At 44.7% G+C, this 121,857-nt stretch overlaps 3 protein-coding genes and 1 pseudogene across 13 annotated transcripts; 3 read left to right on the top strand and 1 right to left on the bottom strand.

Annotated features, from left to right (window-relative positions):
• Positions 1-5,236, bottom strand: part of LOC136548651 (metal transporter Nramp1-like) — a 5,680-nt pseudogene extending 444 nt beyond the window's left edge.
• Positions 5,237-7,085: 1,849 nt separating this feature from the next.
• LOC136549813 (uncharacterized) lies at positions 7,086-11,227 on the top strand. Of its 2 annotated transcripts, none has more exons than XM_066541227.1 (12): positions 7,086-7,784; positions 7,899-8,043; positions 8,135-8,225; positions 8,755-8,813; positions 8,893-8,970; positions 9,078-9,161; positions 9,445-9,620; positions 9,929-10,051; positions 10,148-10,220; positions 10,498-10,583; positions 10,665-10,749; positions 10,858-11,227. In XM_066541227.1, the coding sequence occupies exons 1-12, from the start codon at positions 7,270-7,272 to the stop codon at positions 10,873-10,875; spliced, it is 1,533 nt and encodes a 510-aa protein (XP_066397324.1). In that variant the 5' UTR covers positions 7,086-7,269; the 3' UTR covers positions 10,876-11,227. The 2 variants fall into 2 exon arrangements, with proteins under 2 accessions (XP_066397324.1, XP_066397326.1); XM_066541229.1 differs by having other exon boundaries at positions 7,087-7,784; positions 10,861-11,227.
• A 450-nt stretch (positions 11,228-11,677) lies between these two features.
• LOC136549812 (protein EDS1L-like) lies at positions 11,678-15,567 on the top strand. Its single transcript, XM_066541226.1, is given in 4 exon segments — positions 11,678-12,363; positions 13,659-14,136; positions 14,139-14,422; positions 14,725-15,567. Coding segments are annotated over 4 exon segments (1,881 nt in total). The 5' UTR covers positions 11,678-11,973; the 3' UTR covers positions 15,454-15,567.
• A 14,859-nt stretch (positions 15,568-30,426) lies between these two features.
• LOC136549811 (lysine-specific demethylase JMJ26-like) lies at positions 30,427-69,970 on the top strand. Of its 10 annotated transcripts, none has more exons than XR_010782047.1 (12): positions 30,427-31,255; positions 31,344-31,449; positions 31,729-32,044; positions 32,132-32,195; positions 32,300-33,044; positions 33,213-33,542; positions 33,856-34,152; positions 34,234-34,306; positions 34,395-34,480; positions 34,597-34,716; positions 43,767-43,868; positions 54,215-54,358. XR_010782047.1 is itself a non-coding variant. In XM_066541220.1 (12 exons), exons 1-12 carry the CDS (start codon positions 30,729-30,731, stop codon positions 69,466-69,468), a joined length of 2,712 nt encoding a protein of 903 aa, XP_066397317.1. In that variant the 5' UTR covers positions 30,427-30,728; the 3' UTR covers positions 69,469-69,547. The 10 variants fall into 10 exon arrangements, 9 of the variants coding, with proteins under 9 accessions (XP_066397317.1, XP_066397314.1, XP_066397315.1 ...); XM_066541220.1 differs by lacking the exons at positions 43,767-43,868; positions 54,215-54,358 and adding exons at positions 35,845-35,888; positions 69,465-69,547; XM_066541217.1 differs by lacking the exons at positions 43,767-43,868; positions 54,215-54,358 and adding exons at positions 59,252-59,431; positions 59,505-59,617.
• The last annotated feature ends 51,887 nt before the right edge of the window (positions 69,971-121,857 follow it).

The raw sequence follows: 121,857 nt of genomic DNA, 5'->3' as shown, positions 1-121,857 counted from the left end.
AAAGCCATCATTCAATTAATAAGTCAATTTAGATTTTCCTATTCTAGATTCCCACAATGTGTGAACTAGTTTGATAGATCAGATAGCATCACACCAGTTTTGGTAGTACAATTCAGTTCATGTGATGAGTGGCTAAAACGAGCACTTTGGTTAACAAGTAAATAGCATTGATGCCTAGATAGCACTATCAGAACCAATGACATTCTTCTTGCCAAGGCAAAAAAGAATTTAACTGCATGGAACTCAACACAAATAAACCAAGATGCAACCAGATTACCAGAACATGCATGTCAAAGTCAGAGCTCCCCCTGAACTGCAAGTCTGCAACCTGCCCAGTTCAGAGTTCAACCCTGGATGTACAAAATGCCATCAGTCCAGCTCCAGCATTATGGGGCTGTTTGGATGCCGCCCTCGCCTAGACGTGCCTGCTAGGCAACTGATCTCAGCCCCAGGCGATCAAAATCGGACGCCTGGGAACGTTGCCTGGTGCCGGAGCTGCCTGGCAGGCAGCATCCAAACAGCCCGTATCTGCATAGGATCGTTTCCTTCTCTGACTCCACTAGTCCAAGCTAGTGAGCTAATGCCACTGCATGGAAGAGTGTGCAGCCGGCAGCCCCTGCAGGATCAGATTCCATATAAGACTAAGAATGAACTAGCATCATGCTAATGTGGGATGGTACATGATAGGACTCCTAAATTTCTTGTTTGGTCTGAGGAATTAGATGTGTTGATCCATCACTACTTCTTCCTCATAAGCACTTATAGTATAAACGTGAAGGACCGAGTCATCCCACAGAAATTCTCATGATGGATCATTTCATCTAGGCCAACTCCTCAAACCAAACACAACTTTAGAGAATACAGAGTACACAAGAGTTTGTGAGAATGTCAGTAAAATTTTTTTTGATATGAATAGTCTAGCAATAAAATGATTACCCCATATTTTTGCATTCCAAGGAGGAGAAGTGTGCTTGAGCCAGTGATGTGAACCCCCACCCACAAAGGTATGTGGAACAAGAGGTTGAAAGCAAAAGCTGTTCCAATAACTGAAAAATGGTAACATTTGTAAGAAGCAAACGGTCAAATGAATGTGAAAACCAATTGAGTTCTATATATTGGCAAAAACAATTGTTGATTAATTTTCATTCCTTAGTTTTACAGGAATAAACAGTGGACCAAATGAATTGGAAATTAGCAAGAAGAACAAATCAGTCAATTTAGCTTTGGCATTAAGAATTAGTCTACAACAACACTGAATCCTCTTTTATTGTATCCATATATGTTCATTAATATAATACACGATCAGCCGAAAATCAAACATAGCAGTTTAACAATATTTTTTATGCAAGATTATCAAGAAATGATCTTAACCTTCTGGGATATCTGCAGCAATCACAGCTAACTCTGCTAGCAGCCATAGGCAGATTCTCACCCATGCTGGATATTCCGTCTTGCATAGCTCGGCAAGATGCCGCCCTGAGTCAGTGAACAGCCATCAATTCCAATTGACGTGAGAGAGTGTACTCCTAAGCATAATATATACTAGTTTTCTATAAAATACCTGTCACTACTCCAAGATTAGCAGATAGTGACTGAATAATTAACGCGAAGATGAGGCCAATCAAGGTCACCCAGAGGAGCTATAAATGAGCAAATTAAAAAAATGACAAAAAAGAGCAAAGTAGTTAGTTTTGGTTTGCATTATGCAAGAAATGTTGCTTGCAAGGGTGAATATGGCGTGATTTAACAAAGATCTGAAAGTGTACCTCATATCTGTGATCTGCACCAGCTTACAAATCTGTTCCCACTGTTCAAATTTAACAAGCATCATTACTGTGCGATATAGAGAACAGAGATAGAGGAAGAAATGGTGCACAGCGTACAGTTTCCGGGATCAAGGTAGGCCAAACAGACCATAAATCCTAGGCCAACGTGGTACAAGAACCTTTTCCATGATGTGCCCTGTGTTACACAGCACCATGGAATTAGCAAGTATATTTATCCCCCAGTAAACAAAAGCATGAGGCACACAAAAGGACAAAGGGTAGTACATTTTTTATCTAACCTATAGGAGAGCTATGTATCATTTCACTAGAAGAACAAAAGAAGAATAGAACACACACACAAAAATGAAATGTTTAAGATTATCAACGCCTCTATTGTCATACAAAGATCATGTAACCAGTGCAAAAAGAATACAAATTGAGATTTTGTTCTTTTTAGTTTTGCAACACAAGGAAGTCGAGTCGAGTCACACCAAAGAGGCAAGAACTTTGACTGAAACAGGAACAGTGAAACAGGAACAGATATTTGTATAACAAACATGATAAAAAAACATTATGTGGTACTATTCTCTCTCCTTGAAATGCAAGTTACTATACCTAATTAAATTTAGTGAGTTGATCCACAGCGTCATTACCAACCAATGCTTCTCCAACAAATAAAACCAGGTCCGGGCTATCGAGATTGATTAGCTTGGAGAGCACTCTCATGAGTGGCTCATTGTACTGACAGATTCAATTAGACAGAGACTTCACGTAAACTTCAAAATATAAAGATTGTATCCTCCTGTATAGAGACAAAAAAAAGTTACCCTCTAGTACAGAGACCAAATCCCAGCATGATGAATAAGAATCCTGAAAGGAAAGCAACACTTCCAAGTTGATCCTGCAGAGAAAGGAATATGGTCTTAAAAAATTACAAAACACAAATATGAAAATTGCAATGTTCGATACTTGCAATTTACATTATTGGTGACTGCAATTTCACAAGCCAAACTGTCAGATAACAAATACAGAGGACTAGCTCTACTGAGGTAATAACATTCAAATATCGTAGCCGCTTAAATGAGTTACTAAAACTGTGCAAGCTGATTCATCGTAATAATGAAATGTCTTGAAAGCTCAATGCAAGGACAAGTTATGGATGAACTTATATTTGTGATGGGAGGAAATATTAAAATCCACCACAATAGCAAAGCCAGCTTCAATAAACAAGTGTATTCAGGTTTTCATTCTTACTACAAAGATAATCAACACACTGAAATGCCAGAACGCTGACCCAGAGCTCACTTAGCCAGCTTGGTGGCACATAAATCAGATCCAAATTTTGACAAATCACATAATTTCAACGGATACAGGGATGATAGCTTTTGGCAATAATAAAATCACATAATAAAGACACAATTTTTATTCTACGCAAGCACAAGCACAAATACAACATTACAAGAGATAAATTTTTTTCTATGGAAGGACAATTTACAAAAAAAAATCCCATAACCAAGACAAATCACAGATTACAAGATAAAAGAATTTTCTATGGACGGACAATTTACAAAATCTTTTCTCAATACTAGCACAATCACATATTACAAAAGACAATTATTTTCTATAGAAGGATAATTTACAAAAGTTTTTCCCAAAACCAGCACAATCACAGATTACAAGAGATAGGAGGCCGGAGAAGCGGGCAGGTTGAAGGATCAGTTGAGAGAATAATTAGACGCTAAGAACAAGAACTGGAAGTAAACATGGTGCGACACTATAAGCCAGAGAAGCGGCTGGAAGGAATGACAAGGTCGAAACAACAACGAAATAATGTAGCAGATTACAAAAATTAACATAATTGTTAACAGGACCATAGGAAGAGATAATTAACAGTCAATGTGACTCAAAATGGCCAAAACAATATTACCTAAAGCCACTGGAATTTGGATACATAACTAGACAGAAAAAATTCAAATCCACTCAAGATCAGCAAAAGATTAAAAAAAAGCTCCTCAAGAGGAGAGCCTCTAATAATCCGGATAAGACACATGACTAAAAAGCCATAAATAGGTGCTTTTTTTTCTAATGCAGCACAAGTAAGTGTAGTTGTCGATCTAGCAATGCTCAGGACTATAAGAAACCATATTGTCACATGCCATCTAGCGATGCTCGAAAAAGAAAGTATATAATACTACGACTACAAAATACTGATACATGTTTAGAAAAGAACAAGTGAAGCTCTGCATTCATTCAGTTTAAAAAAGAACAGAGAGCCGGTCGGGTCTACGACAAATGGATGCAAACGGTCACAGCATCTAACCCAACTGCCATTCTTGTACGTATTCATTTTGGAGCAAAGATGATGAGTGAGTGCTTTGCAGTTTTGCATTGGAAACAAATTCAGAATGTACAGAGTACATTTAAAGACGAAGGTTTATTAATTTGCTGAATTTGGGTTGAGCTGTACAATGTAGGATAGTGTGTTTCAGAAAGAATGCATACATAGGTTACAGAACCGGATAGAAGTTCAGTATGATAGTGCAAACAAAGAACATCGGGTACTTAGGTTCTTATTGACGCTAAACTGTCCTTATGAGGTCCATCTCGTGTTTCTTGTGAAATTCTATGTTCTATTACAAAGTGGGTGCATGCTATTTTTCAAAAATTTTCTAATCAAAATATCCAGCACAAAATAATGATTATGGGATATTCAGTTTAGTGTCCATGAATTTTGACATGACTAGAAAAAATTGAAAACTCTAGCAGGCATGTAGATCTAATATATAACCCTGTCCTTAAAACCGACAGATAAGTGAAGGTTCCAAAAATACCCAAAATGCATAAATTAAGAACTTATTAATGATAGCCACAAGCAACGTTTGTTAGAAAATAGCACAACTAGCTCAACCCAACTGAAATGCATAGAAACACATGCAAACTGACAAGGACAGGGAAATTCTAATTGAAGCTTCCAAGGCCATGACATGAAAGCCATATCTTGAATTCTCACAGGAAATAGTAATTTTAAGAATCTCAAACATATGATTTCCTTAGAACGGTGGAGGATCACAAATCCATGACAATTCACCCATGAGAACCATATCCACAATCACATTGTGTTAAAAAAGCAGATTAACACCACGAAGTGCCAACTTCCCATAAAACTAATTATAGGCATATTCCTATTTATAGGAAAAACTGCACATGCTGGAGCAGCATGTGAACAACCATTCAGCTGCATTAGGTAATTCAAACCAAATGGAAAAGAGAGAAACGAACTACAAGATCCATCCCTCCATCCTCCCTACCTGTCTGCTTGCTTTGCTTCCCCTAGGCTGCAAAATCCCCAAGCATCTCAGCATCCCCATATCAGCGGCAGCAGACTCGTCAACACTACCCAAACACAGCCCACCAGGCTGAACAGAAGCACATCGGCAGTTCGTATAATTCTCCACTCACCATTTCGCCATTCCGACGAATCCCCCGCCACAAAAGGCAAATCCCCCATGCAACCTAGAGAGACAACACCGGATCTACTAAACTAAGCCATGCAATCCCAGATACCACGGCCCCAAAGTTTCACTGAGCTAAGCCAACTCCATCCTCCATGGAATCGAACCACAGATACATCCGGTCATCCAGACACCATGAAATCCAATCGACCAACTATAGAACCAGATCCAGTAGAAACACCTGAGATAAATCCAAAACAAGACAGGGATTCGCGAGTCAGGGTACCTGACGACCTCTACCAATGGCGGCCACGACTGAGCCTCCAAAATCGGCGAGGAGAGGCTCCGGTGCGCCTAAACGGAGAGGAGCACGGAGATGGACAGAGGAATCGCCCCCTCCGCCGCGAAGAGCTCCACCAAAAACACCGAGTCCCTTCCTGTCTGTGTACGGTGTCCTGTGACTCTTGTCTGGGCGGTGGGCGATAGCGGGTGTGTTCTCCAATCCTGAACCCGATAATGAGGACGGACCCGACAAGGCAAAAACAGCCACAGTTGGACCCGATACGAAGGACCGCACGTCGACTGAAGGATGAGCCTGATTTCAGTCGACAGATGGATAGGAAAAGTGTATAAATAAAAGATAGGATTCCAAGGTTACGGGCACATTTGGTTGCTGGCCGCACCGCGCCATGCTCAAAGTGTGGCGGCCACACATCTGTGGCGGTAGAAACCAGCGCCACAACTGCAGCGGAATCTGCTCAGTGAAAAAGCTATGGCTGCCAGAAAGTGAAGTACAGACCAAACAGCAGTGGTAAAAAGTTGTGGCAGCCAAGGGTGAGGCTGTGGCACGCTATGGCCATGAACCAAACACGCCCTACATACAAAAGTTACCATAATAAGGTGTCTATAAACTAATGTGAAAATATTGAAAAGATTATAATTAAATTATGATAAATACCCACGAAACATTATGCACAAAATATTGAAAAAACATCATTTGTTCGCCAACCTTTCGTTGACAAAAGGACATCACTAAAAATATATATATTTGAGCCTCTATATAAGTCTCTACTTAATCATCCTTTACTACAAAGTCCGTCCTTCAATCTAACAAAGCTCTCAAAGAGCAAACAGAGTAATAAGAAAAAAAAAACATTCACGCACCAAACTAACTGCTAAGTCTATTAAAATTGTCGATCGGGTAGATGGATCTCTCAGAGGAACTCCAAGAGACTTTATATCGTTCCTAATTGCTTCTCTCTATTTGATTATCTAAATATAGACATCTTCGATATAGAATAGCAAAAAAAAAAAACAAGAATGACTCTTCAGAGTGCAAATAAGATATAGAAACTGTTGGAGAATAAAAAGACATAGAAAGTAATTTTTATACGAATGACTCTTCAATGATGATCTAGAGAGTGGGTTTTAAAAAGAATTTTAAAGATGCACTCAATCATCCATGATCCGCTCGAATAAATAGAGAGAGGGTCCCAATAAAATATTTATTCTACATGCAAGAAAATATACAAATCGAGGCTCTGACCACCGAAACAGGTCTGGGCCGGTTTACACAACCCCGAGCGTGGACTCAGCCAAAACCGTCCTAGGCAGACCATGCACAAGCACAACTTATGCCTAAACCGGTCTAGACCGGTTTCTCAATACTGTCAGGGCCGGATTTTATAGAGTTTACCAAAATTTTGTCTATTTAAATGCAATTCGATTTGAATTTAATTCTTTTTTGTTTGATGTTTTTTTTCCAGTCCAACTCACCTTATCATTTTTCTGAGTGTCAACAAGTCCTTCGAAAGTAATCAAACTGGCCGCCGTCCTTGCTTCGAAAGCAATCAAAGTATATCAAACAGGCCAGTCGTTCGTGAGTCCCGAGCAGGAGCAGTGACACCTTACCGGTCACCTCCGGCCGAACCCAACCGCAAAAGTTGGCACCGCGGCACCGCCCGCGAGAACGCAACCGCCGGCGCCGCGACCCTCCCTGCCTCCGGCCTTCGGCCGCCCTCGCCAGCGACGACCACGGACGGCCGCGTCACATGACAAGACACAACATATCGAAGTCGCTCGCCGTCCTCCTCCGCGCCCGCATGCAGCCCAACCCCATCTCCTCCCCGCCGCCGCCGCCGCCCACGGACCCCGACCCCGCCGCCCCGCCCGTGGCTCTCGTCCGCCACTGGCTCCACGCGTCTGCCTCCGCCGCCTCCCCGCCCCCCGCGGCGCTCGACAGCTTCTCCGATGGGTACCGCTCCCTCGACCTCGTCGGGCGCCGTGAGGTCCTCCGTTCCCTTGCCATCGACTACGACGTGCCCCGCGCGCGTGTCCGGGACCTCATGAGACAGTACATGAGCGTCGCCTCCGCCGAGCCGTCAGGAGGGGATGACGTGGAGGCGGAGGGGAAGGAGGGCGCCGCGTCGGCTCTGTACCGGATGGAGCGTGGGCTTCGGGACGCACTCCGGCCCCGGTACGCCGGGTTCCTCGAGGCCATGAACGCGCAGCCAGGCGGGCTCAAGCTCCTCGCCGTGCTCCGCGCCGATCTCCTCGCCTTGCTGGGGTGAGATTGATTGCAATTAACACTACCATTGCCGTACTTTGTTATTTTCATAACGAGAAACTTGGGGATTGCCTGGGAGATGGGACCCTAGCTGATCCCAATTTTACAATGCAGGGAGGAGAACGCTCCAGCTCTGCGGGCTCTGGACTCGTACTTGAAGGAGAAGCTGGTGACTTGGCTTAGTCCTGCAGCACTGACGCTCCACCAGATTACCTGGGATGATCCTGCGTCCTTGCTAGAGAAGATTGTGGCATATGAAGTTTGTGGCCGGCTCCCTGATCATTTGGTTTGGTGCAGCATGAATTGATACTGCGGTGTTTCCACTGATGGTTTTGACTTCAATTATTTAGGCCGTGCATCCAATCAGGAATCTGATAGACTTGAAGAGAAGATTGGGCATTGGCCGCCGATGCTTTGGGTACTTCCATCCAGCAATACCAGGTAGGATTGAGGTCCCATTTGGCACGGCTGGAAACATCTCCGGCTCTTTGATACTTTACATGGAGGAGCCGGAAGCCGGTGAAGCCAAAAATAGTGGCTTCACCGTCTACTAGTTCATTTAAAGAATAGAAAAATAAATGTTTGTTTGCTAGTTGTGGCTTTCTGCAATTCTAGAGTATTGCTGCCTACTGTTACTAGTCATGCTACAAACGAATCTGCAAATTTGCCTAACCTGATGCAGATATCTATACAAACGAATCTAGTTTTCTAAGTAACTCTGCAAATTTGCCTAACCTGATGCAGATATCTAGTTTTATAGGCTCACCTTATCCTAACATGTATCAATTGTCCCATCATCTAAAAAATGTATTAATAATTTTCCATTAGGACGAAATTAGTGTATGACTGCATGTTTGCATCTATACAGTTAGTGGTTAGGATATTGAGTGCAGCAATCGGCTGTTTGCGATATTAGTTTTCCTGCAGTTGACTTTCTCTCAATGCTCTCACTATCTTTTTTTAACATTAGGGGAGCCCCTGATTTTCATTGAAGTTGCTTTACTCAAAGATATGGCCGCATCTATACAGGTTATTTAAAGTTTGTCATATCGATTAAATGGGTATCCTATTCCTCCGCTGCACCTTATGCTCTTCCTTTATCATGTAGGAGGTCTTGTGGGATGAGCCCCCGACTCCTGAATCTGAAGCCAGCCGTGCACTATTTTACTCAATATCGTCAACCCAGGTAATCAAAGTTGCTAAACATAATTCACAAATATAGTTCTATTATTATAGGCACTAGCTTGACCAACAAACTGGTGCCTCGAACTAATCATCTATTAATGTTGTCAGCCTGGTTTATCAGGTATTAATCTAGGGAAGTTTCTTCTCAAGCGTGTGATTGACATGTTGAGAAGAGATATGCCATCAGTACAGGTACCACTTATAATATCCAATATTAATCATCACTGTTAAACATACGCCATTTTTATTTTTATTTTGTTCTAAACCACTGGAATCAATAGCCTTGTGCTTCTGAGTGTCAATTAATTGTTTTGCTTAAAAGCGTAATACTTACTGGTTCCCTCAAAATTAGTTAAGGCATTGATAGTAACATTACAAAATAATTTATCAGGCTCACAAAGCTCATGTTAAGACATTGGCTGTGTTTCTTAATACCTTAAATGTCATATACTTCTTTTTTTGGTATTTCATGCAGATTTTTGCAACACTTAGCCCAATCCCTGGTTTCATGCAATGGCTTCTTGCTAAGCTGGCCTCCCAAATAAAATTATCAGAGGCAGAGTCACAGGAGGGGAATTCACTAGGAGCTTGTTCTACTTTCAAAGAAACCATACTTCTTCCTGAAGAAGAGAGAATGATTCATGATGCCATGTATGTTCATTCTGAGACAATGTCTGAAATTGAGCTTCATCTGTAGCCAGGACTATTCTTGTCTTATACTTCTACTGTTCTAAGTTCCTTTCCCTTCTGGAAGTTCGTAGTACCTAGTAACTCCACATATTTCCATTTTCTGGGAATTCGGATGTTCTAAACTTTAGAAACATGCATCTGTTCTGCAATTTATCAACTCCTGTTTATGTTTGTTGTGAATATATTTCTATTCAACAAAGCAAGAGGGCAAAAACTTTAAAAAGTTTACTATTGATCTTTGATCAGCTGTGTTGTTACTGTTGCTGCAGCGAACAAGCTGATGGAAAGCAAGGGATTGAACTATTGCAAGATATACTGAAATCAAGACAGTGGGTAAAATCTGACAAATTATCTGCTGCATTAAAACTGCCTCTTATGCGTTTATGTGCAAGGTATGCAAAAACATTATTTCCACCGTATGTGCGCATTAGAAAACGCGAGTTAGTTGCAATCTTTGATAGTTTTGTGCTAATGCCTATTATGTCTAGGTATCTTGCCAGAGAGAAGAAGCGAGGAAAAGCTCTAGATGCTGTAGCAAATTTTCACTTGCAAAATGGAGCAGTAAGCTACTATCACAAATTCAGTTTGGAATGGTGCTGCTGAGGAACAGATGTGATTTTTCCATGTTCAGAAAACAAAATTTATGTTTGGTTAACCTATACCCGATTTTTTTTAATAACTTTGTAAAACGATGTTGGAGTGCCTTCTTTACCATGTAACCGTTATATGCTATTTTTTATGCGTAAACTCTGGGTCTAATCAAATCAGATAATAACTACTGGAAGGAGTAGCTATTTGGAACAATTGCTTCACATAACAGCACTTGCTATTTTGGTAGATGATTGAGAGAATAAACTGGATGGCCGACCAATCAGAGAAGGGCATTCAGCAAAGTGGAGGTATCATGGTCAATTATCTTTACAGGTATTGCTTCTATTGATGTACTAGTGATCTGAATACCTTTGGATGGGTTTCATGGGCAGTATGTTGTAACTATGATAACAGGTTTGAGAACATAGAAGAGTATGCACTATCATATTCAAGTTCAGGGCTCATCCATTCTTCACCTAACCTGTCTGAGTATTTTGAGGTTAGTAATATTGGCTTGTGCTTTACACCGATATGTTTTGACTGAACTGCCCCATTTGTTACTGCTATTTTTGTCATCCCGCTTTGTATCTCATTGAGAATTCTGTAGCAGCTGAAGGATTTATGAGACAAAACATTTTTGGAACGGACTTTGCTTCCTGAGGTGTTTTATCTGTCATTGGATACTCTGAACCAAGATGATTTACATTGATAGGATATTGCAACTCTTCCCCTGTTCATCGTGAACATGAGGGTTCGTAAAATAATACTGCAAAAGTAGGTCTTATAGCTTCTGGAATATGTTTCTGAGTTGGTCCTCGTGTAATTTGTAAAAGGGTGACAAATTGAGGGCTCTAACTCGGTCTTTATGATTTCTTTTTTCCTCCGGAACATGTAGCAGAAAAATACTGCAGACTTATTTGGATGCACTTGTGTTTCACACCAATATGTGCGTTGGACTGGATTGGGATGGAAATTAACCTCAATACGTGTGGATTATGATAGATTTGACTCTATTCAAATTCAAACAAAGCCTGCACTGTCCAGTATATTATAAGAGCTGTACTGTACATGTTTGAGATTTTTTGGAATCGCGTGAAGTTGTGGTTAATGAAATCCAAACGCAAATGCGAGTGCTTGTGGAGGTGTGGAAGTCCGTCCCCCTTCGCCTGTACTACTGCGGTACAGCCACAGTTGACGTCATGGCTGCACGGCTCAAAACATTGCGTACGTCTGCACAAGGGACTTGGAGCAACGCGCGCTCCAAAGATGAATGAAATCACGAACCCACGAGATCTGTCACGTTTAGGGTAAGAATAATTTTGACACCGCGAGCTTCAGTATGCAGTGCAGCCTGTATATGAAACTGCGACAATCGACACCACAAGCATAGTAGCTTTGGTACGCATCTCTCTTATTTTCCTTTTTTTTCTTGTCATTTTTTTTTCAGAAAAAAGAGCGTCCAGCTATTGGCCGTGGGCCCCGTGGCTATTGTCGTACCATCAGCCGCACCAGCCGCCCGCGCCGCCGCGCGGCACGACTTCACGAGCCGAAAGCCTCCTCCAGCGCAGTCGTCGTTCCTCGCCGCGGCTACTAGTCAACCCAGCGACCGCAGCGCACAGTCAGCCTGTCCCTCCAAACACCTCCATTCCTCCAATTTCCAAGCGCTCCACTCCTGAGTCCTGGGCTCCTCCCGGTCCGGCGGTCCGGCCCAACCCCCCTCCCGATGCCGACGGACTCCGCGCCGCCGAGCGCATCAGCGTCGCTGTCCGAAGACGACCGCCTGCTCGTTGCCCACTGCGCCGCGCTCTCCTTCCCCTCCAGCTCCCCCACCGCCACAGCCACCGCTGCCGCCGCCGCCTCTCCCTCCGCCTCCTTCCAGGTGCACCATGCGTCCCACCCTTACCCCTGCGCCGCCTTCGCCTTCCCACCCTCCTGGTCCGCCGCCGACTGGATGGGAGGCAACGGCGGCCGCCCGCCGTTCGGGGACGCCGAGGTGGACCCGGCCCTGTTCCCGTCACTCCGCGCTGTCGGGAGCGGCATCCCCGCGCGGACCAACGCCGCCTTCCTCGGGGCCTTCCGCCAGCTAATCGACGGATCGACGCTCCAGTCCGAGGTAGCTTGATAAACCCTCTTTGATTTTTTGTGACCAGATATTGTTGCTGCTAAAGGAAATGATATTACTTGTAGTACAAATTATATTGCGACTAAGAGCTGGATATGAGATTATATTGGTAGTTTTGAAACTTGTTTCCTTCCAAAATACTTATGACGTATACATGGGTTAAAGTTTTAAGCTCGAGGTGTGTTAAGTCGTATTTTAGAATGAGAAAGTCATACTTGTCTGCTGTATATTGAAATACTCCCTCGATCTGGTATTGTAAGGCATGTTTTAAAATGAGAAAGTCATCAAAAAGTGGATTTTGACCATTGATCCCTCAGTGACCATATTGTCAATTGCTACAAAATCAACATGTCTTAAAGGTATTTTGAATATTAATCCGCTGACACAATTTTCGTACATGCGACATGGATGTAGTTTAACTAATTGTCTGTTCATGTATGTATTGGCTGATATTGAGCTAGTCAGCAGTATGAGATCGGAGATACAGTTATACTTGTGTGTTTTCTTTGCTCTAGTGGATGCCACCAAGAGCATCTTTTCTGGATGGTCTTTGACATGATGTTTCTTTGGCAAAATTTTGATTTACCTATTTTTGTTAGAGAAAAGGAAGCAGAACATTTTCGCTCACACTACATAACCCAGATCTCTTGTCAGGGGCAGGATAGCAGGAACCATAAATAAAGTCACACAGTTGCAAATAAAGCAGCCAGTCTGATTGAAACATAGCTATATAATTACATCTCATAAAAGGGTGGCGCAGCAGGTTTGCATCTAGGCTTAGACTACAAAACAGCCGTGTAGGTAGACTAACATAAATATTTTAGCAAATATTCAATTTATCTGTGCTTTCTGTTATTTTGTTTCACTTGAGCTTATAAAACACAGAAGGGGAGGTGATGAGATTCCAGGAATTAGTAAAACTCAGACAGGTAAGTTCCATAGCATATTCGTAGCATTGCCACTTCGATGCTTCAGCTCCAACCATCCAGGTGCTTAGTGTTATCATGTGCTGTTTTCATGATCAACAATATTGCATTATTTCACACACACAAAAAAAAAAGGGGGAAAAGTCACGATTTCTGTTCCTTGCTTTCTTATGGGTGATCAGCATAGGCCTTTCATGGTCTTGGTTGCACAGGGTACTATTTCTATATGATGATGTATAGAATATCGATGTTTTAAATTGAAAATGATAGTCTTGAAATGATAAATTAGATTTGGATTTTGGATTCACTATGCTTTCACCGAAGGGAACATAAAGTAAAACTATTTCCCCGCAAATACAGGTATCAAGAGCTGTGGCGGAGGAGAAACGCCTAGTATTCACAGGCCATTCATCAGGAGGTTCAATAGCGACCCTTGCTGCTATATGGTTTCTTGAGAAGTGCACCAGACGAGGAAGTGTTAATCAAGTGCACCCATTTTGTGTGACCTTTGGAGCTCCTCTTGTTGGAGACAATATCTTCAACCATGCTGTTAAAAGAGAGGGCTGGTCACAGTGTATTTTGCATTTCCTTCTTCCACTGGACATTGTCCCACGCATACCACTGACTCCGCTTGTTTCCTTTGGAGAAGAAATTCAAGCTGTTCTGGATTGGTTATCTCCTCAGACGCCAAACAACTCCCCTGCTGGGAGGTCTCTTGTCATACCTGGATATTATGAAACTTTATTGAGAAGCACACTATCTATTGCCAGCTATGAAGCCTGTTCTTTCATGGGATGTACCAGCTCCATCCTGGGGACATTGACTTCCTTCATTGACCTCTCCCTTACAGACCCTGTGGGACTTATCATTTCTTGACAAGCAGTGAGCAATTGATTGTTCTCACAAATTCAGATGCTGTACTGCAGTTGTTATTTTACTGCCTTCAGTTGGATCCCCAACAACAACTGCTTGATGCTGCTGCTAGAAGCTTAGGTGCTCACTGGCAGTATGAACCAATTAAAGAGTGCATGCAGGATATAATCTGTGTGGATTACCTGGGAACAATCTCATCAACTGTTCCTGGTAGGCAGACAGACAGAGTGGCCATTGGAAGCATTGAATTGGTAAGCAACTAGCCCCCCCGTCCTCCTTTATGTGCCATGTACATATGTTCATTATAAGTAGTTTGCATTTCCTTCACGATAGTGATCATGTGCTCGTCACCGTGAAGTCACTCTTCATAGTTGCAAATCACTAAAGTTGTCATTGACCATCTGCTGTACTTCAGTCTAACACGAGCATTTTCTATCCTATCTTAGATTGTAATTGACTATGAACTTTATTTTCATATTTGTCGTGTTCAAAGCATTTTCTAACCAACATGCATTCTTCTAATGTAGAAAAGAAAACTTCTTTTTTATCACAGAGCAGGGAAGCTATACTGCACCTTTCTGCAGCTGCGCAATGGGAGAAGCAAAGACAGAGAAACCAAACAAAAATAGATGAAAGTTGCCAAAAGATTCAGGAAGCCCTCGGGTCCCTAAACGAGTACAAAAGATCAAGGGAACTCCGTGGTGTAAGCTGCTACGATTCCTTCAAGCTCCAACGTGAGGTGCATGACTTCGATGCAAACGTGCGGAGGCTGGTGCTAGCTGGCCTCTGGGACGAGATAGTGGAGATGTTGCGGAGGCGTGAACTGCCGGACGGCTTCGAGGCTCGTGAGGAGTGGGTGAGCCTGGGGACCTTGTTCCGTCGCCTGGTCGAGCCGCTGGACATCGCCAACTATTACCGGCACTCCAAGAATGAGGACACCGGCTCCTACCTCTCCAAGGGGCGGCCGAGGCGGTACAAGTACACGCAGAAGTGGCACGAGCAGCTGCAGCGCGCTCCCGTTGGGTCCAGCCTCGAGTCCTGCTTCTGGGCGGTGGTCGAGGAGCTCCAGGCCGAGATGGCCGACGGCAGGGCTTTCGAGGACCTGAGAGACCGGGTGGTCAAACTTGAGAACGATGCACATGGCTGGTATAACTCTGGAAATTTGGGCAAGGACGTGTTTCTGGGGAGCTCGTCTTTCGTGGCGTGGTGGAGGACGCTCCCGGAGCAGCATAGGTCGGCGTCGAGCATTGCGAAACTTGTATCTCTAACGGATTTTGGCTGAGGAACTAGCGGTTCCAGATCTTCTAGGAACAGAAGCAAGTGTAGTACAGTATATTGTATGGCTGATGAGCTCTTTGTAAATTCGCTGCTCTATATGTACTTCCCACAATGAAGATGGATTCAGGGTTCAGACGCCACCACGGAAAAAAAACGATGAAGACCGGTCGTCTAGGAGAGAAACAAAAAAAAAACTACTCCGCCGAGGAGAGAAACAATGAAGACCGGTCGTCTAGGCGGAGTTTTTTTTTTTTTTTTTTACAACAGCAACATTTAATATATAACATTTAAGGCACAGTATAACAGCGTAGGAAAAGAATTCCAGTTTACAGAGCACGGTCAAATGAAAGCGACGGCTGATCTTCTTCTGAAGATACAGGAGATGTTTCCGTCGGGGTGCAGGGCGCACGAAGAGTCCTGGTTCTCCGATAACACAGCCGGCGCTTCTCTTACTGTCATCGGACTGTGTCTTCGAGGATAAATAATCTTGAGCCGTAGATAAGATAGAAGCTTCACTGGACTTAAGAAAATAGATTCACAGCCATCGATGCCAAATCTGAGGACCAGCAACAACTCATTTTAGCGGTCAGCCTGAACTCCGAAGGCTGCTATGCCGCTTCCATATCTGCAGATGAACGGAACAGCAGAATGACGAAGAACGAAGATTTGCTCTGCATGTGCGACACGCCGGGCATCCTCAAAAAATACTTCATGGGAGGCACGTGTCCAGACCAGCGTCTGGATGGATTGGGCACCAAGACCGCCTGCATACCTTCCAGCTTGCCTCAGTGGGACCCGCAGCACAGGAGCCAGGCTCCACAGCGCGCCAGCGGGCCCCCACCGACTACCGCTCTAGAAGGCCGCTCGCGCATGAACCTCCCTCCAATACTTGCCGGCGGCGACAGCACCAGCTGGGTTCACTGATCCGAAGATCAGGCGACCAGATCCGTAGGCCGATTGACTGGATCCGTGCCCCTGGCGACTGGATCTGGGTAACCCACTCCGGACGGCACGACGGCCAGCGTAGGAAGCGGCGGTCCATCGCTGGTCGCCGGTGTGGAAGTGGTGGCCCACGAATAGCTCCGTTTGGACGAGCAGCAACGCCCACTCGGGCGGGGCGCCGACGCCAAGCTCGTCGATGTCGGTGAAGCCTTGAACTCCCCATCGCCGCGCCTCGCGTCTGCGCCACGCCTGGCACCGGCACAGGGACACAGCAGTCGAGCTCGGGTCCGACGAAGGCGACAGGACCGCCGCTTCCACGCGCAGTGGGTCGAGGATGCCGGTGTCGTTGACGCTGTTGGTAACCATGCTTCCCCCTTGGCTCGATTTGGAGGAGAGCAGCACCATGCAGCCCATACAACCATGGAGCATGGGAGGAAGAAGCACGGGAGAAGGAAAGGGCTTTATTGAAGGACTCGCCGCGTCGATTTGGAGGAACCTCCCGTCAGCCACCATGACCACGGCAGGTTCGCCCACCTCCAAGAAGACAACAGTGAGGAGGACTAGAGCCCTCGAAACGTCCATCCAGGCACTTAATCCACTAGGTAACTCTACAGGGAGGGTGGGAGGGAGAAGGCAGGGGAGGGGGGTCCGGCCCACCTACCCTCGTCGCCCGGCGAACACGCCAGGAGGAAGGGCAGGGGGGCGGCGGCGGGGACGCTCACTTGGAGGCTCTCAGCAGAAGGCTGCTCTCTCCTGCCTTCACCGTTCAGCTCTTAACGAGTACTCCCTCCGTCCTAAATGTCTCGTTTTCGCTTTCAAAAAATAATTTTGACTAAATATATATTAAAAATTATTAATATTTATAATATATAATTAGTATTATTGAATAGATATTTAAATCTAGTTTTTTAATAAATTTATTAACAGATAAAAATGTTACACGTACTTTTATAAATCTAGTTAAAGTTATCGACGTGTCGCGGCGACCAGGCAATGAGCGAGTAGAACCAAGTTGCCGTCCGTATTCACGCTCACACCGATTGCTAACAATGAAGACTGTTTGCTGTCCGTCCAGGAGGAGACTCGTCACGCGCGCGGCACGAGGAGAACCAAGTTCACGTGAAAAGTTTAAAAAAAAAAAGTTCACGTGAAATCAAATTTGGGGAAGATTTGCTGCGTGCACACGTAAAGGCTACCAGGAGATCTATACTTTCAGTTTATTGCTGGTGGTACACAATTGTGTATCAAGCTGCAGGTTTCAGCTAGGGTTGTACCTAGATTTCTGCAGAGTATTAGTATTTTTCTAGTTATTACTGTTATTTTCTTCACCATATCAATTAAGCCTGATCTTCCATCCTTGGATCATGATACAAGGTTCGCACTATAGCAAATCAAGATGAGAGATATTTTTACACAAGCTGAAGTGGATGAAGCTCTTGATAAATTTGGTAGCAAAGATTCAAACTTCTGGGCCGATGATGAGAAGCAAAAAGATCGTAAGGCCTTGACTCAAATTCAACTTCATCTATCAAATTTTTTTTTGCAAGATTGTTTGTAGGAGAAAACTACAGCTTCACTATGGCTCAAGTTAGAGTCGATTTGCATTGCATGTCTAAAGATTTGACAAGCCAAATGCATATGCAGATGAAGTTATATACGCACAAGTTGCAAGAGAGTAGTTATGTGCTTAACCATCTTTCGGTCTTCGAGGAGATCGTTTTAGATCTACAGGCTATGGAGGTAGATTATGATGATGAAGATTTGGGTCTCATTCTTTTGTGCTCTTTGCCTAGTTCTTTTGCAACTTCAGAGATACATTTTTATACAGTCATGATGAAAGTGCAATCAGACCTTAAATGTGGGTTTTGGTGATAATGACAACGCAATTAGAGAACTAATGAGATTTATCGAGATGACAAGCAGGGAACTTATATTCGAGGATGCTACACGGAACGGAGGAGTCCCCAATTACAAATGTAGATGACTTCAAACTCAAGGGAGGTTTAAATTCTTTTATATATTAAATTTGAGTATAGAAAAAGTCGTACTATAAAGGGAGGCACAATGCTTAAGCTAATATGTGCTACCAAGTGCTCAAACAACCACAAGCATCCTTAGATTCACAGCCAAGGCAGTCTACACTTCACTATTACCCTTGCTGTCTTGCATGGTATGGCACTGCCGCACTTGAAGAGAGGCTCGCCCGGCCCCTCGATCGTGGGCTCCGTCTCGCCCGACCCTTTGGTCGCGGGCTCCGGATCGTCTGGCCCTTTGGTCACGGGATCGGTCTCGCCCGACCCCAAGGTCGCGGGCTCCATCTCACCCGACCCTTTGGTCGCATCCTCATCTCGCCCGACCTCTTGGGTGCAGTGTCCATTGAGGGCTGGGGGAATATATACTTTTCCCTTTCCTTCTCAACGGTTATCTGCGATTTTAGTGACCGTTGGGGGTCGGGGGTATATATACCTTTCTCCTTCTTTCCCAACGGTAATGAACCAACTCTCTTCTTCCTCACTTTAGCATGCCCAAAACAGAGTAGAAGCTCTCTCTCTCTCTCACTCCATTGTTGACATCAAGCCCTCAAGCAAATCCATTGATTTTTCCCATCAATCCTTGAGAAAAAAGGGTCTCAAACTCGATTAGAGAGCAGCTCCATTGATTCCCAAACTTTAAAGAGCACTTGTTTATATTTTGGCTAGTGGTTGTGTTTGTTACTCTTGGAGCTTGGCTCCTAGTCGGCTAAAGCGTCGCCTATGGAGCTTGCCAACTTATGTGGTAGCCCCGGGAGGTTAGTAACCATCTTTTGAAGCTAGTAAACTCACCTCTCATCTCAAGAGTTAAGTCTCTTGACTTGAGAACAAGGAAGGGCTGGAAAGCATTAAGCCTTAGTGGCTAACCTCAACAACGTGGAGGTAGGCAAGCCTTGGTGGCGAGCCGAACCACGAGATAAATCATTGTGTCACTTGTGCTTGATTTACATTACTTGCATGACATATTATTGATTGAGGTGATTTTTAGAGTTTGAGGCTAATCTACTTGTGTGTGGTGTTCCCACTACTTTTAGTTGTCGATCTATGATCTACTACCTTGCAGGAAGCTAAGAAATATATCCGATCTAAATTTCGTTGGGAAGATTTTGAACTATGAACTAATCTCTTCTACAAGTGTGGCAGTGCCGCGCTCACAGAGCGGTAGTGCCATGGGTGAATTTGACTTCGGTTTGAGTTGAATTTTTATAGGCCTATTCACCCCCCTAGGCATACCAAAGATCCTACAAGTGGTATTGGAGCGAGTTACCTCATGTGCGCTTCACCGCGTGAGGTATGGAGCCCAGGGGAGGATCCGGTGTTGTGAAGCCCATCAACGTCAATCTAGAGAACATTGGGCTGCATGGCACCGACAACAGTGAGCTTAGCGCCTCTACAGCAAGCAACTCCACGCTTCCGTAGCTAGAGGTAACCGATGGCAAAAAAGCTCAAAATGAAGAAGAAAGAAGAAGAAGAAAGGCAGCTAGAAAAAAATAAAAGAGAAGCAAGAGAGAAGAAGGAGGCAGCAGCCGTTAGAAGAGAAGAAAGCAAGAAAAGAAGAAAGAAAACTTAAGAGAGAAGCTAGAAGAAAAAGAAGAGAAGCAAGAAAGAAGAAGGAACAAGAAGCAAAAGCCTCCAATTCATCTTCAAGTGAGCTATCTAGCAGCTCCGAAGATGGTGATGATGATGAGTCCTACCAAGTGCATAGCAAGAAGGACAAAAAAGGAAAGGGTAAGAAGAATGACGATAACAAATATGTCGCCGTATCCTTTAACTATTCTTCTATGTCTATGACTAACCATGATCACAAGTCTTTCATCAATATGCTGAAAGGTCCTAATATGGCTAGAGGGGGGGTGAATAGCCTATTTAAAAATCTACAAATCAACTAGAGCAATTTGATTAGTATGACAAATAGCGAAATGCAAATTTGCTCTAGCTCTACAAGGGTTGCAAGCCACCTATCCAACAATTCTAGTTGCAATGATTCCTAGGCACACAACTTGTAAAGTTACTACTCACTAAGAGCTCTCAATCTTGCTACTCTAAAGAGCTCCACTAGATGAACTTAAAATAACAAAGCAAGCTCTTAATTCTAATTACACTAAAGAGCTTGCCACAACTAGTTTGCAAGAATATAAATGAGTGAGTAGGGTGATTATACCACCGTGTAGAGGAGTGAATCAATCACAAGATGAATACTAAATCAATCACCAGGAGAATACCAAAAGGCAAGAGACAACTAATTTTTCTCCCGAGGTTCACGTGCTTACCGGCACGCTAGTCCCCGTTGTGTCGACCAACACTTGGTGGTTCGACGGCTAAGAGATGTTGCACGAACCTCGTCCACATAATTGGACACCGCAAGAACCTACCTATAAGTGAGGTAACTCAATGACACGAGCAATTTACTAGAGTTACCTTTCGGCACTCCACCAGGAACGGTACAACTCCCCTCACAATCACCAGAGACAGCCACGAACAATCACCAACTCATGCCGATCCTCCATCGCTACACCAAGCTATCTAGGTGGTGGCAACCACCAAGAGTAACAAATGAAATCCACAGCGCAACACGAATACCAAGTGCCTCTAGATGCAATCACTCAAGTAATGCACTTGGATTCTCTCCTAATCTCACAAAGATGATGGATCAATGATGGAGATGAGTGGGAGGGCTTTGGCTAAGCTCACAAGGTTGCTATGTCAATGCAAGTGTCCAAGAGAGTGAGCTTGAGCTGGCCATAGGGCTTAAATAGAAGCCCCCACGAAATAGAGCCATTGGGCTCCTCACTGCACTGAACACGGGCCGACCGGATGCTCTGGTCATATTGACCGGACGCTAGACCTCAGCGTCCGATCGTGCGATGTGCGCCACATGTCATCGGCTTCAAACGTCGATCGCCCGATTACAACAGTCAATTGATGACCGGACGCATTAGTTAGAAAGTGACCGGATGCTAGACCTCAGCGTCCGGTCATTTCCAGTAAGGATCCAAACGCAAATTTTCACGACCAGACGCGTCCGATCATGCCTGATCGGACTTACCCAGCGTCTAGTCACTCAATGTCTCCACTATGCACCATACGTCAGTGTATGTTAGCATTGACTGGATGCACCCTGCCAGCGTCCGGTCACTCTTTGCGTCAGCATCTGGTCACAAGACCGAGACGCGTGCTCAATGCTGCTACTGACCGGACTCTAAACCCAGCGTCCAGTCACTACACCACCAGCGTCCGGTCACTCTGCGAACCCCTATCTTTTCTATCTAGGGCGCCGGTGAGGTTTCTAACCCTTACTCAAATGTGCCAACCACTAAGTATATCACCTTGTGTACGTGTGTTAGCATATTTTCACAAAGCATTTTCAAGGGTGTTATCACTCCACTAGATCCTAAATGCATATGCAATGAGTTAGAGCATCTAGTGGCACTTTGATAACCGCATTTTAATACGAGTTTCACCCCTCTTAATAGTATAGCTATCTAACCTAAATGTGATCACACTCGCTAAGTGTCTTGATCACCGAAACAAAATGACTCCTATTTATACCTTTGCCTTGAGCCTTTTGTTTTTCTCTTTCTTCTTTTCCAAGTTCAAGCATTTGATCATCACCATGCTATCATCATCATCATGATCTTCACCATTGCTTCATCACTTGAAGTAGTGCTACCTATCTTATAATCACTTTGATAAACTAGGTTAGCACTTAGGGTTTTATCAATTAACCAAAACCAAACTAGAGCTTTCATATGCCCACGGGCAAGTTACCTCATTTTGATAGGACTAACTTTGCCAAGTGAAAGCACTTGATGAGAGCCTATCTTATAGGTCTTCATCCTGACATTTGGGAGGTTATTTATAATGGATTTAAGCCACCGGTTGATCCCAAAAATCCAACCATGGAAGAAATGATAATCATCCACCTCAATGGTGCTACTTAGTGCCTTGGATGGTGATGAGTACAATAAAGTGATTAGTGTGGATGTTGCCAAGTAAATTTGAGATACTTTGCACCTTGCACATGAAGGTGTTGAGAAAGTGAGAAAAGCAAGAATTGATTTATTGATGTCCAAGCTCAACCGATTTGTTATCTTAGATGGAGAAGGACCACAAGAGATGTTTGATAGGTTGATGACCATGGTGGGCAAGATTAGAGGCTATGGTTGTGATAAGCTAGATGATCACAAAGTGGTCAAGATTATGTTGGAAGCTTATTCACCAAGAAATGAGACCATAGTAACTCTAATTAGAGACAAGAAGAAATTTGAGTACTTCACACCAAATGATGTACTTGGGAGGATCTTAACTTTTGACATGCAAAGAGAAGAAGCAAATGAGAAGAAGCTTGGAGAATTGCAAGCAAAGCTAGAAGGCATCAAGATCAACAAGGATGTAGCTCTCAAGGCCAACAAATCAAGTACGCAAGGCTCTACAAGCAAGTCCAAGACCAACAAGCAAGCTTCAATTAGCAAGCCCAAAGCAGTCAAGCAAGTTCAAGAAATAGTAGAGACCACCTCATCCTCTAGTGAGAGTGAACATGATGATGAATAATATGAGAAAGTGGATGATGTTGCTCTCTTTATGAGGAGGTTTCACAAAGGGTTAAAGAAGCAAGGGTATAAGGTAGTAAAGAGAAAGTTTCTAAACAAGAAGAAGAGGACATGCTACAATTGTGGAAGCACTGATCATTTTATTGCCAAGTGCCTACATGAGATCAAAGAGAACAAGTATAAGAAAGAGAAGAAGGAGGACAAGGCCAGCCGGAGAAAGAGTAAGAAAAACATGGGAGAAGCTCACATTGGGCATGAATGGGATTCATCTATTGAAAGTTCAAGTGAAGAAGATGAGAAAGTTGCAACCATTGCTATCCATGAGCCATCTTCTTCACTAACATGTCCGATGATGACTACTACTCCCCTCATATTTGTCTTATGGCAAAGGGTGAGAAGGTAAAATCTAAATCCAAGGCCAAAGCTCCTCCACCTCCACCTCCTAGTGATATCTCTAGTAGTGATATTAGTGATAGCTCTAGTGATGATGAATCTAGTGATGAAGAAATTGATAAACTAACTAAGAACTTAGATGGAAAGACCAAACTATTCATCACTAAAGTAATGTAGGACTTAGAGAGTGTCCAAGCTGAGCTAGAATCTAGAGAGGAAACTCTTATCTAATAAGAGGATCTCTACATTGCTAGCAAGGAAGCTTCTGCATTAGAGAGAAGTGAGGTGGAATCCTTGCGCAAGGCCTTGCCCAAAGAACAAGGGGACCATGCTATCACAAAGAAAGAAAATATTGCTCTCAAGAAAAAGTATTATGACTTAGATGAAAAGTACAAAGAACTTGAGCTGCAATATAACATTCTTTGGGATAGCAACTTACATCCCTCTAAGGCAAAGGATGCCTCTACTACCTTCACAAGTCAAGGTTGTGGAAAATGTTATAATATTGATTTAAATGCTTATTCCACTAATCTTGTAAACATGGAGGCAATGAGAAAAGAAATTGCTAGAGTCAATGAGATCATTGGCAATGGCTGCTTGAGTGGTAAGGCTCAAGTAATTGACAAGAAGGCAAATGATTCAAAAGTGCCTAAATTCAAGCAAGGGAGACACCTCTCAATCAAGCATGGACTTGGGCACACTGCAGGAGCCAAGACAAATGGAAGAAAGATCATAAATGGCTATGAGTGTGTCAGGTTTGAGAGGAAGGAAAGAGTTGGTATAGATCAACCTACACAGACAGCGGTAGTGCCACAATGAAGGCCGACTGTGCCGCTCCCTGTAAAAATGAGAAGGCTACCAATTCTGCTCCTAATCAAGCTCAGCCCAAGGAGAAGGTGTCCTAGTAGAAACAGGTTTAGCATAAGCCAAAGGAATCAGTGTGGGGCACTATGAACAAGTATGGCTACCAACCAAAGTTTCAACCACCTCGATAAAGCTTGACTTCGTGTTTTGTTTTAAGGAACAACAGTAGTGGAAAAGTGGTTGCCAAATATGTTGGAAAGGAAGCCAACACATATATGAATACTTCTATTTAGGTTCCTAAATTTCTTGTAACTAACATGCAAGGCCCCAAGTCAAATTGGGGACCTAAATCAAGCAACTAAATCTATTTTGTAGGCATACTCCTTCGGTGGGTCAAGTTGGGTGCTTGATAGTGGATGTACAAATCATATGACCGAAGAAAGGAGTATGTTCTCATCATATACCCCAAAGATGGACACAAATGAAAATATTCTCTTTGGAGACAACTCTAAGGAGGATGTGATTGGTCTTGGTAAAGTTGCTATAACCCTTGAGCATTCAATTACAAATATTTTACATGTTGATTCGTTAGGTTACAATTTGTTGTCTGTCTCTCAATTATGCGAGATGAGCTTCAATTGTCTCTTTATGGATAAGGGTGTGGAAGTCTTTAGAAGGGATGATTCCTCTATTGTCTTTACGAGTCATTTAAAGAACAAGCTTTACCTAATTGATTTCAACAAAAGTAAGGCCAATCTTGAGACTTGTTTAGTGGCAAAATCTAGCATGGGGTGGCTTTGGCATCGTCGACTAGCTCATGTTGGGATGAGGAACTTGGCCAAACTTTAAAAGGACGAACATATCCTTAGGCTAACAAATGTTCACTTTGAGAAAGATAGGATATGTAGCGCTTGTCAAGCCGGAAAGCAAGTTGGCGTACCTCACCCACCAAAGAGCATCATGACCACGACGCAACCATTGGAGCTCATACACATGGATCTCTTTGGACTGGTCACCTACCTAAGTATCAAGGGTAACAAATATGGTCTCGTTATTGTTGATGATTATTCTTGTTTCACTTGGGTATTTTTCTTGTTTGATAAGTGCCAAGTTAGAGACAAAGTGAAGACTTTTGTTAGAAGAGCTCAAAAAGAGTTCGGTCTCCCCATCAAGAAAATGAGAAGCAACAATGGGACCGAATTCAAGAATACCTAAGTTGAGGAGTTTCTTAATGAAGAAGGCATCAAGCATGAGTTCTCAACTCCATACACCCCTCAACAAAATGATGTAGTAGAGAGAAAGAATCATACACTAATTGATATGGCAAGGACAATGCTAGATGAGTACAAGACACTGGACCTCTTTTGGTGTGAAGCCATCAACACCGCTTGCCATGCCATCAACCGCCTCTACCTACATAAGAAGTTGAAGAAAACTTCATATGAGATTCTAACCGGTAACAAACCAAAGGTGTCCTACTTTAGAGTGTTTGGGTGCAAGTATTTCATACTTAATAAGAAACCCAAAACCTCTAAGTTTATACCTAAAGTTAATGAAGGTTTTCTTCTTGGTTATGGATCAAATGAGCATGCCTATCGTGTTTTTAACAAAACCTCCGGAAGAGTTGAAATAGCAGTAGACGTGACATTTGATGAATCTAATGGCTCTCAAGTGGAGCAAGTTGATTCAAGTGTTGTAGGAAAGGAGGATCTATCATGTGAAGCAATCAAGCAATTGGCTATCGGTGATATAAGACCACAAGAAGACAAAGTCACTGAGGTGGAGATTCCTCAAGTTGCTGCTGCACCAATTTTCGCTGACGTACCTGATGCTGAGGGGGAGCCGACCCATGCTGCAAATCAGTAGAGAGGCAGTGCCATAGATAAGAGCGGCAGTGCCATACTCCCTCTAACAGCAGCAGCAAGTCCAACTCTGATTCAAGGACAGAACCTACAACCCATATTCGAGCAAGAAGATAATGAAGATCTAGAAGATGGACAAGAGGCCATTGATCATCCAAGGCTAAGGCAAACAATACAACAGGATCATCCCGTTGACAACATCCTTGGGAGTCTTCGAAAGAGGGTAACAACTCATTCACATTTAATAAACTTTTGCCAATATTACTCGTTTGTTTCCTCTTTGGAACCTCTTAAGGTTGAGCAAGCACTTGGTGATCTAGATTGGGTGATGGCCATGCAAGATGAGCTCAACAATTTTGAAAGAAATCAAGTGTGGACCTTGGTGGATAGACCCAACACCAATATCATTGGCACCAAGTGGGTCTTCCGCAACAAGCAAGATAAGAATGGCGTGGTGACAAGAAACAAGGCAAGATTGGTTGCTCAAGGTTTCACTCAAGTAGAGGGCTTAGACTTTGAGAAAACATATACACCGGTGGTAAGACTTGAAGCAATCTGAATGCTTCTAGCCTATGCCGCTCATCATAATTTCAAGCTATATCAAATGGATGTAAAGAGTGCATTTCTCAACAGGCCCATTCAAGAACTTGTCTATATTGAGCAACCACCGAGGTTTGAAGATCCCAAGTTCCCCATCCACGTCTACAAACTCCAAAAGGCGTTCTATGGGCTTAAGCAAGCACCAAGAGCATGGTATAAATGCATTAAGGAATTCTTGCTTAAACAAGGCTTTGAAATAGGCAAAGCTGACCCTACCCTTTTCACTCACAAAGTTGGTAAAGATATATTTATGTGCCAAATATATATCGATGACATAATATTTGGTAGTACTAATTATACTTTTTGTGAGGAATTTGGTAGGATCATGACAAAGAGATTTGAGATGTCCATGATAGACGAGTTGAAGTTCTTCCTCGGATTTCAAATCAAGCAAGTGAAGGATGGAACTTTTATTAGTCAAACGAAGTACACCCATGATATGCTCAAGAAGTTTGACATGGTGAATGCCAAGCCTATCAAAACTTCCATGCCAACCAATGGACATCTTGATCTCAACATTGAAGGGAAAGCCGTGGATATCAAGGTATATCGTTCCATGATCGGCTCTTTACTTTATTTGTAGGCATCTAGGCCCGATATTATACTTAGTGTGTGCAAGTGTGCTAGATTTTAAGCTAACCCGGAAGAGTATCACTTGGTGGTCCTTAAGAGAATCTTGAGATATTTAGTACATACTCCTAACCTTGGTTTGTGGTATCCTAAGGGCTCTAAGTTTGATCTACTTGGGTATTCGGATTCCGATTACGCCGGTTGCAAAGTAGATCAAAAAAGCACTTTGGGGACATATCAATTCCTTGGATAATCCCTAGTGTCTTGAAGTTCTAAAAAGCAAAATTATGTAGCCCTTTCCACTGCCGAGGCTGAGTACGTTGTGGCCGGTGCATGTTGTGCCCAACTACTTTGGATGAGGCAAACTCTTTGTGATTTCGGATGTCTTTTTACCAAAATCCCTTTATTATGTGACAATAAGAGTGCCATTAAGCTTGCAAACAATCCCGTAAGCCACTCTAGAACCAAGTACATAGACATCCATCATCATTTCTTGAGAGAACAAAACCAAAGGAGATATCAAAATTCATCATGTGAGCACTGAAATACAACTAGCCGATATCTTCATAAAGCCCCTCGATGAGTCAAGATTTTGTGCTTTGCATAGTGAGCTAAATATACTTGATTCTTGTAATGTGGTTTGAATTTTAACATGCCTCTGTTTGATAAACTAGTATCTAGGCAAAAGAGTTGAAAATTTTCATATTGTGCTTAAAAATAATCTCTAAAAGGCAACTTATGTATCATGATCATGGTCTGCATTGATTATTTGTTTCTGGTCATGGTATATAGGTAATATGTGTCCATATCTTATACAGAGAAAGTCATATAGATTATAACTAACTCCCAGTATTTTGGGGAGTGCGACAGTGCCGTGCCTGCCATGCGGTAGTGTTGCACTTTGAATCTCAATTGGGATTTGGTCCAAATGGTTTTACTGATGGGCCCATTTATTCCTCTTATCCTCAGGTCCGCAGTAACTCCTTTCCCTCTATCTCTTACCCTCGACGCCGATGCCCATGCCTCTCTCTCTCCTCTCGCACCCGCGTCGTCACTGTCGCTTGGCCGCGGCAGCTGCCAGCCCTCTCTCAACATCGCTGATGGCTGCTACTGCCCCTGGTCAGAGCAGTTTCTTCCATTTCCTCTCTCATCCTCATTTGAGAAGATGGAGCACGGAGATAATGACCGAAGGGGGAAAAGAAAGATGAATGAGCAAAGAGACAAGGATCCACCTCGCCATGGTCGAGGGAGGTCAATAGCAGCAGGCAGTAGTGCAGCACCAAGGGGACTTGGTGACAAGGAAGGCGCAAGCAATACATTGAAAATGAGGAGAGGCTAGAGATGACAGGTCGTACCACTGATGCCATTTCTAACACTCCACATCATCTCTCTGGTTTTGATGGCAGATACATGAGAGATTTTGAGGGTGAGATCATCATGAGACCTTCAAATGACTCCCGCTAGCATGCAGTTGTCAAGTATTCCAAGAGTTGGAAGCTGGTGGAAGAGGCAAGGAGGATCAATCCCTATGCAGTGCGCAAGGATTTGGGCATTTATTACAGATTCTGGAATGAGTTTTATTTCAACTTTTATGCCACTGCCATTCTTGCATCCAAGAAAATCAAGATCATCAAGATGCAGTACATTGATTGGGATGAGATGCAGGAGAAGAAGGAGCCTGAGTTTGACAAGGTAATCAAGATTTGTGACAGGTTCTCGCTTTCAGACATCATGGGTTTCCAGTATAACTGGAATGAGGAGGTCCTTGCACAGTTTCATGCCACATACTTCTATGACCCGACCTCTGATGAGATTCATTGGATGACTGATGGTTGGCATTACCGAGTCGATTTTGTCACTTTCAGCCGGATTCTTGGCTTTGGGGAGGAGCATAAAGGTTACACTTACATTCATGATGAGCCTCGAGCTAAGATCCGTGACATCAGTTACATGTGGAGAGATAAAAGGATTGCAGATGGCAAGATGAGTGGTCTACACAACTTCTATTACATCCTCAACAACCTTATCAGGAACACCATCAACCCAAAGGATGGAGCAGCCTCATATATTAATGGCTATGTGAGAAATGTGTTGGCTAGATTTGCTCCAGGTAGGGACAGGTTCAATGTCCCTAGATTCATGTGGACTGAGTTGAGATTTGCAGTGGAGGATGGGAGGAGGGATCTGCCCTATGCCCCTTACCTCATGTTCATGATTGAGAGGGTCACTGGATTTTATTTTCCGAAGGATGGAATGCACACCGTCTACAAAATTGAGAAGACCCAGCTAGTTGTAGCTACTCAAGGAGCGGGGAGCTCTCATGCTCATGTAGATATCCATGAGTCTTCCCACTTTAGGTCTCGCAAAGGAGGAAAGATGAAGAAGTTTGGCAAGTGGTTGAAGGGCGCCTCACCGTTGGAGCCGCTGCTCCTATTCGAGAGCCCGGCCGCTCGCGCTCGTGAGCCCGACTCCTGCCATGGCCGCGCGGGAGCTCCGGCCAGGCCTCTCCCTGACGTTGACAGCCATGGTCCACGACCACTCGTGCCTCGCCACCGCTCTCGCTTGCGAGCCCGGCCTCCCACAGTGACACCATGACCGACCACGTGTAAGGCGCTCTAGCCCTCACACCGCGCCGGGGGGAAGAAAGGAACGATGAAGATGACGGGTAGGACCCACATGTCAGTCACATGGAGATTCATAAAGGTAGAGGGGTATTTCGAGCAACACGAGAATATAGTTGACAACATGTGGGCTAAAAGGTCTCGAAAAGTGTATAAAGTGGTATATTTTATACAATGAAAGAATTATAATGGTATTATTCTGAATAAGTAAATTGTAGTGACGTATCTAAAAAAAAATTATATAGATACTGAAAAAAAAAACATTTTGCAACCTGCTCACAAGTCACGAGGTTCGATTAAGGCCACGCGTACCCCTAATGGTGTGCGATGCTCTTGGATGACACTCGGGCGGTCGGGCCCGCTGGACCGTCGCAGTTACTCCGCCCACCCGTTGGCGCGTAGCCGCGCAGGCCCTGCCGCCCTGGAAAGGGACACGGATCACACACGGGGAGAGATCAGAGGCTCTTCCCTGCCGGCTGCCGCAGTCCGCAGACCGCAGCTGCCACCATCCAGCAGACCAACCAAGCCACTACTCGTACCTACCAAGAATAGTAAAGACTAGAGAGTCGAGACCACGTCAGGTTCGCCCGCAGGGTTTTGGGCCCGTGGGTTTCCCGGTCTCGCTCGCCCCCGCCTGCGCGCGCTCGCTCCACGTGCTTCCCAACGCCCCTGGCGCGGCGCGCAGCCCAACGCCAACGCCAACGCCAACGCCAACGCCGACGACGATTTTGCACCTAAATAATGACCCCAAAATCCATCCAAATCCCAATCCACCTGAGCTCAATGGGACCCAACACAACCGATTCCGCCGATCCGCGTAGACTTTGCGCCTGATCTGATATAGATTCTCAAATCTCACGTCGTCGGCCAATCTGCCGCGCCGCGTTCCTGCCACCGTGTCCCGGCCATGACGGCGGTGGAGCTCAGGATCGGGCCGCTGGACTGGGCGATGGATGAGGAGGTGGAGGACGAGAGCCCGGGGGTGGGAGATGAGGATGGCACGGACGAGGACTGGGTTCTCGATATGGAGAGGAAGGGAAGGAGAAAGCGGAATAGGTCCTCGCCTCGGAGACGCCCGAGACCCAAGCGGCGGCGCTCCGCTCCGGCGGTGGCGCCCGAGCCGGCGTCGCCCGGGAAGTCACCGTGGGAGCCATGCCCGGGGACAGCCGAGCCTTCGCCAGAAGAGGGCTTCAATGCTGCTGCGACGGCGGCGGCGGCGGAGGGAGTCAAGGAGGAGGAAGACGAGGAAGACGGGTTGAGGAAGGAGGAAGGGGAGAACGTGGCTCCGAGCACCAGTGGCAGAGGCGGCGGAGGGAGGAAGCCTAGGAGGTCGTGCCACCAGTGCAAGACGGTCAGGAGTCCGGAGGAGACGATGATGATCAGGTGCCAGCGCTGTGTCAAGACGATCTACTGCGTCCGCTGCGTCACGAACAGGTAATGCGGACCCCTTCGATGCCACAACCGCGCACTGTTCTGTTCTTTCTAGGAAGAAAACGTCAGGAAACTTTTTGTGATTGTGCAGGTACACGATGATGTCAGTGGACGATGTTAGGGAGCAGTGCCCCTTCTGCCGTGGACTCTGCACCTGTACCCCATGCCTTAACAAGGATAAGCAGCTTGGACTCGAGGTGACCGCCTTCTGAGTTCACCACTCTAGTACATAAATAAATACATCTGCAGCTCAGCATGACTTGAAGCAATTGTGTTTCTGAATTTCCTGTGGTTTCGTGTTTAGAGAGCATTGTTCTTCGTTCCATTCTGTTAGATTGTCGTAATGAACTCTGTCACAGGTTTAGGATTTTTTTTTTTTTTTTTTTTTTTTTTTACCAGACGTGGCCTCTTATCATATAAGCTGAAAGTATATCATCGTTGGCTGAGTTCTGAGAATGTTTTTTTCCCCCTTGTAGAGCTTGAGGAAATGCAATAGCAATGTATCATCTAAAAGGGAAAAGAGGCCCACTTCTGCAGGTGTGAAATCACCCCAGGCTCGCAGTGCAGCACCGTGTACTGAAGCAACTGGACTCTCCTTTGTGACGACAAATGGGATGAATAATGTGTCTGCCATGTTGGCTGAGGTGGATACATCAGATGTGAGGGCTGAGGAGGTTGATCCTGAAACAAAACGCAAATATGCCAGCTACCTGTTGCACTACCTGTTGCCATGTTTAACACAACTCAACAAGGACCAGATGGATGAAAGAGAAGCAGAAGCCAAAATTCAAGGTAAAACGGATCCTTATTAAATAACTTACCAGTTATTTGTGGCTTTGAACTGTTTTTTAATATTATCTCCTTCTTTTCTCCAAACAGGATTGCAATTGTCGGAATTGATTGTTGAGAAAGCTGTCTCCTGGAATGATGAGAGGGTGTTCTGGTACTGGACGCTTTCAGTTATTATGAATAATGTTATATGTTTCTTGCTTATAGTTTTTGGTATCGTAAGTCTTTAAACTGTCATCTCCTTTCCATGTGAACCAGTAACAATTGCAGAACGTCAATATTTGATCTACATAGAAGCTGCTCAAGCTGCCCGTACGAGTTATGCATCACTTGTTGTAAGGAGCTCCGTGGAAATTGTCTTAAGATCAATTGTCAGGAGGGACTGATACCTAAGGATAAAAGTAGAGGAGTTGACTATATGCATGGTGGTGATTGTAAGCCACCTAATAATTCAGAAAATGACAGAGAAACAGGTTTGTCTAGTTACCAATCTAAGTCTATCAAGTGGGAAGCTGATCCTGGGGGGACCATTCGTTGCCCTCCATCTGAACTTGGTGGGTGTGGTAACCATGTCCTTGAGTTGAAACAAATTTTTGAAACAGATAGGTTAAGTAAGCTCGAAATGGAGGCATTGCGACTGAGGAACCAGATAGAACCTTCTGATATTATCAGTATAGATATATGTGAATGCTCATGTTCAACTAATCATGCAAGTTCAAGGAAAGCTGCCACCAGAGAGAACTCCACAGATAACTACATATACTGTCCAATATCAGATGATGGTAAGCCAGATGGTCTCAAGCACTTCCAAAAGCACTGGGTGAAAGGAGAGCCTGTAATAGTGCAAGGGGTGCACAATAAAATGAAAGATTTTTGCGTTCAAAAAAATAAAATGTCTGAATTGAGCTGGGAGCCTGAAAAAATGTGGGCTGAAGTACATGGTGCCAATTCTAGTTCTCAGATGAAAACTGTGAAAACCATCGACTGTATGTCTTGCTGTGAGGTTAGTAAAATACATGCCTATGACCATAAAACTATGTTATACTTCTATGCAGTTTGATTCTTTATATGGATGCTGAATTAGTGGACTGATAGACTCTGACCAGTGCGGTCTTTTATTTTCAGTGTAAAATGATTAAGTTAGAAATCTTATATCTGTTTATATATGCAGGTTGAGATATGCGCTGAGGACTTTTTCAATGGGTATTATCATGGTCGGATGTATCTTAATGGTTGGCCTGAAATGCTTAAATTGAAGGATTGGCCTACTTCAGACCATTTTGAAAATATTTTGCCTTCCCACGGAACGACATACATCAATTCTTTGCCTTTTCAACCTTACACAAATTTGAAATCTGGTTTGCTAAATGTCTCTGCATTGCTTCCTGGTGACATCTTAAAGCTTGACATGGGCCCAAAATCATTTATAGCTTATGGCTATGCACAGGAACTCATTAGAGGAGATTCTGTTACAAAGCTTCATTGTGATTTGTCTGATGCGGTAAGTAAATAGCTGAGAACAACTTACGCACCTAGTGGACATAATTATATTATACTGAACTGTGTCCATGAAGTCCTTGATTTTTTTCTTTGTTCAGAAAAAAAATCTTTCCAATTGTACCTTTTTCCTGGTGACTTACATCAGAGAATTCTATGGATCCAACAGTAACCCTAATAGAGACTATCTCACCTGTTACCATTGGTTGATGATACAAGAGAACTTCAGCATACTCTTATGCTATCCATAGAGAATGCATAGCATCTTGTTGTGCTCTTCTTTTCTTTAACTCTAATATAATTTTGGCCATCGTTAGGTTAATGTTTTGATGCATATTGCCGAAGTTGAGCCTTCTGAAGAACAAAAAAAGGGGATAAGAAATTTGAAAATAAGGCATGCAGAACAGGATAAAAAGAAATGTTTGGGGAATTCATCAATAGATGGAAATGAAACAAGCATGGAGCATGCTCATATATCATCAGTTTCCTGCGAGGATGATGAAGCAGGTGCACTATGGGATATTTTCAGGCGGGAGGATGTTGGAAAGCTGAAAGAGTACCTCATAAAACATTCCAAAGAATTTCGCCATATGTACTGTTGTCCAGTTGAAAAGGTTAATCTTAATCTTATCTATGAATGAGCTTGGTAAAAACCATAGACGTTTATATCTTTGTGACACTTGTTTTTAATGCAGATATTTAACCCTGTACATGAGGAAAAATTCTATCTGACCAACAAACACAAGAGGGAGCTCAAGAAGGAGTATGGTGAGTTGGCCCATCTATTCGTGTTCATAAATCCTTTGGTGTGAGTAGTTGAGTGTTCTGTACTCAAAATTTTGATGTGCTGTTGTAGGAATCGAGCCATGGACCTTTGTGCAAAGACTTGGAGATGCAGTTTTTATACCTGCTGGGTGTCCTCATCAAGTACGGAATCTAAAGGTAAGCTTGCCAATGCACTCTTACGTATCCCAAGTTTCAAATGCAGCAGATAGATGAGGGCTAGGAGAATTCTACTTAATTTTGACATGTTCTGGCTGAATGTGTAATGAATGCAGTCTTGCACCAAGATTGCTCTGGATTTTGTATCACCAGAGAACATTCAGCAGTGTCTCAGCTTAACCGAGGATTTCCGAATACTTCCAGTGGGCCACAGGGCAAAAGAAGATAAACTAGAGGTACGAACTTTTAATGCACATCCATCTTGAACTTATCCTTTTATTAGCTCGTTAGTATCAGCGACAGACCATCATAGGACACACACAGAGATAAGCTCACATGGTCGATCACCATTGCTTCAGCATTTCAGTGCCATTTATAATCTAAGAAAACGTAAGGACCCAAATACATCACAGCATAGCATGCATGCCATGCATTTAATAAATAACACAAATGCATCGTTTTTGTGGATTGCAAAACAACATACAGTTTGCATAGAAGTTTAGTGTTTGAGCCCAAATAGGAGTGTGTCTGTCCAGTAACCATAGGCCTGCGGACACCCAACAAGCTTTGCCTCTGCCAGAAATTTATTTTTTCTTTGAGGGCACCATGTAAATTAGTTCAAAATATGTTGCTACGAGCTTCAGTAGTGATGCCACACCCTTGAGCTTCCATGGATTCATTTTCCCTCTCATGTGGTCATAGATGTGATGTCTACTCGGTGAGTAGGCACCACGACCGTGCGATGCTGTTTGTAATGGTGAAGATTCAAATCTACTTTGGTGGCAGCGGTCCATGAGAATGTCAAGATGGCATTGAGGATGCCCTATGGCTATGTCACGACCGTTGCTGGCAATGAGATCAAATTGTGGACGTGAGTAAAACTAGAGGAAAAAGAGAGGGATCTCGATACGAGGAGTGTTGGCCCCTTGCTCGATTACTTGTTTCTAAATATCTTCCAATAATGCAGATTTAAAAACTTTTTGATTAAAAATATCAGAATAGGCACTGAAAAACCTTTTCTCACGTCTACAAGGACTAAAACCACTTCGATTCCATGAAGTTTTTTGTCAGAAAAAATGAACCACTTCCATATCACTGTTTCTTGGGCGATGGTGCCAATTCAGCTACCACATGTCAAGCACTACCCTTTTTCCTCTTTTCATCAAAGGCTACCAGGTTCGCATGGTCACATTTTATCTCCTGGCCAGCACATGCTTCATAAAATACAAGGACGAAATTATCCGTACTGTGTTGGTTAAGATATTTGTGGGGAGAAGTGAGCTGCCAGACTCAGCAGAGCGCAACATCAATGCCAAAACCAGCACCAACTTCTTTCAGTAACTTATTGAACCCATGATTTGCAGCAACCATACCAACCTCCGGATATTGTGATGAATCACCGACATGAGTAAGCACCTTATCATCACCTAGCCGAACAATTAGCTTGTTCTTCTCATCATCCAGATATGCTTTACCAAAGGCTTATTACTGCATAAACTGTCATATGTCAGAATTGGAGGTGTCAGTTCCTCATTGTAGAATAACACCGCACACCCTAATCAGGGGGGGGGTGGCCTTCATTATATAGCCTAATAGGCTAGGGTTACAATGTACACATGCCAATGGGCCATACGCCCAATATGGGCTGTTATAATTACATTCTAACACCCTCCCTCAGTCTAAGCGGGAGTGTCACGAACACAAAGACTGGACCTAAAGTCAGTGAACAACTGTACAGGTAACCCTTTGGTCATAATGTCCGCGAACTGATGAGATGATGGAACATGGAGCACCCGAACCTGTCCCAAAGCAACATTCTCACGGACGAAGTGAATATCTATCTCAATATGCTTCGTGCGATGATGATGAACTGGATTGGCGGTCATGTAGACAGCACTAACATTGTCGCAGTAGACGATCGTCGCCGAAGAGATGGGTGCGTGGAGCTCCTGAAGTAACTGACGAAGCCAACAAGTCTCAGCCACAGCGTGTGCAACAGCACGATACTCAGCCTCCGCACTCGAACGAGAGACCGTAGTCTGTCGTTTAGAGGACCAAGAGACTAAATTGTCGCCGAGGAAGACACAGTACCCTGAAGTGGAGCGCCGAGAGTCGGGACAGCCAGCCCAATCAGCATCAGAGTAGGCAGTCAAGCTTGTGATGCTGCCTGTGCCGATGTGAAGCCCGGTGGACAGGGCGCCTTTGACATACCGCGGGACACACTTGAGCATCGCAAGATGAGGCTCTCGCGGGTCGTGCATGAAGAGGCAAACCTGCTGAACTGCATAGGCAAGGTCCGGACGAGTCAGCGTGAGGTACTGTAGAGCACCGGCGAGGCTGCGGTACTGAGTGACATCCGCCACCGGAGCGCCGTCCATAGCTGAGAGCTTGGCCTGAGTGTCAACAGGAGTCGCCGTAGAGTGACACTCAGCCATGCTGGCGCGCTGGAGCAGGTCCACAGCGTACTGGCGCTGAGACAGGAAGAGGCCATCAGCAGAACGCGTGACAGAGATCCCGAGGAAGTGATGAAGATCCCCGAGATCTGTCATGGCGAACTCGGAGTGAAGAAGCTCGGTGAGGCGTCGAAGAAGTGAGGTCGATGAGGCTGTCAGGACGATGTCGTCGACGTAAAGTAGCAAGTAGGCGATGTCAGATCCCACTGTGTAAACAAAGAGGGACGTATCGAAGGCCGAAGCTGTGAAGCCGGACCGCCGGATGAAACCGGAGAACCGCTGGTGCCACGCCCTGGGCGCCTGCTTGAGTCCGTACAAGGACTTTTGCAGGAGGCAAACATGGTCGGGAGCTGCTGGGTCGACGAAGCCGGGCGGCTGCTGACAGTAGACCGTCTCGTTCAAATGGCCGTGGAGGAAGGCGTTCTTCACGTCCAGCTGATGGATCGGCCAGGAACGAGAGGCGGCAATGCTGAGGACGACCCGGATGGTGGCCGGTTTGACAACCGGACTGAACGTCTCGTCGTAGTCAATGCTGTACTGCTGCGAGAACCCACGAACGACCCATCTGGCTTTATGACGAGTCAGAGAGCCATCAGCATGATACTTGTGCTTGAAGACCCACTTGCCGGTGATGACGTTGGCTCGAGGCGGTCGAGGAACGAGACGCCAGGTGCCATTGTCCATGAGCGCCTTGTATTCTTCAGCCATCGCCGCACGCCAATTCGCATCGGCGAGCGCGGCGCGAGAGTTGCCTAGCAACGGAGAAGCCAGACTGGAGGCCGCTGCGGTGAAGCCGTACCGCTGCATGGGCGGCGGCAGGGAACCCGTCTGGGAACGAGTCGCCCGTGTAGGAGGCTCCTGCGGTGCTGGAGCCTGGGGCAGCACTGCCTGCTGCAGTGTGGCCGAAGGTGCCGCCGGCGGCGGAGGCTGTGGAGCCGGCAGCGGAGCTAAACGACGACTGTAGTGGATGCCGAACCGCTGCCGGGCAGGGGCAGGGGCGACAACACCTGCTGGCGGAGGAGGTGCTAGAGCCGCAGCCTGTCGAGGAGCCGAGGGCAGCCGGTGAGCAGCGCCATGCCACAGGATGGCAGGGTCGAGTCCGACAGGATCGCCGGCATCTCCAGCGTCGTCTGAGCCAGACGAGGCAGGTGCCACTGAGGTCCGCGAGTGCCGAACGTCTGAGGTAGACGGGGCAGGCGCGGGAAGTAAGTCCTGTAACAAAAAATCAAGAGAATCCGGTCGAGGCTTGGAGGCCGCAAACGGAAAGTGAGTCTCATCAAAAACGACGTGTCGCGAGATGATGATCTTGCGAGTGGAGAGGTCAAGACACCGGTAACCCTTCTGTGATGGAGGGTAACCGAGGAAGACACATGCTGTGGAGCGAGGAGACAATTTGTGGCGAGTCGTGGCACTAAGGTTGGGGTAGCATAGGCAGCCAAAAACCCTGAGGATGGAGTAGTCTGGCATCTTGTGGTGGAGGAGATGATATGGTATACCGTTATTTTTGGACGAGGATGGCCGCCGGTTCGTGAGGAACACAGCGGTGGAGAGAGCTTCGATCCAATAGGATGGAGGCATGGCGGCATGAATCAGAAGCGTGCGAACACCATTGTTCAGAGTCCGGAGCATGTGCTCAGCCTTGCCATTCGGAGCGGATGTGTAGGGGCACGAGGTGCGAAGGAGAATGCCGCGGCCAGCCAAGAAGGTGGCGGTGGCATTGTTGAGGAACTCGGTGCCATTATCTGCCTGAAAACAGCGGACAACAAAACTGAACTGTGTGTGAGCGTAAGCAACAAATTGAACAATGTGTTCATGAACTTCAGATTTATGACGAAGAGGGAACACCCAGCAATAATGTGTATAAGCATCAACTAACACAAGAAAAAATTTATAACCAGAAATACTCGCAACTGGAGAGGTCCAAACATCACAATGAACAAGTTCAAAAGGTGCTGATGTACTAGAGACCGAACTAGCAAAAGGCAGCCTAGCATGTTTACCGAGCTGGCAAGCATGACAAATGCGGCGAGCTGCTTTATTACACTGGATAGCTGATAGCTTATTTAGAGTAGCGACGACAGCAGGGGCAGGATGACCAAGGCGGGAGTGCCACAGCTCCGGGAAGACGACAGCGACGTGACAGCGAGGTGGCATGCGATGTGGAATGGTGTAGAGGTCCCCATGGCTATTGCACCGAAGGAGGACTGTCTTGGTCTTGAGATCCTTAACAGAAAAACCAGAGGCGTCAAACTCAATTGAACAATTATTGTCGCGAGTAAGCTGTCGAACAGATAACAGGTTACGGGTGAGTTGCGGAGCGACAAGAACATTATCAAGATGAAAGGAACGATCAGCTATTTGTAAGGAAGATGTGCCACGACTAAAGACAGGAATAGATTGCCCGTTACCAACCGTAATGGAGGACGGTAGTGACGGGAGACGGGAAAGAAGTATACCGTCGTTGGAGGACATGTGGGATGTCGCTCCGCTGTCCATGACCCAGGGGGAAGACCCCTGAACCGCCATTTGATTGAGGGCGGCAATCAGGCTGGTCGCGTCCCAGGAGCCGTACCCGTACCCTGGCGACGCGGTGGAGTACTGGGCCGGCGCGAAGGCAGTGTGCGCCTGCGGAGGGGGCGGTGGCGGTGGAGGAGGCGCGGATGGCGCGCCCCACTGCTGCTGCTGAGGAGGCCACTGCTGGACGGCCCAAGGGTTATAGCAGACCCAAGGACCGGCCGGCTGAGGAGCCTGACGTCCGCCTGGAGCGCCCTGGTGGGCGCCATGCTGCTGGTTGCGCCCGCCGCCTCCGTTGTTGCCGTTGCCGCCACGCCCTCCTTTGCCCTTGCCCCCCTTTCCCTTGCCACCACCCCCACGGTTGGATGGCGCGGGAGTGGGCCGGCAGGATGGCGAAGTGCAAGAGGAGGTGGAGGAGGCGACGAGTGCTGATGCCGAAGCCTCCTTGCCCTCGGAGCCGAGGCGAAGCTCCTTGACACGGAGCATGTTGGTGGCAGCCTTGAAGTCCGGGAGCGGCGACGTGTTGGCGATGATGTCGGCGGTGGTGGCGAAGCGAGGATTGATGCCGCGCAGGAGGTTGAGCACAAGCTGCGCGGGAGAGATGGTGTGACCAACCTCCCGCAGGGCGTCAATAGTATGCTTCATCTGCTGGGCGTAGGCATCGACCGAGAGATCACCCTGTAGCATGCTGTGGAACTCCTGCCCGAGGACGACAGCGCGAGGCTCCTTGTTCGCCTGGAACAGGGCCTCGATGGAGGTGTACAGGGCACGCGCGTCTTGATCAGGCTCCATGGCGAGGTCGAGGACGGTGTCGTCGCAGGAGCCGTACATCCAGCCACGGATGCAAGCGTCGGGCTAAGACCACGTGGGGTCAGCCGGGCGCGCAGCCTCCGTGCCATCGATGTGGCCGAGCAGCCCGTACTTGGCGCAGAGGGCGGTGAAGAACGCCTTCCACTTGGAGTAATTGGGGCGCTCGAGGCTGAGGGCGATCGGGACGTGCTGCTTGACGTTGACGGCGGCATAGGCGGCGTAGAAGGCAGGGGCGATGCCGTCCCCCATGGCGCTGGAGGTTCCGGAGCCGAGAACACCGGAGGTAGCAGAGGAAGTTGTCGAGGACGTCATGACAAAGTCGACGCGCGCGGCCTGTTCGCTAGAAGCAGGGGCGCGGGTGGGCAGCGGCCTGTGCGGCGCGACTCGCGTCGGGCGGCAGAGGCGGCGGCCTGCAGGTGCGTCGCGCGGCTGAAGACAGCAGCGAGCGGCGCGGCCTGAGCGACGCGATGAATCGCGCGCGGAGGCGGCAGCGGCTGGAGCGGGCTAGCTCGGCAGCGGCTGGAGGGGCGCGCGGGGCAGAGGCGGCGGCAGCCCTGTGGTGTGGTGGCGCGTGCCCTCGAGGAAGGGCACACGGGCAGCGGAAAAGGAAAGGAGAAAGCCCGGGATCAGGCCCCCAGAACTCGTGATACCATGTAGAATAACACCGCACACCCTAATCGGGGGGGGGGGGGGGGTGGCCTTCATTATATAGCCTAATAGGCTAGGGTTACAATGTACACAGGCCAATGGGTCATACGCCCAATATGGGCTGTTATAATTACATTCTAACACTCATGCACACCAAAATTTGTTGGCATCACATCCACTGGATCCATGCAAAGGACCAAGATAAAGGGAGTATCTCTATCAATAATGATATGATCTTCCATGGCTGCCTTGGTCTTCTGTTTGCTGTTTTGATCTACCAAATACTCTCCAAATTGAGTGACTTGTTGCAGATAACCACCATGCAAATCAAAGCAGTGCAATGACTCCTCGTCCCACACAACCTCTACATGAAATATTTCATCAAATAACTTGATGGCATCACACTAGGACAGCACCGATGCCTTGAAATCGACTAGCTTGTGCTGTATATGTTCAAGCATTTGGTCTGCAACATCCATGCCGCTCCTGCAATAACTGAAAACTACCAATAACAGCGAGCCATGTCATCTTCAATAAGCTTCACCCATCAAATTTTTCTTCTCATTCTCTATAATCCTTTGCGCCTATGGCTTGCTGCTGTAGTAAACTACCATGTGTCTCAATATTATATAGGATGTGCTCAGTCCACACAATTTCACTGGGCATTTAACCGGACAATCCATCCCTAGAATCTATGCCAACCTTTAGTGGAACATTCATGTACTCTTTGCCCAATGCTAACTGCTGCAGTATTCCTTCATACACAGCAAGGTTGACATGTTGTCCCACACCAAATGCTCACAAGTCATTTCATCAAGAAGCACTTGTACAACATTGTCTCTATGCTTTGCTTTCGCTGCCACCTTCTCAAGAGAGATTTCAACAAACAACTCGTATGCAACACCCCTACCCAGTTGAAGAGACTGGGTGTTGTTGATTTGAGAACATATGATCATTAGCCGGCTCAGGCAACTAGAATGCTTTTCTCACCACTCGAAAGTTTAGGCCATGCAGAGCTCCTCATCCTTGTGCAGCTCCTCAAGATGCCCCTGCAGCCCAGAACGTGATTTGCTTTGCTCGTGTCGCCGTGGGGGCATTTGCTTGAACACCTCATAGGCATTCTCAAACACAACCGATATCCTAGAAACCACTTGCTCAAGCCGCACCTGGGCCATGGTGGTCCATAGATTCCTGAACGAAGCTGATGCTGTCACCTTCACCTCCATCGCCACCAAGCCATTGAGAAATCTGAGACCATCGCCACCTGTGCCATCGAGTTTGCCGCTGCCTGTTCCGTCAAGAACTCCCAGTCCGCTGTCACCCTCGATGAGGAGGGTAGCCTTTGATAATCCAAAATCCCCAATCGCCCACGCCGAATCAAGCCGATATGTAGGTCGGTGATGCACCGCCATCTACCACCGCACGGCACTGAAAATTTCAGCCATGGCACGCTGCCGGTACCCACACCGAGGATAGTTGTCTCTGATACCACCTATCACATCCGTTGCTGGCGACGAGATCAAATCGACACTCCTTACCCAATTACTTGTTTCTGAATATCTTCTACCCTTCTGCTTAAGACACTGCATTGGTTTTTATGTATTCTCTTCACACACTTACATGTGGACCCTTTCATGCTCAATAAGTCAACACAATTTACAGGAGCCCCGCCAAACACCCCCTTACGGGGAATTTGAGTAATTTCAACTCAAGCTTGGTACCTTTATTGAGAGGATAGAGTTGACCTCTTAATGAAACACACGTCAACGGACGTGTTCTCAGAAGAGGATATAGTTGAAACAGATCGGGCTCGTAGTGCACTCATTAGTAGAGACTTAGCTTCCTTTGTGGAGTGAACATCGGTCAACAAATTTTGTCTATTGTGTCGTGTTTGTACGCACTTGTGGTCGAACTTGTGCTTGTAATTTTTGGGATTTCGCGAGGGATGGTAGTCAGACCTGCGGTTACTTGCGGGTGCTGCACCTGTGGGTCGGTGGATGCGAATCAGACCCACGGGTCGAGGTGGCAGGATTTAGGATGTGGGTGTCAAATCACACATGGGGATACGGGTGGAGCCCTAACAAATTTGAGGGTGGTGCGATAGTCTTTAGGTACATAGATTTTTATTGAGTGCGTATGGTGAAAAATTAAATATAACCATTGTTTTTCTGATTTTTCGTGGGTGCGGCCGCACCCACGACGTCAGAATACCTCATCACTGCTGGTTCAAAATACCCCATCACTGTCGGATTTTGAACCGGCACAACCATACCGGCAGTGATGAGGGTAAGTTATCACTATCGGTTCCTACAAACCGGCAGTGTTCTTCAACTTCACTGTCGGTTCTTTACACAACCGGCAGTGTTTATTTTCACCAACACTGCCAGTTCATAAGACCACCCGGTAGAGCTCAGTTCCAACAACACTGACGGTTTGTGTTTCAACCGGCAGTGTTGTAGTAAGAATCTGTCGGTTTGTGACAAGAACCGGCAGTGATGGCTAAGCTAACGCTGCCGGTTTATGGCTCGAGCCGGCAGTGCCATCACTGCCGGTTTGTACAATGGAAAATACTCCATCTTTTTCTAATACCTCGGATAAGATGAATTTTGCCAGCTCCGATTGCAGTGCGATGATCTTCATGTCTAACAGCCTTTTGTGGTTATATTTCTTACGCTGTCGTTCAAAAGAGATGATATCCAAAGAGGAACAGTAAATCATTTTGTTGAATTATTAACAGACATAAATGAAATGGGGATTATACACACCAACTTATCGGCTTCTTTCGATTTTCCGCCGATGTAGCGAAGCATTGCCCACATTACATAAAACCCGCATTCATTGTTTTCCGCCGGCTGTGATAGGTACTTCCCCTCCATTTCGACAACCTTGAATGAGACCGGCTTCCCACCGATATATCTTCTTCGGACACTGAGCAACATTAAAAGGAGAAACATTAGAAAGCGGTATGTGTGATTAGAAAATAATATGTTATTATGATCGCTTACTAATTCAGCACTGCCACCGGTGCTTCCAGATGATGAAATTGTTTTTTCTTCGAGTCCCACACCTCGATCAGATTTTTGGCAAGATTAACACAAATGAAGACGAAATGGTTGTTGCAATCACAAAATCCTAATTATCGAATAATCTTAACAAAAAAAGAAGAATAAAATTAAAAGCCGAAAACACATACTCGTAGTTGTAGGCTAGAAGTATGTGGGTTTTGTTCTTCATCGTGAATTCGTCGAAAACAGCAATCGGTCTCTATTTCAGGTCTTCCACGTCACATCTATGGAGGCCTAGACGTGTCTTCTCATTGACTCGCAAGGGGTCCAAGAAGCCTATGTAATCCTATTTGCTTTTTAGAATATAAAATTTTGCTATACACCTACATAAAAATCATGGGAAGTGCTCAAAAGTTAACAATTTGTGTCTCGAGAGAGTAGTTAATTGTAATATCGTGTGTGTAGGGTACTTACATAGTCCACAACGTCAACATTGGAATATCGAGAGAGCGTTTCTGGTATAGCTAGAACAAGCACTCCCACTCAACATCGAACTTCTCTTCTTTAGGATAATGAAAAACATGTGGCAAACGGATAATAACCTCAAAACTAAAGCTGTCCGTCGCTGTTGCTTGAGCAATGTTATATTCATGTAACTGGCACATATATGTTATCAGATTTTTATACTCATGATCGGGAACCAAAAAATTGTCCCTTTCATACTTTATTGCCGGTGTTGTCGTCCCTTGTACATCATAATAGATGGCCACGACCTCTTTCATGGTTAATCCTGGGTTGTCTTCGACGTACTTCTGTATGTTCCTTAAATCTTTATTATGTATTTCTTCATCTTTTGTTGTAGCGTATTTATTCTGTGTTTGCCTTTCGAATTCGGACTTCTACAAAAACGAAGGTAGTGAGGCACAGAGATTGAAGAAACTAACACAATCTTCCTTCGAGATGTGTGTTGTAAATTTTTCTTTCATCAAGGTGGTAACGCTACCATTGAACGACCTTTTTCTTTTCTGTTGGTCCACTTTGGGAGCATTAGCGACCGAATCCAAGGACCTTTTCTGTGACTGCGAGGATGTTCTTGATCTTGTTTTGGGCTGAGGTAGAGGAGGAGGAGGATGACGACGAGAATTCTGTTTTCTCGACGCTGATGAAGATGGAGGAGGAGTCTCTTTTCTTGGGGTTGATGAAGATGGAGTCGGACAAGGAGGAATAGAAGGAGACCTCTGTCTTCTCGGGGGTGATGGCTCTGGATGAGGAGGGGAGTGATCTCTGTTGGGAGATGGTGAGTGATCATCGCGGGTGGGCGAAGACTCGCAGTCATCCTCATCATCAGAGGACAATTGATGGTCATGCTTAATGAAGCGCTTGCGCCAGGCCACTTGAGAGCCCTTGTTTTGACCAAGTTTCTGCCTGTCTTTCGCTACGAGGTACTCAATGGGTATCTTGTTAAACTTCTTATTAAGTATTCTGTTAATGGTGATGTGAGTGTACCCCTATGGAATTAGGCGGCCATTAATTGTCCCGTCTCCCGCAGGCCAGGCCTAGCCAAGCGCCACCTTGTCCTTTGTCCATTCTTGACGGATGTACAACTTGACATTGATGGGTTCAGTGATGCCGTCCACCGGATGAGGCACATTCGCCTCTTCTTTATCGAGCGGGGTCGATCCACAGCTGCTGCGACCCCTAAACTGTGGGCTAAAGGCAGTAGGAGTAGGGTTTTGTGATACTCCTTACCCCTTGGACAACAAAATTTGCTTGACTCGCGCTTCAACAGTTGCCTCAATCCATGCTTCTATTCTGTCTTCCATCTCTTTTAGTCGCCTCAAATACTCTGCCTCCTGTTCCGCTCTACCCCTCGAGCGGCTCCGGTAAATGTTAGATTCTTAGGGGAATGCTAGTTTCCAAGGAACAACATCGGTTCCTCTAGTGCTACCAGGGTGCTCCTTGGTTCCGAGTGCTTGGGTGAGCATGTCTTTCTCCCTATTAGAAGTGCGAGTCCCTTGCCTCACCTCCTCAGTTACCTAGGAGATCCTCTGGATGAGTTCGCTCATGAGTTCATTTGTGGAGCTAAAGCTCCCATCCTCGGCGTGCCGTACATTCCTTCCCATATAGTATAATACCGATTTGGGCTCCCAATCGGCTGTCTGAACCTAAACGCCTTTCTCAGCAAGGCAATTCATCTTTTGAAGTTCTGCTTCAAATTCTGGCATCTTTTTGGCGTAGCTACGAGAGCCGAGATGATGAGGATTTGTCGCTTTCTGCGAGTTCTCCTTATTCTTCTTGCTCAGTGCTAAATACTCCTCGGATAACCTGTATTCCTTGAAATCCTACCAGAAGTCCTTTTGCTTGCTAAACTGTCCACCATCAAAATCTGGCTCTTTATTTTGGGGAACAAAATTCTTGTACAATGTCCTCTTGAAATTCTTGAAGCATGTCCCCATGATTTCTTTTGCTTTTTTCTTGACTAACTCCCTGTCATACTCGGTTGGGAAAGTAAAATACTCTGGGATCTTGACATCTCATATGTAATCCTTCTCACTTTCGGGAATCCTCCACGGGTCATCATCTTTCCCAATCCACTTCCTGTACCTAATTGGGATGAAGTCCCTAACAAGTAACCCGAGGATAGTCTTGTATTTGGTCAAAGCTATAGGTGGTGAGAGTGGATCTCCGAATTCATCGAACTTAGTAATGTGCCAGTGTGTATTCCTACTAACAGGAATCTTTGACATGCCTCACTTGGATCTGACCTTCTTGCTACCCGAACCTTTTGGCTCCTCGGCCGACGGAGGCTCCTGCTAGAGACACCAAGTAAGCTATGACCCTCTCAATTGATTAGCGTGTGTGGCTACATAGTCACATGATACCAAAGTTACCTGGCCATCTTGGTCATTTTGACCTAGATCGAGCAGGCCAGACGGGGTCCATGACTGCTCGTTTTCACTAACCTGATTGACACCGTCACCGTTTGTCGGATCATGCGGCTCTCCCGTCCCAACGATATCAGCCGCTTCTTGTTGCCGATCTGTTCTTCGGCGACAGGGTAACAGGCGACGATGAGTCATGGCTGTGACACGATCATGATTAGTTTTGGTCGCGGACAACTACTAATAGCATATGTTCATATATATATGTATAATATGTTTAATGCAAAGTCTAATAATAAGTCCACATACAACAAAGTCAAATAATAGCATATGTTCACCTAGAACAAATTCATTGTTTGATTGACCATATACAACAAAGTCCATCTACTGTTCTACAAAGCTAAGTCTACATCAACTTCCAAATAAGAAAAGCGATGACCATAGCCATAAATAAAAGCATGATATCTTTCCAAGACTAAGGAGCATTTCTTCTAATCTTCACATCTTCGGCGGGTGGCTTCTCTTTGATCTTCAGTGCCAACGGATGACCATGGTTTGCATTTATTGGACCATAGTAGGCCGGTTGCCCATGGTTTGCAAGGTAGGCCAGATGACTATAGTAGGCCCTCAAAGCTTCAGCTTCTGTGTTGTATTTTTTGTGCAAATTATCAGGGCAGCGATTGACTTGAGCATAGCAATCTTCCTAGGTTCGATAAATCCCAGGCATGTGACCAACATGCACTACATACCATGCCATGGTTGCCTATACATTTAAGTAAATTAGGTTGTCACTCAAACATGATGTATTCTTATAAAATTTAATATATTTACGAATAACACACAACTATTGCATAGATAGGAGTGTTTGGAAAACAACTATTCACGTGTCTTAGTAATAGTTGTTAGATGTAGGAAAGATATAAAGAATATTTTTTATTCGTTAAAAACCAAATGATGATTTAGAGAGCCAATTTAAGACTTTTGGATATACTCCTTGAGATGTCTCAGAGTCTTCAGTCTCACTATAAATCCCCCAATCATCGGCGTGAGGTTCTTTCACAAGTATTAGTGCAGGTAAGCATCTTTCCAAATTAGTGATACTTTGATCTAAAACTTACATGGTTGGTAGGGGCAAATAGGCATCTCATACTATCCCAGGAAAGTGACATGCAAAAACTCATAATAAGATAGGATTGTTGGAAAATATTCTCAGTTTAATGCACAAGGCTACATAACTATGTATTACTTGTAATCTTGCATAAGTTAATAATTATGCATCTTTATGCTGATAGCATGGAGAATTCCATGACAAGTTTGGACATATATTAGTTCTATAGGTCTAAAGTATATATACTCCATTCTCACATCCAAAAACATTGAGCATCGGTGGTACAGTTTCAAAAACATTGAGTATCTGTCTGATGGGAGCGCAATTGCAATTGTAAGCTACGAGGTGAGGCCAGCCATTGGTTTCACATATGTATCCGGCCAAGCTCTAATGATGCACAAGATGGTTTCACAGAGAAAATATAAGTTTGTTTCACAGAGATAATGCAAGTACTCCGAAAACAAACTACCATTAACGTTTAGAGAGCAATTTCTGTCAAGTATTACGAGTCCCTGCTATGTTTATCCTGGTAACTAAAAATAAAATTACACTTTTGTTCTTATCAGTATACTGATGAATAGAGCTGAGCAACGTGCTGCTAAGTAACAATGTACTACTTACTAGCAATGCATCCAGAAACACAAAGAAACAGATAGCACACACTGTGTGGCAAACCTAGGTTCTAGCATTCACAGCTGCATGATCAAACTATATGACAACACACACTGCATGATCAAACTGATTCAAGTAAGCAGATGTGGGACATTTCATCAAACACGTAGTGGGCAGTGAGCCACGCACTCACCGTGGGAGTGGGAAAGCAGCTGTCTGCACGCTTCTGAAGGCCTCGGCGGTGGGACAGACGACGCGGTGCTCCGGACAGCGTGGTGCTCTGGCTTGGCACGGACGACGTGGTGCGCTGGCTTAGGGCGGTGGATGGCATGGGGCGGTGCTCTGGCGTGGGGCGGTGGACGGCGCGGTTCGGTGCTCCGACGTGGGGTGGTGCTTCGAGGCGCGGGGGGAGGGTTGGCATGTAGTTGAAATGAATTGGGATAATTTCAACCCGCACCACTTTTATAGCAGTAGCTCATCACTGTCGGTTCTGCTTGTAAACCGACAGTGATGGGGCACATCACTGTCGGGTCACTCCCCAAACCAGCAGTGATGTGTTGTAGCAGTTAGGTGTTAAGTAGGATAAGTTTTCGTTTTCTTTCGAACTCCTTCTACTGGCGCAACGGCTAAGACCCCTCAACTTAGCCTCCGAGACCCGTGTTCGAGTCCCAGGTGGCCCAATTTTTTTTGTTCTATTTTATAAATTATTAATTTATTTTCGAAAATAGCTCATCACTGTCGGTTTTGCTTGTAAACCGACAGTGATGGGGTACATCACTATCGGGTCATTCTCCAAACCGGCAGTGATGTTGTGTAGCAGTTAGGTGTTAACTTAGGTGTTAAATAGGATAAGTTTTTGTTTTCTTTTGAACTCCTACTGGCGGAACGATTAAGACCCCTCAACTTAGCCCCCGAGACCCGTGTTCGAGTCCTAGACGACCCAATTTTTTTTAATTTTTATATATCACTGTCGGTTTTCAAAATAAACCAACAGTGATAACCACTATCACTGTCGGTTTATTCTCATCAATGCCGGTTTTTTGAAACCGACAATGATGTTTATATATATTAAAAAAATTTCTTTTATATACTGAATAAATAGAAGCATGTGTATTCTTATGTCAAAATGGCTTGAAATTTTTTGGCAAGCTTGTACACCCAAATTAAGATCCCACACAGGATCTTAGGTTTTTCTGATCAATTTTTTTATTTATTATATTTTTCTGTGTGCTGAATGAGACAAAAGAGGGTGAATTTCATCTTGGACCCAATAGATTTTTTCATCCACCTTGATAAAATTCTTATCCCTAGAGTACATTAGAGCCTATGTAAAAGTTTGGCACCATTCTGGATCTTTTCGTGGGTAGACTCAGTTCAACCTATAATTAATCGGTGCCGTCGCGCGGAAATTCAATTAAACTTTAGAAAGTAACAAATCATCTTTGGAAAATCCCAAATTAGGTGTTTCCTTCACACGTGGCATGTGCAAGTCTAAGAAAAAGTTTGAGGCCAATACGACACCGGAATACGTATGAACCACAGAAACCTTGATAACCTATGTGTATAGTCATGGTTCGATGAAAGGGCGCATGTACCTCTGTGAAGCATGTATACTCCACCTATGTTGAAATGGCTTGAAATTTTTTGACAAGCATGTACACCCAAATTAAGACCCCACACAGGATCTTAGGTTTTTCTGATCAGCTTTTTTATTTATTATATTTTTCTGTGTGCTGAATGAGACAAAAGAGTGTGAATTTCATTTTGGACCCAATAGATTTTTTCATCCACCTCCACAAAATTATTATCCCTAGGGCACATTAGAGACTATGTAAAAGTTTGGCATCATTCTGGATCTTTTCGTGAGTAGACTCAGTTCAACCTATAATTAATCGGTGTCATCGCGCGAAAATTCAATTAAACCTCATAAAGTAGCAAACCATCTTCGGAAAATCCCAAACTTGGTGTTTCCTTCACCCGTGGCACGTGCAAGCCTAAGAAAAAGTTTGAGACGAATACGACATCGGAATACCTATGAACTACAGAAACCTTGATAACCTATGTGTATAGTCATGGTTCGATGAAAGGGCACGTGTACCTCCGTGAAGCATGTATACTCCGCCTATGTCGAAGTGACTTGAATTTTTTTTGAAAAGCATGTAGACCCAAATTAAGACCCTACATAGGATCTGAGGTTTTTCTGATCTTTTTTATTTATTATATTTTTCTCTATGCCGAATAAGACAAACGAGGGTGAATTTCATCTTGGACCCAATAGATTTTTTCATCCACATCCATAAAATTCTTATCCCTAGGGCACATTAGAGCCTGTGTAAAAGTTTAGCACCATTCTAGATTTTTTTGTGGGTAGACTTAGTTCAACCTATAATTAAACGGTGTCATCACACGGAAATTCAATTAAACCTCAGAAAGTAGCAAACCATCTCCGAAAAATCCTAAACTTGGTGTTTCCTTCACACGTGGCACGTGTAAGCCTGAGAATAATTTTGAGACCAATACAACACCGAAATGTATATTTCTAGTTGCCCAATAAATGTTACACGAATTAAAACAATAATTAAACACACAAAGCCGTACATATTAAAATTAGAACCCAATTAAACTACAACCTTGAAAACCTAGCTAAATAAATATTAATTACTATCGGAATCACTGCGGGGATCGATCGGGCCACGCACACTAACATGCCTCTGTAGCCATATATGGTAATTGATTTCACAGTTTATGTATCCACTTGTATCGATGAAGTCCAATGCCCGTATGAGTGCACTCTCTCGTGCCTCACAATACTAAAAGAATGGTCGGCCATAGATTTAATCCACTGAACGACCAATGTCCCTGTTAGTAATCCTTATGCAGTACTAGTGTCCTTCTATAGTGAGCTGGTCGAGGTTTCCATTGTAGAGGTCTCAATCGTACCTAAGTTGCTCCGTAGCTTGGTCTAAAATGGTCCACAAGCCACATGTAGCATAGGTAAGGTCCTGGAGCGCAATCTGCATGCGGAGAAAAAGAAAAAAATTAGAGAATGTTATTACAATAATAAACAACAAATAACCACGACTCAGGTATAAGTGATCATTTTACCACATCCGCATGGTTGTAGCTCGCAAACGATTCGCTTGCTTGTGGGATGGGGATATCACCAGCATTCAAAGCAAGTGCCTTGAAGTGTGAGAAATTAGGCACATCATAGCAAATATGTTGAAGTGCCTCTAAACAGATGCGCACGACACTTAATTAGGCGCTTATCACGTCCGGGCTCTGTATTCCCGTCCTGTGGATATGGTTCCGATGATTTGAACCCCTCACAGGGATGGAAAAACTAAGTTCACACGTCCATAGCCGACCACTTGCATTAGATGTCGTGTTCTCGACGATATTCAAGATAAAGAACCAGCTAAGTGTTGTTCGCAGCCAATCTATTGGAGATATAGTCTGCGACATATATGCATGCAACAATGCTATTAAACTAATTACACTTATTTGTTAGCATAAAAAAACAAAAGATGTTGGAAAATATTTCATACAATAGCTGGAATAGAGAATCGTGGAATGGCCACATTAGGAGCGAATGACTCATCGCCAGGGTGGAAACCTGGTTCTTGTGGTGGGGGAGGTCCGTTGTTCATACCACCTGATCGATAAAATGCAAAAAAAATATGAACATAAAATATATGCACAAAAAATTCATCCAAGTCAAATGTGGCAACATAATTAAATATAGATCGAATGCAAAGAATAAGAATATATATAAATATAGAATGTGAAGAAACATGAATATAAATATAGATCAAATGAATATAGATAGAATATTAGAGAAGACAACATATCAATACCATTGAAAAATGCAGGAGCCATGACCAAATCACGTAGAGAGAGTGGATATCTTGAGAAGTGAGAGTGAAATGTGAGAAATGAGACTGAGAGAGTTCATAGGTGGGTGGGATAGATGTATGTGGCCGGCAGTTTGTTTTATATAGGGGGCATGGACATCACTGCCGGTTTTTAAATAGAACCGACAGTGAAATTTACTATCACTGTCGGTTTCTAAATAGAACCGATAGTGAAGGTGCATATATGTAAAGGATATATTTATTTAGATACTACAGTAGAAAAGTTTTAACAACGATATATTTATTTAGATAGTAATGAAATACATCAAAAAATTACAAAAAATATAAATAAGTTACATATATGATAACAAAGATCTTACACTAAAATTTCATATACGATAACAAAGACCTATTTGTGTACTGGTCAATGTTACCATCAATGTGCATCAACATATTATAAGTTAACCACCTCAGTTGCATTCTTCTAGCACCAACTAAGGTCAAACAACAGCACCGAGGTGGTCTACGAGCTATACCGGTTGGAGATGATAAGGTGGCATCGATGAATCCGTGCCTCTGCTATACATGGCCTTTTTCTCGGTATAGTCCAGAGCGCATCGGATTCAGCTCGGCATCACACCGATGAACCAATGCTGCTCCGGGACAGAAAATTGCCGAGAGCACACCAGGTTTCTCTGGACATACAGTCCAGAGTGCACCACAGTGGATGGCTCTGTGAACCTCGTGGCATCTCTAATCTTCGAGGTTGCTCTATCTTCAGTAGCATTCTTCTAGTACCTCATGTGTGCACCATTTTGGTGGACTACGATGCATAATGATATATGTAGTTTGTTGTGAGAGGAAAACATTATATCATGGCTGATAAGGCCTGGCTGAAACAAACATGCATGGAGAGGCTAGCTCCTGGCCAAGGGCCATTTTATAGGGTCTAGCAGTCGTGGTACATTTTTATTTCTGAACTAAAGTTGTTGGGGATAGGTGGGAGCAGTGTTCCAACTGTTGTGGTCATGGGAGCACTGTTGGCATGTGAGGAGCATCTACACATCACTATCGGTTTTAGTTTAAAAACCGATAGTGAATTGGGCCTTCTGTGTTGGTTTGATCAACCGATTGTGATAGAAGCTATCACTGCCGGTTTTAAAACCAAAACCGACAGTGAAGGATCATGCCGTAATCTTTTAGTAAAAAATATAAAAAAAACATTGTCGGTTTGGAGCCTGTTATCACAGCCTTTTTGTAAAAAATATAAAAAGTTTGGTCCACCTGAGATTCGAACGTGGGTCGCGGGGTCGAGAGTGCGTGGCCTTAACCGCTGAGTTAGGATAGGGAGTTCGGTTAGAATGGTTTTATTTTTTTTCTTTTATCCTATCGTAATGCACTACTAAATAATAAATGCAAAATTTAAAAAGTTTGGCCCACCTAGGATTCGAGCGTGGGTCTCAGAGTATAGAGTGTGCGGCCTTAACTGTTGAGCTAGGATAGGGAGTTCAGGTTAGTTTGCTTTTCTTTATTTATTTATTAATAGAAATAATGCAGTTAGTTTATATTCTAAAATAACACAAAAAATTGTGTCTTGATTATTTAATTCTATGATAATTAATTAATGGTATATAATTATCAAATAATAGTGTTTGTGAACACCATCTTAATATTTGATTACATAGTCAATAATTAAATTATAGAGATGCGCATAAAATATAAATTAAATATTTAGTGCGAATTACTGATACAACGTCTGCATAATGATTGCATAGTTAACAATAATCTAACTATCTTTATCTGCATCAACAATGAGGGCCTGATCGTGATCAATTCGTATGTAAGCAGGTTCGTCACTCTCTTGAAGGATAGGTAGGGGTATGTTCGTTCCGAATGGATGTATTTCTTGATAGCCCTGTAGTCTTCTTCGTCCGTCACTCCATTGACACCGACAATCTTCCTTTTCCCTTCTAGGACTACTTTTAGCCTTCCTTTTGTCTTGTTGTCCCTTGCATAGAAGACTTGCATAACATCTCTTGCAAGGACGATGGGGTCATCTCTATATGCGGTCTTAGTGAGATCAACGGTAGTAAACCCTTCGCTGTCAGTGTTAATTTCCTCGAGCTGGACCCACTGGCAGCGAAAAAGAGCTGCATTCAATGAACCGTAGGCTAGCTCCCATATCTCCTCTATGAAACCATAGTATGTCGCCTGCACGTTACCATTTTCATCATGAGCATCAAAACGAACACCATAATTTTGGTATGTGCTCTTTCAATCTTGCTTTTTATGTAAAATGTGAATCCATTGATCTCATACCCTTTGTACTTAAGATATATACTCGAAGGCCCCTTGGGTAAGGCATCCAGTTGATTACCTAACTTTATTCCAAGTAAGCGACGTCGCAACCAGCTGATAAATTTCTCCTTATATTTTTTATCCAGCCAAGCATGTGACCTGCTCGGATACAAAGTTTGTAGCGATTACCTATGCTCATCAATGTATGGCATCACACCCTTGGCTTGCTGGAGAACAGCGAATTGTGCCTGTCTGAAATAAACAGAGCCGTCTACTGTAAAAAATTTCTCCTCGATCGTTCTTTTACCACGTAGTCTTCCCTCGTGACGAGATTTTAGAACTCTGACCCTTTTGATGTCCAGATAATATGTGCAGAACTCAATGGCCTTCTCTATTGACCATCCTTCAACCATATCCCCTTCTAACCTGAATTTATTCCTAACATACCTCCTGAAAACTTTCATCAATCTTTCGAAAGGGAACATCTGATGCAGGTACATTGGGCCAAGGGCTCTAGTTTGGTCAACAAGATGAATTAGCAGATGCAATAAGATATCAAAGTAAGTCGGCGGGAAATGCATCTCAAGCCTAACGAGAGTTTCGGCTATGTCCCGCTGTAGCTGCTCTATCCTGGACATATCAATGAACTTTTTTGAGATCGCATTGAGGAACGAGCAAAGCTTTATGATTGGGGCGTGGACCTTTGGGGGAGGATACCACGCAGGACATAGGGAGCAGCTGAGTCATAATGACATGATAGTCATGGGCCTTCATAGGGCCATAGTTGAACTTGAGTTCTCTCATGTTCACTAGCCTCTTTGGGTTCGCACAGTAGCCCATCGGGACTTTGAGTTCATTGAAGAAAGAAATAAGCGCACACTTTTCTTCCTTCCTCAATGTCCATGACACAACCGGAAGTTCGAACTGGCCATTCTCTAGCTCCACTTGAAGCAGCTCCTTCCTGATTCCCAAGTGTTGCATGTACAGGCGTGTGGCTAGTGAATCCTTTGATGTCCCCCCGGTGTCCTTCAAGGTGTTAAGAGTGTTAGCGCACATGTTTTTAGTGATGTGCATGGGATCAAGACAGTGGCGTACACTCAGAAATGGCCAGTAAGGTAGTTTCCAGAAAACTAATTTTTTCTTCCAAACGCCCCCATCAGGCGCTGCTACTGCATTGTCCCCCTTCCCAAGGACAACCTCTAGTTTGTTGAGTTCTCGAAGTATCATAGGCCCGTCTCGATATTTTGGAGCTAAGTGTTTCTCAATAGTACCATTGAAATCTTTTCTGTTGTTGTGGTAAGGGTGATCCTTATGTAGGAACCTACGGTGTCCCATATAAACTATCTTTGAGTTATTTGGCAGATTTACCGCATCGGTGTCGTCCAAGCACTCGACACATCTAGTATAACCGTTTGTCTTCTCTCCGGACAATGAACCTCGACCTGGCAGGTCGGTGATTGTAGCGATAAGTACTCCCTTGATCGTGACATGTTCCTTTTTGTACTCGTCCCAAACATCCGGTACATCCTTTTCAAACATTTCCACTAGTTCATCGATCACTAGTTCCAGAAACACATCAATGTCATTTCCAGGTTGTCTTGGCCCTTAGATCAGTAGTGGCATCATAGATGTACGACCGCTTCATACAGACCCAAGGTGGAAGGTTGTATATACAGAGCGTCACTGGTCAGGTGCTATGATTGCTTATAATCTGGTCGAAAGGATTCATCTCATCTGTGCTCAAAGCATACCAAAGGTGGCTTACCTCTCCACCGATGTCCTTATAGAACATAGTATTGACAGTCCTCCAATCATGCCCATCGGTGGGGTGCCTCATCATTGTATCTTTCTTACGCTCTTCGCCATGCCAGTGCAATAGCTTGGCTGACTTTGCACTTGCAAATAGCCTATGCACCCGGGGAGCTATAGGGAAATACCAAACGACCTTTACGGGACCTCCTCTGGTCTTGATACCCTCATCTGACGGCCCTTCCTTGTACCGTGGAGCTTCACACTTGGGGCACTTGTCCAAGTCTTTGTATTTTTCTCCACGATACAATATGCAATCATTGGAACACACGTGGATTTTTTCAACCTCGAGGCCGATGGGGCAGATCATTTGCTTGGCCAAGTATGTCTTTTCTGACAACTCGTTTTTTCTGGGAGTATTTTCCTTATTATACCTAACAACTGATCGAAGCCTTTATCGCTCAATCCGTTTATCGATTTGAACTCTAATAGCATGATGTCGGCTTCTAGTTTGCTCATTGGACAATTCCTATACAATGGTGTTTTGCCATCTTATCTCATTTTCTCTAGCTTTCTCAGTTGTCTTTCACTAAGACATCCGGTCTCTACATTATGTAGTAGCTGAGAAATGCCATCGTTATCCTCGGTGTCGTCAGCTAGCGTGTTCCTAAACACATTATTAATTGTGGCCATAGGTTCCATGTTGACACCAGATTTCTCGTCAGCATCGTGGATGGCTACGTCAGGCATGTCCACATCATCATCGTTTTCTTGCAAAACATTCACACCAACCTCGCCATGCATAGTCCATGTCGTAGTTTGGTATGAACCCCCTGATAATCAAGTGCGATCGTATAGACTCAATTTGATGAAAGTTTCTATGATTCTTGCAATCTTTGCTTGGGCAGAAGACAAGGTTTGTATTCCCAGCATGGGCTTTGATATCGATGATAAAGTGGCTGACGCCATGCATGTACCGCTTGTCCGTTCGGGACAGATGCATCCACTCTCGATCCATCCCTGCACAAAAAATACTGAGACAGTAATTATAAAGAATTAATAAGAAATCGAGCTTCATGAACAACAATTGTAGCTCGAAAGTACCATTTTTAGAAAACATTATTGTACACTAATTATTGGAAAATTGAAATTGGTAGCCCCGGCTCTGTAAATTGAAAATCATAGTAAAAACAATTATTGCACAATATTGAAGAACAACTATTCTACTCTACTTCTAAGAACTAATTATAGCATCACATACTAACAATGATGATCTTGACCACCATGGAATAATTAGCTAGAAATTTAAATGTGTTCATAGACACCAACCTTTTGGATGATGGATTCACCACAATTTGAGCATTGCACAAATGTTCAATTGGAAAAGTGCTCTCTAGAATGGAGAAAGAACTAGAATGAGAATCAAGCAATGTAGCCATCAAAACAAAGCTAATTAAGCAACAAAATCAAATGAGTGGATGTTTGTTACTAACCTTAAAGCAAAAGGATCAAGCAATTCTTTAAAATCCAAACACTAGCTTCATGGTGAAGAATAGCCACAACAATGGAGGGAAGGGTCCAAATGCGTGCCTCTATTCTCGGGATGGAAGAGAGGAGGAAGGAGAGGACGGCTGCAGTCTTTTTATGTTGTAGGCTTATCACCGTCAGTTCTTGGCTAGAACCGACAATGATATAGCCTAATTACTGTCGGCTCTTGGCTTAAACTGGCAGTGATGAGTGCCCGCCAAAACACTATCGGTTCAAGCCACAAACCAGCAGTGATATGGTCCTTCACTGCCGGTTTTAGCCCAGCCCCAATCATTTTTTCATTTTTAAGCTCATAACCAGCAGTGAAGGTACATCAGTGCCGGTTCTCACAAATCCGACAGTGATGATGCCGACAGTGATGTGCAAATCTGATGTAGTGACCCCTACCATGAACATGCATCCTCCCCTGCATATGGATATCTATCAAGGCTCAAAATATATAAGGGTCGTTCTATGTAACCATGTATCTTGTATGGTCGCGTCTAATGCTAATACCATGGTTGGTATCTATACAACAATAACAAAGCCTATTAGTCCCAAGTAAGTTGGGGTAGGCTAGAGTTGAAATCCACCAAGAGCCTCTAATCACGGTTCAGGCATGATTGGTATCTATGTGTAAAAAATTTTAGTCAATTTTAAGAAGGGTGAATTGGATTCTTGCCCTTACAATTTTCAGAAGTTGGAGATTTGCCCTTACAATTCGAGGAATTGGAGATTTGCCCTTCATATTCTTGCCCTCCCTGAGCTTTGCCCTTTTCTACGTATGAAGCCTTCTTGGACCCACTTGCAGCACTTGTATTTCTGTATTGGACCAAAATGCCCCTAGGTCCCATCAATCTTTAACTCAACCGAACGGGTATTGAACCCACGGTCTTCTCTCTATCTCCATCACCGGTTTCTCTCTCCCATGTTCTTCCTCGTTACCTCAATCGAAGGCCAGCGCTCGGGTGACTGGAGGTGGCTAGTCGAGGCGGGCGCGCGCGGGCGACTGGAGGCGTGCTTGCGGGCAACAGGCGGCGGGCGCGCGCGGCGACTAGAGCTGGGCGCGCGGCTCCTTGAGGCCGACGCGCGGCGATTGGAGGCGGCCACGCGGCGAGAGGCGGTGGCCGCGCAGATTGAAGGCGACGTCGGCGATTGAAGGCAACGACGATTGGAGGTGCCCCATTCTTCTCCTTTTTTCCCTGGTACACCCCATTGTCGTCGTGGCCCGACCTTTGGCGCATCTGCTTCTTATCGCCGTTGACGCCCGCCTGCCTTTGTCATGTGCATATGGTGCCTGTTGTTGCCCAGATGAATGACAGTCAGTATATGGGAGGAGGTGCTGCTGGCTCCAGCTCGGGGGGCATCCAGAGCTCGACTTTCGCCCCACTTGTGGACTGCCCACACTGCAAGGTGAAATTAGTACGGATCCAAAGCAAGTAGCAGGCCACTTTTGGCCAGACCTTCGTCAAGTGTCTGAACAACATCAAAGTAAGTCAAATTTATTTGTTCAATTTTGTGCTTTTGGATGGTGGTCATGAAGGTATGGTTTCATCGGTTGCAGGATGACCCAACTACATGTGGCATCATCATGTCCGAGAAGCAGTATGAAGATGTCCTACGCAATCCAGAGCAACATCCAATTTGGTGGAAGAAGGCGATCCTTCCCAGTTGTGCAGATGGTGGACATGGGTCTGTCGACCCTATTCTAGAGTTCAAGGAAGATTTCAATAAAATAAAGGCAAAACTTGACAGTGCTGTGAATGATGTCTCGAAGTTGAAGGTGCAAGTAGAGATTCTAAAGAAGGACTATGTCATTATTGCAGCCGTGTGTGTAGGTGTAGTCATTGGTTGTATTCTGAGCACAATTTGGAAGTGATGTAGCCGTGTGTGTGGCTTTTGCCTATCAGATGTATGACAATAGATATTTGCTAATAATTGAGTTTGGAATTTGCAGCCTTGCTGCCATTCTGTTATCTATTTGAGCAATGTTAGGTCTTGCCAATGCTTAGGTCTGATAGGTCTTGGCACTTCTCCTAGCATAGGTCTTGCCGACCATAACAAGCAATCTGGTGGTTTATGCTGTCATATAATTGAGCTTTGCTCTTGTCATTATATCATCTAATTGAGCAATGCTCTTGTCATCAAATAAAATTTAACAGGATTCACATAAGCATTTCAACTTGTTCACTTCCATCACAAATCGCACACAGTTCACAGTTTGCTGTCATCAAAGGCATGTAGTTGACAATTCACAAACATTATATTACTTGTTCACTTCCATCACAGATCGCACACAGTTCATAGTTTGCTGCCATCAAAGGCATGTAGTTGACAATTCACTAACATTATATTACAAAACAAAGGTCACAAAATATCTGGAAATGCACCATCAGTCTCAATGTCCTCCACAGAACATGTCCATCAGGCTTCTCACAACCTTTGCTGGAGGAGTAGCAGCATCCTTCTTCTGCTTCTTCTTCAACGGTGTTTTTTTCTTCTTAGAAGTTGTCTTTTTCTTTGAAGCCTTCTTTTTATTCCCTTTGAATGGTCCAGCATCATCAGCTTTGGATGGTCCAGCATCATCATCTGTCCTCTTCCTGTAAATGCACTTTTCATTAAACCATAGTACTAGTAAAATGCATATAACAGTAAATAATTCAAATAAAATCTTGCCTTTTGTTGGGTCTAGCAACTTCACCATCCTCTCCAACCATGTCAAGCTTGCAGGTCTTCTCGAAGTGTCAAAAACCTCCACATCGTTTGCATCTCACTTTCTTCTTGTTGGGATTGTTCTCTAGATAACTCCTAACCCTTTGCACCTTTGGCCGACTTGCTGGTCTTCCCAACAACGGTGGGTGAACCTTGAACCCAAGATCAACTTCTGGCCACTGGGACCTGTCTGTCATTGGTTCAACCCTTCCTTCATAGGCAGCTTTGACCTTAGCAACTAAGTAACACTCATGCACGAAGTCAACTATCTGCATTCCTCTATTAGATAGTATCCATGCCAAGGCATGCTTGCATGGCTTGCTAGTTACCTGCCATTCTCTACATGAACAATTCTGATTTTTTAGATCCACGGTATGTCTTCTCTGGTTGTTCCAATCATCAAGTAGTGTCACCTCAGCAAAGTCATCATCACTAACTTTCACCTTGACAACCTTCAGATTGGTGCTTATAAGATTCAGTTCCTTCAAAAAACCTGGTAGGATCCCATCTTGCAGTTGTTGTCCAATCTTCCTTCTAATATACCTTTTCTCCATTATCAGCTCCCTTAACCTGTCTACTAACTCATGGATGAGAAGACCTTTCAAGTGCTTGATCTGAGACTTGAAACTCTCAGAAACATTGTTAGTCAAATAATCACATTTGCTCTCTTCAGAAAAGGCACTTCTGTACCAAATTCTACCATGATGCTGGTCAATGTACTTAAGTGCAGCTGGAGCATACTCAAAAATTTTGTTCATATGCCACTTAAACATATAGTCAGTATAGCTCTTAGCTGCAGGGTAGAGATGGTCAGTGAAAACATCCCCTGAGAAGTGTTTCATGAAGTTGTTGTACATGTGCCTATACAGTTTTTTTATCAAAAATGGTGGAAGCATGTATTCTCCAAGGGCATCCCTCAGCAGCACACCTAGCTATGAATCTTGACTTATCTGATTTGTACCCAGCAACAAGCTCAAACCCCTTGTTCGCAGCATAGTGCCTTATTGCTTTTCTGAATGCAACTATATCAGGAAACAATGCCCCCACCTCTATTTTTGGGTTGTTTGGATCATGCAGTACTTGGACCTCGAGAGGGTCAGCATCATCCACCTCTGCCTCTGCCTCGACATGGAAGAATGGATCAGATGGCTCAGCATAAGTTGGCTCAGCCCTAACATTAGTGTTAGAATTGTCAGTTGGCTTTGCAAATTGAGGAGCAACCGGCACAATCCCATACATGGCCTCATCATCAACACCCACATATTCCTCAGCATTATCAAATATATCGGGTTCTCTATCTGGCTCGACATCAACAGCTGCCTCTGGATTATCAGGAGTAGCATTAGTGGGTTCTTTAGACATGTTGGCATCTGCCTCTGCCTCTAATTGAACATTTGCATCATCATGAGGAACCACACATATAGGCTCCATGGCATCAAATTCAGCTTCCACACAAATTGACCTATCGAATATATCGGGTTCTCTATCTGGCTCGACATCAATAGCTGCCTCTGGATTATCAGGAGCAGCATTAGTGGGTTCTTTAGACATGTTGGCAATTGCCTCTGCCTCTAATTGAACATTTGCATCATCATGAGGAACCACACATATAGGCTCCATGGCATCAAATTCAGCTTCCACACAAATTGACCTATCGAATACACCTACCACAACCTCACAGCTCATCTCCTCCTTATACATTTCAAACAAATCTAGCATTTGAATCTCACCATCTATTCTGGCATCCTCATTCAATCTTTTGTCAAAGAACCAAACAGTGGGTGTCTGGTTACTGCTCAGATTCAATTTAGTTGCCAGTTTTTTCAACAGTAAGTTCAGTGACATTGACCCATACTCCACAACCCACTTAAACGCATGGCCTTTTGTGTAACATTTCCTACTAGCAGAATCTTTGGAAGCAAAACCTTGGACTTTAACCTCTAGCACAAACATCCCATCCCTACCATGCAGTAAATCAAACTCCAAATTAAAGTGTATAATGCACAGCTAATCGATTCCACCAAATCCAGGGAACTGTGGTCACCACAATTAAACAAGGGAAAGGAGGAGGAAAGATTACCTAGGAGCAGTGTTCTCCATCGTTGCCGCACCAGTGCGGCAAATCGGCGCGCCCGACTCCGGTCCCTCCATCAGGGCGCCTCCATCGCCACCACTGGACACGCACGGGTGGTTAGGGTTCGTCGCAGCCGCAGATCCTATCGCCGCGCGTCGGCTTCCAATCGCCCGCTGTCTCCACTCTCCAGTTCTAGGGTTTGTTGAGGGAGAAAGGGGAAGAACACAGGAGGGAGAGAGAACACGGGAGGGAGAAGGGAAAAGCACGGGAGATGGATGGATGCGGCTTCAGCCTGTTCGCCTCTCCCTTTTCCTCTTGTCCAGGGGGGCATTTTGGTCCAATACAGAAATACAAGTGCTGCAAGTGGGTCCAAGAAGGCTTTATACATAGAAAAGAGCAAAGCTCAGGGAGGGCAAGAATATGAAGGGCAAATCTCTAATTCCTCGAATTGTAAGGGCAAATCTCCAGCTTCTGAAAATTGTAAGGGCAAGAATCCAATTCACCCTTTTAAGAATATGCATAATTAATTGGTAGCTACGTGCTAGATAACCACGTGTGATATGAAGATAGGAATAGTTATTTGTTTTCAACGATCTGTACTTACTAATGCAATCTTAATGATATTACTTGCGTCATTTACCCACCTGATGTGTGCAAAACCTGCGGGTGTGGGCGCTTGTGCAAAACTTAACCCGTATGGTGTTACGAAGGCGAGTGTCATAAAATGCGGGCCTTACAGCGGGAGAGTATTTGCTCTACCCGCACCAGACTTAGACCTGCTGCATCCTTGGATTTCACTAATCTACCTCTTTTGAGTTTTTTTTTTGTTGTAGGTTGATGAGATCCTAACATAAAGGTATCTTAAACTCCTGAGATAAGAATTCCCGACCGAAGGACCCCCAGGTGCGCTCGCATGCACCTTTTGGCCAAGGACTGGACCGAGCCTGAGCACGCCCTTTGCCTCTGCTCGGGGCTCGGGAGCTCACCTGAGCCTCAGGCTCTCGATTGATAGGAGTCTGAGCCCGGTCCTTGGCCTCGGCCTTCGGCGCTAGCCAAGGCCCGGGCTGGAAGCAAGCGCCCCGAGCGCTCAGGGCTCGAGGGCTCCCCAGCGCAGCACAGGTGGCGCGGCGCTGTCAACCACTCCTGTGATAGGGTCACGCACGGGACGTGACACAAGGGGACAAATCCTCCTCTGACGACTTCAGGGCTTGGGGGCTCCTAGGCCTGCTCGTCAGCCCCTCAAGCCCGATGCCGTCACCACCAAGAAGTCTTCAGAAGGTGCACTTGGTGGAGGCTGGTCCAAGCTGACAAAGCCTGATAGTCGGAGTGTCAGAGCAGAGCAGCCGGACAACGCCCAGGGTTTCTTTGGCTCCACGACAACTTCAAAGTCCATCCGTGCCGCTGCAAGACTCCTGTACTTCGGCGCACATAGATCATAGACTGACGTCCCAAACCGTCATATACCCGACTTACCTCGATATCGATATATAAAGGAAGGTCGGATCCTACAGAGGGGAGAGAACGAACATAATAGAATAGATCATTCCTGTCCTCACGACCGAACAGCTCGAGCTCTGCACCAAGAGCAGAGCCACCCCGAGAGGAGTACCGAGAGCTCCTCCACCCCCTCCATCGTCTTCCTCCTTTTCGATGAGGAGACCTCATTGCTGACGAAGTGACGAGTCAAGGATCAGCACCAAGTGATCCCCTACCAAATCTCTCTCACACTCCGTTATAACCCCCTAATTTGGGTGCTTTTGAATGCAAAGATCCTCAAACTGCTGGACATAGGGCCTTGATAGCCTGAACTAGGATAAACCTCTGTGTCCCTTCGTGATCTTTGAGTTCTTCTGTGTTCTTGAGTCCACCCGATCTACTGGAGACCTCACACTCAATGACACCTGACAGAACAACAATGCTTGTCGCGGTTTTGACCCCGCGACAGCTGGCGTGCCAGGTAGGGGAGCGTGTCAAGTGTGATACTGGCTCTACGGTGGCTAGAGCCACCTGCCTCGTCGCCGGAGCAGGAGGCGCTGCCCCAAACGGCGCCCTCCTCCTCGGCGAGTTCACCACAGTCGGTGCCTTCGCCCCCGGCTGGGTCCTCAACTTTGGGAGCCTGGCCTACGTTGCAGACTGCTATGGCGAGCTTCACTCGCTTGAGGAGGCCACGCCGGTGGACAATGAGTCCCTGGGGCTGTCCTCTCCTCCGAGCCTCTTGAGAGCAAATCTCGAGGTCTTGGCTAGGCAGATTTGGAACAGTCTAGGCCTGAACCCCATCGCCGTCTCGGAACATCGCTAGATGTTCTACATGCTGGCCAACGTCCACCACCAGATTGCCACTGGCGAGGTGCTTCCGCCGCCTGAGCGCTTCTGGTACTACCTTCCTGACCTGCCGTTTGAGATTCAGAACGCTGTGGCGTCCTTCTAGCTGGAGCTGGAGCACCTTATCAGCTAGGAGGCGCCATCCGCTTCGGCGCGGCGAGGACCGATGTCCCCCCGCTGTGCGTCTTCCTCGAAATCTTTCAGGGAATGGCCCGGAGTACGACTCCGACGACGTCGACTACTACTCTTCATCGCGTGAGTGCTTCCACATCGACGGCGACAACCCCATCGACGACGCCCCCAAGCTCATGCCGCCAGACTAGATCTCCGTAGCCGTGCGGAGTACCTTCGAGAGAAGGCAGCTCGCTTGCACGCTCGGTAGGCGGACCTGGAAGCTGCCAAGGCAGAGCTCGAGCATCAAAGGGGGAGCTTGCGCGTCAGCAGGCCAAGTGAATAGAACAGAAAGAAATGAAATAGAAAAATATTTAGATTCTCCTTAGAATCATTAGAATCGCTACCAAACATCATAATAAAGAGATAAATGTTTCATTGTTTTAGGCAGAATAACTTAACCGATTCCCCGATTCTCATTTTTGTACTAGGCCGTGAAAGACCCAAAATCTGGTGTCTCCTTATTCTAGTTCTAGTTTTAAGAATCTAACAAGCTAGCTAAATTGTTCCATGAAATGCTTATGTTTCATTATCTGAAACGTTTCTTGAAAGAATTTGGATCTAAAATGTTTCTATAAGAATATGGATCACTACCAAACATATCCTTAGGGCCCATTTAGTAGGGATTTAGATTCTTGTAAAAACGTTTTAGATTCAAATTCTCTCAAGAAATATTTCGGATGACGAATTAGGATGACTAGACCGCTAGGCTACGAAAATAGAATCACTGCAAAATTTATTTTTTCACCGTTTCACGTTCGTAGGAATAAAAGTGTGAATCACTCGGAATCGTTTCTAACGGAAGCGTTTCACCTGTTTGCTGGTTGGCCATGCACGGTGAAGCTCAAAGTAGCAGCTTCCTACCGCTCCTTCTGACGGCTTTCCTTAGCTTAAAATAAAGTTTGACATGCACGAATACCATAGCGACACTTAAAAATAAGCAAAAAAAATATTATATAATTTGATCTTTATAATTTGACTTCTAGCTAAGTACTTAACTTTATTATTGACCTTGCTAAGAGCAAAACCAGCCCTCCAGCCAGACTTGCTCGATCGCATGATGCAGAGTGAAGCGCGCGGCTAGAAAAGAACTAGGAGCGGCAGCAGGGCTTGGCAACCAAACAAATGCATCCTCATTGCAGTTACAGGAACCAATCACCTGCCCTTCCAACTTATGGAGTGGGCCTGGCCTGTAAGAACCTAGCTCCCGAGTCACGCTGAACATAGGGGGTGATTGGTTGCACGCATGATACATAGGTCCATGTATCATATATTCAAAACTTTTATCTATGCATATAACCAAATAAGATCTCATTTCATACTGGACCAACAACAAAGACAACCAAACATAACTAGATGCATAGTTTGAATATGCATCTCACCGTCCTGAACCGGCTCTCCGTCCCAGCTCCCCCATCACCGAAGCAACCGATCACCCCGTAGAAACGCAAATCAATCAGCCCAGCGGGCGGTGCCAATTTTTTTGTTGGCCGGTCAACTTGGATGAGAACAAAATGGAAGCCAAATATCACTGAATTAGGCAGTGGCGCTTTTACATGCGTGTGTTTGGTTCATGTCATAACTATGATATGTCAAAATTTCTTAGCCAGTCCTACTAGTCGTGAGTGCCAATAGAGCCCCCGCGTCCCTCACCAGCTGCGCCGCCGCCGGAGCAGGCCGTCGGCATGGCCGTGCGGCTTGCCGGGAAGGCGGCGGCGGGGCTCTTCTTCGCGGTGGTTGCAGTGGCTGGCCGGCGGATCGAGCTCGCGCGCGACTGCGTTAGGCGCGACGCGAAGCTGGAGCGGCTTTGGCGTGCGGCGGCGCTGGCGTCCGGTCAGAACCCGTGCATCCTTCAGGTGCCGCCGGGAGGGGCTGCGGCAGCCCAGGGCGGCCCTTGCCCCGACGGCCGGTTCCGGTAGGCCCAGGGCCGGATCTGCGTCTCCGGCGGGCCTCGCCTGGGCGGATGCTGGGCGCAGCAGGCGTGCGGCGGCGCTGGCGTCCCGTGCAGGCCTCCAGGTGCCGCTCGCCATCTTTGACCTCGCCAGCGGCTACGCGGGGCGCGGCGGCAGCGGCGGCGGCTCCGGGCGGCAGATCCTGCGCCCCGGCGGCCGGATCCGGCACTCCTGAGGTGGCAGCGGCTTGCGGCGCCGATGATGGGGACAGAGGCCGACGTCGGCTTCGGAGACAGTGTCTGACATCGGTGTCGGCGATGGCAGCCGACAGCGGGAGCGGGGTTGGCTTCACTGGTGGGACGGCGGCTGGCGCAACAAGTACGGGCCATGGCCACTGCCGCGCACGGGGTTGAGGTGCTATGGTGAAAGCTGTGTCCCTTGGACGATGGCGGCTACGTCTTTGGGCGCCATACTCGTCTTTGGAAGCGTCCATCGATTGGCCCTTTACCTTTGCGCGGCGTGCTCTCCATAGGTGTAAAACCTTGACCTTCTAGAGAGGCAACGGCAGCGCTAGTGGCGTCACATCCCTCATTGAAGGTGTCGTTTTGGAAGCTGTGTGCCTGCCAGTCTGTGACAGCCGCCACCGTCGTGGTAAGGAAGGTGGAGGCCTAGCAGAGGATTCAAGTTTTCGGTGTTCACAGTGGCGGAAGGCTGTCGGGAGGAGGGCGTTTGACGCGGCGATTGGAGGGTTTCACATCTGTTTGGCAGCCTGGCGAGTTGCGACCACGAAGTTGGCGAGGAGGTCGGCGTGGGAGGCGCCCATGGAGTCAGCGAGGAGGCCGACATGGGAGGTGGTGGCCAGTAGATTTGCATTGTCGAGGTGACCTACGTGGTGTGGCGGCGGGCGGTCCCACTTAGCGGCGGCTGTTTCGGCGCAAGGAGGCTTTCTGACAGCAACTGGAGGGCGTGTGTGGCACTTCTAACTTTGATGAGACGGCTAGGCTACTGGAAGCTGCGGTATATGCGCCTGGATCACGGTGGATGGGATCGGCTTGGTGAGTGTCAAAGGCGACTAGCCCTGCTTGGCGGTGGCTAGTGCGGTGTGGACATCGTCTTGATAGACGGCGCAAGCGGATCCGATTGCGGGAGGGCTACGTGGCTTGCAGTGATCTACGGCGTCTAGCCCTGCTTGGCGGCAGGCTAGCTCGGTGTGGGTCATCGTCGGTGACGACAGCGCGAGCGGTGACGATGGTGTTTTCGCCTTGATGTCCTTGTCGTCCGGAGTTTTGGCAGTGTAGTGTGGTGACCGACTGGGGGTTGGAGGTGGTGGTAGTTCTTTTTTTCTTTTTCTGAGTTGAGCTTCGGCTTTGTACCGTTCGTGTCGATGTCCCAATCCAACCGACCGGAGTTGTTTTTTTTTTCTCTCTTGTTGAGTTTGTTTCTCGGCGTGGTTGTTAGTCACTGTTGTATCGTTGTGCCCACTTTGGGCTTCCTTCTTTTTAATATAATGGGCAGCTCTCTTGCCTGGTTCGTTTCATAAAAAAAAATTCGTAGCCATATGTTTGTCATAATGATGCTAAACTTTACCACAAGTATGCTGATTTGTTAGCCACAGTGCGTCTAACTTCGTGGGGTTTGTGTGATGGAGTTTTTTGAAGTGGTTGTCTATTTGACAACTATGGAAACTACTTGTAATTTTAAGGGTTATTAGGACTGTCTTAAGCATCATCTCTGGAGATAAAAGACTTGTCCAACAAGGCATGAGGGGTTCCCATGTAGAATTAGGGGCAAGAAAACAGGCCCTATGATCCTTTCAGCTCCTCGTGATGCCACTTGAAAAGCCGCGGCACTGGACCATATCCTCCACTATACACATTTCACCAAGAATCACCACACTCTAATGTTTGGTTGCCTCTTTTACAGCATTAGCGATGGCACCAACTCTAACATTGACCGATGATTAGCTCCTTTCAATACGTCATTTCTCGGGGGCTATTGAACATGATGTTCTTCTATACCTCTTCTAAACAATTGACAAACAGACTAACCTTAAATGGTTAGGTGAGGTTCGTCACGTGTAGCACAGATGCACCCTAGGCCTAGCTGACCTGACAATCCAAGGCCGAAGTTGTGCACCATGCAAAATTGGATAGGGTCCTCGAAGAGGTCACGCCACCTAAGAAATTTTTTTGTAGAGGTTGTTCTACGGGCAAAGCGGAAAACCTTCTCTTTGAATTGCAAATACTTTCGCATGCTAAGTACAGTTTTGTACTTTAACAGCAAATGATTGAATCAAGAAGACAAGAACCGTGAGCTGCCACTGACACTGTTTTTCCCCTCGTTATGGTTGCAGGTGAAGAAGATGATCGTCTATGCCGTTGAGCATGCTTTGGCGATTCTGAAAGAGCCTTGCACATCCCCGGAGTCCGCCTGAACGCGCTGGCATAAGGGTTTATGCTAGTCAGCGAGGGAAACTAGAGAACATGATGCAATGTTGTGCGACAGTAGACGTGCAGCAGTGCTAGTTGATTTCCTTGTCGGCACAAATAATAATAAGTCTTGGAATAACTAAAAGGGTAGATTTCGCTGATGGTGTGCATCACTAAGAGCTGGGCGTACTGAAAATTTAAATATTTTATTTATGCCATACTATCTGTAATGACAGAATTTCAATCTCTTGACTGCCGGACTTGATCACTGCAAAGGTAGCTTGCTCTGGCAAGAAAATCCTTGCCCAGGCAAACGAGCCAATTTGGCTCTCTTGCGGCAGCAAGGTGAGCGCGCCGTACAAAAAGAGCAGGTGCTGGCGCTATGCGTCCTACTGCATGTGCTGCTGAGCTATGGGCCCTCCATCCTTCTAGGTGCTCCCTGTGTGGTATGAAAAGTCCAACCAAGGTACATACTTGTTAAGTAGTATCGTTGCTGCTCACACGTCACAGCCAAACAGCATAAGCAAACCGATCCTTACTTAGCTAGCCCAAGTTCACAAAGGATCCAAAGATCCCTAGCTTTTGCTATGCACTTAAATATACACTATGTCTAGATATAGATATATATAGTAAAAATAATGTATCTGTAAAAGTCAAAACGTCTTATAATTTAAAATAAAGGGGTACATCAAATGATTATATTCACGTGCTCCTTAACATTTGTGTTAATCATAAATTACTAGTATAAAATGTAACATATAGCAAGATTTTAAAAACTCAATACTAAAAATACTTCTCATGGGGTAATATTTAAGAGATTCAAAGACTAAACATGTTGATCACGTGCAACCAAAGTTCTTGTCTTAAATATTGTTTTTTAGAGTCTTAAATATTGTTTACAGCCTTTTGGATGTTGGTATTTAGGCCCAGAATTCGGCATTGGCATTAGATACCCCTAATTCTGTTGTTTGGATGGTCTTGCTATTGGCAAGTGGAAACGAGCTCCAATACCACACTAGATTCGATTCGCCTGCTCGACCCCACCTACAATACCAAGGCCTCCCCCTCTGTATTCGCAATTCGCCTGAATTGGACCCTTTCTTCCCCACGCGTCCATGCTCGCAAAAAAAAAGAAGTCGTCGTTTGCCTCGTGCGCTAGCTCCTCTGCCCCCTCGCCGGAGGCCTTCGCATCCTCATGCGCTAGCTCCTCCGCCCCCTCGTGCACCAACCCCTTTGCACCCTCGCCGGAGATCTCCTTCCCCTTGTGCACTAGCCCCTCCGCCCCCTCACCGGAGAGCTCCTTCCCCTCGCCGAAGACCTTGTTCCCCTCGTGCACCAGCCCCTCCACCCCCTCGTCGGAGACCTCGTCTTCTCCCGCTCCAGCAAGGTGCGGCGCCATGCTCGACACCGCCTTTTCCCACTCCCCGGCGACGAGGACGATGGCGACCTCCTCACGGTCATGGAAGTAGACACCATGCCATACCCATCGAGATGCTCGGGTTGGCTGGCTCCGGCAGCGAGCGCCTGCAGCTTCAGGACAACACCGATTCCTGCAGCTTCAGCCGAGCACCGGTAGGGGCTATGTCGTGGGTGACATGGGGAAGAAGATGGGTCAATTCCTAATTCCACCATATGCACATCCAAACAAGAATTTGTATTTGACACTACATTGATTTCAACTAACTATTATATCTACATCAAACAACCACTTTGATATTGGTTCCAGTTTCAATATAGTATGATTTGGTATTGGTACCGGTTCAATTCTAGCGTCTCTAATATCTACTACATCCAAACGGACCCTTAGCAAAATTATTACAATGGCTAACAATATGTGTATTCAAGAATAAAAGGTGTATTTTTTTTCACCCAGCCGGTCTTCAAAGTTAGACTTTGACTCTTATTTTCTCATAAAATAATTTATATATACCTACAACACAGGTCACAAGTATAATGATAAATTACTTTCGAGTTACTCCCCCTGATTTCAAATATATAGGCCGTTTTAGGATTCTAGCCGATCAAACTTTTCTAACTAGTTCCACCACTATAAAAAAAGGTTACATAGATTACCAACACACAGTAAATGTTATTCCTTGCATTCCAAATTATAGTTTATTTTGACTTGTTCCTGAATCAAAATATCTAACTTGATCATCTTTTTTGGAAAAAAAATATTCATATACAAATTCAAATTAATGCACTATTAAAACATATTTTATGAAGAATTCAATGAAACTAATTTGATATTATAAATGTTTCTGCACTATTCTATAAATTTTTTTGACCGCAAAAACTGTGGGGAGATCCCCACAGTGATAGAACTTTTCATTTGAAAAACAAATAATGATAGAGTACTTACAAACAAGGATTAACTATTCTATAAACTTGATTAAAATTAGAGAAATTTGACTTAGACAAAACCAATGTGAACTATAATTTGGATTGAAGGGAGTATTAGATTTGCCATGGCAAATGCTTTCACGAGACATATAACTTTCACTTTTTATTAAAGTGGTATGGTTTTATTAAAACAAGGTGATAGACATTTCAGAGAAACACCTAAAGTTTAATTAAGACAAATTAAATTGAATACAAAGCCGGAGTAAAACCCTAATCATATCTTATTTATAAATGATCATATATCATTTAAGCCAATTAAACGTCTAGCTTGAAAGATAAAGGACATGTGACAAAAGCTAAACAAAAGCTTTTATGTTTCGAGGTTGAACTAAGCATGTTATAAACTAAAAGGTATTAATGTTGACATTAATCATATTAATATTGATTTATGAAAGACCGATGCATAAATCTAAGTTGCTTTTAATTGCAACCCAGTTGCATAAGCATTAAAAAAATTAATGCACTATTAACTTACAAATTAATATTCAGCTGCCTAGGCGGTGGCCAAGCGGCTACAGGCGGCGGCCAGTCTGCATGCCGCTTGCAGGGGAGGCTGGACACGGGGAGCGGCAACGACAGCTCTAGGAGAGGCAAAGGTCTGCTGCAGGCACGGGAAGAACGGACGAACTCCCATGGAGGTGCTCGCCGGAAGTGTCACCAGAAAAAGAAAAATGAAGGGAAAAAGATCAAACAGTGATGGATCGAGGTGGTAGAGAACGACGAGACGAATCTCGTGGTGGTGGTTTTCACCGGAGATGCATGAGGTGGCCGAAAAGTGTAAGGTTTTAAATCTTCAGCTATAGGCTCCGCTATCTCTAGATATAGTTATTTGAGAAAATTTAGCTAAGTTTTTCCATGCATAAGTTAGCCATTAGCTGTCATTATAGCTAGGTATAGCCTGTTTTGGGACATAGATACCTAAATAGCTTAGCCGGCTATTTAAAACATTGAAAAAAATGTCAGCAGACTTCTAGAGTTTTGAAAATTCAGCTTTAGATTTATGGATATAGAAGTGGCGGCTAGGTTGTACTTTTGGAACGAGCTCGTTAAGGGGATCGCCGGCATATATATATATATTGTTTGGGTTTTGGGTTGATGGAAAAATGAGATATTTTATTATTTTTGAAATTAATATATTTTGTGAATAAAATAAACCAATAAAATAAACCTAGAAATGTCTAAAATCGGTATTTAAGCCAAAAAAATACTCTAAAAGCTCTAGAAATTTGGGAAAAATTCTCAGAGACATCTTCGAACATGAGAAACCCCAAAAGTATTTGGAGCTCATGGAAAGATACTCTGGAGCATCTAAAAATTAGATTATGCCCCCAGAAGAGTGGAAAAAGTATAGAAAAAAGTCAGAAAATTTTCCGAGAAGTTTGTGGAGATATGTTGATGGATGCTGAACTCAAATGATTGATTTGGAATACATGGAAAAGATTTTGGGAAGCTCCAATAAAAGAATTAAACTGAGAAACAAGTGATATAGAAAAAGATAAAGACATGCTAAGTCAAGCAACAGACAAACACCACAACAACCAAGTCCATCGAGTTAGTTTGGAAAAATTTTAAAACCCTCATTTTTTTATATCTAAAATTGTGGAAACTTAAACTAATATTGGAAAATCTTATATCAATATTGAAATCGTTTATTTTATTTAGTGTTTTCTATTCACTACCCAAAATAGGCTCGGTGAAATAGGCATGTCTATGAAGATGCGGACTACTTGGACCTAGATAGAACGACCCTATGAAGCTTTACTATTCCTAGGATTGGCTTTGGGCTTTTCATGCGCAGCTTAGGTGAAGGCGAAGAAGGCCCCCTTCCGGGAGAGCTATCAGTGAGATACCACTCCGAAAGGGCTCGGATTCTAACCTTGTGTCCGACCCGTGGGCCAAGTGACAATAGAAATTTTGGGGTGTGACAATAATGTATTTGTTGCTTTGTTTGGACCTTAGATGAAATGCCTTGGTAGGTTATGACTATTCCCTTTTATCTAAAGGGAGTGTCTAAATAACACAAATAAGAGCATTTTTTATGCTCCTAGCACTTGATTTTTTCCATCTATTCAATTTTGAAATATACATCCCATATTATTATATCTAACTTTATAGCAATATAAAAAAATGTTATTATGGGCTCAAACACCCAAATAAATAAAATACTATTGATTATAACTTAATGTAAACTAACTTAATTTTCTAATCTAAATTAAGTATGCCTTGGTAAAGGAGCTATAACACACTTGTATTTTTTTTATGTTTTGCTGTTTCTAAATCACAATCTTTGTACAAATATGAGAAGGTAAAATGTTGGCAAAGATGAGGTGAAACTTAACTTTACCCTTCATCAATCTAGGTCAACTAATTATTTGCCTCTCCAATTATAAACTCATATTATAGGGAAAGCAAAAAAAAAAGATAGGAAAATCTTTTGAAAGATAGGAAACTATAAAGCGTAAATCGATCTTCCACATTATAGAAGCTCTAAAACACTTGGTCAAGATTGAGTCTTTGGTCCTGTTCGCTTGTATTATGAGTCGTACTATTTCAGCAAAAAGAATAGTATTTTTCTCTCACAACAAATCAGCGAATAATACTTTCAGCCATGGCTTTTCAGCGAAGCGAACAGGGCCTTTTTCTAAGAGATCACCATGAAAAGTACCTCTCCAATTAAGAAATCTATACTAATAAAACAACAAATTGTAAAAGAGACAAGATGAAAAAAATGAAACATTCAACTTGGAGAGACTAAAGATGTAAATCCATCTTCCAATCCACCAAAAATCAAACAAAAACTTCAACTCCTACAAAAAGATGGGGATGCGTTACCTTACCGATTGGAATTCAAAAGGCCCTAGTAGAATCCCAAATACCCAAACAGAGCAGTCGACTTTGTGGGGAACGAGAGTTTATAGGCCTGTCTGGCCTATCTTTAGGAAAGCAGATCTTGAACAAATCTTGCTTTGGAAGAAATCCCCAAGTGCCCCGGGCATTGGTTGGGAGAACATCACGCAGCCACGATCACATATTTCGGGCACGTAAGGTGCGGCGTAAATTTTGGCCAGATGAGGGCCCTTAGTTATTTTTTTCTTGTAATAGCAAATATTTACACGCTTTAAAACGAAAGAAAAAATATATCCAAACTCAATAAGTATGATCGCAAAACTTAATTCTTTTAAGGGAACTACACAACATTGCTACAGCATCTCCAATAGTTTCCAAAAGAATAATTGACAGTATATTTGTTGGATTTCTTTGACAGTTTTCAAAACCTCTCCTAAAATATATAGTAGACAAATTTTGTATCAAAAATCTCGGATTATTTTCAAATCATCTTAACTATTTTTTCTCTTGTACTTTATTGAGAGTCATGTCCTACTTTTTATTCTTTTTCACGTCTTTTCATCTTCAGATTGGGAGTTTTCCGGCCGTGGAAAGATTGGGAGTTGGGGTTGACTTTTTTCCACGTCTTTTCACCTTCAGTTTGAGAGACACGTATATTTTAGCCGGGTTGACTTTTCCAAGTGCGGAAAGATTGGGAGTTGCAATAGAGTTGTTAGAGAACATTTTTTTTTCAATCTTGCCAAAAAATCAAGATTGGGAATGGATTCTAAAAACTCTTAGGCAAAAAATCAAGATTGGGAATGGATTCTAAAAACTCTTAGACAACGATATTTATTTGCATAATTATAATGTTTTAAATTATAAGTGGTTTTGGCTTTTTTGTTATATCTATTTTCCTATGTATTTAGATATATGTTATGTCTAGATATATAGCAAATTTGATGTACTGAAAAAAGTCAAAGCAACTTATAATTTAGAGTGGAGAAAGTAGTGCTCTTAAAGTTATATAATTAAGCTTATATAACTTAAATTTAGTTTGGGTCCAAAACTCTCCCGTTTCTATTAGAACCGTGTCAGCATTTAGCTCCATCTACCTAGTAGCAACACATGTACATCCCATGGACCAGGTATGAAAACCTTATATTGGCCTCGGCCTGTGACGCCATCCAACTCGTGCTGGCTATTCGAATCTGAACGGGAGACGTTCGGCAAGCTACAGATGCAACCGTTGTTACGTGCTTTTTAAACTATTAATTATATTAGGGTAAATCATCATATAGGGCGTCCATCCGCGCCGAATGCTCCAGATGGTGGGCCGCCGCGCCACCCCCAACGACCGCTCCTTTATGTGCTTATCCACTCGCCCCCAACCGTTCTAAAAAAAACTCACATCACCGTAGCGCCGCGATAGGTCTCCGCGAGACCGCGATCGCGCTCCGCCGCACTGCCTCAGCGACCGCGCTCTGCTGCGCCGCCTCGGCGACCGCGCTCTCCACCACACCTCCCTCTCCACCGCACCTCCGCTCTGCTAGGCAGCATCTCCACCACGCCAGATTGCAGCAGCCCGTCTTTCTCCCTTTCCACCACGCCTCTCGCCCGCCGTAGCCTTCTCCACCGGACCTGCTGTGGCCTTCTACATCGAAGCCGCGAGCTCCACGCCACCGGCGAGCTCTACACTAGTGAACTACATGTGCCGACGAGCCTCCATTCTGAAACAACAATGAGATATTGCGCTGAAAACGTATGTTGCAAGCATATGTTTCAAGTGTTTCAGATGTTTCAGAGGTATGTTGCCAGTGTTTTATGTGGATGTTGCAAAAGTAGATCGGGATGTTGCATATGTTCCAAGTGTTTTAGATGTATGTTGCAAGTGTTTTAAAGGCATGCTGCAAGTGTTTGTTCAAAATGTTTCATCTATTTTAGACGTATGTTGCAACGTTTCGATCTGGATGTTGAATATATTTCACAAATGTATGTCGCAAGAGTATGTTCAAAATGTTTCAGCTGTTTCAGTCTTATGTTGCAATACGTGTTTTCATGTTGCAAGTTACACGTGTTTTATCTATATGTTGCATATATTTCACACACATGTTTCAAGTGTATGTTCCAAATGTTTCATCTGCTTCATATGTATGTTGCATCCAATGATCCAAGTGTTTCATATTTCAGAGGTAGAAAGTATGGGACATGGCCTGGGCACCGGGAGATGGGGCGTGGCGAGCCAGGGTGACTGATGGGGTGTGCTGGGGGGCGGCGGTCGAGGTGTGTGGCGCACCTGGGGTCGTGCGGACGAGGCACGCTCGTCCAGTCATCCTCATTCTTGCTCTTGGGTCATGCCAGTGCGGGGAGAGGAAGGGGTTCAGGGGGAAGGAGCGCGCCGGGGCAGCGGTGGGCACGGGGAGGAGGCGCGGCGTCCGGACTCGCGGAGAGAGAGGAGGGGTAAGGAGGAAGGAGCGGTGGGCGAAGCATTTCCGCGGGCGTGCGTGATGGAAGAGGCGCGGGTGTCCGGACGCACGCTTTTGTTCGGACGTCCGTGCGCTAGTATCTCCCATTATATTAGGGCTTGTTTGATCCATTAGCACTAAAAATTAGCTAGGTAATAGCTAATAACTGCTATTTTTTAGCTAGCTAATTTTTAGTAGGGAGGTGCTTGGATCCACCTGGTAATAGCTGCTAATATGTGGTTGAATAGAGAGTTGAAGGTATATATAAACTATTAGCAACTCTAAATCTGCTATTGGAACTAATAGTTAGCATCCATCCAGCTAATAATTAGCAGGTTTATTTGGATCCACTAGTATTAATTTTTAGTGTTAATGAATCTAAATATGTCCTTAGTCTCATCATAAATCTACAGTGCTATGAGAGTCCTTTCGCAAGAAACGCTCCTACTTTGAGTTTTCTTTTTTTTTTGTCTTTTCTCTATCTTTTATAAATTTAGCCGTAGATAGCAAAATTAAGGATATGTTTGGGAGTATGTTGCAGGTTTCTTTTTTCCGGTCTAAAGTAATTGGTGGCTCATTTGTCTCGGTATATATCTAAGTGCATATCAAAAGTTATGTATCTAAAAAAAGTTAAAACGTCTTTGAAAGCATCTAGGCCCCTAGTTGAGTTTTGGTGATTAATGACAATACGTGATTATTATGACTAACGTGTATTTTGCAGAGGCAATTAAGTTAGGTCGTGATAATGGCAATTGATTGGGCAATCATGGTTGTCATGCCCCTACGATGGAAATCATTTCAGTTTTTAAAGGATGGACGACAAGGTTAAGGATGGACTAGTTCTAAGTGTCGTTTGGTGTTGAAGAGACACTTATAGTAGTTTAGGACTTTATTTTTCCTTTGGCCATACTATTAAGGAGGGTATAGACTAGTAGCTTGACCTAGGTAAGTCTAGTGGGTTAGGTGTGGTGCACACTTGTTAAATCTAGCACTAGGTAGCTCCTAAGTAGCCCTAAGATCAGTTGGAGCAAACTTCATTCACATATGATTTCGAGTTGGAAGTGAATGGAGGGTCAAATGTTGATGGGGCGCAGGTTCCGGTGTGACCGGAAGCTGGCAGTAGAGTCCGGTCAGTTCATTTGGTCAAGTGAAGTCGTCTGGTTGTGATCAGACGCTGAGAGAAATGTGACCGGACGCTGGGTGCCAGAGTCCGGTCAACTCTAGTAAGGTTCCAGAAATGTGATCGGACGCGTTCGGTCAGTGCTGACTGGACGCTGGTCAGGTGTCGATTACTGACCGGACGCTGAATAGCGAAGCGACCGGACTCTGGGCTCCAGCGTCCGGTCAATATCAGTAAGGTTTTAGAGAGCAGTTTTCATGACCATATGCATCCGATCACTGCTGACCGGACGCAGGTCAGAGTCTGGTCACAACTTAATGGCTCTGTGGCGGGGAGAACTGACCGGAGCGTCCAGTCACCTTGATCGGAGCGTCCGATCTACAGAGTGCTGACTCAAGCACATAACGGTTCGTTTTGAATGAGGAGGTATAAATACTTCCTCTATTCATTCAACGGAGTACTCTTGCCCATTTCAACAGCTAAGAAACACCCTTGAGAGTGCCAAGGAGAGAAAGAGCCTAGTGAGGTGATTGAGATTTGAGAATCCAAGATTAAGGCCTCACTAGTGAAAAGAGAGTAGCAAGTGTGCATCCATCCTTCTCATTAGGCTTGTTGTATTCAAGTGAGAGTTCTTGCTTGTTACTCTTGGTGATCGCCGTCACCTTGACGGCTGAAAGGTCCTTGTATGGTTTTGGTAATTGAGTGACAACCTAGGTTTACTAATTATATTTATGTGAGATACACAGATGATTAGTCCACAGGTACATGTGTGTGAGCAACATATGCCATGAAGGTGAAAATGGCTTAGAGATGTTGCAAAGCTCACACATGTGATGATGAAGGAGCTCATTACAAATGAGACATGACATTGGGTCATGTGATCAAGGTGGAGAAGATCAAGACATGACTTGGCTTGATAGACTGGTTGCAAGCGTGAAGGGCAAGTTGGAGGCTTTGGAGCGATGGACCGCGTGGCGGTGAAGCTTAAGCAAGACTTGGCGCCGATGGATGAAGGCAACAACAAAAAGCAAGTGAAGTCAAGATCGATAAACCAATATGATCACGTGATGATATGAAGTGGATCATATCATTGTTGATCGTGTTGGTACATGTGTTGCATCAACATTGGAGGAGATTGAATGGAATGCGCAAGCTAAAGGTATAACCTAGGGCATTTCATTTCATCGGTCATAGGTGTGTAGAGAAGTTGATGACCGGGTTTAGGATAGATAGTCGTACTATCAAGAGGGGCAAACTTGTTTGCACATCGGTCATCTAGTGCCACTCGAGTAATCTAACTTTGCATCATCGCTAGGATTGAGTGGCGTGGCAAGTTGAGTGGCTAATCCTTTGGGAAATGATTGTGAAAATGCTAACACACATACACATGGTGGTTTACACTTGGTGGTGTTGGCACATTTACAAAGGAGATGAAGTTGGAGTTGATGTGGATCAACTCGGCGATGGAACGGAGGCGAGAAAGGTTCGAAACTCCACCGGTGGAGTGTCCGCCTGTAGAGTGCGGATAGTCTGACGGTGCCACCAGCGCTCTGTATAGAAAAGATAGGGTTTCATAGTGTGCACCGGATGCTGTGTGGGTGCATTCGGTCCCGCTAATGTGGCGGCATAGAGAAGCGGAGAAAGGACCGGACGCTGATGCTGCGTCTGATCATGACCGAACAGACGTGTCCGGTCATGGTTGAGCAGCTCTAGGAGCTTACTAGAAGTGACCAGACATTGGAGTCCTACATCCAGCCATGATCGAACTGATGCATCCGGTCACGAATGGAACCTTACTAGAAATGACCGGATGTTGGGTCCTGTGTCTGGTCACTTTGAGCAGTTGCGTCCGGTCATCACTTGACCATTGAGATCAAGCAACTGAGGTTGAACGGAGGTGACACATGGTGAGCATTTGTTGACCAGACGCTAAGGTCCTATGTCTGGTCGATATGACCGGCGCATCCAGTCACCCTGAGTTGTGCCCATTGAAGGGGTACAATGACTCTATTTTTGTGGGGGCTATAAATAGAAGGTGGTATCAGCCATGGCTGGTGTGGAGCACCTCAAGGGACTTTGTATCCATGCTTGAGAGTGCTTGGGAGCCCTCCATTTCACATATGCTTGATAGTGATCATCCAATTGTGTGAGTGAGTGATTCTAGTGTGATTGTATCGTGAGGTTGCATCGAGTGGCACTAGGTGATCGAGTTGCAAGCCGGCGATGCTTGTTACTCTTGGAGGTTGCCACCTCCTAGATAGCTTGGTGGTGGTCTCCATCGAAGCTCGCAAGAAGCTTGTGCGGTGCTCCAGAGAAGAGCTTTGTAAGGGGCATTGTGCTCGCCCTATGGGAGCCACGAAGAGAAACTCTAGTTGATCGTGTTATTGAGCTACCCTCACTTTTGGGGTAGGTTCTTGCAGTGCCCAATGTGCAGGCTTGGCGGGTGATGCCAATTAGCCGCCGAACCACCAAGTGAGCGGTCGACACAATGGGGACATACCGTGTTGGCAAGCATGTGAACCTCAGGAGAAAATCACCATGTCAACCTTGTTCTTCTCGTTGGTTTGCAATCTCTTTACACAAGCTTATGATTACTTTTATATACATTGTTCTTGTGTAGTTGCTCATGTAATTAGTTAGCTTGTGTAGCTCACTAGTTACCTTTTTGCTTGTATAGCATAGAACTAGCTCCCTTGCATGGCTAATTTGGTTTATGTAACTTTGTTAGTCACATTGCTTAGTTTGTGTAGCTAAGTATTTGCCCTCTCTAATTTGGAATTGGGTGCCTTGTTATTGAACATTGCTAGTGAGCTTAGTTGGCTTTGTGCTTTTGCTTACTAGCATGTGTAGGAGCTCCCTCATTGCTTGAAGTACTAGTGGCATAGGTTTGTGTGACCTTGCTCCTAGAATTGGTTAGGTGAGCTCTAGCTAGCCCGGTACCTTTGTTTCTTAATTAGGATCTTAGCGAGGTGCTAGAGAACATAGATAGAGGGGTGTAGTCTTGGCTATACCGATAGTTTTAATTATGTACTTGTTTCGGTTAGCCGGCGTGATTAAGTTTTAGAAATGACTATTCACCCCCCCTCTAGTCGCCATCTCGACCTTACAAGTAGTATCAGAGCTAGGGCTCTCATTTGTGGTCTTTATCGACCTGAGAGGATGGCAAACTTTGGGCTAGTTGTTGTTTGCGACACACACATTTTTGATGGCACACACTATACACGGTGGAAACGTCATATGCTTGATCATTTCTGTGATTTGGGTCCCAAGGCATGGTGGATCATTATTGTTGTTTTTTCTCATGATGCTTTGGATAAGGATGATGTAACTCAAGCACAAGAGGATTGCTTACAACTTGATCATCGTGCTCTTTATTATCTAACATGTGCTTTACATGATGATGTTTTTAGACATGTATGGGACTTGGAGAGTGCTCATGATATGTGGATGGCACTCCAAGCCTTCTACGGTGACTCCTCCACAAGTGATGATGGCAAATTCAAGAAGGAGGATGATCACAAGGTGGAAGTACATGAGTGTGTTGAGCATAACCACAATTTGGTGATTGTGGAAGATTGCTCCACCTCGTGGTCAAGTGATGATGATGATGATTGATCCACTACAAGTTCACTTGACAAGGTTGATGATGATGCCACAAGTGTTGCACATGAAGATTCTACCTCAAGCACACTTGGTGGTGATCTTGACGATGTTGGTTCATGCTCAAGCCATGATGATGATGCTACTACAAGCTCTCCAACTACACCACATTGTTTCATGTCACAAGGTGACACCAAGATATCAAATGCTAATGTGGTTGATCATGTTGATTCATATGATGAGCTTGTTAGTAGACTTGCTAGCATAACCACATCTTTAGAAAATGAGAAAGCTAAAACATTAAAATTGGAAAATGAAAACTCATTTCTAAAGAACTCTTGTGAAGAACATAAGAAATTACTTGATGCTTTTAAATCTTCTCATGATGAGCTAAAATTGAATCATGAGACACTACTTGCATCTCATGTTGAATTATTAGAACAACATGCTTCTCTCATTAAAGTGTTTACAAAGAAACTTAAAAATAATGAGTGCTCATCACATGGGTCAATTGATCAATCACATATTATTGCTAATCCTTGTGATGTAGGCAAGAAGCATGTATCCACCTCTTATGATGATTTATTAGATATGCCATGCTCTTCACATATAGATGCTTGTTCTACTTCTATGTCTTGTGAGACTAACCTTTTGAAGGAGAACAATGAGCTCAATGAACAAGTGAAGAAATTGAGCAACAAGTTAGAGAGGTGCTACAACTCAAAAGTCACCTTTGAGCACATGTTGAAGACTCAAAGAAACTATGGTGACAAGTGTGGCCTTGGCTTCAAGAAGGAGATAACAAAGGGCGAAATAAAGAGAGAAAGAAAGATAAAGAAGCTACAACAAAGAAAGCTCTCTCATACCATGTGCTACTGGTGTCATGAAGCGGGACACCTTGCAAATATTTGCCTTAACATTGAGAAGCTCAAGAAGATAAAAGAAGAAGAGAGGCTCAAGCATGTGAAGTGCTTTAAGTGCCGCACTTGGGGTCACCTTACCTCAATGTGCCCAACCAAGCAATTGGTGAAGCAACTAGAAGAGCCTCAACCAAAGCCAAAAGTTGAGCAAGAGAAGACACCCCAAGAGCAAATCAAGATCAACCATGAAGATGGTGGTGATTTGATGATAAAGAAGAAGAAAACAAGAAGGGGGTGAAAAGGCAAGGCATCCAATGCAAACTCAAGATGCCAAGATGATGAGCAAGAATAAAGATGAGAAGAAAGATTATGCTCACATCAAGTGCTTCAAGTGTGGAAATACAGGACACTTTGCCTCTAAGTGTCCTACCAAACTTGAGATGAAGGCTCAAGCAATCCATTTGAGGCAAGGCAATGAGAAGCACCACATGAGCAAGGAAGAGAAGGCTCAATCAAAGAGAAAGTGCTACTCATGCCGGGAAAGGGGACACATGGCACATTCATGTCCCCTAGGTAACACCCCTAAGCCTATTTCAATTAATGATGATTCTATGCTTAGGAAGGGTGGTAATGGTACCTCTATGGTTGCTATTGCAAAACATCCCACTATTCATACTAAGGCTATGCCTAAGTATGTTGCACCTAACTTGAGAGGACCCAAAATTGTTTGGGTACCATCAAAAAGTGGATGATTGTTTGTAGGTACCATCGGCATTGGAGACTTGATTCAATTGATCTCACATTGTTCATCATATGTTGAATCAAGTTATGAAGCTTAGTGCACATCCAAACCCAATGCCAAGTGAAAATTGAATGAAGTCCATGTGCTATCAACATACAAGTGCTATAATTCAAGTTGTTGGTGATTCATTGGATATATTTGATGACATGCAAATAATTGAGTTGAAGCTTGCTAGTTAGATGATCATGAGCTAGCCAAGGTATATCTCTTGTTGATCATTTCATTTGGGTGCATATGAGTTGATTGAATTGGATAAATATGCAATGTTGCTTGCTATGAGATGATTGAATGTATAATTGATTTGTAGTCAACTTTGGATTGATTTGTGTTAGATAAGTTCATAAGATAACATTTAGTAAGTGGATTGAATGGATTTATGCCTTGTGAAAGTATTCAAACATGTTAGTTTCAAGTTTGATTCATATTTGATGAAGTATAGTTCAAGTGATTGAAATATGTCCTATATTGAAAATCTGAGTGAGCTATGATCTTAGCCATGTTTGAGTGATCAAAACTTATTAGATTGGCATAAAAATTGGTGTACATGCTCTATACTTATGGTATAAGATGCTGTACAAATTTTATGAGAATTGGATAAGAGATGCTTCGATTTTGGAGTAGATCTTGTCAGCTATAGTGCAGCAGTTTTAGCATGTAGCAGTGGTGGATGAATTGAAATCTGATAGCAATCTAGAAGTCAAACAAAGCTCAATTTTTTACAGCTGCTAGATAACTTAAGTGAAGCACATCTCCACCAAATTTCGTGGTATTTGGATTTGTTCTTTGGGAGATATGCTTATTTCTTTGAAGGGTACAGAATCTGCCAGAAAAGTGACAAATATTGGATTGATCTAGAGTCACTTTAATTGAAAGGTCCTCAAGTTGGAAACATGTTTATAAGTGTTTGAGGTACCTAAGTTTGGTTTTGAGATGATTTAAAAGCATGACAAGAAAAGCGTACAAGGCCATTTGATTGTGGAGTGTATTTTGCACACTTTTGGTACTCAATATGAAGATCAAGATCAAACTCAAGTTGAAGATGAAGTTTAAGTTCTAGATATGATTGGAGATCATTTGGTAGAAAGAAAAGGACTTAAACAAATAGAAAGAAAAAGACTTAAAGAAGGAATCAAGGTTACTCATCAAGTTAAGTCCATCATTTGGATCAATCAATCAAGCTATTTCAAGTGAGTATCAAGAATGGTTCTTTGGAGAGAGGTCACTTCTCCCTAGTGTAGGGGCTTGCCGCCTATGTGTAGGTAAACCAAGTGAAGTACTTGGAAGGATAACATGGAAGTGGTGATCCGATAGACATTTGGAATGCTTAGTTGAAGAAATCAAAAGGATTGATCAAGAAAAGCAAGCAACACCCAAAAGAGAGCTAGTCATGATATTTCAAGTGGTATTCCAAATAGTACTCTCATGCAAGCATTGATCAAAAGATGAAGCAAGCCAACCACAACAAGAAAGTGCACTTGATCATAAGTGGTATTCATTTCATATGGGTGAAGAGTGCAATTCAAAATGGTGTCTATTGGTCTTCACCAAGCTTATAATTGGACTTCACATTGCTATTGGAGTAATGAATTGGAATCTATGTGACTATCCTCTACTCCAACATAGCAAAGGTATCAGTGTAATATGCATGATCATTTCATCCCTTACTAGTATGCGGTTAGTGCATATAGTACATGCTTCATAGGATCATGCATAACAGATGAAATGTTTAAATTCATAGCCTACTACTATTGCTTGAATGATTACTTGATCTAGTGGTTAGTATATGAATTTGTTCATGAGCTAGTGAACCCAAGTACTTGATTTAATTTGGATTGCTAACAAGAGATAAGTACAACATTGGCAAGATAACCCTTGCAAGAGGTGTGAAGAAGCTTGTCGTTGGTTCAAACCGGACTTGGAAGCTTAGGCAAATTAATTTAGTTCAAGTCAACCATAGAAGCTCATGATAGTGATAAGAGTACAAGCACAAGACAACAATGCAAATAGATATCTAGTTTGTTGGTTACAAGTGGTATCTAGACTCAAGTATTTCATCAAGAATCTACAAGCGATGTCTAGATCAACTCACAAGTGATATCCTATAAGTGGTACTCATAAAGATAACAAAGGTTCAAGAAATGTTTTTTATTGATAAATCTACAAGTGGTTCCATACTAGAAAAATGCTTTCAAGTGGTATCACATCTACACATGGTATCAATCATGTAAGACAATGGTTCCACAAGTGATCCTCAACTTTAAGTGATCATCAAATGAAGAATGCATCCCTCATCTACAAGAGCTCAAGTGTATCAAATGGAGGACCCATGCTATCACATAGAGGGAGGTGTCACACAAATTGATATCAAGATCAAAGATTCTATGAGTGGTATCTCAAGAAGCACTACACAAGATACAAGTAGTACAAGTTACAAGTGGTATCTACAAGTGGTGTCATTCCAACAATCAAGTGATGTCCATAAAAAATGCAAGAGTCAAGCCTCAACCATCTACCCCAAATGCATATCTTTGCATCAATGAGAAGCACACATTTTATGGAAATTGATGACAAAGGAGGAGAGATTGTACAAAGATATGAAAGCCTTGAGATTGAGATTGTACAAGGGGGAGAGATAAGATATGAAAGCTTTGGGAAAGATTGAGACAAGAAGTAGAGGTTGGACATGAACATGGACAAAGAGGGAGCAACATTGAAGAAAAGAGATGGATCAAAATTCTTGGACAAGAGAAGTACACAAGTAGGGGGAGCAAGCTCATGAACTTTGATTGATTGCATTTGACATGTGCTTGCCTGCATTGCATAAGTTCTTAAATTCAATATGCATGCTTGTGTGATGTATGCTAGTTGTAGAATTTGATTTATGAAATAAAAACTAGCATGCATAGGATGATAGCTAGACACTTGGTATGTTTTTCAAGTAATGCTAGCACCTTGCTTTTAATGTTGATCTCATGAGGTATCTAGTGCTTTTTATTTTTCCAAGTGTTATCTAGATAACCATGGTGCTAAGGATGAACTTAAAGGTGCAACTCCGATTAGTATCTGTTGGCAGAATATCATCGGCAGTCCTCTGAGGGGTATCCCACAAAGGTAGATTGATCGGCAGAGGAGCGTGAGACCAAGAACAAGAAGGCAATAGAGACACACGAGTTAGACAGGTTCAGGCCATCAGTATGATGTAATACCCTACTCCTATGGTCTGTTGGTTTGTATTAGCTATTGTATGATATTGCATGTATGTAAATGTATGTATCTTGATGTATCTTGTCCGCTAGGGGACCCCTGCCCGCCTTATATAGTCCGAGGGATAGGGTTATAGGTCGGTTAGATCTGAGAGATAACTAGAAAGTAATAACAGATTATAGGAATCTTGAGATCATATGTATCCTAACATATCTTGTAGTATCTTCAGGATATCTTCTCGGTGTCTTACGGGAGGCGCCGAGCAGAGTCGTACCCCGCAAGGCTTTGTCTTGTGGGCTAGGCTGCCCCTGGGGGCGCAGCCCATGTGGTCTGCCATGGGTATCTAGGGTCATACCCCCCATAGCTAGTCCCTGAGCCTAACAGTAGGTGACGTAGTCACGTGGTGCCAGGATTAGAAAGTCGAAGAAAGGAAGAAGACCGGCTGAGCAGGCAACCAGTTCTCAGGCGGAGCCCTGAATCGAAAAGCGCACATTCACTACAAGGTGAAGTGTGCCCACTTAGTCCCCAAGCCTGCTGGAAGATGAAGAATGAATCTTATAGCTGGATCAAAGAAAAAGAGGTCTAAAAGCTTGCCGACGTCATCTGACATGCGCGTATCAAGACCCCAGACATGCTGCCCAAGATTAGCACCCTGATATGAATAGCATGGAGTAGCTTGATAATACACCAATGAGACGTAGCAAGATCCGACCACCAAGGGAGTCCCCAGCATAGCTGGCGACGTCCGAGCACCGAGGAGTCCCTGGCGGAGCGGCGATGTCTGAGCACCGAGCAGTCCTCGGTGCAGCTATCAATGTTCGAGCACCGAGGAGCCCCTAGCGTAGGTGGCAATGTCCGAGCACCAAGGAGTTTCTGGCGTAGCTGGCGATGTCCGTGCATCATGGAGTCCCGATGTAGTTGGCGATGTCCGAGAACCGAGGAGTCCCCGATGTAGCTGGTGATGTCCAAGCACCGAGGAGCCCCTAGCATAGGTGGCGATGTTCGAGCACCAAGAAGTCCAAGGTGTAGCTGGTGATGTCTAAGCAACGAGGTGTCCCTAGCATTGTTGGCGATGTCCGAGCACCGAGGAATCCCCAGCGTCGTTTGCGACGTCTGAGCACCGAGGAGTCCCCGACATAGCTGGCGATGTCTAAGCAGCGAAGAAGTCTTTGGTGTAGCTAGTGATGTCCAAGCACCAAGGAATCCTCGGCGTAGCTGGTGATCTCTGAGCACCAAGGAGTCCCCAGCATTGTTGGTGGAGTCTGAGCACCAAGGAGTCCTCGGTGTAGCTGGCAATGTCCGAGCATCGAGGAGTCCCCGGATGTCTAAGCACCGAGGAGTCCCTAGCGTAGGCGGCGATGTCCGAGCACCGAGGAGTTCCTGGCATAGCTGGCGATGTCTGAGCAACGAGGATTTCCTGGTGTAGCTGGCGATGTTTGAGCACCGAGGAGTCCCTGGTGTAGTTGGTGATGTCCGCAAGGTGAAGTGGGGTGAAGTGTGCCCACTTAGTCCTCAAGAACGAAGAATCCGAGGGCCGAGGAGTAATCGACATAGCTAGCGATGAAGCACGAGCGATGAACAGTCTGGTCAACTGGTCGGTGGTGAAATGAACATTGAGTAGAAGCGATCGACGAACAGTCCGATCAACTGGTCAGCGATGAAGTCCATGAACCTAGTGATCCAACCAGTTGACCAGTGGAGAAACCCGAGCACCAGGTAGTCTGATCACCTAGATGATGATCCTACAATATAAATATGTAGAATGGGTAGTACATGATGTAAAAATATATGAACTCCAGGGAAAAATCAGCAATGGCGATGAAATAGCGTAAGTAGCTCGGCGATTAGTTAGTGTGAAGATGTACTTAATATAAACCGCCCGAACAATAAGTGTGTAGCTGAGTCTCCAGCCCTAACTAGCCCATTAACCATAACATCGAGCGCGGAGCCCGTGCACGTGTAGGAAAAACAGGCATCGCTAAGGAGCCACTACCAACCACCCATAACGTAGAGGGCAGACACTCATGCACGTGTAGGGAGGAGCCAGAGATAGGGCCATCTCTGGAGGCGTCCGAGCATCAACAGGATTGTTCAAAAGTTTGGAAAATCATTTGGAAAGCAAACATGGAGAAAATAGGTTAGAGAAACATTATGGTGATATACGAAGACTAGAGAATATTTAGAAGAATATTAAAGCATGGCTTAGCTTTAGACGGAATGTCTGGTCGGCGAGAGGATGGACGTCTCCAACCTGGTCAGCGAATCTGCCCCTTAGGGCATCTTGGTAAGCGGCGGCGGCATTGGTGAACCTAAAGGGTAGGGCCATTGCCCCTGGAGTTTCTTGAGCAGCCTTCGATAGATCTAGATCGGAGGGTGGTCGGTGCTAAACTTGAGTGTCCAGAGCCGATTTAACGATGGAGAGGCAATCGGCGAGCTTCAGACCAGCCTGATCGATAGATGCAATCAGATCATCGTTGTTGATGTGCTTCCTCTGGTAGCGAGGAAGTAGGCAGCGAGTTATCAAAGAAGGTGACCTCGGAGGTGGCTCCGAGATCAGATCTATAGTCGCAGGTGTGGGGGTGATCGGCGTAGAATTCTATGGAAAAAGCCATCTTGTTCGATAAGGAAACATCACGCAGGCCCCTACCTGGCGTGCCAACTATCGACAGAATATCATCGGTAGTCCTCTAAGGGGTATCCCATGAAGGTAGATTGATCGGTAGAGGAGCGTGAGATCAAGAACAAGAAGGCAACAGAGACACATGAGTTAGATAGGTTTAGGCCATCACTATGACGTAATACCCTACTCCTGTAGTCTGTTGGTTTATATTAGCTATCGTATGATATTGCGTGTATGCAGATGTATGTATCTTGATGTATCTTGTCCACTAGGGGACCCCAACCCGCCTTATATAGTCTAGGGGATAGGGTTATAGGTCGGTTAGATCTAAGAGATAACCGAAAAGTAATAACAGATTACAGGAATCTTGGGATCATACGTATCCTAACAGATCTTGTAGTATCTTCAGGATATCTTCCCGATGTCTTGTAGGAGGCGCCGAGCAGAGTCGTACCCCACAAGGCTTCATCTTATAGGTTGGGCCTCCCCTAGGGACGTAGCCCATGTGGTCTACCATAGGTATCCGGGGTCATACTCCCCATAGTATCACACTTCAAATGTTTACTCTATACACCTTAGCATCATTCGGTAGTAATTACTCTCCCACATTTCCAATCTATGCATATGTGTGAACTTCAAACCAAACACTCTAGCACATATGTAGGGGGAGGTAATACTACCATCTCAGGTTTGTGGTACTTGTCCAAAATCATTTTCACATGGTAAAATTGCTTGGGCAAGCAACATGAATCCAAAAGAGTTTAATTTCTATATCTTTGTAGAGTTGTCATCAATTACCAAAAAGAGAGAGATTGAAAGGTCCTTGTGTGGTTTTGGTAATTGAGTGACAACCTAGGTGGACTAATTGTATTTATGTGAGATACACAGGTGATTAGTCCACATGTACATGTGTGTGAGCAACATATGCCATGAAGGTGAAAATGGCTTGGAGATGTTGCAAAGCTCACACTTGTGATGATGAAGGAGCTTGTTGCAAATGAGACATGACATTGAGTCATGTGATCAAGGTGAAGAAGATCAAGACATGACTTGGCTTGATGGACTAGTTGCAAGCGTGAAGGGCAAGTTGGAGGCTTTGGAGCGATGGACCATGTGGCGGTGAAGCTTAAGCAAGACTTGGCGCTGATGGATGAAGGCGATGGTGAAAAGCAAGTGAAGTCAAGATCGATGGACCAATATGATTATGTGATGATATGAAGTGGATCATATCATTGTTGATCGTGTTGGTGCATGTGTTGCATCGACATTGGAGGAGATTGAATGGAATGCGCAAGGCAAAGGTATAACCTAGGACATTTCATTTCACCAATCATAGGTGTGTAGAGAAGTTGATGACCGGGTTTAGGATAGATGGCCAAACTATCAAGAGGGGCAAACTTGTTTGCATATCGGTCATCTAGTGCCACTCGAGTAATTTAACTTTGCATTATCGCTAGGATTGAGTGGCCATGGCTGGTGTGGAGCACCTCAGGGGACTTTGTGTCCATGCTTGAGAGTGCTTGGGAGCCCTCCATCTCACATATGATAGTGATCACCCGATTGTGTGAGTGAGAGATTCTAGTGCGATTGCATCATGAGGTTGCATCGAGTGGCACTAGGTGATCAAGTTGTAAGCTGGTGGTGCTTGTTACTCTTGGAGGTTGCCACCTCCTAAACGGATTGGTGGTGGTCTCCATCGAAGCCCGTAAGAAGCTTGTGCGGTGCTCTAAAGAAGAGCTTTGTGAGGGGCATTGTGCTCGCCCCGCGGGAGCCGCGAAGAGCAACTCTAGTTGAGCATGTCATTAAGCTACCCTCACTTTTAGGGTTGGTTCTTGCGGTGCCTGACGTGCGGGCTTGGCGGGTGATGCCAATTAGACGCTGAACCATCAAGTGAGCGGTCGACACAGTGGGGACGTAGCGTGTTGGCAAGCACGTGAACCTCGAGAGAAAATCACCATGACAACCTTGTTCTTCCCGTTGGTTTGCAATCCCTTTACACAAGCTTGTGATTACTTTTATATACATTGTGCTTGTGTAGTTGCTCTTGTAATTAGTTACCTTCTTGCTTGTGTAGCATAGAAGTAGCTCCCTTGCATGGCTAATTTGGTTTGTGTAACCTTGTTAGTCACATTGCTTAGTTTGTGTAGCTAAGTATTTACGCTCTCTAATTTAGCATTGGTTGCCTTGTTATTGAGCATTTCTAGTTAGCTTAATTGGCTTTGTGCTTTTGCTTACTAGCATGTGTAGGAGCTCCCTCATTGCATGAAGTACTAGTGGCATAGGTTTATGTGACCTCGCTCCTAGAATTGGTTAGGTGAGCTCTAGCTAGCCCAACACCTTTATTGCTTAATTAGGATCTTAGCGAGGTGCTAGAGAACATAGATAGAGGGGTGTAGTCTTGGCTACACCGATATTTTTAATTCTGGACTTGTTTTGGTTAGCTGGTGTGATTAAGTTTTAGAAACGACTATTCACCCCCTCTAGTTGCCATCTCGACCTTACAATGGCTTGGTGGTGATTGGGAGTTTGGTGATCATCCATGGGAGCTTGTGGATGACCCAACTCAAGTTATGAGTGGTTTTGGATGATTCACCGCGATGGAGTGTCGAAGAATCAACCCATAGAGAGCACTTGATCCTTGCGCGGATCAAGGGGGAGCTACACCCTTGCGCGGGTGCTCCAACAAGGACTAGTGGAGAGTGATGACTCTCTGATACCTCGGCAAAACATCACCGTGTTCCTTCTTCTCTCTTTACTTTAAGCATTTACATTTGAGCAATTCAATTCTTGTCTTTACATTCTTAGAATTGCCATGCTAGAGTAGAATTGGAACTTAGGGTGCTAAACTTTTGTGTGGTAGATCAATAGAATCACTTTCTAGGCACAAGAGATGAAGTGGGCTAAGTGTAGGGTTTCTTTATTGAAAGAATTTTAGAATTAGCCCAATTCACCCCCTCTTGGGCCTCTTGATCATTTCAATTGGTATCAGAGCCTCGTGCTCACATATTTAGACTTAACCACCTTGAGAAAGATGTCTCACGGGGATGGACCTCCTCCTATCTTTGAGGGAGATGATTTTCCTTATTGGAAAATCTGTATGGAGGCATATTTAGAAGCTCTAGATGTTGGAATTCTTAGAGCCGCCTCTCAAGGTTTCCCAAAACCTAGGGATCCCATGCACCTTCAAGGCGATGAAGTGAATTACAAAAAATGGAATGCAAAGGCTAGAAACACCATCTTTAGAGGCCTTTGCAAAGATGTGTTTAACCGGGTGAGGAACCACAAGGACGCCCATGCACTTTGGTCGGATATTTGTGCGCTCCATGAGGAAACTAAGAGCAAGCGTGAGGAATGCTATCATCTTGTGATGAAAAAGCTTAAGACTTTTGAGATGCTTCTGAAAGAAAGCGCTAATGAAATATACTCATGTTTGAATGTTCTTGTAGAGGAAGTCAATGGGCTTGGACTTACTCAAATGCAACCATCCGATGTTGTAAGAAAAATCTTGAGTGTCCTCCCCATTGACAAAGATGAGCATATTGTGACCATGCTTCATCAAGGTGATCTTTCCATCGCTACACCAACTCGAATCTTGGGAAAGATCAATGCTCATGAGATGTACATGCACATCACACCATAAGATGGCTCATCCTCTATCAAGAAGAAAGACAAAGACTTGGCATTCAAGGCTAGCCAAGAGAAAGGCAAAGCAAGAATTGAGTATGAGAGCTCAAGTGATAATGAAATTGATGATGCAAGTCTTGCTCTCATGGTGAGAAGAACCACCAAGATGCTTAAGAAGCTTAATAAGAACGACGTCAAGTTTGATGGGAAGAAAAAAAAAGTTCTTCACTAGCAATAGAAGGAAGCCAATCTCAGAGATGGATTGCTATAATTGTGGAGAACTTGGTCATCTAGCTCATCAATGCCCCAAGCCCAAGAAAGACAAGTACAAGAAGAAGTACAAGGGCAAGAAAGATGACTCAAGTAATGAAGATGAAGATGAGAAGGAGAAAAACAAGCCATACAAGAAGGATGGCAAGAAGGACTTCCATAAGAAGAAGAAGAATGGCAAGGCATACATTGTCGGTGATTGGCTCATGTATATTGATTCATCAAGTTGCTCATCCGATGATGATAGTGAGAATGAGAAGGTGGCCGCTATTGTGATTGACTCTTCATCATCATCACCAACACCACCACCATTATCCTCTACACACCTATGCCTTATGGCCAAGGGTGAATGAAAGGTATCAAATGATGATGAAAGTAGTGGTGATGAACATGCTTGCAATGATGATAGTGATAGTGATGATGATGAATTTGAATCACCTTCATATGATGATCTTGTTAAATTGCTAAATCAATACACTAAGATCATTAGAAAGTCAAAAGCTAAGAATGAAAAGCTAGAACTTAAGAATGACTCTCTTTTAGCTAAATGTGACATAGCGGAAAAGGCTAGTGTTGAGCTTAAAGAAGCAAATGATGCTATGTCATCCAAACTCAAGGAGCTCAAATCTTCTAAGAAAGAGCTTAAAGAAAAATATGATAAACTTGAGGGGATACATAATGAGCTCATCACTAGCTATAACATGCTAAAAGAAAGAGTATACCAACCTCAAGGTTAATCATGATAATCTTGTTATCTCTCATGAGTTTTTATCCAATGAGCCACATGATGCTACTAACGATGTTGTTAAGATTGATATAGCTACATCATATGATGATTTGATTATTCAGAGCATTGAGCAAGGTTCTAGTAGAAAAGGCAAGCAAGTGGTTGAATCCGATAATTATGATGAGTATGTCAAGATCAAGAATGAGAATGAGAAGCTAAAGAAAGATCTTGATCGTGATAGTGATCTAGCTCTTGAGAATGAGAAGCTTAAGGAAGAAAACAAGAGACTCAAAAAGGGAAAATCATGATGAGCTCAAAGAAGAGAACAAGAAGCTCAAGCTAGAAAAAGAGCATCTCAAGACCGGGTTGAGCAAGTTTACAAGAGGACATCTTCAAAGTGAGCTACTCATGAACACTGTCATAAAGATGGATAGAAGTGGAATTGGATACTTGGCAAATTAAGAGAAGAAGGCTCAAGGTCAACAACAACACAAGTCAAAGCCAAAGCCAAAGAGGTGTTTTAAGTGTGGACAAGAAGGCCACTTTGCCCATGAGTGTCAAACTCCACCACCACAACCTTTGCCCAAGCATGCTAGACCTTTTGCTTTCAATGCCCATTACATGCTTATAAAGGATTCTAGTGGTAAAATGAAAGTCATGTTCTTAGGACCTCCCAACAAGAATAGACCTAAGAAAATTTGGGTTACAAAGTCACTTGTAGAGAAAGTCAAGGGCCCTCAACAAGTTTGGGTCCCTAAACAAGCTTGATCTCTTATGTGTAGGTGAACTACACGATTGGTGGAAGTCATTAGGTAATTGATAGTGGTTGCACACAACATATGACCGGTGATCCTCGTATGTTCACCTCACTAGATGAAGAAGTAGATGGCCAAGAAAGAATTACATTTGGAGATAATTCAAAGGGCAAAGTGGCAATATCAAATGATCACTCTATTTCAAATGTGCTATATGTTGCTTCTTTGAGCTTCAACTTGCTATTCGTTGGAAAATTGTGTGATCTTGGCTTCCAATGTTTGTTTACTAAGAAGGAAGTGGTTGTATCTAAGAAAGATGATGATCAAGTTATATTCAAGGGATTTAGATACAACAACCTATATCTAGTGGATTTCACCTCCGAAGATGCTAACTTGAAGACATGCCTATTCACCAAAATATCACTTGGGTGGCTATTGCATAGAAGACTTGCTCATGTAGGGATGAGCTCACTCAAGAAACTTATGAAGAATGAATTGGTGAGAGGGTTGAAGGATGTAAAATTTGAAAAGGACAAGCTTTGAGTGCATGTCAAGCAGGCAAGCAAGTTGCAAACACTCATCCTACAAAAGCTTTCATGTCAACCACAAGAATACTAGAGCTTCTTCACATGGATTTATTTGGACCAACAACTTACAAGAGTTTGGGAGGAATTCTCTATTGTCTTATGATTGTTGATGACTACTCAAGATATATAATGGAAACGGGGATCCCGATCTTCCATCAGGTGGTGGTAACTATCGTTGTGGCAGAGAATGACACACCGATCCGGCTTCAGATCGAAAGATCGAACCCTGCAATCTTAGCACCATAGCTCCTCTGGTTATCAACCGAGTCTCAGACCAAGTTGACCTCACCAAGAAGGCTAATCCCTACCTGTGCAATGAAGAACACAAGCAAGAACAAGAAAGAACACAACCAAATTACAGATGAATGATTAATCTCTCAAAGTTGGGGTCTCACAAACCGATAAACGGTGAAACTATTCTTGACAGAATAATCTAAGCCAAACCCAAACCCTAATGGAGGGGTGGTGGCTGTTTATGAAGACTCTAGGGTTGTGCAAGACCCCTGGGCATGCCCCCTAATGGGCCTAAACACGACACATGGTCCAACAGACCAAAAGACGGTGTTGCAGCACCCTGGCAGATTCTGGATGCTAACTTGTGACCATGATTCCTATTGATTCCGAACAACTTTTGATGTGAAACCACTTGGATTGGATTCCTTATCAAATTAGCTTTCCATCCATATGTAGAGCATCGAAAATGGAGTCCATATACGTCCTGGGTGACCAGTTTAAGGCAGGCTAGTCCTAGAGGCCAAGGCAGACTCGAAATCATGTTGGACCGGGCCTCCAGTTCCTGCTGGACGTCCTTGCTGGTCATCTTCACCTCCACCACGTCCTCTAAGTCCTTCATGACCCTCTCCAAAGTTCCTAAGCAAGATAACATCATTAGGCAGTAGTTTATTCTCAAAAGTATAAAAAGGATCGCTTAAGAAGAGTTGACGCATTCGAGCCTGGGTCATTGGACCTTACATGACGGTTGGAGGATCAGTGGGTACATCCAAAGGAGTGATGTCCTCATCATCCTCCCCCTCTTGAAATGGAGTCATCCTTGACTCAAGCTCATCTTCTTCTCCCAAATAAGTTTTCAAATCTGCAATGTTAAAGGTGGGACTTAATGGAGACGGGGATCCCGATCTTCCGTCAGGTGATGGTAACTATTGTTGTGGCGGAGAATGACACACCGATCCGGCTTTAGATCGAAAGATCGAACCCTGCAATCTTAGCACCATAGCTCCTCTGGTTATCAACCGAGTCACAGACCAGGTTGACCTCGCCAAGAAGGCTAATCTCTGCCTGCGCAATGAAGAACACAAGCAAGAACAAGAAAGATCGCAACCAAATTGCAGATGTATGATTAATCTCACGGGTTGGGGTCTCACAAACCGAAGAACGGCGAAACTATTTCTTGACAGAATAATCTAAGCAAAACCCAAACCCTAATGGAGGGGCGGCAGCTATTTATGAAGACTCTAGGGTCGTGCAAGACCCCTGGACGCGCCCCTAATGGGCCCAAACTCGATACATGGTCCAACGGACCAAAAGACGGTGTCGCAGCACCCTGGCAGATTCTAGACGCTGACTTGTTTTGATGATTCCCATTGATTTCGAATAGCTTCTGACGTGAAACTACTTGGATTGGCTTCCTTATCAAATTAGCTTTCCATCCATATGTGGATCATCGAAAACGGAGTCTGGATGCGTCCTGTGCGACCAATTTAAGGCAGACTGGTCCTGGAGGCCGAGGCAGACTCGAATTCGTGTTGGACTGGACCTCCGGCTTGTGTTGGACGTCCTTGCTGGTCATCATCACCTCCTCCACGTCCTCTTAGTCCCTCTTGACCCTCTCCAATGTTCCTAAGCAAGATAACATCATTAGGTAGTAGTCTATTCTCAAAAGTAGGAAAAGGATCGCTTAAGAACGAGCTCACCTGTAAATTGAGTTGACGCATTCGAGCCCGGGTCATTGGACCTTGCATGACGGTTGGAGGATCAGCTGGTACATCCAAAAGAGTGATGTCCTCATCATCCTCCCCCTCTTGAATTGGAGTCGTCCTCGACTCAAGCTCATCTTCTTCTCCCAAATAAGGTTTCAAATCTGCAATGTTAAATGTGGGACTAACCCCGAACTCGGGTGGCAACTCAAGTTTGTATGCATTATCATTTATTTTCTCAATAATCTTATAAGGACCAGCTGCTCTTGGCATTAATTTAGACTTACGTAGCTCAGGAAATCTATCTTTTCTTAAATGTAACCAAACCAAATCACCCGGTTCAAGTTTAACCTCTTTTCTACCTTTACTACCAGCAATTCTATACTTTTCATTCATGCTTTCAATATTTGCTTTAGTTGTTTCATGTAACTTATGAATAAAATTAGCACGCTCTCTAGCATCACTATGTATTCTCTCAGTGGTAGGTAAAGGCAAAAGATCAATAGGAGCACGGGGGTTAAAACCATACACTACCTGAAAAGGACTTACCTTGGTGGTGGAATGTTCCGCCCTGTTATATGCAAACTCTACATGCGGCAAACACTCTTCCCACATCTTCAAATTGCGCTTCAAAATGGCTCTCGACATGGTGGACAATGTTTGATTCACAACCTCAGTTTGCCCATCAGTTTGGGGATGACATGTTGTAGCAAACAGCAGCTTGGTCCCCAATTTATTCCACAACGTGCGCCAAAAATGACTCAAGAATTTTGCTTCACGATCTGAAACAATAGTAGAAGGCATACCATGCAAGCGAACAATTTCTTGAAAGAAAAGGTTAGCAATATGAACAGCATCGTCGCTCTTATGACAAGAAATAAAATGTGCCATCTTAGAAAAACGATCAACCACCACAAAAATACTATCCCTCCCCCCTCTTAGTCCTTGGCAATCCCAACACAAAATCTATAGATATATCTGCCCAAGGAGTAGAAGGAACAGGAAGAGGCATATACAAACCATGTGGGTTCAATCGTGACTTAGCTTTTTGACATGTGGCACACCGAGCCACATACCGCTCCACATCACACCTCATCCTAGGCCAAAAGAAGTGTGTGGACAGCACCTCCTCCGTCTTCTTAGCACCAAAATGTCCCATCAATCCGCCTCCATGTGCCTCCTACAACAACAAAAGACGAACGGAACCAACTGGAATGCATAGGCGGTTAGCTCTAAACAAAAACCCATCGCTGATCATAAACTTATTCCATGTGCGTCCCTCTCTACAATTAAGCAACACATCCTTAAAAGCAGGATCAAGCGCATATTGTTCTTTAATGGATTGAAGACCAAAAATCCAGCAATCAAGTTGAGACAGCAATTTATATCTTCTAGACAAAGCATCAGCAATCACATTATCCTTCCCTTTCTTGTGTTTGATAATATAAGGAAAAGACTCAATAAACTCAACCCATTTAGCATGCCTATGATTCAGATTATTTTGAGAGCGAAGATACTTAAGCGATTCATGATCAGAATGAATAACAAATTCTTTAGGCCATAAATAATGACGCCACGTCTCTAAAGAATGGACAAGTGCATACAATTCTTTATCATACGTGGAATAATTAAGAATAGGACTATGTAATTTTTCACTAGAGTAAGCAACAGGTTTACCATCTTGCATCAAAACACCACCAATGCCAACTCCACTAGCATCACATTCTAGCTCAAAAGTCTTACAAAAATTTGGAAGTTGCAGCAATGGTGTGTGTGTAAGCTTGTCCTTCAAAGTGTCAAAGGACTCCTCATGTGCCTCTCCCCAATGAAACACCACTCCTTTCTTCGTCAACTCATGCAATGGGGCAGCAATGGTGCTGAAATCTTTGACGAAGCGGTGGTAGAATCCTGCAAGACCAAGAAAACTCCTCACCTGTGTGACAGTTTGGGGAACCGGCCAGCTCTTTATGGCTTTAATTTTCATCTCATCCACCTCAATTCCCTGTGGAGTTACAACATAGCCAAGAAAAGAAACTCAATCCGTGCAAAAGATGCACTTCTCAAGGTTACCAAATAAACGTGCATCACGTAAGGTATTAAAAACAGCATGTAAGTGATCCATATGTTCATCAAAAGACTTGCTGTAAATCAATATATCATCAAAGTAAACTACTACAAAATGACCAATAAAAACTCTTAAAACCTCATTCATTAAGCGCATGAAAGTGCTAGGTGCATTTGTCGGACCAAAAGGCATAACTAACCACTCATACAACCCGAATTTGGTTTTGAATGCAGTTTTTCATTCATCTCCAAGTTTCATTCTAATCTGGTGGTAGCCACTTCGCAAGTCAATCTTAGTGAAAATTATAGAACCACACAACTCATCAAGCATGTCGTCTAGCCTAGGAATAGGATGACAATACCAAATAGTAATATTATTGATGGCTCTACAATCAACACACATACGCCAACTTCCATCTTTCTTAGGAACCAAAAGTACAGGAACGGCACAAGGACTAAGGCTTTCACGTACATACCTGCGGTCCAAAAGGTCTTGGACTTGCCGCTGAATTTCCTTAGTCTCCTCAGGATTGGTTCGATATGCAGCTCAGTTGGGCAAGGTCGCTCCCGGAATCAAATCGATTTGATGCTCTATCCCTCTCATAGGTGGCAGCCCCGGGGGTATCTCAGCTAGAAAAATGTCCTCATACTCCTGCAAAAGGTTAGTGATAGCAGGAGGTACCGAGCTAACAATATCATCAAGTGAAAACATAGCTCGTTTGCATACCAAAGCATAGCAAATATCATCATCAGAAATTTCAGCAAAGTCACATTTTGTTGCAAGCATAACACCACCCTTCAATTTAATCCCCTCAGCCTTAGAAATAGATGTAGACTTATCCTTTTTAGGTGGGAAAATAGAATTAGCAACTTGCTGATTTTTAGATTGAACATCATTCAAACTAGCAGCGCGTTCTCTATCAGCTTGTATAATTTGAGCAGGGGTCAAAGGTACCAAAGTAATTTTCTTTCCTTTATGCACAAAAGTGTATTTATTACTTCTACCATGGTGTGTAGCATCATTATCATGTTCCCAAGGATGACCCAATAAAAGTGAACAAGCTTGCATAGGTACCACATCACAATCAACAGAATCAGCATAAGAACCAATGGAAAATGAAACTCTGCAAGTTTGGGTTACCTTTGCTTTACCAGAATCATTTAGCCACTGAATATGATATGGACATGGGTGTGGGCGTGTGGTCAAGCTAAGCTTCTTGACCAAATCAGAACTCACCAAATTGTTGCAGCAACCTCGATCAATAATGACACGTGCTTGACGGTCGCTGATGATGAAGAAAATCTAGAACAAGTTATGGCGTTGTAGCTTCTCAGGCTGCTGGACTTGTGAGCTAAGCACCCGCTGTACAATAATGCTCCTATAGGACGCCGTGGCCTCGTCACCAAGGACTTTGCCGTCCTCCTCATCTGCATCTTGGTCTTCTTCATCCTCAATGTCAGAGGTGCTGATGTAACCATCTTCTGTAGCAATATATGCCCGCTGACTTGGGCAGTCCTTCTGCACATGGCCAATGCCATGGCAGCGGTGGCACTGAATACCCGAAGTGCGTCCCGTCGATGCAATGGATGAGGAACTCTTGGTAGGCACCTGCAAAGAATTTTTACCTGAATCTGAAGGTTGTGCGGGAGGTGTCTTAGGTGTAGCGGAAACTCCAGAGGCTATTGGTCGCTTGCTCGCTGGTGGAGGCGTCCAAAAAGTGGTTGACTTGGTTAGCCCCGAAGATGGTGCCGAGCGTGGCGTGTATGTGCTAGTGCTAACCTTGCTCTTGCCCTGCTGTTCACGCCCCTGCAATTCCTTTTCTGCAAGCATAGCAAACTGAAACAACTGGTTGACAGTGTTAAATTCTTTATAATCAACAATGTCCTGAATGTCACACCTCAAACCAGAATAAAAACGACAAATGGCATCTTCGTTTCCCTCTACAACACTACAGCGCATCAATCCCTTTTGGAGCTCACCATAGTAATCCTGTACAGATTTATCTCCTTGTTCTAAACGCATCAATTTCTTACGCAAGTCTCTATGATAAGAAGGAGGAACAAAACGATCACGCATAGCTACCTTAAGTTCTTCCCATGTACCAAGTAAAGCATCCTGTGCAGCTAGCCCATTCCACCAAATAATGGCAAAATCCTTAAACTCACTAGTAGCTTGTCTAACTCTATGCTGCTCAGGTACAAGGTGGGCACTAAACTTTTGTTCTACCATCATCTCCCAATCAAGATATCCCTCAGCATCATAATGACCCAAAAAAGATGGTATTGTGAACTTAATCTTAGCATAAGGATCATCAGGTACACGGTGATTATTACCTTGACGGTGGTGGTGGTGGACATCACCCATACCTGTCGTGTTGCGGCGAAGACGTTGCCGTAATCTCTCTTGTCGAATAGCTGCTCAACCTATGTTTCCAGCGGCATCATGCACCGTGTCTTGACCATCGGTGTTGCTATCGGAAACGTCGTTGTTGCCCGCCACAAAGGTTTCCAACTCAGTAACCTTGTCGATTAGCATGGAAATTCGCTTGTCCAATCTCTCCATGCTATTGCCAATGTTGAGTTCAATGAGTGCGTCAGTGACGGCATTCCTGACGGCCTCATTCATCCTTTTTTGGGCATCCTCTACAACAGCTTGTAGTTGCTCTTAGCTGACACACTCGCTGAAACCCTTAGGATTGTTATCTGCAGTCTGTTCACCTCCTGCCATTGAAAACACAAAAACAGGAACAAACAGGTGAAAGTTATCCCTACCAAATGACTACGTGGTTGTAGTGGTGTCACTTTTCATAGCAAGTGGAAGCGTCTTACCAAGCTCTTACCAAGTTCTTACCAACACAAGCAGTGGGCGGTACAACCGGCGGCTGGTTCGTGATACCTGTGAGGTAGTGGTACCGAGATTGCAAGGCCCCTTTGTCTGTACTGATCTGAAGAATTTGTAGAGCTTGGAAGGCAAACAAAGAGTAATATGTACATCTAGCACACAAGTCAGTAACAGAAAGTAATGCTGAATTATAGTCCAAAGTACTTGTTCTCGTTGCTGGTCTAAAGTGTTGCAAGTACCAGGTTGTGACAAAAGTATGGTGGATAGCAAGGTGATGGTGGATGGAAATAGCAACACAACAAGGAACCATATAGCACACGCAAACACAGCTCACTTTGGGCTTCTCTATGTGCTCCTCTAGATATTGTTCCTCTTTTGCCCCTCTTTTTTTATTTTTTGGGCTGTCGTTGTTTTTTGGGAAATTTCGACTTTTTTATTTTATTTTTTTGATATTTTTCCTTTACTTAGGAGCACAAAAGCAGTAACCACAGAAAATATGAGCTCAAACAAGTGTAAGACGTGGCCTATGGAATTTTTAGAAAACTGGATGAAAATCGGCAAAAACCTTGTGACCACGAAACGAGGATCTTGTGACCACTTTTTGGCCAATCTAAAAATTTCGAACCCCATTAAGGTAGGGGATGGATGGATCCAAAAAAATTTTCTGATCGATTTGCATATATGGAACGTCGAAAACGGAGTTCGTATGCGAAAACTAGACTAGTTTTAAGAATTGGCTCCGAATTAGAGGACAAAACGGGAACAATGTGTGCAAAATTGGTCACAACAGCCAAGATTTGATGGAAACGATGGGGAAAACACACGAACTGGACTCTAACACGACCTAACCAGCAACAAGACCTCAATCAGGACACAAACTCAACACGACGGACTCTGAAACTGAAATATGCAAAGGCTATGGCGCGGAAGGTTCTAGGATAGGAAAAACGAGTATGGCACTGGACTATGGGACGAATACGAAACACTCAAACTAGGGAATAAAAAGTGAACCTGACGATATACCTTAGCTCTGATTACCACTTAATGGAGAGGGGAATCCCGATCTTCCGTCAGGTGATGGTAACTATCGTTGTGGCGGAGAATGACACACCGATCCGGCTTCAGATCGAAAGATCGAACCCTGCAATCTTAGCACCACAGCTCCTCTGGTTATCAACCGAGTCACGGACCAGGTTGACCTCGCCAAGAAGGCTAATCCCTGCCTACGCAACGAAGAACACAAGCAAAAATAAGAAAGATCGCAACCAAATTGCAGATGTATGATTAATCTCACGGGTTGGGGTCTCACAAACCGAAGAACGGCGAAACTGTTTCTTGACAGAATAATCTAAGCAAAACCCAAACCCTAATGGAGGGGCGGTGGCTATTTATGAAGACTCTAGGGTCATGTAAGACCCCTGGATGCGCCCCTAATGGGCCCAAACTCGATACATGGTCCAACGGACCAAAAGACGGTGTCGCAGCACCCTGGCAGATTCTGGATGCTGACTTGTTTCAACGATTCCTGTTGATTCCAAACAGATTTTGATGTAAAACCACTTGGATTGGCTTCCTTATCAAATTAGCTTTCCATCCATATGTGGATCATCGAAAATGGAGTCCGGATGCGTCCTGGGCGACCAGTTTAAGGCAGACTAGTCCTGGAGGCCGAGGCAGACTCGAATTCGTGTTGGACTGGGCCTCCGGCTTGTGTTGGACGTTCTTGCTGGTCATCATCACCTCCTCCACGTCCTCTTAGTCCCTCTTGACCCTCTCTAATGTTCCTAAGTAAGATAACATCATTAGGTAGTAGTCTATTCTCAAAAGTATGAAAAGGATCGCTTAAGAACGAGCTCACCTGTAAATTGAGTTGACGTATTCGAGCCCGGGTCATTGGACCTTGCATGACGGTTGGAGGATCAGCTGGTACATCCAAAGGAGTGATGTCCTCATCATCCTCCCCCTCTTGAATTGGATTCATCCTCGACTCAAGCTCATCTTCTTCTCCCAAATAAGGTTTCAAATCTGCAATGTTAAATGTGGGACTAACCCCGAACTCGGGTGGCAACTCAAGTTTGTATGCATTATCATTTATTTTCTCAATAATCTTATAAGGACCAGCTGCTCTTGGCATTAATTTAGACTTACGTAGCTCAAGAAATCTATCTTTTCTTAAATGTAACCAAACCAAATCACCCGGTTCAAGTTTAATCTCTTTTCTACCTTTACTACCAGCAATTCTATACTTTTCATTCATGCTTTCAATATTTGCTTTAGTTGTTTCATGTAACTTACGAATAAAATTAGCACGCTCTCTAGCATCACTATGTATTCTCTCAGTGGTAGGTAAAGGCAAAAGATCAATAGGAGCATGGGGGTTAAAACCATACACTACCTGAAAAGGACTTACCTTGGTGGTGGAATGTTCTGCCCTGTTATATGCAAACTCCACAGGCGGCAAACACTCTTCCCACATCTTCAAATTGCGCTTCAAAATGGCTCTCGACATGGTGGACAATGTTTGATTCACAACCTCAGTTTGCCCATCAGTTTGGGGATGACATGTTGTAGAAAACATCAGCTTGGTCCCCAATTTATTCCACAACGTGCGCCAAAAATGACTCAAGAATTTTGCTTCACGATCTGAAACAATAGTAGAAGGCATACCATGCAAGCGAACAATTTCTTGAAAGAAAAGGTCAGCAATATGAACAGCATCGTCGCTCTTATGACAAGAAATAAAATGTGCCATCTTAGAAAAACGATCAACCACCATAAAAATACTATCCCTCCCCCTCTTAGTCCATGGCAATCCCAACACAAAATCCATAGATATATCTGCCCAAGGAGTAGAAGGAACAGGAAGAGGCATATACAAACCATGTGGGTTCAATCGTGACTTAGCTTTTTGACATGTGGCACACCGAGCCACGTACCGCTCCACATCACGCCTCATCCTAGGCCAAAAGAAGTGTGTGGACAGCACCTCCTCCGTCTTCTTGGCACCAAAATGTCCCATCAATCCGCCTCCATGTGCCTCCTGCAGCAACAAAAGACGAACGAAACCAACTGGAATGCATAGGCGGTTAGCTCTAAACAAAAACCCATCGCTGATCATAAACTTATTCCATGTGCGTCTCTCTCTACAATTAAGCAACACATCCTTAAAAGCAGGATCAAGCGCATATTGTTCTTTAATGGATTGAAGACCAAAAATCCAGCAATCAAGTTGAGACAGCAATGTATATCTTCTAGACAAAGCATCAGCAACCACATTATCCTTCCCTTTCTTGTGTTTGATAATATAAGGAAAAGATTCAATAAATTCAACCCATTTAGCATGCCTATGATTCAGATTATTTTGAGAGCGAAGATACTTAAGCGATTCATGATCAGAATGAATAACAAATTCTTTAGGCCACAAATAATGATGCCACGTCTTTAAAGAACGAACAAGTGCATACAATTCCTTATCATACGTGGAATAATTAAGAACAGGACCATACATTTTTTCACTAAAGTAAGCAATGGGTTTACCATCTTGCATCAAAACACCTCCAATGCCAACTCCACTAGCATCACATTCTAGCTCAAAAGTCTTACCAAAGTTTGGAAGTTGCAGCAATGGTGCGTGTGTAAGCTTGTCCTTCAAAGTGTCAAAGGACTCCTCATGTGCCTTTCCCCAATGGAACACCACTCCTTTCTTCATCAACTCATGCAACAGGGCAACAATAGTGCTGAAATCTTTAACGAAGCGGCGGTAGAATCCTGCAAGACCAAGAAAACTCCTCACCTATGTGACGGGTTGGGGAACCGGCCAACTCTTTATGGCTTCAATTTTCATCTCATCCACCTCAATTCCCTGTGGAGTTACAACATAGCCAAGAAAAGAAACTTGATCCATGCAAAAGATGCACTTCTCAAGGTTACCAAATAAACATGCATCACGCAAAGCATTAAAAACAGCATGTAAGTGATCCATATGTTCATCAAAAGACTTGTTGTAAATCAATATATCGTCAAAGTAAACTACCATAAAATGACCAATAAAAGCTCTTAAAACCTCATTCATTAAGCGCATGAAGGTGCTAGGTGCATTTGTCAAACCAAAAGGCATAACTAACCACTCATACAACCCAAATTTGGTTTTAAACGCAGTTTTCCATTCATCTCCAAGTTTCATTCTAATCTAGTGGTAACCACTTCGCAAGTCAATCTTAGTGAAAATTATAGAACCACACAACTCATCAAGCATGTCGTCTAGCCTAGGAATAGGATGACGATACTGAATAGTAATATTATTGATGGCTCTACAATCAACACACATACGCCAAGTTCCATCTTTCTTAGGAACCAAAAGTACAGGAATGGCACAAGGACTAAGGCTTTCACATACATACCCGCGGGCCAAAAGGTCTTGGACTTGTCGCTGAATTTCCTTAGTCTCCTCGGGATTGGTTCGATAGGCAGTACGGTTGGGCAACATTGCTCCTAGAATCAAATCAATTTGATGCTCTATTCTTCTCATAGGTGGCAGCCCCAGGGGTATCTCAGCTGAAAAAAATGTCCTCATACTCCTACAGAAGGTTAGTGACAGCAGGAGGCACCGAGCTAACAATATCATCAAGCGAAAACATAGCTCATTTGCATACCAAAGCATAGCAAATATCATCATCAGAAATTTTAGCAAAGTCACTGTGGGGGTATTAACCCCTATACCCTTACGGCTGGGCTTGGGCTAGCCCATACTAGGGGGTCTGGCCCACTAGAAGACAACGCGCTGCCCGACCAATCTATTTGGAGTCCTGCGCAAGGAATCAAGATAGATTTGGAGATCAAGCAAGATCCTGGTCGATTAGAATAGAAATCCTTATCTGGCCACCTATGGCAATTGTAACTGGTTAGGATTAGTTTCTAGATCTGTAACCCTGCCCCCCGGATTATATAAGGCGGGCAGGGGGACCCTCTAAAAAACATCTCTCATTGACATACAACAATACAATCAGATGCATGACGTAGGTATTACGCCTTCACGGCGGCTGAAGCTGGATAAAACCTCGTGTCTGTCTTGCATCACCATCTTGTTTGTGGCTTGCGCATCTGTCTGCCGACAATCTACTACCTTGGGCATACCCCTAGATAGACTGCCGACCATATTTCATCGACAGTGGCACACCAGGTAGGGGGTGTGCATACTGCTCTCTAGGCAAACAAGATGGTCATCATCCTCGGTTCCATGGCTACGCCGAACGGCCTCACGTTCACCATCGGCCAGATCACCTAGACCACTGGCTCCGACGACATCATCGCCATGACCACGGAGGAGGCACGAATTCAATCTGCGTTGGCCACTGCTTCACCTGCATCAGCTATAGCTCTGACCATGGTGGATCTGGCTCCGGCCACACCAGTATCGTCTTTAGCCACGCCGACAACCCGTCATCTGCTTCCTCGCTACAAAGGGAGGCAGATCGACAGCACTGACCTGCTCGACTCCATCGATCGGGTCAGCACCAAACTTGCTGAAACCCTTGCTCTGGTAAGTTCAATTCAAAGTCAACCTAATGAGCAGGTAATCACTACCCACAACAGATCTACCCGACCAGCTCGGGCCAATCGTCCTACATGACTTGGTACGGATCTCATGGTCACATATACTCCTGAAGGGTGCTCCGTTCGTCGCTGGCCAGCCCCCGTGATGGGTCTTCAGCTCTCTGAGTATGAAGCCTCAATGGAGAACTACCAGGCCCAGCCCTACGGCCTATGCAACTTTGTTAACATGGTCCGGATTGAGGATTATCAAGAAGGATCGGTCCACATAGTTCAAGAGGGTGGCTCAAGCTCCTCGTCCGGCATCGCATCTAATGCCTTCGTCCACACTGAGCTCCAGCATCATGGCAATGAAGGCGTTGAATATGATCTAGATATCCCAGACCACACCCCGGGGTTCCCATGATTCCCATCCTTCCTACCAAGGCGAGGAGACTTGATCAATGCTGTCAGTAATGATGAACCACCGACGGTTGGTGAAACAGAACAAGAAAGGCTAGCACGCGAAGCACGCAATATTGATCGGTTTAATCACCAACAAATCAAAGCCGAGGCAGAAGAGGAGCCTCGACACATAAGGGTCCAGCCATGCAACCTTAACAATGCCTTTGATAGGGTGGGGGACAAGCAGGTCTTCAGGACCCCAAGCGCCAATGTAGCTGTTGCTATGGTGACAATGCGATGACTACCTAATACCCTAGAAACCTAGGCAGTTCGTGATGATATACAAGCTTACCTGACGGCTGCTATGGCCCAAACCGTAGAGATTGTAAATCAAGCCCGGGCTCCATCCGTCTCAGTCGAATCAAGCCACAGCCACCAGTACTCAAGTCGCTCATAGCCACCCAACCAACATGGCTCGCGCAACAATGACCCATCAGACAACCGTCAAGGCAGAAACGGTGGCCATGATGGTGGTCGGGACAACAACCGTCACCAGGATGACAACCGCCGCGACTACCAGGAAGACAATTGCCGAGACAACCACGACAATCACCGTGATAACCGCGGTCGCAGGGTTAACTAGGGTGGCAACCGGGATTGCCGTGATGGCAATAACGATCTCCGCCATTACCTAGGAGAACGTGATCTGCGCGATTGCATTAACCAAAGAGCCAACGATCGTGCATCCTACGAAAGCTATCGCCGTATGGAATATGATACTACCCATGGCCCTCCGGGTTTGAAGCAGTTTAGTCCACACCTTCACCAAGTCATATGGCCTAAGAACTTCAAGCTCAAAAAACTTCAGAAGTATGACGGCAAGGAGAACCCCAAATTATAGGTCATGCTCTATGAAACCGCATGTAGATTAGCCATGGCTGACGAGCACGTCATGTCTAATTACTTCCTAGTCACCGTCGGCCATGCAAGCCACTAATGGCTGGTCAGCCTGCCAGCGAACTACTTTGATTCTTGGCAAGAGCTCAAGCAAGCATTCATCGACAACTTCATTGCTACTTGTGAGCAACCCAACAACAAATATGATCTACAGCGGATTCGAGATCAGAAAGATGAGCCACTGCGCGAGTAAGTCAGGCGTTTCTCGGAGATGCGCATCAAGGTCCCATCAATCTCCAACAACAAGGCAATCGAGGCTTTCATCACTAGTCTCTGCTTCCATGATGCCCTAAGAGACAAGCTCCTCCACAAGAGACCTGAATCAGTCACAGCGCTCCTGGCCACTGCTAAGAAATATGCGGATGCCAACGATGCTAAAAAGATAATCATCGAAGAAACAGCAAGGGTTCCATGCTTCGACCACCCCCCACACCGCGACGATTACCGCGGCAACCGTGGTCGGAACGACAATTTTGATCGCCGCAACCAGTGCAACGACTCCCGCGACTACCGCGACCAGCGTAATCAGCGGCGTAATCACCATGACGATTACAGGGGCAAGCGTGCTCGGGAAGACGACGGCGAGGTCAACACCGTTAAAAAAGGTGGCGGACATCGCAACTACGAAGAAGACTATGCCAAAGCATTGAAAGGACCCTGCCAGCTCCATCCCAAGTCAAATCATACCATGGAGAATTGTCGTGTTCTCAAATCTATCTACACGCGCCAACAGGCTCCGGATACATCCGACAAGCCTAACGACACCAGGGAGCAGTGTAACAAGGACAACGACAATGAAGACGCAGATCCCCGTCACAAGTACATCAAGCCAACCAATCATGTCCACACCATCATTGGAGGCAAAGTGTCCATCGAGACCAAACGAGAACGCAAGCTGCTCGCCCGTGCCTGCTTGAACGTGGCCAACACCGACAACCTCATCGCCGATCCGTGGCTCCCTCCTTGGTCTCACCGTGAGATCTCCTTTAGCAGAAAGGACTAATGGGCTGCAATACCTGAGCCAGGACGTTTTCCTCTAGTCCTCGATCCTTGTATCAATAAGGTTCAGTTCGATAGAGTGCTGATTGACGGCAGCAGTTCCATCAATATACTATTCAAGAATAATTTGCCAGCCCTAAAGATAACCCAGGCGGATCTCAACCCATACAAGGCATAGTTCTGGGGTGTTCTCCCCGGACAGAGCTCTACACCTCTCGGGCAGATCACGCTACCTATGCAATTTGGTACCCTGGACCACTTCTGCACTGACTGCGTCAACTTCATGGTCGCTGACTTCGACGGCACCTACCAAGCTATCCTTGGTCGACCATCGCTCACCAAATTCATGGCCATACCTCACTACAGGTATTTGGTGCTCAAGATGCCTACCGAGAAAGGGGTTCTAACTCTCAGGGGCAACGTATACGTAGCTTATACCTATGAGGACGATAGCTTCAAAATAGTAGAGGCTCACGACCTCTCTATTTGCATGGCTGAGACCATGCTCAATGCCAAGAAGACCTTAGCCAACCACCTAGAGATCCCAGAGCTCGAGGCCCCATGCAAGAACATTAAGTCCAAAGAGCACAAAGCGATCCAGCTAGTCGATAGTGATCCCAGCAAAACAGCCCTTATTGGGGCCAACCTAGATCCTAAATAGGAACATGCGCTCGTCAGGTTCTTGAGGAGCAACGTGAGTGTGTTCACATGGAAACCCGCTGACATGCCCGGTGTACCTCGGAACTTGATCGAGCACTCCTTAAATGTCGACGGCAAGGCCAAACCTATCAAGCAGATACAACGATGGTTCGCTCGCGACAAAAAGGAGGCCATTAGGGTAGAAGTTACACGGCTTTTGGCAGCTAGATTTATCAAAGAAGTGTATCATCCAGAATGGTTAGCCAACCCAGTTCTTGTACGCAAAAAGAATAATGAATGGAGAATGTGCGTTGATTACACTGATCTCAACAAACACTACCCTAAAGACCCCTTCGGCTTACCTCACATAGACGAGGTTGTAGATTCAACTGCCAGTTGCAAGTTGCTTTCCTTTCTCGATTGCTACTCTGGTTATCACCAGATTGCTCTCAAAAAGGATGACCAGAACAAGACATCCTTCATCATGCCCTTCAACGCTTACTGCTACATGACCATGTCGTTCGGGCTCAAGAATGCCAGGGCTACCTACCAACACGCCATATAGGCCTGCCTCAAAGATGAGATAAAAGACGACCTCATCGAGGCTTATGTTGACGATGTAGTTGTTAAAACCAAGGAAGTATACACTCTTGTTGACAACCTCGAACGTACCTTTGCAGCTCTTAACACATTCCAATGAAAATTAAACCCAAAGAAGTGTGTCTTTGGTGTTCCATCTAGTATATTGCTTGGCAACGTCATCAGTCACGATGGCATATGCCCTAACCCAAAGAAGGTAAAAGCTGTCTTGGACATGAAGCCGCCCAAAAAGGTGAAGGATGTTTAGAAGCTTACCGGATGCATGGCTGCCCTAAGTCATTTCATATCAAGATTAGGCAAAAAAGGACTACCGTTTTTCAAGCTGCTCAAAGCATCTGAGAAGTTTGAGTGGTCGGAGGAAGTAGATGTTGCCTTCACACAGCTGAAACAATTCCTTACATCACCTCCGGTCCTCATTGCTCCCAGAGAAGACGAAACCCTCCTGCTTTACATTGCGGCAACTAATCAAGTGGTCTCCACTACCATGGTGGTCAAGCGCAATGAGCCTGGCCATGTCTACAAGGTACAGTAACCAATCTATTTCATTAGCGAGGTACTCAATGAATCCAAGACCAGGTACCCACAGATTCAGAAACTGATCTACGCCATACTGATAACATCCCAAAAGTTGAAACATTACTTCAACGGATATCGTGTGGTGGTCATGACCAAGTACCCTCTGGGAGACATCATTCACAACAAGGATGCGAATGGACGCATCGTCAAATGGGCAATGGAGCTATGCCCTTTCTCCTTGGAATTTGCAAGCCATACTACAATCAAGTCTCAGGCACTTATCGATTTCATCGTCGAGTGGACAGACTTAAGCACACCTGCCTCTCAGGGGCCTAACGAGTATTGGAAGATGTACTTCGACGACTCTCTCAACATCAATGGCGTAGGAGCAGGAGTCCTTTTCATGTCACCATCCAAGGAGCAGCTCTGGTACGTCCTCAGGATTTATTTCCCAGTGTCCAATAACGTCGCCGAGTACGAAGCATGCCTACATTGTCTGTGCATTGCGGTTGAGCTCGGTGTCAAACATCTCTATGTCTACGAAGACTTGGCTCTGGTCATCAACCAACTCAACAAGGACTAGGATATGACCAGTGAAAAGATGGATGCATACTGCAAATCAATCAGAAAGCTGGAAGGCAAGTTCTATGGCATCGAGTACATACATGTGGTCTGGGACAAAAATCAAGCAGCAGATGCGCTGTCAAAGTTAGGATCATCTCGAGGCAAAGTCCCACATGGTGTATTTGTTCAAGACCTGCTCATGCCTTCCATCAAAGAAGAAGATCCCACAGTTGACAAGCCTCCAGACCAGCTATTGGTGGCTATGGTTTCGGCGTCAAACACCACCGAACCACCTCCGACCACTAAGGAGCCTAACTAGAGAGTACCTTTCATCAAGTACCTGATAGATGGTAGTGGTTACACCAATCGGACAAAAAACGAATGCCTAATGCGTCGTAGTAAGCAGCATCTGCTCGTCAATGGCAAATTGTGGCATAAGAACGTGAAGGAGGAAATCTTGATGAAGTGTATAACCAAGGAGGATGGTGAACATCTCCTGGACCAAATCCACTTTGGCTCTTGTAGCAACCATGCGGCCTCGAGAACGCTGGTTAGCAAGGCTTTCCAAGTAGGGTTCTACTGGCCATCAGCCATAGCCGATGCAGAGAAGCTAGTCCGCCATTTTGAAGGTTGTCAGTTCTTTGCCAAGAGAATTCATGTGCCAGCACACGAGATTCAGACAATACCAGCCTCTTGGTCCTTCGCATGCTGGGGACTAGATATGATTGGGCCTTTCAAACCAGCCCCTAGGAAATTTACATGCGTCTTCGTGCTGATCGACAAATTTTTCAAGTGGATAGAGTACATGCCCTTGGTCTAGGCATCTTCAGAAAAGGCTATCACGTTCATCGATCGGGTCATCCATCGCTTCGGCATACCCAACAGCATCATCACTGATCTGGGTACTTAGTTCACTGGGAACACTTTTTGGGACTTCTGTGATGAAAGGAGCATAGTAGTAAAATACGTCTCGGTGGCACACCCTAGAGCTAATAGACAGGTCGAACGGGCAAACAGTATGATCTTGGACGCACTTAAGAAGAGGATGTATAGAGAAAATGACAAGGCTCCTAAAAGATGACTCAAAGAGTTACCAGCCGTGGTCTGGGGTCTCAGAACCCAGCCTAGTCGCAATACTGGCGTATCACCATACTTTATGGTTTATGGCGCTGAGGCAGTGCTCCCAGCAGATATAGCTTTCAGATCAGCATGGGTAGAAAACTTCAACGAAGACAAGGCCAATGAAGTACGGGAGCTAGAAGTGAATAGTGCAAAAGAGAAGCGGCTCGATTCTTGTGTATGTACAACCAAATACCTTGCTGTTTTGCGTAGGTACTCCAACAAGAACGTCAAGGAACAGTTCTTTGTGGTTAGGGACCTAGTCCTAAAGTGGAAGATGAATCAGGCTGGCGTCCACAAACTCACAACCCCATGGGAAGGGCCCTTCATGGTCAAGGAGGTTACACGACCAACGTCTTATAGGTTAGCTCACCTAGATGGTACAGACGTACCCAATTCATGGCACATCGACAAGCTTAGGCATTTCTATGCTTAATTACTAAGATATGTACTCCTCTTGTATTTTTGATTTAATTCAATAAAGCTATTATGATTTCTCTGGCCACTATAATGTGTCACTTCGAAGTCCATTGTTAATCTAACTCAACTAGTTAAAACCGACCACCATCCCTTCTCGGGTTTTCGGAGCAGGCCCTGTCTCTGGTTCCTCCCAATGCGTGCATGGGATCCACTCTCTACGCTACGGGTGATCGGCAGGTGTTCTCTGGTTTGACTTGTGTGTGTCTACGTGTGCATAGGCTGCGCACCTCACACTTCGACCACAAGACAAACTAGGGCCATACAAACCTTTTAGGATGACGTGTCGATTAAACTAGTACAACTAAATAGAACGCTAACATGTTCTCACTTAGTTACACCAACACGATATTCAAGCTTAAATACGTTTTCTACAAAACAAACAAGCTTATGCTGATATATAGTTACGTTATTACAAGCTTGCCTAAAAGGGTCCAAGTTTACAATAACACAACTACATCTTCTTCCATAGCTATAGCCTATACTATTGGCTGGTTGGGGCATGCAGCACCTACTGCTCGCTGGGCCTAACATCGTGCAAGGGTCTCAAGGACTCTGGCATTGTTCGAGCTGAAGAAGATGGCCCCGCCGATGCCTGGCTGGTCGAGACCGCAGGCTTCTCCGGTTGGCTTAAAAATGATGGCGCTTCCAGCTAACTTGTTGATGGTGTTCCATGTACAAGTGCTGTCGCGCCTCCACATAGGTTAATGTCGCCAATTATTTTTGTTGACAAGTCCAGCTAGGTCATCCGTAGCTCCTTAGCCTTGTCTGGATCTACCTCCTTCGGGTATCCAGCCTCCAGGCGCTTGAGGTCAATCAGGGGGTAGTGAGCACATACCATGCTTAGCACATGTGTGCCTATGTACTCACCTGCCTCCTTCACGAACTCCTGGAACCATCCCCATGCCTTTTAGCATCTCTCGATCAATCCCAGCTGTGGCATCCTTGGCACGTCCTCTGTTAGTGCTGGATCGATGAGGTTAAGGACCAGCAAAATGCCCGTTGCCACCTCCTGGCACTAGCTTTTCCAGGTGTCACGATCCTTGGTGATCTCTAGGCACTACGCTGTCAGCCGTCATGGTCTTTTATCATGGCCTCCAGATACTTCTTCGCATTGATTTTTATAACTGCAAACCGTACATGCTGTTAAGACGCTATATTACACCAAACTATGGTAGGCACCAAAAATGAGCAAAGGGGTTTGGAAAAATTCCTTTTTAGCTCCTCTATCATCTTGGTCGTGTGGTCTTGGAGCTGTGACTGGTCATGTGCCAGTTTTCTGTTGTCCTCTTTTAGGCGATCACACTCCATGACCGCACGACTGTTCTCCTCTCGGAGATAGACCACTTCGGCTTCTAAGCCTGCACTACAACTATTACTACCAACAATACAACAACACTGGCAGTATTCGTTATGATAAAGTGGCTACTTACTTGTTCTTTCTTGCTCTTTATTACTGAGCTGGATGACCAGGTTCTAGTTCTGGGACTCTTGCTCTGCCTTCTCATGGCTGGCGGCTTCAAGTCAGTGGCGTAGGCGTTCCACCTCTGCCATTAGCTCCTTGTTGCTTGCAGTGATCCCCTCGATCTGGTCGAAGCATTTCTTGTGGTACCTTGCAGTCTTCATTAAGTCCTGTGTGCAGATAGCTATGTAAGATAGCTCGACTAGACAGCAAGATCAGGTGGTGAAGCAAAGCCTACCTAGACCTCCGTCACCAACCGTTTTGCCGTCCATTCAACTTTCTTGGTCTCTTCGACCTCTGAGATTTCCTCATGAATAACCCATTGGTCGTTCTGCCAACGCGACACATACACATGTTGTCGCTTGTCCTATGGACGACCCAGGACCTCCTCCACTTCGTCCTCTTCGGGCTCTTCCTCGAGTCTCGGTGCTGGTCCGGCGTTAGCAGCTTCTGCGATCACTATGGCGTTCCCATGGGCTACAGCATCAATAAACATGCTCTGTGCTCTCACCTCCGTCCGCTGCTCCTCGGTCTATACCATTACCCTTGATGCTGAGGTGTTACCCTCAATAGGTATAGCGCTCGGAGCACTCGTGCTCGGCTCAGCTCTTCCCTTGACCCCCTGCTCGGGGACTGTTGTCTGACTATTTGTTTGCTGAGGCCCCAATGGATCTTCTGCTATGGGTTCCTCGATGGCCGGCTACTGGGTAGCCTGCTCTGAAATCACTGGCGGAGCCACGCTGCTTTCGGCTAGCTGGTCTAGACTTTCGGTGGACGCCGAGCTAGTACATCCAAGATAAGTTCAGAAGGCAATCATATTCAATGCAAATTGCTAGCTTACATCAAGGTTACAAATACTTACATGTTGGAAGCACGGAATGATGTGGCGAAGGCACGTCTCTTCGGCCATGCTTGCTCCACATGCTGTGCAGGTGACTCTTGGTCTCCCTCTACATCCAGCACTGTCGCTGGGCCTTGGTTCTCGACCCCTCCCCCGCTTGTCCTTCATGCTACAGTGGTCGGCGATGTAGGTCCCACCGGCACGAAGGAGCCACCTTGCTCCATCGACTCTAGTTGCCTCCTCCTCTTTCGAGGGATGAGTCGAAAGGTGTCTGCATCCTCCCCCTCCACTACGTCATCGTCTAACAAGGTAAAAATCGCCTGACGACGCTTGCTAGCCGCTAGCCGCTTACCAGCAGCTTTGGCCGCTACCTCCTCTCCAGCTCCGAGCACCGCCCAATCGATGTCCTCGATCCCGACGCTGGCCTGGGTGGTTGGGTCAGCTCCTTGTGGCCAATCTACTCTAGGGGGTAGCGACACAAACACTATCGCTCTATCCCGACCATTTATCTGGGAAACAAATGGGAGTGAATACAGTGAGTTTCTACCACAGTATAAGACTACGGGTACAAGGCAAGATGCGTTACCTTTGAGGGAGGTCGGGCGAGCTTGAAAGCGTGCTCGATGTCACTCAATCTGACATAATTTGGATCAGCTAAGTTAAATAGCTCACCAATTCTGGCTCTGACTTTGTTTTTATCAAGCGCCCCCTGCCTCGTCCTCATCGGGTCTGCGCTACCTTGATACTCGTAGCCAGGATGTACCCTCCTTTGGCAGGGCTGGATCCATCAGCTGATGAAGCTCCCGACCATGCTCGGACTGTCCAGTTTTTTCCCCGGAATCATCCCAAATATTTCTGGAATCTATTCCAAGTGCTCAGGCTTCTCTGACCAGCTTGTCCTCTTCTCCAGAATGTACCCCATGTCGCACAGCATGATCATGTTTGGCTCTTCGCAGATGTAGAACCATTTCTTGTACCAGTCGTCAAGTGACGTGTTCCATGGGCAGTGCAGGTACTGGGCTTTCATGCCATCACGGAGGTTGAGGTACACACCTCCAGCAATCTTCGATCCACCGCTTCCTTTCTTCCGTAGACAGAAAAAATGGTGGAAAAAATCGAAATGGGGCTGGAAGCCACCATATGCTTCGCAAAGATGAATGAAAATGGTGACAAGGAGGATCAAGTTGGGATGCAGATTGCAAATCCCAATCTCATAGTAAAGACAGAGCCCTGAAGAAAAGGATGAATAGGAACCCCAAATCCCCGCTTAAAGAAGTCTTCGAACACCATGATCTCACCTGGTTGTGGATCGGGGTACCCCTCGCCCTTCGGCGCACACCATCCTACGAGCTCCTTGTTGTGGAGTACCCCCATGGTGATGAGGTCTTCAATGGTCTGCTCGTTGCTTCTCGATTTCCACCACTCCTTCACCATGACTCCAGCTTTCTTCTGCGCATCGCTTTTCACCATTAATCTGGCCTTGTTGATGAACGCGGAACTGGCGGAGGATTGATTGGTATTAGGGTTGGCGAGAGGAAGAAGATGGCTGTGGCTGCGAATGGCAATGGGGTGCAGTAAAAAGTAACTTACCTATCCTATACTGTATTTAACCCAATAGTTATGCCGTTTCATCTGCCCGAGATTCTTGGGAGACATGCACATGCGCCGCAGACGGTTGTTTTCATAGCCTCAAGATCTATGCCAATATATGCGCCTCTTCATTGCCAGTGTATGCGCCTCTTCGTTGCTAGTGTGAGAGGGCCCACGCTGACGCACCTACTTACAGGTGCCACGCAATTGTTTGCTTGAAAAGACAAGAAGGCAGTATGACGTGCTATACCCATCTACTTTTTTTGACCAGACGTGTCAGATTGGACTTGACATAGCAAGTAAAAAACAAAAAAAATACACAAAATAATAGTACAAGTGGCATATGGTTTTTTGCCGCACTTCTCGTGCTCGGGGACTGTCCAGACCACCATCATGCTCGGGGACTATCCAGACCACTATTGTGCTTGGGGATTATCTAGACCACCATCGTGCACGGGGACTGTCCAGACCACCATCGTGCTCAGGGACTGTTTCGACCACTCTCATACTCGGGGACTGCCCCGACCACTCTCCGAACATTGCTCGGAGACTGCTCTCCTTGGCTACATGTGATCTGTACTCACATACATTTGAGAGGCATTTATTTAGACCTTGCTACAAGGCTGATACCTAGCCTTCTAGCAAGCTCGGGGACTACATCGGTACGATGCACCTGCCGGTGCATCTCATATTGCTTGTACGACAATTGGATTCTCAACTTCAGTGGGTATTCTTTTTAGACCCTAGCACCACGTGCCTACGTCACCTACTACCAAGCTCGGGGACTAAGTGGGCACACTTCACCTTGTGGTGAATGTGCTTATTTTATCGACCCCTATGCTTTGACTGTTGGCCAGAATTACTATTGTCCAAGGGTCACTTACATTTTTTTCAGAAATACAAGTGGGCACACTTGATAAGGAAAGAAATCTTTTTCTTTTTTCTTTAGAGCACCATGCATTCTTCGGATAACCGGAATCTTCGGCTATAATCATGGTCTACTGCTCTCTATTCTGACCAGAATACTAGCACATTCGATTGGTCAATGTTTCAACCAGTTGGAGATGACATGAAGACAGATTGCATTAGCTAAAGGAGATCGAACGGTGTGTCGCAGCATAATATATGGTGCTCGGGGACTAGCTGTGGGGGTATTAACCCCTATACCCTTATAGCTGGGCTTGGGCCGGCCCGGACCAGGGGGTCTAGCCCACTAGAAGATGATGCGCGGCCCGGCCAATCTGTTCAGAGTCCCGCGCAAGGAATCAAGATAGATTTAGAGATCAAGCAAGATCCTGGTCGGTTAGAATAGGAATCCTTATCCGACCACCTATGGCAATTGTAACTGGTTAGGATTAGTTTCTAGATCTGTAACCCTACCCCTCGGATTATATAAGGCGGGCAGGGGACCCCTCTAAAAAACATCTCTCATTGACATATAGCAATACAATCAGACACAGGACGTAGGTATTACGCCTTCACGGTGGTCGAACCGGGATAAAACCTCGTGTCTGTCTTGCGTCACCATCTTGTTTGTGGCTTGCACATTGTCTGTCAATAATCTACTACCTTGGGCATACCCCTAGGTAGACTACCGACCATATTTCGTCGACAGACACATTTTGTTACAAGCATAACACCACCCTTCAATTTAATTCCCTCAGCCTTAGAAATAGATGTAGACTTATCCTTTTTAGGTGGGAAAATAGAATTAGCAACTTGCTAATTTTTAGATTGGACATCATTCAAACTAGCAGCGTGTTCTCTATTAGCTTGTACAATTTGAGCAAGTGTCAAAGGTACCAAAGTAATTTTCTTTCATTTATGCACAAAAGTGTATTTATTACTTCTACCATAGTGTGTAGCATCATTATCATGTTCCCAAGGACAACCCAATAAAAGTGAACAAGCTTGCATAGGTACCACATCACAATCAACAGAATCAGCATAAGAACCAATCAAAAATGAAACTCTACAAGTTTGTGTTACTTTTGCTTTACTAGAATCATTTAGCCACTAAATATGATATGGACATGGGTGTGGGAGTGTGGTCAAGACAAGCTTCTTGACTAAATCAGAACTCACCAAATTATTGTAGCTACCTCCATCAATAATGACACGTGCTCAACAGTTGCTGATGATGAAGAAAATCTAAAACAAGTTATGGCGTTGTAGCTTCTCAAGTTGCTGGACTTGTGAGCTGAGCACCCGCTGTACAATGATGCTCCTATAGGCCACCATGGCCTCATCACCAAGGACTTCACCATCCTCCTCATCTGCATCTCAGTCTTCTTCATCCTCAATGTTAGAGGTGCTGATGTAACCATCTTCTATAGCAATATATGCTCGCTGACTTGGACAGTCCTTCTGCACATGGCCAATGCCATGTCAACAGTGGCAATGAATGCTCGAAGTGCGTCCCGTCGATGCAACGGATGAGGCACTCTTGGTAGGCACCTGCAAAGAATTTTTACCTAAATCTAAAGGTCATATGGGAGGTGCCTTAGGTGTAGTGGAAACTCCAGAGGCTGTTGGTCGCTTGCTCACTAGTTCTAGCGCTCGAAAAGTTGTTGGCTTGGTCAGCCCTGAAGATGGTGCCGAGCATGGCATGTATGTGGTGCTGACCTTGCTCTTGCTCTGTTGTTCATGCCCCTGCAATTCCTTTTTTGCAAGCATAGCAAACTAAAACAACTAGTTGACAGTGTTAAATTCTTTATAATCAACAATGTCCTGAATCTCATGCCTCAAACCCGAATAAAAATGACAAATGGCATCTTCGTTCCCCTCCACAACACTACAGCGCATCAATCCCTTTTGGAGCTCACCACAGTAATCCTATACAGATTTATCTCCTTGTTCTAATCGCATCAATTTCTTACGCAAATCTCTATGATAAGAAGGAGGAACAAAGCGATCACGTATAGCTACCTTAAGTTCTTCCCATGTACCAGGTAAAGCATCCTGTGCAGCTAGCCCATTCTACCAAATAATGGCAAAATCCTTAAACTCACTAGTAGCTTATCGAACTCTATGATGCTCAGGCACAAGGTGGGCACTAAACTTTTGTTCTACTGTCATCTCCCAATCAAGATATCCTTCAGCATCATAATGACCCAAAAAAGATGGTATTATGAACTTAATCTTAGCATAAGGATCATCAGGTACACGGTGATTATTACCTTGATGGTGGTGGACACCACCCATACCTATCGTGTTGCGGCAAAGACATCATCGTAATCTTGCTTGTCGGAAGGCTGCTCGATCTATGTTCCCAATGGCATCATGTACCATGTCTTCTGGCAAGAGACCATCGGTGTTGCTGCCGGAGACGTCATTGTTGTTGACCACCACCAAGGTTTCCAACTCAGTAACCTTGTCGGTTAGTGTGAAAATTCATTTGTCCAATCTCTCCATGTTGTTGCCAATGTTGAGTTCAATGAGTGTGTCAATGACAGCATTCCTAATGGTCTCATTCATCCTTTTTTGGGCATCCTCTACAATAGCTTGTAGTTGCTCTTGGCTGACACACTCGTTGAAACCCTTAGGATTGTTATCTCTAGTCTGATCACCTCCTGCCATTGTAAACACAAAAACAGGAACAAACGGTGAAAGTTATCCCTACCAAATGACTACATGGTTGCAGTGGTGTCACTTTTCATAGCAAGTAGAAGTGTCTTACCAAGCTCTTATAAAGTTTTTACCAACGCAAGCAGTGGGCGATATAACCGGTAGCTGGTTCGTGATACCTGTGAGGTAGTGGTACCGAGATTGCAAGGCCCTTTTTCTATACTGATCTAAAGAGTTTGTGGAGCTTGGAAGGCACACAAAAAGTAATATGTATATCTGGCACACAAGTTAGTTACAGAAAGTAATGCTGAATTATAGTCCAAAGTACTTGTTCTCGTTGCTGGTCTAA

This window comes from Miscanthus floridulus, chromosome 4 (assembly GCF_019320115.1).
Source record: "Miscanthus floridulus cultivar M001 chromosome 4, ASM1932011v1, whole genome shotgun sequence".
Classification (NCBI taxonomy): domain Eukaryota; kingdom Viridiplantae; phylum Streptophyta; class Magnoliopsida; order Poales; family Poaceae; genus Miscanthus; species Miscanthus floridulus.
Note: the sequence above shows the minus strand (reverse complement) of the source record. Positions and strands in the feature narration are given on the sequence as shown.

Bases quoted from the DNA above. Each gene is read 5' to 3' on its own strand.
- LOC136549813 (XM_066541227.1), top strand. From the start codon at position 7,270: ATGACAAGACACAACATATCGAAGTCGCTCGCCGTCCTCCTCCGCGCC. The intron at 9,621-9,928 runs GTATGTTCATTC...CTGTTGCTGCAG, and splicing joins AGAATGATTCATGATGCCAT to CGAACAAGCTGATGGAAAGC. The intron at 10,221-10,497 runs GTAAGCTACTAT...CTATTTTGGTAG, and splicing joins TTCACTTGCAAAATGGAGCA to ATGATTGAGAGAATAAACTG.
- LOC136549811 (XM_066541216.1), top strand. From the start codon at position 30,729: ATGACGGCGGTGGAGCTCAGGATCGGGCCGCTGGACTGGGCGATGGAT. The intron at 31,256-31,343 runs GTAATGCGGACC...GTGATTGTGCAG, and splicing joins GTCCGCTGCGTCACGAACAG to GTACACGATGATGTCAGTGG. The intron at 34,153-34,233 runs GTTAATCTTAAT...TTTTTAATGCAG, and splicing joins ACTGTTGTCCAGTTGAAAAG to ATATTTAACCCTGTACATGA.